At 40.5% G+C, this 144,179-nt stretch overlaps 6 protein-coding genes across 10 annotated transcripts; 3 read left to right on the top strand and 3 right to left on the bottom strand.

Moving 5' to 3' along the window:
• The first annotated feature begins 4,924 nt into the window (after positions 1 to 4,924).
• LOC119654677 (cuticle protein 16.5-like) lies at positions 4,925 to 5,896 on the top strand. The gene is made up of 2 exons (XM_038060180.1): positions 4,925 to 4,986; positions 5,048 to 5,896. Exons 1-2 carry the CDS (start codon positions 4,940 to 4,942, stop codon positions 5,805 to 5,807), a joined length of 807 nt encoding a protein of 268 aa, XP_037916108.1. The 5' UTR covers positions 4,925 to 4,939; the 3' UTR covers positions 5,808 to 5,896.
• A 14,955-nt stretch (positions 5,897 to 20,851) lies between these two features.
• On the bottom strand, positions 20,852 to 22,074 carry LOC119654884 (pupal cuticle protein C1B-like). Its single transcript, XM_038060496.1, has 2 exons — positions 21,924 to 22,074; positions 20,852 to 21,362 (listed from the first exon to the last, which is right to left on the bottom strand). The coding sequence occupies exons 1-2, from the start codon at positions 21,930 to 21,932 to the stop codon at positions 20,946 to 20,948; spliced, it is 426 nt and encodes a 141-aa protein (XP_037916424.1). The 5' UTR covers positions 21,933 to 22,074; the 3' UTR covers positions 20,852 to 20,945.
• Positions 22,075 to 41,301: 19,227 nt separating this feature from the next.
• LOC119654014 lies at positions 41,302 to 41,700 on the bottom strand. Its single transcript, XM_038059177.1, has one exon. It carries the CDS (start codon positions 41,698 to 41,700, stop codon positions 41,302 to 41,304), a length of 399 nt encoding a protein of 132 aa, XP_037915105.1.
• Positions 41,701 to 46,929: 5,229 nt separating this feature from the next.
• LOC119654013 lies at positions 46,930 to 48,129 on the top strand. The gene has a single exon (XM_038059176.1). It carries the CDS (start codon positions 46,930 to 46,932, stop codon positions 48,127 to 48,129), a length of 1,200 nt encoding a protein of 399 aa, XP_037915104.1.
• Positions 48,130 to 54,446: 6,317 nt separating this feature from the next.
• Positions 54,447 to 67,252, bottom strand: LOC119654238. 3 transcript variants are annotated; one of them, XM_038059476.1, is made up of 3 exons: positions 66,628 to 66,766; positions 55,167 to 55,320; positions 54,447 to 55,107 (listed from the first exon to the last, which is right to left on the bottom strand). In XM_038059476.1, the coding sequence occupies exons 2-3, from the start codon at positions 55,187 to 55,189 to the stop codon at positions 54,747 to 54,749; spliced, it is 384 nt and encodes a 127-aa protein (XP_037915404.1). In that variant the 5' UTR covers positions 55,190 to 55,320; positions 66,628 to 66,766; the 3' UTR covers positions 54,447 to 54,746. The 3 variants fall into 3 exon arrangements, with proteins under 3 accessions (XP_037915404.1, XP_037915402.1, XP_037915403.1); XM_038059474.1 differs by lacking the exon at positions 54,447 to 55,107 and adding an exon at positions 63,368 to 63,372 and having other exon boundaries at positions 55,185 to 55,320; positions 66,628 to 67,252; XM_038059475.1 differs by lacking the exon at positions 54,447 to 55,107 and having other exon boundaries at positions 55,185 to 55,320; positions 66,628 to 67,252.
• On the top strand, positions 66,657 to 141,456 carry LOC119654237 (zinc finger protein 577-like). 3 transcript variants are annotated; one of them, XM_038059471.1, is made up of 9 exons: positions 109,274 to 109,842; positions 117,994 to 118,133; positions 125,886 to 126,002; positions 134,356 to 134,888; positions 134,943 to 135,087; positions 135,154 to 135,410; positions 135,471 to 135,642; positions 135,728 to 136,048; positions 141,276 to 141,456. In XM_038059471.1, exons 2-9 carry the CDS (start codon positions 118,107 to 118,109, stop codon positions 141,429 to 141,431), a joined length of 1,728 nt encoding a protein of 575 aa, XP_037915399.1. In that variant the 5' UTR covers positions 109,274 to 109,842; positions 117,994 to 118,106; the 3' UTR covers positions 141,432 to 141,456. The 3 variants fall into 3 exon arrangements, with proteins under 3 accessions (XP_037915401.1, XP_037915400.1, XP_037915399.1); XM_038059472.1 differs by lacking the exons at positions 109,274 to 109,842; positions 117,994 to 118,133 and adding an exon at positions 98,745 to 98,763; XM_038059473.1 differs by lacking the exons at positions 109,274 to 109,842; positions 117,994 to 118,133; positions 125,886 to 126,002 and adding an exon at positions 66,657 to 66,780.
• Positions 141,457 to 144,179: the final 2,723 nt, after the last annotated feature.

Here is a 144,179-nt window from a genome sequence, read left to right as displayed (position 1 = left end):
GCATTAAATGTTCGAATTGAGGGCACTTTTAAAAAATAATGACTATATTCGCTGAGAAAAAAATACACCCTCATTTCATGTGTATGGGGACCGCAGGGGTGGTCAAAGTCAACGTAGAACGAGAAAAGTGGAATGATTGCCTCGCGTAGCGCGGTCTCCTACTGAATCTGCATAAAACTGAGTTTTCGACGATCCTAATGAAATTGGTACTATCATTGTTGCGACAGCAACCTGTCGAAAACCAAACAATTGAAATATCTCGGAACGTCACTGGTAAACTACATCATGAAATTGTTTTAAGCGTCAATGTACGCTGGATGAAGTTGGATTCAACAACTGGGGTTGTTTGCGATTGATACAAATCCTTCTATAGTTCTAAGTGCCAGCCGCCTATCAAAGGCAATGAATGGAGCCTCTTGGTAATGGAGACGAAAGTGGTTGCCTTGGATCAATGGCATAATACGCTATGATCACGTTCGAAATGAAGGCATCCGCTACCGATATGTGGTTGCATCTAACCTATAAACAAGTCGGGAAACCGGAAGCTAAACGCTTCAGGTACGAAAGGTTTTGTGTATTTCTTAGTACGTAGCACGTAATATATCCATATATTATGTGAGAGTATCCACTTTCGAGTAATATTGACATTCATAGTCTTCAATTTTCAAAGAAGCAACAAATTTGAGGTATTATAACTTTGTTAGTAATAGTGCAATTTCCACCAAACTTGGTAAGATCATGCTCTATATTATAGCCTATATCACTGCAAAATTTCATGGTACTAGGATGAACTTAAGGGGGGTTTCCAGCCAATTACAAAAAATTGTAGTAATATACTATTATTAACTTTATTTAAACAGATATCGGCATGGAAGGTATTTCGGAGCCCAGGCACCATATAGTGGTAGGCTCCTGATTTTTTTCAGATTTTTCGGTTTGGTAGTTTCTGAGAATGGCCCCCTTAAAGAAGTGATCAATTTCAACCCCCCGCGCTCCCCACCCTTCCAACGAATGTCAAAACTAAGATCGGCTTTGAAAAGTACTAATCGAGACCTTTAATTTGATACTCCATATACTATACTTGATGAAAAAAAATTTTACACCCCTCTTTTGCATGTATGGGGACCCCCCCTTAAATTCGACGTAAAAGGGTGTAATTCACTGTATGTGTGAGCGTTCACAGTTCCCACCTTTCTACCAAATTTGGTGTCAATCGCTATAACCGTCTCCGAGAAAAATGCGTGTGATGGACAGACAGACAGACAGACAGACAGTAAACCGATTTTAATAAGGTTTACACAAAACCTTAAAAATGGTGATAGAAGCGTCGATTAGAAGCTACCCAAGGGTTGACAGAGAAAGCTATTCCAAAGTGATTTGAAAGATATCAATTCCACAAGCCTATTACCTATTAAAAGGAGAGGAAGTGCTAGTGATCTTGCCTCAAACCAATGTTCGAGCAATATCATGTAGGATTGAGCGTCTACGTCAGAGTCTGAATCATCCATCTGTGAGGGCAGTGTGACTTTAGGTGTCGTCCAGGTATGATCACGCCCTGTATGGACCAGTCGCGTCTCCAGGACTCCAGGACTCCAATTGCATGTCTTGTGATAGAAGGAATGACTTGTGCAATATATTCTGCCGGAAGTGGCAATGACTGTAGGGTCACTCGAGAACAGCTCTGGCTATAATAAGCGAAGAAACCTTAACAATAATGTATAGATGGTTAATCTAATCCATACAGGAATGTATGAGGTAGGTTACAATTGAACTCGTGTCGGTAATAGGGTAATACTTCCCGGGTCCAGTTCGGTTGTGGACATGACTTTCTTTAGTCTTTCACTAGTTCGCAAGAAGTCCCTTAACGTCAGTGAATACTACACTCACAGTGATCACCAGGCAATAGTCTTTTACCTGAAGAGCAAGTCAAGCGGTTGGAGACCTGCACGTCTAAGAATGAGGAGAACGCCAAATTGATCTGCAAAAGTAATTGATGAACAAAAATTTATGGATGTGTGCTGGTTTCTATGCCAGGTACACTTTTGGAGAGAGCTTTGCACATCACGAAGTGCATTAGACGGCATGCGACTCATCGCAGCCTAAATTCTGGTGAAATAGTGAACTGTTTGATGTTTGGCAAGCACGTCATCGAGTCAGACGAGCGATCCAGAGTGCAATGGGTAGAATTGATTAGAAATTGGGGCAGCGCATCTACAGCTCGAAGAAACCTCAAATTGGCTTCATAGCGAAGCAAAAGGGATTGCTTCAATCAATTCTGCGCAGAGGCGGATGTAAACCTATTTGGAAGCGCATACAGGGTTGCAAAAGGGAAATTCCTGTCCAGGAATTCCGCAAATTACATGTTTCCGTCTGCTACTGAAAATTTTTTGGGGTTTATTTCCTTAGAGGGGAACGCAAGGTAACAGTTTCCAGAGACTTTGAGATGTGACTGTAATACCTCCAGTAACGACGAAAGAAGTACTGAATATTTACAGTAGGCTGAGAGAGACAAGAAAGCACCGGACATCGACCTTTTACCAATCTCTGTCCTTAAGCTGACTTTTAAATCGAGGTCGGATATATTTGTAGAGTTAGAAGCATGCTCGGTGGATGGGATCTTTCTTGAGATGTGGAAACGCCGAAGGCTTGTATTGTTGCCTAAAGCTGTTGTATCATCTTGCTAGAGACCTATATTTCTATTGGATACTATGTGGAAATGTTGGGTCGAATCATGTACAACAGATTGCTTTTGTCTGCAGAGAGTCTGGGAGACTTACCAGGACAACAAATCAGTTTTCATACAGCCAGATCAACCACTCACGCCATCAAACTGGTTACAGGCTTAGCTAAAAATGCAATGCATGGAAAAGGTAGTACCAGCAAGTTTTGATTACCCTTGATGTGCAAAATTGATTCATCCCAACCAATTGGAACCTTATAAGGAGATCTTTGGCGACGATTAATGTAACCAGTTACTTAACTGCGCTTGTGGTGAGCTACCTAACAAGAAACAGGCGTTGGTACGACAGAGACACAGGACCCAGGGAACATATTGTCTCCACGGGTGTTAAACAGGGTTCTATGTTGGGTCACTATTATGGAACATCATATATAATATAACGATGCCCCTAACGTTTCAGTTGTTAGCGAAGCCACAATATTGGATTACGCCGATGACATAGGGGTGATTGCCGCTGTAAAACATCTCGCAGATGAGAAGTTGTATTAACCCGAAGAAGTCACTGCTATAAAGAAGTGGTTAAGCGATGCAGGTCTTGCACTGGTGGTGGATAAAGCAAGGAATGGGAAACCACATCATAACTTCAAAACCAGTCATGAAATAACTTGGAGTTATAGTAGATGCGAGGATCAACTTCAAGCAGCATTCACAACATGCTTGCAATAAGGAGTCCAATGCCAGCATGACCTCAGCAAGGACGATGCTAAATGGTGGGGGCCCACGAGGCACTCGTAAGCTGGTTATAGCTTGAGTGGTGAGCTCTATACTGCTTCACGTAGCACCAGTTTGTGGAACTGCACTGCACATCCGATGCAATGATTACAGGTTGAGTATGGTTTATAGGAGGACCGCTTTAAGAGTGTGCTGTGGCCGCAGGACTATATCAGACGAAGCAGTTTATGTAGGAGTCAGAACTATGATCCTATGATTGACACGTGAAAAACGCCGAAAGAGAGGAATCATTAAGCATCAAGAACGATGGGGCCGGGCGGAAAAGGGATGTGCCCAGAGATTAATTCCCAGCATTCAAACGTGGATGTAGTTCTCTGCGTGGTGAGATAAACTATGTGATAAACATGACGGACACCATAAATACCTAGGTTTAAACGTGATACCTCACCTAACTGCATTCGGGAGACTCGGAATATGTCTTCTTCCATTGTCCTAAATTCGCAAATGAAAGGAAGAGTCTTTTTGGAGAAATGCTGAACTGGAATGCAGTTAATAAATTGTTGCAAAGGGAGAGGCTAGCGCCATGCGCACTCCGCGATGATACCACGGGGAAGAGATGGTTGAGTTAGAGGGTGTTTTAATGGGTGGAAAATCCCACACGCTGGAACATATGTACCAGTGTCTTTTGAAGATTTCCACCTCCGAAAGAAGGACGGACAGACGAGGAATCTATTTTAATAAGCTCCTTTATACGCTCTCTAATCGAGTCGTTTGATGAACTCGTGATAATAATGAGTAGAAAATTACGGTTCTCCCAGTTTAGAATACATTATTGTAGCTTTCATGCCTCTTGATGTTTCCTAAGAAGAAAAATCAAAATAGGAAAGGAATAGACGAAGTATGAAAATTGCACTCCAACAAGGTGCCAAAAAATATCATCATGCATGGACTTTTAATAGTAGCCGAGGATAATACCTGAGAAGACACTCGCAAACCGATGCCAGGGAAGCGGTTCTGAAACCGGAAAACGGACTTAAAAAAGAAATTAAACTAAAGTAGACTAAACTAAGGTAAGCCTATGATATGAGTTCTCCCCGGACACCATGGTTTACGCAAATTATCGTTTCATGTTGAATGAAGCGTCCATTGTCAAGATTTTTTTGCGAACTCATAATTCCATTCATCTAACATCCAATGAGATAACATTTCAATTACACATTGGAAACAATACTTTCAAGTGTGGGCCGATTAGACAAATCAAGTTAATGTGACTCAGTACAGCACTCAACAACTCGAGATCAAAATCGACAACTTATCAATATATGCATAACCGCGGCGGCTCCTTACCTTGCACACATCAAAGAAAGGCCACTGCGTAGAGGCCAATAAAGCCCCTCGAGCACTTTAATTGGCTCGGCCATGTGAGTGAGGTACTTGGGCAGCAGCACGAAAGCAGTTTTGCTTCATTTACTTGTGTGGTAGAAATTTACCTTAAATTGTAACAAGTCTGGATTGATATCGAAATGAATGCTGGGTCTTGTCGGCGGACGACATTTCTTCAAACTTTGCAACAGGTAAAGGTCAATGGGATTATTTGAGTTATTTGGGCACAATTTTAGGGTATAAAACCAATAGTTTGGCAACGAATCGGCATCAGTTTCGATCACTTCATCATCAAGTGAGCAACCAAAACACCAACAGAACAACAATGGCATCCAAAATCGTTGTCGTCCTTTGCGCCTTCGTCGCTGCTGCCAACGCAGGATACTTAGCTGCCCCAGTTGCTTCCTATGGCGCCCCAGTTGCTTCCTATGGCGCCCCAGTTGCTTCATACGCCGCCCCAGCTGCCCTTCACTACGCTGCTGCCGCCCCCGTGGTTAAATACTCACCTGCCACTGCCGTCAGCCACTCGTACAGCTCCATTGCAGCCCCTGCTGCTTTGACCTATGCCGCCCCAGTTGCCAAGGCCGTTTCATACGCCCCTGCCGGAGTTGCTGTCAGCGCCCCTGCTATTGGATCTACCCAGCAGAATGTCGTCCGTTCTTTCGGAGGTACTGTTTCGCAATACTCCAAGGCCGTTGATACCGCTTTCTCCAGCGTCCGCAAATACGACACCCGTGTCAGCAACAATGTCTACACCCCAGCCATTGCCAAGACCTTGGCCTATGCCGCTCCAGCTCCAGCATATGTTGCCCATGCCGCTCCTGCCGTAGTCGCTCATGCCGCTCCAGCTGTTGTAGCTCATGCTGCCCCTGTTGCCGTAGCCCATGCAGCTCCAGCTATCCTTGCCGGTGCTCCAGCCACTGCCTATGCTTCCAAGGCTGTATCCTACTCACCTGCCGCCACCGTTGCTCACGTAGCCTTTGATGGATTGGGCGTCCACTACGGCTGGTAAAGGTTGTCTAGTCACACGGTTCAGAAGTTACTTGTTATCTAGATTTTTGTATAAATTGAAATAAGAAATAAATTCATTTCAAGACAAAATCTCTGTGGCTGTTTATTTGGTTCGCATGCAACTTGTCGGATACATGTGGGTATCAATCTCATCTTGTGTGTGACTTTATAAATTGTTGTAGCATTACTTTCTAGAAATTAAATATTGGTTAATATGGGATAAGATGGTTCGGACACAATGTGTATAATAAGACATTCTATCCGGTACAAAATGTCCTTTGGTGCCCATTTCTCAAGCAAATGGTTGCTTGACATTGTGTTGTTTTTGAAACCACAAGATAGTCTGGGTCGCATTCTAATTCGGAATTTGGTGGCGAATTTGGTCTCATACACATATGTATACCATTTCTTTCATATATCACATGGTCATTTGTATTTGATATTATTAGATTAGATTTATTATTAGATGGTACAAAGCAGAGGTGACAGATTCTCATTCCACTCCTGCCCATATCTTTGTGAAACTACTGAAAATAATTATTTTTTTAGGAAAGGGCTCTAAACTATGCTAGCACGTGCAAGCTTTGCATACGTTTAGCTTTACGAGCACCTTCTAACTAAGCCTAACATTCAGTTTGGTTTGGGTCCCAGCATCTCCCCAATTAAACCTCCATGACATCCCGCACTCTTTCCTTTTTTCCTATAAACATCGCACACCAGAGTATTACATGCTCGGTGTTTTTGGGGCCACCGACGGCAAACCTAAGGGCGTGAAAGTATTTGCTGTAACCAGGCCCAGCGGAAATAATTTCCGGGCACGGAATTTTCTCAGGAATTTCGAGTAGAGATTTCAATGAAGACATAGGAGGAAGGCCTGCATCCAGCTCCTCTATCGGTCAACCTCCGTCGCATCAGTAAACGCCGAACGTAATGCACAACACAGTTCTATTTGCCAGCGCTCCTCAGCATCTCTTTGACATTATCTGGAGGAGCTTCTCTGAATCTGCAAGTTGATGACGGATCTCATCCCACCTTCCACAAGAACAAAAGGTGTCACTCATTTAGTGTAGGTTGCAGTTTTTCATAATCAACCATTTCCCTTGAGTTTTTTTTTCCCTTACCGTTGTAGAGCTTCACGCTCCTTGTGAAAGAGGAAAACAGGGAGCACTTCCGCGACGGCCATCACAGCCGCTTCTTAGACAGTGCGATAGGAAGATGCCACCCGCAAAGCTCCTTGTCTCTACACTTGGGCAAGGTGCTTACGATACCATTCTCAGCCAAGGGCATCAGCTTATACCTCCGTGCCTTAGAGTAGAACGAACTGCATTGAATTCATAAGAATACGTCTTCCAGCCACATCCTTACCTATTGCTGCTTTGATTTGCTCATCTTTGAGTCCAGCGTCCATCTCCTTTTGGTCAAGATGACTATTTCGTGTCCGGATAGCTGAGTGGTTAAAGCACAAGGCTGTCGTACGGAAGGTTCAAATCTCACTGGTGGCAGTGGCATTTTTATCGAAATTTGACGTAGGATACCAGTCGACTTAGCTGTGATTGAGTACCTGAGTCAAATTAGGGTATTGATCTAGGGCGAGCGCAATGCTGACGACATTGTCTCCTGTAGGGTATGTACTGTATCGTTACGGTCTTGAATGAAGTGCTCTAACACACTTTAAGGCCATGATCCAATTGGATTGTTGTGCCAACGATTATTATTATTATTACTAGCACCAAGTGCCAAGCATTTAGGCTCGGAGGATCCTACCTACTTAAATTATAAAGGGGCACTGGTGGTGGTGGCCGGTGGTAGCTTAATGGGAGAATCCGTCGAGAACTCCCCGCAACATCGAGCACGTATGCAGAATGGTGTACTTCTGCATGGTTTGAACCAGACTATGCGAAAGTCCCAGGACATCAAGGGAAGCCGTCAGGGATTTAGGTACAATACCTGTGGCTGACAATATTATGGGAACTACAACCACCCGCTCGAGATGCCAAATTTCTTTGATTTCACGAGCCAATGGCTCATAGTTCACCTTCTTCTCCACGTATTTCCGTTCAATTTTGCTATTATGGGGGATAGCAACATCAATAATGTACGCGGAGCGACCCATCTTGTCAACTAACAGTACGTCAAGCTTGTTATGTGCAGTATGGCGATCAATCAGAACTTGCCGGTCCCAATACATGTTGTAAGCAGAACTATCAAGTGCTACTTGCGGCTCATATCGGTAAACCGGACATGTTCCCGTGATCAGCCCATGCTTGGTTGCAAGGTTTTGATAGATAACCTTACATAGCACATAACCTTACATAGCATTATGCCTGGTGATGTATTGCACCGGTGCCATGACAGTACAGCCAGAAATGAGATGGTCCAACGTCTCTAACGCCGAACCACACATTCTGCACTGGTCGTTCTCCACCCGTTCTTTCATGATGAGCTTTTTATAAGCTCGGGTGGCCACCACGTCGTCCTGAATGGCACACATGAGCTCTTCCGTCTCAGCAAAGAGCTCCCCAGCACACAGACATCTGTTCAACAACTGGCTGCCAAGAACAATTCACGTGTTTACCGTCCATTGCTTTGGACTTCCATTCATCGATCCGCTCTTGGTCCGACTTCATCCCACTCAGAGGATTGAAAGATCGATCCTTCAAGTTAAGTGGAGTCAGCCCAGAATCTGCCTTACAAATAGCCGCATGCAAGGGACTCTGCTCTTTGTTGTAAAAATAAGCGCGCAGTAAGTCGGCTTGTCGATGATGTTGTGCCGCCACGCTTACCGCCGGTGTCACGAGGCAGGTTCATCCGCTCCACGGTCCTACATCATGTCCTTCTTAGGGATAAGGTAGGTAATCCCCGCAGTGAGGAAGGGTGGAAATTCCTCCGGCCGACTCATGATCTAATTTATGCTGTGTGCCAACCGACTGTGTACGCTTGTAAATTTCTTATACCAGAAATTCTGCACCCGATCCAGACCTGGGCCCCTCCAGCTCTTTGAGCTGTTTATGGGTCGTCGAACTGCCTCTTCGGTAATATCGGAAAAATTCATGTCAGGCGTATTGGCATGGCGGGTGCCTTCGGCGGTGATCCAGTCAGCATGTTGCTAGACTAATTTTTTATGATGGATCTCTTCGATCACTCAAACCAATAACGCGAAAGCGAATCTTCTGGCTGTGCAATCTGACAGCCCTAACTGCACCATAATGCACAAGTGATTGTAGTTGCAGCAGCGACATATCAGCAGACAGTCGAGATGCAATCTCATCATTGACTTGAGATAAAATTCTCGGAGTTGCTGGAGATGCATAGAGCCTGGGAATACGTAGTCTATGCAAAGGATCCATTTCCGAGAATTCTATACAAGCTCTTTGGAATTCATCCCGAACCTTAGCGGAAACCTCAGCGGTCGGTGGAGAAGAGTGCTTCGGCGAGTACTGAAACTGTTGCCTGCAGTGCGGCTTGATGTTGTTCTTCACATAGATGGATTTACATTTTATACCTAACTGCCAGATGTGGTGATATCTTCTTCAGTGAGTAATCTGCAAGACTGCAAAGTTCCTGCGCTTGAGATGTCGGCGGAGTTATTATTATTATGACTATTTCGATTTGTTCTAATGCAAGGCTGAAACCATCATTAGTCATTCATCTGCCGACGAATCGGGATAGACAGATGGCGAGAATATTTCTCTCCACTTCCACAAGCATTGCCGACATTTGTACCAATTCCACCTGTCAGCGCAACTGAAGTAGAATAAGCAACAAAACGAATGAAATCGGGGAATGCAACAGGACCTGACGACTTCGCATCTGAACTCTTGGAAGCGTAGAGCTGGGAAACCACTCAATTCTTTAATCGGGTTACTGTGGAAGGTAGAACGCCATCTGACTGACAAGAAAGTACCACATTTCCAATATGGAAAGAGAAAGGTAGTCCAGCAGAATGTTCAAATTACCGATCCGGTTGCTGGCCCATACCATGAAGATTTTTGAACGCATTCTTGACAACCGTATTCGCGAAATCTTTGAAATAACCATGAATCAAGCTGGGTTTGCCAATAATTGCGGAACTACTGACGCAATACATAAACATCGTGGGAAACATCGCCCTTGCATTTCTGGATCTAGAGAACGCGTTTGATCGTATGCCACACGAACTCGTCTGGTATGCTCTACGACAAAACTTAGTGCCAGAAGAAATCGTGCGTTGGGATAAATTGTTTTACGACGATTAGAAGAGTAAAGTTCGAAGTGTGTCAGGTGTATAAAACTGCTTCTTCTCTTTGTCGGTATTGACTTGAATAAAACTGATTTTTTGACCACCGATCCTCATGTAGCAGGCACTATCGCTGTCAATAGCATTGCGCCTGCCCATGTTAAAGCATTTCTGGTATCAAGCGTTACGAGTAGCATTACCCATCGAGATCGGTGGTTGTGTGCTTCAGCTCGATAAACCGTATCCATGACCTACATAACTACATCCACGTCGACAGGAGCACGTATTACTTCAGCAAATGTACTCTTGATGAACTTTTCGGGCATTTTCCTGGTCGTGTCAAGCATACACAATGATCGGTACGAAGATGGCAGACTCTCCTTTCTCTTTTGCTGATCGATGGATGGAAGCCCCGCCAAAGACAAGCATTGAATACGTCGTGTCATACAGAGAACTGCCTTATGATGCTCGTTAATGGTGAAAAGCGGGCGATGTGCTTTCCGCGCTGTTGTCATCAACCTGTATGGGATATTTAGGGAATAATGTTCGTACAATGTGGTCCATTTATTCAAAATTAAGTGGGTAGAGTTCCCACAGAACCCCGATTTTCAGAATGACAAGTTTATAGCCAGACGGAGCCTCCTTTTATCTGATCTATACTTTATCATTGTGGAGCATATCTCCTATCGTGCATTTAAACGTTGTGTGAAACGGAGGAGCTTATAAAATTCCTTCCACAGGCCAGCAGTTTCCTTCATTTACCAATATATAGAAGGCTTGTCACGATTCCATCCCATCGCGGCTCTGCCTGTTCCAAGTACTTCGACGAATCTCTCGACGTTTACGTTCGTTAAGTTTCATGCGCAGGGAGAGGGCCGGACCGGTTCAGGCTAAGTTCGTCGACCGAATATACTGCCCACAAGCTTTTCAGAACTCACGCACACGGACAGCATCAATGATTTCAACCCGAATTCTATCCGGTGTTCAAAAATACAAAATCCTTTTTCGCCCCAATTTTTAGAATCCATTTCCCCACTCAGCCAAACCCAGGACCCCTTCCCGCTCCAAACTCCAAAGCATAACCCATTCAAGTACCCTGAATTTGAAGTCACCCCCAATCGTGCTTAAAACGGCATCCTTCAGACAAACGTGCCTGCGTCTACAGTCGGAATCGTCTTATTCGGTGTTCGATGGATGCTGGAAAAGTTATCCCTAAGTATCGAATCCAGACAAAAGCATTACCTCGACCTTGGGCAAGAATCCGAAATCCGGTGTCGCTACAGACCCAGATAGCAACACTAACTAAGTCCTGATGCCATTCCGGTACTGTTAGGTAATTAGCACTAGATCGACTTTTACTTTCTCTTCACTTCACTTCCTTTCCTCTCTGAAGATTGAATACCACTCCGAGTCCATAGCGTCTGCAACACACTCACCTGACACGCTATGATCTCTGCACAAAACATACAACTCTCTTCTTTTCACCTTTCAGCTCAGAACCAGTGGTCCATTATACCCGATTCCCCCGTCTAACGGAATATCGCGGATTCGTTCATGTATCGCAGAATTTCGGTTAGTCGATGTGTTTCAGTCCCTATAGAAAGTTTGTTCCCAGTTATTCATAGTAGCATTAGCGAACGCTACAAATACCCCAATTGCTCCCTAACACGAAGGTGACAGCACCCATGTTCCCATAGTAATTTCATCGCATTGAATCTAGAAATAGAGTTACATCGATTTCTAAATTCCTGAACGAGGTGATCAAGGGACTGCTCGATGCCTTCAATGCAACTTGACTATCGCTGCCAATTACGATGCGCCTGTCCTTCGACCGCTCTTGAATCAGCCAGGTTTCTTTCATTGGGATCACATACACTTTATACTGAAAGACCATTGCATATTGTCTTAAGAACAGGCCCGCTTCTCGTTTTTATTTGAAAAGTAGATTCATACTCCAGGACCTTGTTCCGTTTTTAGCGATTGGTATAGAAGAGACTCCAGTATATTCAGCCACGCATTCTTCTTGTTCCTCCAAGTTTTCTGTGCGTTTGAGGATAACTTCATAGTTTCTACTAAACAGGTATATAAGGATCCAAGAATCAGAAGACATTACAAAAAATTAAATTCAGTTTTCGCAATATCTCTTCCAAGGCTTTATGCTTCTTATACTGCTTCCCCATAGAGCTAAGCGAATAAGCCTATGGGTTGCTCTCGTTACGGTGGCTTGAATTATTATATATCCAAGGGTTTCAAATTGAGTAATGCATCTAGAGTTACTCCGGATGTTGTGCTCATGGCACCGATAATACCCGGACATACCCTACTTCTTGCAGTGATGCTAGCTTACAGTGAAAATTTTTTACCCCACCTTAGCCTACCAAACTAAGGATGCATAAGCGGACATTGGGCTAACGATAGCAACATATCCTTTAGCATCGCTGAATGGATGCCATGCATGCCAGGTGGTTTGAAGTGAATTCCCCTTGCAACATTTTCTTGTTGAATGGTTGCCAATTTTCTTCTCCACACTTCTCCCGGATGATGCATTTCCAAGAGATTTTGCATTGAGTTATTAATTTAGATCGTGAGAGACTCATCCAGTTTTTTAAGAGACTCCATCTTGGCCAACTCATTCCTTTTATGAACTTTTGTAGACCCTTGAAGCCTCTCTCCTTCCAGTTCGTCACAGTATGTTCTAAAGGAGTCTCATTTTGAACTTTTTATGCCCCTCTTATATTCTCGAAGACTAAAAAATCTCAATTCTTATTCGTCTGGTTGATTTGCTGAGTTTTTGCAGTTCTTATTCTACCAGGGAAGCGTTTTAGTACTTTTGCCTCCGGAAGTAAAACAACCCTCTTCAAAGCGTTTTAAAAGCGTGCGATTGAGAGTTTTTAATTGATCTTCCATCGTCAAAGAAGTTCTTAGGCGCGACTAAATTTTAAGTACCGATGATCCGAGAGTGAGACTTCTTCTAGCACCCGCTGGTCTCTAATCAGCTCTTACAACTTTGAAATGCTGATTGTTAGGTCAATTACTTCATTTCTTCTTGGCCCACGAACGATACCCTATCACCAACTATAGTGATAAAATTGAATAGCTTTTCTTAGGACTGCATTTGCTACTATCCCAACAAATATTCTGGATGTTCTCATTATATTAGGAGCTTAAGGCTACTTGATTCTACATATAATCCCACATCCTTTAGTTCTTACGTCAGCGGAGGAGACAAATTTTCATAGGCAACTATAACGCCTCTTCTCTTGCCATTATCCTGGTATTGTAAGACGACCGAAACAGAATTGTCTCCGTATGGCTACCTCTAACAAATTTGTCATCAAGAAGCAGGTTCTCGGTCTGGAAGATATCTCATCGAAGAAGATCCTGCCTCCCCTTTACTGATCCAATGCCAGATCTTATTAAATCCAATCTATATATATAAGGGCAGTTCTGTAACTTGACCAGCCTTGTTGGCATGCTGCAGATTGATTTGTAGACATAAGTGTAATCTGCTGACATCTAGTGTGGGTTTCACCGGAATTACCAGTTTGTCCCCACCTTCGGCAGAAAGTTTCATTTTCCTGCGTCGGATTTCTCTCGATATTGTCACACTTGGTGGTGCCTTTTTTCTCAGTAACTTCTACTGTCGCTCGCTCGAGGTTCCTTCAGATTCACGGTGTTGACAAACTGGCATTTGTTTGTTTCGCTCACATTTCCAGCTTCCTTTTCTTGGCTTTTTCTGGCAGACATCGAAGGGAAGGTTCTGAAAAGCAAGATTTATTTTGTAGTTCCTTCTCCTTTGTGGCTGACGTTGCATTCTGCCGAGTTTTCCTCTCCCGTTTGCTGGAAGAATTAGATTTTGAGTTCCTCCCATGGGAGTTGCTATACACTCCTTTCTGGCTGACCACGTCGTATACACTGAAGTGGAGAGCAAGTCTTCCACAGATTTGTCCGTGGGGGAACATGAATCTGATGAGACCTCCATAATCCGTGTCTCGGCGCGACTTGATTGAGCAAAGCCGCGGTTAGATCGGAAGTCTGTGACTTTTCCACTTGGAGAATTAAAATCCTCTGCTTCCGTTTTCATGTGTTTTGGACGCTTTTAGTGTCATCGTGAACCACTGCAGGCTACCCCACGACGACAAGGTGGTGTCTGAGGGGAGTCCAGAGCCTACTTTACTAAAAGTTCCAATGTATATTGAGTAGGATCACAAGAATGTCGTTGGCGTACTTTGTAAAGGAATCTAAATTAACACCAACTACTAAAACTATTAGTTTCTATTTCCCATCTAACTCTGCAAATCTTTCATTCATTGAACTATAACTTCAGATTGGAAACCACGGGTAACTTCCATCCAATCTCCGCATTGCTGCGACATCAATCAAAAAGATTTAACTCTTTGTTGCCAGCCTGAGCTTGTTCTTAAAACCAGTAACAATTACTTTCGATTTTAATGTGAATGCACCAAAATACGAAAAAGTTAATAACAATCGACTGTATCTTCCGTACCCTGTTCCTGTTTTTATTGGTCTTAATGGTCGACTCTTATGAACATTTCCTTTTTGTCTGGAACTGGTTTTTTGACCTTGAGCATTAGTACCTTAAACATAAGATGAATTGTAGGATGACCCAATTACTGATGTTTCTTGTCCAGCAGGTGATTTTAATCACATGTAAAAGGGCCGCCAATTATTAATAATGAGATGGGGTTTTGTTGTCTTCAATTGAAGGAGAGGCGAACACTCTCACCTCGGTTACTTATTCAAGGTAAATGTTTATTTTGCAGTTCATATGAAAATCGTAGACAATCTAATCGAACAATAATATTAAATGATTCAGTGAAAGTTGATTATGTAATCTTAAAAATATTCTATGATGGAAGAAAGATTGTTTCTAAGGTATTTAGTATTTCGGAGACTAGTTTCCGTCTTCAGTGGCTTAAAAAATCAAATAAATCGAAGAATGTCTTCTCAATTCCACCGGTATCCCAAAGTAAATCATGTTCTCTGTTATTGGTACTCGATCTTCTCTGAAATTATACATAATATCTCACCACCTCGGTCTGATTGCCATTGTACTATCAGCGAATGTTGCACAAATCATAATCCAAAAAAGTTACATGTGACCAAACAAAAGACTTAAGACAGTAACCTCGGTTAATTGAGTTGTGAAATTTATTTCAAGTATTGGATAAGTGAGAAAATTTCAGTTGAGATTTTTTGCTTAAAAGCTACCAAAATTAATGAGAGTTTCCATAATGATGATGATACTGTGCGTATTGTTTATAACTGAGCTTCGCGTCTATCATCAATCCCAAGCATTTGATGGCCGGCTTAGAAGTGATGTTATAATCCCCTATTTGAATCATCATCATCAACGGCGCAACAACCGGTATCCGGTCTAGGCCTGCCTTAATAAGGAACTCCAGACATCCCGGTTTTGCGCCGAGGTCCACCAATTCGATATCCCTAAAAGCTGTCTGGCCTCCTGACCTACGCCATCGCTCCATCTTAGGCAGGGTCTGTCTCGTCTTCTTTTTCTACCATAGATATTGTCCTTATAGACTTTCCGGGTGGGATCATCCTCATCCATACGGATTAAGTGACCCGCCCACCGTAACCTATTGAGCCGGATTTTATCCACAACCGGACGGTCATGGTATCGCTCATAGATTTCGTCATTCTTCTCTCGAACGCGGCCAAGAGTTCGCAATTTTACTTGCTAAGAACCCAAGTTTCCGAGGAATACATGAGGACTGGCAAGATCATTGTCTTGTACAGTAAGAGCTTTGACCCTATGGTGAGACGTTTCGAGCGGAACAGTCTTTGTAAGCTGAAATAGGCTCTGTTGGCTGACAACAACCGTGCGCGGATTTCATCATCGTAGCTGTTATCGGTTGTGATTTTCGACCCTAGATAGGAGAAATTGTCAACGGTCTCAAAGTTGTATTCTCCTATCCTTATTCTTCTTCGTTTTTGACCAGTGCGGTTTGATGTTGTTGGTTGATTCGTCTTCGGTGCTGACGTTGCCACCATATGTTCTGTCTTGTATTCATTGATGTGCAGCCTAAGATCTCGCGCCGCCTGCTCGATCTGGATGAAGGCAGTTTGTACGTCTCGGGTGGTTCTTCCCATGATGTCGATATCATCAGCATGGGCCAGTAGTTGGGTGGACTTGAAGAGGATCGTACCTCTTGCATTTACCTCAGCATCACGGATCACTTTCTCGAGGGCCAGGTTAAAGAGGACGCATGATAGGGCATCCCCTTGTCGTAGACCGTTGTTGATGTCGAATGGTCTTGAAAGTGATTTGAATGCAAGCATAATTTCTCTTACGGCGTTTGGTGGTGAGTACCGCTTTCGTTTTTTCCTCCGCAAGTGTCAGACCAGAAATCTTTAGCCAACCCGTAATAGCACTGATTGCATCACTTGAGCATAACTCAGCATCATATGTTCTTGGCGTAACACACCTCCGTGGCTTCCTGCAAGATCGGAAGATTAATTACAACGTTGTGCATGATGTTCCACAGCAGTAGGCCAAGTACGGAGACTTGTAGGGTATCAACGGGGACGAAGTACTCGTGGGGTCCTTCATTGGTATTATACCAGAGCCTCCGTTTTGTAGAGAGCTATCTACAATAGAGATATGCGGGAATACCGATCTTTGGCAGACATTTTCTTATTATGTTCCAATTGGCTGAATTAAATGTTTCTCTCACTTCCAGAGTCACCATCATGCAATACTTGCTAGTACTGTCATTTTCATGAAATGCATATTCGGCTAAGCCAGTAACCAATTTGATGACATCAATGGTAGTTCTGGCTTTGCGGAGCCCATACTGACGCTCTGAGCGACCTCCTCAGCTCTCGAAAATTGGAAGCAAGCTATTGTATATAACCCGCTCTAGCATTTTTCCCACAGTGCCCAGAAGATATATGGGTGTCTGTAGGAGAGGGTTCACCTGGACGTTTACCAGCCTTAGGCAATAGTACTAACTTCTGCCGCTTCCATGGTGCAGAAAATATCCCCTCGAATACGCACGCTTTGAATAACTCAGCGAACATATCCGGTCTGGATTTCGCAGCAATTTTAAGAGCCTTATTTGTCACTCCGCCCAGGCCCAGGGCTTTACTATCGTCTGTTCCACCCCAGATCTCCAATAGTTCCTCTCTGATGACTGCTGAAATCGCCGTTACATTCAGATGTCACTGGAAGCTTTCGATGCCTCCTCGTTGGGTGAGTAACCCCTGGATGATTTTCATCAAGAGAGTAGGGCACGTGATCTACGGAGATGAACAGCCTCTAAGCTGTCCCATCACAATTCTGTATGCACTATCCCACGGGTTAACGTCCGCTTCTAAGCAGAGCTCTTTAAAGCATTCCCTCTTGCTCTGTTGAATGGCCAACTTGAGGGTGTTGCGGGCTTTTTATATGCGTGCTCTTATTGCCTGTGGTTGACGTTGCCTACCGCCCCGATTCGTTTGGCTCGGTGACAGGCTGATCGAAGGCTGGCTAATTCACCATCCGTTGTTGTTGTGAACGGGAGAAAGGCTGAAAAAAGAACAAAAACGGTATAATAATTTGCAAATTCTATTTTGAAAATTTAAAAACCAAAACGCAGGTTTTTTTCTCTGCTTTTTCCGTCTATTTTTTCCAGCTTTTGTTTTTTGTTTGTGCCGTTTGTCCTTGCGAGTTGTATCGTTTTGTTATAAAAAGTCCACAAAGAGAACCGAGGCAGGTCGCTCAATGACTACCGTGGCAGAAGAGAAGAAACCCAGCAGAATGGTTCCGCCAACTCGAAGTGCAATTGCTCTAGCCGGCGTCACAATAGCCACCACACGGTTAAGCACTCATTGGGTTCGATTAGGAGACAATTTAGCTTGTCTCGGACGTGCTTGAGAACTGCTTCTACGGAAGACTGAAGGAGGAGCATATTAAGCACCTCTCAATGAGGTAAAGGACTAAATCATTTAGTAACAGAGTTAACGCTGGGTGACCATGTATCATCTGCTGCGCGAGATGAAGCAGTTGGATAGTGAGAAAGTGAACACCGATTTGCTACAGTTTCTTGTGGTTGCAAAGATTTTCGGAGGCCATCCTGGCATGTATGGATTCGGGATCTCTGTACATATCGACCTCTATCGCAGACAAAATTCATGAGGCCCACATGCGACCCGTGGTTTTCGGCAAACTAGGTACCTCAGCTGCAGCAGACAGTGGCAGTGCTAACAGCCACCGTTTCTAAATTGGTGGAGACAGTCGGTGCTTTGCGCTCCAGAAATAGGACTACATCACGATCTAGAACTGTCTCTAGAAAAGGGAATCATAAATTAACACCGGAATCACTTAACCTCGCGGCAGAAAATTCCTCGTTGCTCAACACATATGGCTAGAGACAGGTAGACATGAGTCTAGGAATTCGAGTAGGGTTTTTTTGGCACTTCATTGTAGCGGATATCAGCACTCCTATCCTATACGCAGACTTCCTGTGAGATTATGAATTGCTAGTTGATTTGTACAACAGATCCCCATTGACCCCATAAGCTCCCTTAGCTCACCAGAAAGGATCTCAATATATCCGCTCAACGCTTTTTCCATCATTTTTGAAGACGTTGCTGATCCACGTCTTCGCGCACTTAAACATGATGTTCAGAATCACATCACACTACTGGCTCCCCTTCTTTTCCAAGGTGCGTGCTTTATCACCTTAGCTCGCTGTTGTGCAGATAGAGTTCGGAGAAGTTCTTAAGCAGGATATTTGCAGACCTTCAGACAGCTGTTGGCCTTCACAAATTCACATGATAGTACTTTGCACACTCAATCGGAGACTACAGTATTTTCTCAACCTGTGCTACGAATTCCGCTTTTTTGTTTCGTTTATTTCGATTTTCTTCGTCTGAGTCCGCATTTTTAGAGCGCCACGTGTGTATTTTCCAACTTCTTCTTGCGAACGATCTAGTATTGAACGTTGAGAAATGCCAATTCCTGTTCCCGTAGGTGCAATTTCTCGGCCACCTGATTATCCCTAAAGGCATCCAACCGAATCTAGGCAAAGTTCAGTTCTTGCCAAGGGCGATCACTATCAATCGATTTGACATTTACATTGCCCGAAGACCAAGGGCGCCTGCTTTATTACGTGGTTCACAGCTGATGGAAGCTGCACTTCTAACATTCCCGTGGAAAGATGCACTACTAATCGTATTCCTTGATGCTTTAGACTGTGACCATACCTGGCAGGTGTGTACCTCCTGTTCCAAGCAGCTGAATTCTGCTTAACAGAACTGCAGTACCTACGATCGTGAGGTGTCAGCCGCTTATCTGATAATAAAATACTTCCGGTATTCTCTTGAAAGTAGACCGTTCAGATTATTCGTGGGCCATAAATCTCTCACTTTTGCTTTGAAATAGCAGCCCTGTACTCGACAAAGCATCCCTTCACCAACTTCGGCACCTGAGCTTTATCAGCCAGTAAACTGTCTGGAAAGAATAGCATAATTCAGTGGTACAGAATTCAAAATCCCCGCCCCCGTAGATTTTCAGGCAATTGCGGACGCACTTCAGGGCCAACTCCAAATTCACATTTATGAAGTTTCCTATCTTCGGCTCAACATCGAGTATATACTGCGGGACCTCAGAAAAGGGGTCCAAGGTAATATATTCTCGCCGATTTCGGCAAGGAATTATATCACGCCTGACACGATCTAGCGCACCCGGGCACTCGGACAATGATTCGGTTATTCATGACCGTCCAAGAACAAGGACATTAAATCTTCGAGCAAACAGGGCATCGCATGCCTCAAGTCCAAGACTACAAAACATGTGTAGATAGTAAGGGAACATGCCTACGTTCCCTTGGTCCAACAAGTACTTCCACACAATCCATCTGGACATAATGAGCCTTTTGCAAGACTCGCACGGTTTCTGATGTTGCTTCACACATATCAATAGGTTTACTCAGTGATGTCAAACGATAGTTCTGAAAGACATTTCTGCACAATGGAGTGTCAAAGCTCTCTGTCGGGAGTGGAATTCACGGTTCGGTATGCCACCAGTTATAATAACTGACCAGGGAATGCGATTCGAATAGTTCCTTTTCTCGGAGTTAGCCAAACTCCTCGCCACATGACATTACGAAGAATATGCTGCACGTATACGGGGACAACCTGAGATTCCCAGCAACCCTGTACTCGACATTTGGGTCCATCGTCAACGACGCAACAACCGGTATCCGGCCTAGGCCTGCTTTAATAGAAAACTCCAGACACCCTGGTTTTGCGCCGAAGTCCACCAATTCGATCTCAGGCAGGGTCTGGCTCGTCTTCTTTTTTTGGGCCCATCTCGCCAAATTATCGCGCCTGCTAATGGAAGCAGTGTGCAAGCTGCAATACCACCACCAACCATGCGAAAAAGTTGAGTTAGGGATGGAGTGCTGTGGTGGAGGGAGCCAATTTTCGTAACGAACGCACTCAGTTGTGAACATTTTGGAAAGAGTCGACCATGACTTTGAAAAGCAATGTTTGAACAATTAGTCAAAGAAAAGTTTGGAAAAAAGATCACATATGGGGTCTAAGCTCGGCATTTTTTTAACCTCGGTTGGTGTATTACTCCTCTCTCCTGTTATCAGAGGTAAACCGATAACGTTTTTATTTTAGGCTGATTGTTGCTATAATACTTTGGAGTAACGTACATATTTTTGAAAATGAACGAGCTTCAGATTTATCTATGAGCATTAGGATCTAAAAACCAAACAAAGTCAGAAAGGAACTAATTTTTTTTCAACTTATTGCAGCTCCTCCTCCTTGTGCCCTCATATAATAATACATCGTTTTTTTTTGCTTTTTTTATTTCATTATTAAAAATAACTTACATACAACTTTTTAAAGTGTTTGACCGCGTAAAAACTAGAATATTCCCTCCCATTAAGTTTACCAGGCATAGCTAACTCCAAGTCCATTTGTATAAGTCATATGAGCAACAGTTGGGGCAGCCGAGTAGGCAACACCCAAGAGACCAGCGGGAGCGACAGCCTTTGCAACTGGGCCTACAAATGGTGCATGAGGTAGAAGCGGTGCATGGGCTACAGCTGGGGCGAAAGCGGGGTACGCGGCGTGTGCAATTGGAGCAGCATAGGCAGCATGGGCAACGGGGGTGGCAATTGTTAGTCCTGGATTGCTTACACGGACATCTGCTTTACGGACTGACGAGAAAGGAGTATCGATGCTCTTCGAATAGGTTGAGATTTGTCCTAAGTTTCCGTAGGATCGAAGAATGTTCTGATGCTGGCTGGTTACTTCGTATCCTGCTGATGCTGCTGCAATTAGGATGCTTAGGATAATCGCTAACTGAAATTAGAAATGATATTTGAACACATTAATTGGGATCCAGTACAATGGGGGGTAAATTAAGTAAAATATTGTAAAAACGTTGTAGATGTGCCTTGAATCCAAACTCAGAAAGGATTCATTTCGGTTAATGATAAATTAAGCACCAATTTGGTAACTATACTGGTTCAAACAAACTTGATTGTCAGCCGGACCAGGCTAAAACATTTTAGGATTGATTGGAATTCAATAGGAATTTGGGTGAACTAGAAACAGTACCAACTGCACCGCCCTTTTCAGCTACACCAGGTATTTCTTGAATTTGGTAGTGTGGTTCGATAAATCATTAAAATTACCAGTTCACCTCATAGACTACAAGATTTAAATATGAAATTTCAAAGGTGTGATAAATATAATTTGCTAATTATTAATTTTAAATCCACTTTATGCACAGGCACTCTCCAATAAATGCTATTAGCATAATAGGCCAATTTCTGCAGCCACTGTCGCAGTATTAAATTAATATTTAAATAAAGCGTTGCCCTAACATCCGCTACTTAACATTAAAACCAAACTGAATACCTTAAACATGGTTTCAGGCTGCGTGTCAAGCTCCGTTTTGAAAATTACCGAACTTCGAACTAATCTGATTACCAGAACGTGGTGGCCGCATATTTATACCAGACGCACCGAATGGGAACGTTTCTTGTAGGCAGAGAGTTTATCAAATTTGCAGAGTTCTGACATTGTCAATTGTGGGTTCCACTGATACGAGAGGGGTGGTATCTCTCCTCGAACAAATATTTCCAATGGATTTTAATTGCACTTGCAAATACGAGAGCGCGGCTGCTTGTAAGGGCCCCAGGCAGTTACTGTTCCAGAAAATCGAATAACAATGATCACATTAAAATATGAATGAAGTGCGGTTGGATTTGCTACTTGAAAAATTATTAATGAATTTGCAATAAAGGTAGGTGATATCATCTGGTATCTCCCATGTAAGAGTTGAGGACATGGAAATAGTTGGCCATGATCGTAGGACGGGTTGGAAAAACTATAACAAACTATCCAAATAACAATTTAAATTGTATAATAGATGGATCGATACCATAATCATTCAATTATGAAATCATGTTGTGTAGAAAATCGAATGAAACCACGTGTTGTTGCATCAATGCTGCATCATCGGCTTTAGGGTTTCGTGCTAACTTAACTTATTGTAGTTAAATGGTGAAGCATAATTTGTACTCCTTTCAATCTAAGGTTTATAGGTTGATCCGCAGTCCCACCTTCCTGCATCAGGCACTAGTAACCCTTAATCCAGTTTGGATTCTATCACATAGGGTATCTTCATATTTGCCCCTACAGATTAGAATAATGTCGTCCGCGTAGCCCTGGACTTGTATTCCAGTATTAGTTAACACGTCCAGGAGTTCATCCACTACCATACTCCACATCAGCGGCGATAGTACTCCACCCTGTGGACAGCCTTGAGTGGTGTTCATGATAATAGAATTTGTACCTGTTTGTACCTCTATTTGTCTGCTTTCTAGCATTTTGCCCATCCAGAGTGCCAGGGTGTTTTCCACTCCTTTGCGGCTCAGGGCATCCTGTATCTCTGTGTGCGATGTGTTGTCGAATGCTCCTTCGATATCCAAAAACGCGCACAGTGCAATTTCTTTTGTTTCTATGGCGTCCCGTAGTACCTCTGTCAGCAGATACAGAGCAGTTTCAGTTGACCTTCCTGCTCGGTAAGCGTGTTGACAGTGATGTAGGGGATTACGCTTTAGAACGTTAGTTCTAATATAGTTGCCTATGACCTTCTCCACCATTTTCAGTATGAACGATGTTAGGCAGATTGGTCTGAAAGATTTAGGGTGAAAAGGATCCTTTTTACCCGCTTTCGGAATAAAGACCACTTTTGCCCGTCTCCATACCCTTGGTATGTAACCCAGTGCTATGCTCCCCCTCTAAGATAATTCCTAGGCTTCCCTGGATAAGTGCTGGGAAAATGCCATCTACTCCGGGAGATTTCATTGGTTGAAAAGTTCCCACTGCCCATCTTAGCCTAGCTTCTGAGCATACCTCTTTTGCTAGTTTCCAGCTCTCTTTCCTTCCCCTTTTATTCGTTGTTGGGGTGTCAGGCAGATTGTTGTCGCCTGCCGCCGAGGGGTATGACCCCGGGAAATGAGTTCTGAGAAGCAGGTGTACCCTGTCCTCATTCTCGGTGAATGTCCCATCTTCCTTTTTCAAGCAGACAGAGGATATTCCCCCGTCTTTGGCTACAGCCTTGTACGGCCTGGTTGCTTCTGTGATCTGTTCAATCCCTTCACAGAATTCCCTAAGGCTTTTCCGTTTCGCTTCCCTGATCGCGTTGCTATACGCGGTCAGTGCATTTTTATACCTCCGCCAGTCCCCGTTTTGTTTTGCCCGGTTAAAGAGTTTTCGTACCTCCGTTCTCATTCTGGCTAGGTTCCTGTTCCACCATGGTACATCCCTTGATGACTTGACTGTCTTGGCCGGACAGCTGGCATCATATGCGTCAATGACGATTGTGTTGAGGTCTTCCACCACCGTTTCTAATTCCAATTCGCTCCTGATGTCACCGCCCCCTTGAAGGTGGGCAATGTTGTTGCTCAGGTGTGTTGTGTAGGATTCCCAATCCGTTCTCTTGGGATTCCTTATTATTCTTTTTATTTCGGAGTTACCCTCAATGTCGAATCTGATTATCCTGTGATCAGACATTGAGGGTTCATCCGACACCCTGCAATTCCTGACCATCCCGTTCATTAGGGTATTTCCTAGAGTTATATCTAGTACCTCTTGTCTGGTGCTGGTCACAAATGTTGGAGTGTTCCCTACGTTGTATATTTCTAACTTATTACTAAGAATAAATTCGAGAAGGTACTCACCTCTACGATTAGTGTCGCTACTTCCCCACACTTCGTGGTGGGCGTTGGCATCGCAGCCGAGAAGAAGTGGTAACGCCCTCTCCTCGCAATACTTCGTCAGCCTTGCGACTTGTTCCGTGGGAGCCCGGCTCTCGTCTCCTGGGAAGTATCCCGATGCTACAACTGCCTCTCGAGTGCTCCTCTCGGCTTCCAATGAGACTTGGATAGCCACAAGGTCCCCGGTTAAGAACTCTGAAAGACATATGTATATTAAATTACGTTTGAGAATTATGCAAGCTCTTGGTTTTTCACAAGAGGAGTCCTAAATTACCTGCATGTCTCCCCCTTGCAGACCGCGAATCTGCCTACGGTACACCCAGGGCTCCTGAGCCAGCACTATTCCAATGTTCTCCTTGGAATTTGCCCTTGCAATCACTGCAGATGCAGCTCTCGCATGGTGGAGGTTTATCTGGGCTATCCTAGTGCTGGCCATTGGCTCCGTTATTGTTTGGAGCTCTTCTCCACTATCGGAGTGTCACCCTTCTCCTCCGACATGGCGCTTTCCTGCGCGTCGCTGTCCACCCCGAGCCCTAGGAGTCCTAGGTCTAGGTCGTCCAGCTTCTGCTTTTCATTGGGCAGCAGGTCTATTTCCCTGGTTGATCCAGTTCTTTCCGCCTCTATGGCTTCCGCGACTTCTTCAGGGACCTCGGTAAGTTTTCCACCCGATGCCTCCTCCGAGGTCTCTTTCCTTGCTTTTCCTTGTGCACATGCACGGGTATGTTGCCAAATCGGTAGTTGATATGACAACTCCGACGTTTAATTGCCTCCAGGAATCGGTCATCTACCCCGATCGTGAGGAGTTTACCTTTTCCCTCCACCTTGCTTCTGAAGACTCTCCATAGTCGAGTATGGAGATCTTCATTCTGAGCAATTAGGAGTCTCATAAGGTCTTCTGTTTCTATTGCTGCGACCTTTGACAGAAAAACTGTCACGATGTGGGCTCCTGGTATATCATCCCCAGCACATGTTGACAGTTCTACCCCTTCCCAGCCTGGCAATCTAGGAATTATGGTTCTAACCCATTCTGCGGTGCCTTCCGTCGCGCAGTCCACCAGTATAAGGCCTGGTCGAAAGCGTATCCCGGTGAACACCAGTTTCGACATCCAACCCTTGATTATCTGCTTGACGACAAGTTCCTCAATGATTTCCTGTTCCTCCCGAGTGAGTATTTGCTCGGGGAACCTTTTTCTTTTTGGCAGTATGGCCAATCGAATGCCCTTGACCGCACTAGCATAGCTAATGCCGGGCTTCCTGCGTCCTGCCTTCACTCCTGACCTGCCCGGGTTTTCTCCTCCCGTGGGTTCAGGTCTGGATTTTTTGGGAGCATTCCGTTCATGCGGGCTGATCTCTGCTGCTCCCCGCTTTCTCGGCTCCGGTAGAGATGGCTTAGGTCTGTCCTGAGCCTTCTTAAGGGCCTCTTCTGGTTTCAGGCCTTCCTTCAGATAGCGCAGGTACCATTTAACCCCGGCGCCACTGAGACCTGTCTCCTTCCTGACGTCTGCTGAATTTATCTTAGACGTACTTTTGCTGGTCCCTGCTCTTTGGGCAGTGGTGTTCGTTGGATGTAGTCCACGCAGTATACCAATGCTCACCTTGGATCCACTGCTTGACGTCCCAACTTCTCCCTTCTTGGGTGTAGTCACCTGGCTCTCAGTAATTCGGAGATGTGCCTCCGCCTGATTAACCAGTTTTGGTGCGGTACGGGGCACCGCTTTTTTGGTTTTTGTTTTCTTTTCTAGTTTTGTACTCATTTGATTCCCACGAATATGGGGGTTAAGAGGTCCGCCGTGCCATAGCCCCCCGTAGCACGGTAAGGTCTAACTTACTCACTGAGGCGACCAGGTATCAGTGAGGCTCCGTTCGAATACAGTCAGTTACCCCCGACTGCAAACTATCCAATGGGCACGGTTCGCATGACACCCTGGATTGGGGGAGGTGTTTTTCGACTCCCCAGTCTACATCCGTAGCGTTTTGTTGATAGTAAGGTCACCTCGTACAGAGTGTGGCTATCACCACTCACTGACGGTCTTGGAAGCCGAGAGGCTTGGCCCCTGAAAAGCCACGCACCGTCCCAGAGGAGAGACAACTCATCCTTAGAAAGAGATAGGTTCGCCTCAGGGAGCTATGTTCCGCATCAGTCTATCCGGCAGTGCACTGCTTGACCCCATTTGCTGTCATACTTAAGCGCTCTCTTTTTCTACGCGAACGTAAATGCAATACTTTGATTATAAGTATCTTACATCTTTGCAACATGGTATGCCAAATGCGAGGAAAGGAGGAAGTCAAAAAAGCTTCTACAATACGCCTAAATATGAAGGATCGGAAGGGAAAGTGGTTCCAACATAAAATGAAGCAAGAAGCAGAATCAACGCATCAACATCATCATCAACGGCGCAACAACCGGTATCCGGTCTAGGAATGTCTTAATAAGGAACTCCAGACATCCCCGTTTTGCGCCAAGGTCTACCAATTCGATATCCTTAAAAGCTGCCTGGCGTCCGGCCCTACGCCATCGCTCCATCTTAGGCAGGATCTGCCTCGTCTTCTTTTTCTACCATAGATATTGCGCTTATAGACTTTCCGGGCTGAATCATCCTCATCCATTCGGATTAAGTGACCCACCCACCTAACCTATTGAGCCGGATTTTATCCACAACCTGACGGTCATGGTGTCGCTCATAGATTTCGTCGTTATGTAGACTACGGAATCGTCCATTCTCATGTAGGGGGGCAAAAATTCTTCGGAGGATTCTTCTCTCGAACGCGGTCAAGAGTTCGCAATTTTGCTAAGAATCCAAGTCTCCGAGGAATACTGAGGACTGGCAAAATCATTGTCTTGTACAGTAAGAGCTTTGACCCTATGGTGAGACGTTCCGAGCGAAACAGTTTTTGTAAGCTGAAAAAGGCTCTGTTTGCTGACAACAACAGTGCGCGGATTTCATCATCGTAGCTGTTATTGGTTGTGATTTTCGATCCTAGATAGGAGAAATTATCAACGGTCTCAAAGTTGTAGTCTCCTATCTTTATTCTTCCCGTTTGACCAGTGCAGTTTGATGTAGTTGGCTGGTTTTTGGTGCTGATGTTGCCACCATATACTTTGTCTTGCTTTGATTGATGTGCAACCCAAGATCTCGCGCCGCCTGCTCGATCTGGATCAAGGCAGTTTGTACATCTCGGGTTGTTCTTCCCATGATGTCGATATCATCAGCATAGGCCAGAAGTTGGGTGGACTTAAAGAGGGTCGCACCTTTTGCATTTACCTCAGCATCACGGATTACTTTCTCCCGAGCCAGGTTAAAGAGGACGCATGATAGGGCATCTCCTTGTCTTAGGCCATTGTTGATGTGGAATGGTGTTGAGAGTGATCCTGCTGCTTTTATCTGGCCTCGTACATTGGTCAGGATCAGCCTAGTCAGTCTTACTAATTTCGTCGGGATACCAAATTCTCTCATGGCCGTGTACAGTTGCTAAAGGGGCATTATCTGTCTCATACAAAAAATGGAGATTTCACACAGTGCAGCAATTATAGAGGTATCACGTTGCCGAGTACCATATATAAGATATTCTTCGCTATCTTGCTAGGTAGGATAGCCCCATATGCTCAGAACATCATTGGCCCATACCAAAAAGGCTCCACTCTAGGCAAATCAGCAACAGATCGGATTTTCTCTCTGCGGCAAATGATGGAAAAACTGTTTGAATATGGCTAGAGGCCCTGGCTATGCTATCATAGGCGGGTTTAAAGTCGATGAAAAGATGGTGTAACTGATGTCCATATTCCAACAGTTTTTCCATTCAGTTTGTGCAATAAACAGGCGCAAAGCTTGTTGCTGGCAGAACCTGGTCAACGAAGTGAATGAAGATCCATGGGGACTCGGTTACAAACTGTAAACTGTAGACTGCATTGCAAGGGCACTATTCCCTGCGTATCCCGTACGGTATGATGACGTCGACGCTGAGAGCACCGAGGACTGCCCATTTTTCTCTATAAAAGAATTGGAATACGCAATTCTCTCTATGAAAAACAAGAAGGCGCCAGGACCCGATGTTATATTCCAGCAGAGGTGTACAAACTGATGTTTCAACATCGGCCAGACCTACTGCTCGGGGCATTCAACGTTTGCTTAAAAGAGGGAATTTTCCCTGCTCGTTGAAAGGTGGCCTGGTTTGCACTGATCAGCAAAGGGAAAGGCGACCCTGAGTTTCCGTCTTCATACCGCCCACTTTGTATGGTTGGCACTGCTGGGAAAGTGCTCGAAAAGCTTATCAGAAGAAGACTCGCTGAAAGGATACGCATAAATAAGAGTGGGGCGTGGATCAGAGATGTAATCGAAAAGGTGGCAATCAAGCCATCCAAGAAGTGATGGAGTTTCCAGAATTCGTCAGGACAAAAATTACAGTTACTATGCTCCACCAAACCCGACGTTCACATAGTACGAGGAAAAGCTAAGTTGATCACTTTCACATGCAGGGACCACATTTTCTGCGAGTTTTTCGCAGGGCTAGACTTGGTGCTATCAAACACTGGACGTGTATCCATTCATGGTAGAGGAAGTCTTCTCCACTTGGTGGATGAGGCAAAAACTAGCTTTATCCCAATCAGTAATTGGGACATCCATCATCATATCGCCCAATTGGCCTTAGAAAAAATCTAGAAAGGGGCACTTATAATAGACTTCTCTCTATCATAATAATAAAAGAATGGCCTATTGGAAAGACAGTGTGGTTTTCGTCAAGCTCATTCAGCAATCGAGCCATAGACGTGAATTTGAAGCTAGCTCGAGAAGCGATGTCCTCCAATAAATGCTGCCATGGTAAGATTGGACGTCAAAAGCGCTGGGAGTAAATAAAAAGTTCACTGACTAAAAAGGATGTTCCTAGTTACTTGACTAAGCTTCTCGAAAATTACCCCTTGAAAAGGAGACTTTGGTATGATACAGATGAGGGACCTAAGCAGTACTACAGTACGTCACGGCAGGAGTACCCCAGAGCTCAGTGTTGGATTCTTTCCTGCGAAATGTAATGGCCTTAATGGTTTGGTCCACACTATTATATGCAACACCTGTCTGGGAGGAGTATTAGCGTGTGGTAGCAATCGGAGGAAAGTAAACATGACTTTCCGCCTTCAGAAAAAAATTCTGGCGAGGCAGTGTGTGTTGCTGCGGGAATAGTCCCGATGGACATTCTGGTAAGTGAGGCAGTGAGCTGAAAAGAATACAGAATATTGAAGAGTGGCAAAACCGGTGTCCCTGGAAAAGTGTCGATAACGGTGGCATGTCGCGCAGAAGGGTCGCTTGACCCACATTCTGATTCCCTGTATTGAGGAGTGGATCCAGCGACGATTCTTGTCAAGACATGGTGGTTACAGGAAGTATATGCACCGATTCAGATCGGACAATTCTACATTTTGCCCTGAATGTGGTGGCACGCCTGAAGCATATCATGTTTTACTGTCCGAAATTTTGCTCAAAAAAGGAGCCTAGAAGACTCGCTGAAAATCAGCATAAGCCCTAAGAATATCGTTGGGAGAATGCTGAAGTCGTTGACAAACTGATGCGCAGTGAGCTCAAGGCTCAAGCGGAATGCGCGAAGAGCGGAAGGCATGATTACTTAAAGCCCAGACCTTCCCGCGAAGTAATGCTTTGCAGCGGTTCCGCGGGGAAGGAAGAAGAAGGAGGAAGTATCCTGAATGTTTTGCTGCAAGAACGTCTTCCATTACCATTCGAAGCCTGCATACGTTGATTATTGTGAGTGTAGTGTGCACTTACTCGCCACATAATTTCTCTCATCAAGGGGTCTCTGAACTACATCACGTCTAACTTCGCAAGAGTTTCGAGTAGAATTTTTTGATGTTTATTTACCGACATCCCCTTCATCCGCCACGCGTTGAAATTCGCAACAATTATTTTGGAGATCTGATCTCTAACATCCGATACCAAACTGTCAAACATCTTCTCGTATTAGGCTATTATTGAACGCCGTTGATTTTTGTCCTACAGAAACAGCCTGCCACCATATCGCAGCGGTACCCGATGCATCTATCACCTAACTGATACCACCAAAACTCCGGTGCGGTCTGCAAATTCCTGCTAACGCAAATTCGACGGTTCAGATTGATTTATATCAAGCTCATTTACATGTATGGCTTAGTACACTTCATACACCTTTACAACCTATTTCAATTTTTAATGCACGCCGCGGCAGTGAGAAAATTCAAGGCATCTAAAGCATTTCTTTCTGGAATAGAACAGAAAACGCCTGAAAAATTAGACGTGGCCAAAAGTCACCTACGTGTAGCGCTGGCAGATGGTAATTCAGTTAGCGGCAAACTGTCGCCGGAGGGGTGGACCAGTTTTGGGGTCAGGCTACGGGAGATGGTCATTGAGCATCTCTCTGACGGCAAAGTGGAACAGGGAGATTCATCCTCTGCTGTGATGATTCTTCTCAAGGGGTGTGTGGGTTCCACATCGTAGAATGCGAGGACCAGTTCTCCAGGGACTTACTCGGTTCATATGTCGCTAAGATCAGCGATACATGGGAGCGCGTAAAGCTAAAGGTCATTCCATACGACAAGATCCCCAAAAGACCGGTCACTCGCATTTGGTTGCCGAAGATCCGCATGAATTGAACAAGCCTGACCAATCCTTGCGTCATCAGGATTCCTTCGGACGACTCACTGGTTATTAAGAAGTATGAACCCCAAATCACCAGCCAACTTTTCTGCTTCGCATAAAAAGTGCCTGGACTCACCCGAAAGAGGAGAGTCTCTCTTTGATTTTATTAATAATAGTAGTTCTTGCTACACTTCATTCAAAACTGTAACAGTGCACTGTAGGAGGCAATGTGGTCAACGTTGCGCCTGTCCGTGATTATTACCATGATTTAACTGACATACTTACTCACAGCTGAGTCGACTGATATCCGAGATCCAGTCACAATGCAAATCCCCCTTCTCCAGTGAGATTTGTGTGACAGCCGAGCGCTCTAACCACTGTGCCATCCGGACAGGCCCATCTTTTCTTAAAACGTCGGAAGGATCCTGGACGATATCTTCTGGTGAAACTTTGCGGCTGCTAGTTCAGACGTATTTCCCTGCCAGCGATAAGAGCTGTGAATCAGAGCTTTACTTGGAGGATATGCAGCGTGCGCATATTGGGCAAGGGCGGGGTGAATGTGGCATAAACAAGTCGTCGGGTGATATTGGTGTCGGGAATGTTTCCCTCCATTATGAGTCAAATTATGGAAGGAGTGTGGGGAAAGATGTGCCTGTGGACTGCAGGATACGTACTAGGCATAAATCCAGCCACAATGGAATTGATGCTATTTACCACAAAGACTGCCCGAATGTAACCTACCGCGACTAACAAAGAACAAAGATTAGTTTTTTCCCCCAAGTATCTGTTTGTAATCCTGGATCCTAAGTTAAATTGGAGATTCAACGTAGAACTGGGGGTTAAAAAGGCCTACATAGGCTTCTATGCCTGCAAGAGAACTTTTGGAAGAATAGGGGTCTCCAGCCGAGGATAGTTCTCTGGCTATACACAGCCGTGGTTTATCGCATCCTAACGTACTGTTCTATTTTATGGTGACAGGCGCTGAGCAAGAAACACAATAGAACCAACCATATTAGAATTCAAAGGACCACGTGAATACTACGGTCTAGCTCTAAAGATCTCACCCGGCTAAACTTTGCCCCCTTGCTTTTACCACTGTAGTCAAGATCTTAAGAGTTTGTGGCATCAAAACAGCACACCAAAGCACTAATTAGGCTCCTCTATCTCGTATAGGTCCTTGCGTTCCACGGTTATCTCATACCTTTAAACTCTCTGCTGGCTGAGCCAACTTTACTGCAAAAACTCTCTGCAGTCCTTTCGCTCGATTTGTTTGTATGGTGATCTAATAAGGCTCAAATCATCGTCTAAGTCCTTCAATTGGATTGGTCTTCACCTTCCGAAGGATCCCGGCATAGAACATGCCCGCTTTTATAGGTAATTATTATTTCCGATCGCATCTTTTTTGTCCTTTTCTTTTTGCATCTACATAGTTTCTACATAATCAGTATCTTTCATCATTCTAATAGAACATTTTCATTCGATGAACTTTGTGGAGGCTATTTTCTTTTTCTTCAGCCTTTGTCCTGTTCAATCTTGGCAAGTGAATTTTCGTTACGTGACCGTACCATTGAAGACGCCTCTCTCACAGTTTTTCCACGACGATCGGTGCAACCTCATATCGATCGCGGATATCCTCATTTCGGACGTGATCAAAACGTGTCACGCCACTAGTCCAACAAAACATCTTCGCCTCCATTACCGCAAGATGCCGTTCATTGTCTTTTATCGACTACAGGACGGACGGCATTGCGATAAATTTTAGATTTGAGATGTTGATACGATTTGAGGCGTTGATACGATTTGAGACGCTCGTTGATACGTCGATCACAAAGAATACCAGTTGTGGAACTTCAACCAGGTTGTGTTAATGCCTTCTCCATTGGCTGATAGCGTTGATCCGAGATATTTAAATCGCTCAGTCCTGGGCAGGTCACTACCGCTGACAGTGGTTGTGCCTGTTTCATGAGGATCGGTTGTCAAAATTCAGTTTTATTCAGATTCAATCTGAGACGTTTTGGATGAGGCGATCATTCCATTTTTGGACAAGTTGGAGGCTATCAATAATATTTGTAGTTGAGTTTTTCATGGTCTTCATTTTCTAGCCTTTGGTAGGCTCATTATCCTATCCTCTTCAAGCAATCACAAATATCGATGAGCAAAGCCTAGTTCTACTGCTGCATTATTCAACTGCACGAATAAAATCCTAAATCCTTTAATGAAATGAAAACCAATCCAGTGTGTGAATCGAAAATTTTGAAGGTATATGGAAGGAAGTAGACGCAACCTTTCATGTTTGCACTATAAAATGTTCTGATCTTTATCTGATTTATATATAGAAAATCTTATTTTCAATTGCTTATTTTACAGTTCAATGCTTATTATACTTTTCCTAGCGAAATGGATACTTTGTCTATTGCTATGAATGAACACATTGACGCACTTGCAAGCGAAATTCAATCCGCATCGAGTAAAGCTCAATAAACAATAAAAACTGCTAAACCGCTAACTACAAATAGCAACTAGCTGTTCTAATAAAGGCATTTAATTATTATTAAATTTTTGTAAAATAATTCAGCTTTGTAGAAAAAAGTTTCTCGCTTGAATCTTTCGTATCGTGCTGACCGCGTCAAAACACTACTGTCCTTCAGAAAAAAAATCCACAAATCATTGTTAAAGTATTTTTGCTTAATGACAGGGAGTGTCTGTAGGAAGAAAACGTTAGTGGGCAATTGTCAGACTTGCGGTGCAGTTATGTTGCAAAAATGCAATTAAGATACAAAAACATGATACGTGAAAATATTTAAAAGTTGACTGAAAGAAAGATAGCATAGGCCATACGCATAATTCTTCGTGAACATAAATCGTTTTTAATGGTTCTATAAGCCAGTCTTGGAGAACGTTTGGCGACATTTTGTGCGTAATTGCCTGAAAGTAGTTCGTAGACGAGGCTACGGCCAATTCATTATTAGCAATAAAATTTTTGAAAGGCGTGGCGATCAGTGGTGGAATCGCGCGAGAAGCTGTTTACCTTTGCACAAATTAAAACATTAGTTTTAATGGTGCGAGATAAATAAGTTTCGAGAACGCGGTGTTATCTAGGCGACGTGGATCAAATAACGAATGTGGGATCAAGCTGAGGTTTGACCCGTTAATGCGTTATTCGTGCATTAGAAGCGCATATGTACACTGAGGCGAAAATGCGCGGTGAGTACAATCAATACATTGTGAAGCCGATGGAAGTTATCTGCAAAAAACATGTACCTAGCGCTGATTAAATTAAATTCATGGCTTTCAACACTGCACCGCGTTTCTCGAAGCTATCTATATTGGCTCGACATATAACGCCATTTATTGCTCACACGTGACTTTGACCATAGCTGATCATATCGGAACTCGAGCGCAAATCTGTTTTGCCAGATTACTTGCAAGGTCACATTAGTCAAATATTCAAATTTAAACAAGTGCCTGGCTCTATTATTAGCACGGAAAGGAATCAATCACTCCGAGACATTTCCAAATTATCGCCCGGATCGAATTAATCAATTGGCGGTTAGCGACACAATGGGAAACCGGGTCAAATTATATGTTTTCGTTTTTTCATTCCCTTGTAATTGAGCCTTAAAACTTGTCATTACTTAACAATAATGATTGCATGTGACTCCTAAACTATGGAGCCAAACATACGCCGGCTTACCTCAGGCCCCATCGAAAGGCCGTTTACCGGCTGAAATTTACTCGCAAAGAACCAGTTTATCGCAGCCTCCCAAAGAAATTTCACTTAATCTTCGTACGACGTGGTAACATTGAAATGCAAAACTTGAAATTGATGGCTGCACGGAGTGTGTAGTGTCTGGAGTTGTATAACTGCAAATTTAGTGATCTTAAGAACCATTTTTAAAGCCTATTGTATTTGTTTGTAATTTTCCAAAGATGGGTTTACGTGGATTGTTGAGTCTATTAAAATATCAGGTTTACTTCTAAGTTTTAATGATGCCAAGAAAAAACGCTGCTAAATGACAGTTACTTAGACAGAGTAAATTATTACCGGAGTCCACGTAGGTTTGCAAGAACGATCTTAGGGACAAAATCCAACCCCAGACTAAAAGTCATGTGAAACCTCTCCAAAAATGCAAAATAAACCTAAAGATTCTAATTCAAGGGCCCCGAAAAACTCTGGGCTTCGAAGAAATCATCCCCCTGTTTAGAAGCTTTTTTGTATTTAGTATTAAGGCTCTGTGAGTTGAAACTTAAGAATACACTCAAAGTCTTTTCTGCTTGTCATAAAAGGCGACTAAAAGGGATAGAAATTCGGGGGCTAGCAACCTACAAATTTTGAAACTTTAGTGCTGTCGAAACTTCAACAATGCCTTGCATAGCGACTGACCTTACGGCTACCGCCTTTGGCTATCGAAAACGGACTATGATTGATTTCTGGAGCGTGTACACGCTCCTCGGTAACGGTAGCGTGGGTCCTCAGGACAATTGCTTTCTCTAATTCAAACTGGAATTCCAAGAATAAAAGTTTGACATTCTAGATCTAAGCGAAGTAAGTTGGTGGGACTCTGGAGGGTGCTCCTCTCCAAGCCACGTGGTATCAGACGCGAATCAGGCGTTGGGTTGTTTCTGACCGCTACCGCAAGCGGTACTCTCTTGACGTGTGAGTCGGTTTCTGACAGGATTCTCACTGCAAGATTCCAATCTAGGTTAAATAGCATTGTGCAGTGCTTTGCACCAACGGAGACTTCCAATATAGTGGGAAAGGTTGCTTTCTACGAGTAATTAAACGCAGTTCAGGGGAGGCTTCCTAAAGGTGATACTGTAATCGTGATGGGTGATCTGAATGCCAGGATGGGCTCTGACAACATCTTGCTCAAACATAAGATGTGGAAGCATGGTGATGCGAGATTTGTGGATCTCTGCACCGCCTTGTCATTGAGGGCATATTGTTTGTAACTAGAGAGGCATCGACATGACAGAGCTTTCTTCTCGATCGGCCAGCAGATACACTGAGTAACCCGCTTGAGAATATCGCTGAGCATGTTACGATGGTAGTCGACTGCTGCATCGCCTTGGTACCAACACGGTCGCCAAGGCTGTCAATCAGTCAAACTCCCCTGATAATTGTGCTTGACTTAAACACCGACTGCGCAAGAATTGGACGGCACGTGATGAGTGATAGGTGATCTGAATGCCAGGATGGGCTCTGATAACATCTTGCTCAGACATGAGATGGGGGAACACGGTCTTGGCGACCGCAAAGATAATGGTGAGAGATTTGTGGATCTCTGCATTGGGGGCATATTGTTCGAGCACAGAGCATGGCATAAGGGGTTATATCTAGCCAGGAGACCCAAAAAACGATTTTTCAAGATTTTTTTCTGAAAAGACCTTTTCATTTATTAATATAAAAACGTGTGCATATATTTGATATAGTTTTAACAGTATTTGAAAATTGTCATTTGTAAAAAAAAAATATTTGGATCATCAAAAATGAAAAAACCAAACGTATTTAGTTAAAGTACTATAAAATCTTGTAATTGTTCGAAGGAGTAAGCAAAATAAATTTTTTTGACAAAATGGCGGCTCTTCAAACCAAAAAACTGATATTTGGCAAACATTTTTTAAATTGTTTATTAAAAAAAAATTCTCGCAGACAAAACACGTTCGATTAATTACTGTTGTTCTGTTGTTTTCGAGAAATCGTGCGAAGTCGGTGTGACTTCTAATACACAGGTTTGAGAAAAACCCGTTTAAAGTTTTAAAAGCGCTTTACACACAGTAAGGGAGCTATATAGTAAACCTTTCGCACCTTCGCAAACTTCTAATAATTCGGGTTGGTGTTGTCTTTCGACCATTTTTCCATCTCGTGTGCTGGCATGCGCTCTTCATAAACTAACATTTTCTCTTGCATTTTTCATTTTTTCGCTGAGGCACTTTTATTCATTTCAGCTGTTTTTGGATTAAAAACGTTAGGACGCAGAGATATTCTCACGTGCCTTCGCTCAATAGCCAAACACCTACCCGGGGTGAGCTACTTTAGTAGAGTCTCGAGGCGGGTTGATACCACCGAAAATTTCTTTCCCGAGATCTATCTCCCTTGGGGCCTAATGGCCTAACAAGGCAGGAAAAAGGAATCATAAAAAAACTAACGCACAGAGGGATCGACGGGGAAAGATTAGGTCTGAGTTGATTCTGCCACCTACGCGACGAGTGGCACCCGTCTTCCTTTCTTCTTCATGGGGGCCGATGATATGGTGGCCCTGTGGTGGCCCACCCCGACCTAATTGTTTGCCCCTGTCGCTTCAAATATAAAGGGGGAATCCTAAATATAAGAAAGAACTGACGTTTATTGCGGGAGAATTAGAGAGAAAAAGACCTCAGTTCAAAACATTATAATAAATAAATAAATAAATGTTCTGAATCTGAATAACCTATTTTCTAGCCAAATAATATAGTACATAATTAGCTCTGAGTGTGTAATTAATCTACAAAGATGTTGCTTATGTACAACAAATAAAAGGAATAAATTCACAAAAAAAAACAACAGCAATGTAAAAATATAAGTCATGCCACAAAGAAAAAAATGTTTTTGAAATATAGAAATTTCAGTAACTCACCGACAGCTTTAAAAATGGTGTCAACAACTGTGCGCGGATTTCATCGTCATAACTGTTATCGGTTAAAAATTAGGCAAAGACGGCTTTACGATTTCTTACCATCATTAAGTTGATGCAGACTTAGGACCTCAAAATTCTCAAAAAAAAAAGTTATCGGTTGTGATTTTCGACCCTAGATAGGAGAAATTTTCAACGGTCTCAAAGTTGTAGTCTCCTATCTTTATTGCTTTCCTTTGACCAGTGCAATTCGATGTTGTTGGTTCTTTGTTCTTTGGCGCTGGCGTTACCACCATATACTTCGTCTTGTCTTTCTGTCTTGCCCGAGATCTCGCACCGCCTACTCAATGAAGGTAGACTACATCTGGGGCTGTTCTTCTTGACATTTGCATTGCGAATCACTTTCTGCAGAGCCTTTCTATGGCCTCGCACATTGGTCAGGGTCAGGCTAGTTAGCCTTATCAATTTCGTCGGGATACCGAATTCTCTCATGGCCGTGTACAGTTTTACCTTGGCTATGCTGTCATAGGTGGCTTTGAAGTCGATGAACAAATGTTGGCCATATTTCAGCAGTTTTTCCATCGCTTGTCATCATCATCATCATCAACGGCGCAACAACCGGTATCCGGTCTAGGCCTGCCTTAATAAGGAACTCCAGACATCCCGGTTTTGCGCCGAGGTCCACCAATTCGATATCCCTAAAAGCTGTCTGGCGTCCTGATCTACGCCGTCGCTCCATCTTAGGCAGGGTCTGCCTCGTCTTCTTTTTCTACCATAGATATTGCCCTTATAGACTTTCCGGGTGGGATCATCTTCATCCATACGGATTAAGTGACCCGCCCACCGTAACCTATTGAGCCGGATTTTATCCACAACCGGACGGTCATGGTATCGCTCATAGATTTCGTCATTGTGTACGCTACGGAATCGTCCATCCTCATGTAGGGGGCCAAAAATTCTTCGGAGGTCTTGTACAGTAAGAGCTTTGACCCTATGGTTTCGAGCGGAACAGTCTTTGTCTGTTAGTAGTATAAATATGTATGTTGTAATCCACTTTCATATAAAAATCTTGCGGTTTTGAGACGGCATGTATGTTCGAATCCAGTTTCATATGAAAATGTTGTGGTTTGGGGCGGCCGGTTTGGCGCGTGCGGGGGCGACTTTTAGGGATGCGTAGTTCGTTGGGGGTCGTCCGCGGGGGTTCGTTGAAACTCGGTCCGGGCCGGGGCGGGGCGGGGCGGCGTGCGTGTTTGTTGTTGTTGGATGTCAGCGTATTGCTTGGGTGATGGGGAATTGCTTATCAGGTTGACATATTTGGGAGCGTGTGTATATTAGACCACGGGTAAATATGTAGTAAGTTTGAAAATGATGGTTTTGTTTTTTTTGTGGATTTTAAATGTACTTGGCTGATTTTGTTGTTGTTGTTGAGGTTGCTGATAAGAGGCGATCGTTTGGGTGCCATGTGCTAATTGTTTGGGTGACGGAAAATCGCTTATCAAGTTGATATATATTAGGGACTGTGTGAATATTAAACCGCAGGTGAATATATTGTAAGTTTGAAAGTGATGTTTGTCAGTTGTGAAGGAAGATTAGAAGTGTTAAGCGATAAGCCATGTTTTGGATTGAGCGGTTATCGCACAGAGATAAATATTGTATATGTGAACAAGTATGGAAGAGTTTTAAAATTATCAACGTGAAGATTGATTCGCGTTATCTGGAGGTTTATATGACACCTGAGGATGGTTCAAGGGTGCTAGTACTAAGCTTAAGGAATGGAGAGGATTGCAAATTGGAAATTGCAATTGGAAATTTCGATACGACATTTACATTTCAAATCTGGCAACATGTTAAGATTGAAGTATTTGGTGAGTGGGATGGTGATGAAGGGAATAGTGTATTTTTATTGCAACTTTGTTGTTGTTGTTTCAGGTAATGGTGAAATTACTATAATGGGAAAAGTGTTGCCAGGTTTGACTAGATGTAAGACTAAAAGCCGATATCCGAAGGGTTGTCCGTTCAACGACATAGATGGTGGTGATGATGTTGAATGGGTGCAAAAATATGGAATAAATGAATTTGAAAAAGGGGAAGAGGAAAGAATTAAAGAGGTTCTTCGCCGAAATGGAAGTCATCATGATTATTATGGAGATGATATCATACGAATTCAGCGGGAGTTTGATCGATTGATTCGAAGAAAACAAAATAAAAAATTTTTATCGAGTAAAATTATTGCAAAAGAGGAGGGGGAGAATGGAAGATCTAAGAAAACGTTTCGCATAAGGAGTGGTTATCTCGAGGCTGTTGATGAGGGAAATCCTGAAGTTGATTTAGCTGAAAGAGAATTTTAAATAGTCAATGATAAATTTTGAAATGTGTGTATATCCAACCTGACTGGTTTTTTTTTTTTTTTGTATATATTTGTTTATTGTTCATTCTTTTTCTTTATTATATAAGTTTGAAAGGCTTTCACTTGAGGATATTTATAGATGACATGACAATGTGGTTTTGAACAAAACCATCGAGACTCCAAAATGATTTTCACATTTTAATATAGGAATGGATGTAAACTAGAATAAAATGATTCATATGATAATAATCACATCCAGTAGACTAGAAAAAAAAGTTATCTTTCTCTCTCTTTTTTATGGAATAGAAGCAGAAAGGGTAGGTAATTTCAATCGTTCAGAGCCGTATAAATAGATCTCATGACGGTAAATATACAATTAGTTGGTTTTCTCAAATCGATTGGAATAGAATGGAGTTTTTAAATATACTTCTTGTGTTAGGTTTTGGTATGCCTTTTCTTTTAGGTAGCCCATTGCCAGTGGTGAATCTTAATACCAACCAAAGTACAAACAATTTAGCGTTTAATCTCGTGCTACCTGATAACAATACAGCGCAAGTGACATTATCTTTTCGACTTATGACTGTTAGTACAGTTTCAACAGAAACGAACACGTCGTTTCAAAATGATGCCGATGTTGCTATTTCATCATCATCATGGCTGACGTCGACGTCAACAACAACAACAACAGAACCGTCTAGAAGATATGTTACAGTCGATGAAGCAATAGAAGGATTTCGGCAAGCTTTGATTAAGAAGGAAATGGAAATAACTGGAATTATCGAGAGCGAAAATATTTTTTACAGGCACTTTAAATTAGAGTTCGATGACGACAAAATTTTAACAGTTCGATGTACATATGATAGCAACTATTCCATGCGCTCACTGAAAATCGCATGTTATGAATACCATGAGTTCGAAACCGAAAGAATACTCAGTAATGGCGAGGTTGAGTATATAAAACAGGCAGATCCAGACTATAGGAGAAATATAGAATTTCTGGACTTGAAGAAAATGAAGCAAACCTATTCTATGAGTATTGCTTGAACCGCGAACCTGTGCACAACGAATTAAAAAAATGACGACGACGAATAAAAACAACAACGATGTGGCCGACGACCTTCAACGTTCTATTGAGGACTTGAAACAATTTTTTTGTACCAACAGATTGCTAATTCTTACGGAGCACTTTAACCAATTTATAAGCAGCTATACGTTTTTGAAACCATACGCTGAAATGCCGCAGAAAGTCAGCCAATTTGGAAAACATTACGTGAGCTGCCCGTGGGCATATGACGATGCAAAATGCGGACCAGACACTTGTGAATGTTATAGTGTGCGCAGGAGAATAAATGAAATGAAAAACCTTGTTCAGTTTTACAAAAGATTAACTTTTTTTTATTCTTCAATCAAAATTACAGTGTTTCATTGTGAATCTTAATATATCATATCCTTGGTATTTATCCAGGAATTGTGTTTGGTTGAGAACCACTTCACAAACGCGTGGTTACCATTCCTTTTCAATATTTTTTCCACAAGATAAATTGACGGATGCTCAGCTTTCAATAGTTCAGGCTCATAAAAACCACCTTCAATTTTATTTCCTTCGTAATCTTCTAATAGATATGTAACGGGATTGGTAATACGAATTTCGCGAATCTTGAAAATTTTCGTGGTCCAATTGGGTGTGTAGCCCTTTTCAAATACATGCTTGTATTTACTGATTCGAAAATGATCACCCACATTATATTTAAATGGACCCATCGCCTTAATGTTGTTGTATACGGTAGACAGGAGTAATTTTTCATTGGAACTATTCACAGCAGACGGAGCCATTTTAATTGATCGGTGTTTTTTATTATTGTAGGCGTCAACTATATCATCGACTTGTAGTTTCCATTCATACTAAACTCTTTCCACATCATATTCTTTAGGGTACGATTGAATCGTTCAACAATTGATGCCTTAAGTGGACTATACGTGGAATAATGGTTTATTTGATATTTTGTCATAACATTTTTAAAATGTTTGTTGTAGAATTCTTTTCCGTCGTCTGTTTGTAGGTTTTTAGGAATGCGTCCTCGTTGGAGAATGTGTTCAATTGCTATAGCAACTTCTTTGCCCGTTTTTGTTTTGATGGAAGCCGTCCACGCAAACTTGGAAAACGTGTCGATGATCGTAAGAAGGAAACGGAACCCCGTATTGTCGCTAACATATGCTCCCATTTCAACTACATCGGCCTGCCACAAGTCATCCAAACCTTTAATTATGACTCGTCGTCGGTTAAAATTTTTTCGAGCTGACCTATGTAATTCGTTTACTACTTGCCGTTTGCTCATTTTAGAATGAACTGAATTTCGTAATATGATTGATAATTGTATTTGTTGTTTTTTTTTAAGGTATGACTTTGAACTGTCATCATCATCATAGCTTTGTAAGTTCGTCGATTTCAAGTTGAATTTGTCTGTCTATATATTCTTTCAGTTTCTCAATGTTAATATCAACGTAGTTCTTTGTAGAAGCATCAGCATCCTCAACGGGTTCTCCAAGATTCTTGAGTTGTTTGAATTTGATGTTGTAATCACCGCTTTCCGTTTTATTAAATCCTGCGCCATGCAAACCTTGTAGACCATCCTTACCAGGTTTTCCTTCCGGACCTCGGGGACCCGATGGCCCCTGCTAACCTATAGGACCTTGGGGACCCGGGGGTCCTTGAAGTCCTTGCACACCACGTTTTCCTCCTCCAGTATCGTTTGAAAATCGACCAAATTTATCAACACCCATTTAATAAATGAAGTGAGCTGCGCGTTTATTCTATTATTTGTGATTCTTTCAATTCTTCAATGATTGATATAATTTCATTGTTATGATTATTGTGACCGGCTTGCTGTGACGCAATGAGTAACCGCAATCGACTTACTAGTTCATTGGGATCATCCCAATATATATAGTCAATTTGTTTGTTAGACGTTTCCATTAAATTAGGGTTTTTGCATTTAATATTAGGGGTTCGTGTTAACCCTTTTCCTTCTTTTCTATTTAACAATTTAGAAATTATTCTTGTATATTTAAAGCTTCGATTTCTATTGATTTGACTGCTACTGTCATAAGAACGCCTGTGTGCATTAGAGTGTAGAAGAATACTTTTATAATTCTCTAAATCATCGTCGGAATATATTGTTTCATCTGGATACTTCATAAAAAGCAGTTCATATAAACCCCGACTTCCAATGTAAGATTTTTCATATACAATTATATGATTATCATCGATTGCGAAATCTGAATTTCCTATTTTCCACTGATTTCCATTATTGTCATCCCTATATACCCCATAAATACTGTCAATTACAGATGGTTGATTTACATAGATATCTAGATATTGCCTAGCAACATCTGAAAAATGATTTTGCTTCAGGTATTCTCCCAGATATTCTTGCCCTTCCGGAGTGGCAACATATTGGCGAACAGCTTTTGTAGAAGACTTAGGAGTTTCAAAAATGTGTTCATTTTCTTCATAGACACGATCTCTCTTTAATTCCTCATCTTTACATTTAATACGAGCTGATGAAGACTCTTCTTTAAACTCTTGTTTTTTCATGTCTTGTTCCTGCAATACTTTAGCTTTTTTAACAAATTCTTTGAGGGGTTCCGTGATGGGCTTAAATGTTTCTTCCAACTGAATCTCTGTTCCGGCTTTGTTAGCTTTCAGCTGTTGATATTTTTTCCTTATTGAATCGGTTGTCTTTACAATATCACTGAGCAACTGTTTGTCAAGCTTTGTTCTTTTCATTGTTTAGGGAAACAGCAACGGATGCAATTGGTCAAATTTCGAAATATATCTAAAATGTTTTGAAATATTCTTTCAATAGGTTCTAGTTTGATTTTGAACTGATTTTTGCAGCACCTAAATCGATTTGTTTCTTTTTTGAATTGTTTGGAACTGTCCTCACTGTTGCTGCACTCAAACCGTATTGAACTGTTATCGAACTGTATTGAACAGCTATTGAGCTGCATCAAACTGATCCTTTGAACTGAACTGCTTTGAACTGTTCGTGAACTGATTTTAACTGCTTTGAACTGCTCCTGGACTGCTTTGAACTGCTTCTGAACTGCTTTGAACTGCTCCTGAACTGCTAAGTTGGTAATGATGCTTTTAATAGATGTGGGGTTCTTTCCATACTGTGGATTTGCTTTTATAGTATTATGAATATATCGAATCCCTTTCGATATCGACCCTTCTCTAAAGAACTGTCTTTATCAATTACACAGAATCCATATTTATCATTCCAACATTCAGCACAAATGGTTCTAAACTGTTCGAAAGTCATGTCGGTGTTTACGTGATCATTGTAAATGTGTCTTAAATTCATATCATCCTGTTTGAATATAATCAAAAAATTTGCGTTATCTCGAATAAGGTGTTTCGGTATTCTTGTATATGCTTGACACAGATAAAAGCTATCAATATTATGATGTCGTCCCATACAGAAATATGATCGAATATTCTCTTGTTTCTCGCTGGCAATATCATCGAAAATGAAAACAGAGTCAGATTTGGCTTCTCCAGGCGAAATCACTTCACTATTATTTGAGAATGTATAGAAGCCCAATCCGGAAATAGCTTTAACAGCCTGCTTCAAATGTTCATATTTGGGTTGATGTAATGATTTCGAGTAGATGTAAATATTTTCAAATTTTATACCATTTGGGTGCTTCAATAGAGAAAGCATAACGTTAGTTTTGCCGCAGTTAGAAGGACCCGTAATAATACCCCGAATATTATTGGGCAATAAATTGCTGTGTTTAGCTATACAGCTTTCATTTGTAATGTCAGTGTTTTCCACCACCAACCTTTGTTGTTGTTGTATAAACTGCATTATCAGTGCAACTAAACAACCAGACTGAAAGTAATTACGTTGTTGCAAAAAGTGTTATAGTCTGCGAGAGTTGTTGAACCGAGCAGGATTATACGCATACATAGACGCAAAGAGAACCGTCACTATAAAATGATTGATCATAAAAATAAATATACTAGTACAACACGAAAAGCGGTGAAAGGAAGAGGTGTGATTAATACCCTAATCAATAAACTTCCAATTGAACTGCATCTACCTGGTTATCAATACTGTGGTCCTGGTACAAAACTAAGCGAGCGGCTTGCTAGAGGTGATCCAGGAATAAACTTATTGGATCAAGCCTGTAAAGAGCATGATATTGGATATTCAAAATTTAAAGAAACGGCTGATCGTCATATATTAGATAAAATATTAGCTGAAAAGGCATGGCAACGAGTCAGATCAGCAGACGCAGGATTGTCAGAACGAGCTAACGCACTACTTGTAACCAACATGATGAAAGCTAAAGTAAAATTAGGAATGGGAATGAAGAATAAACCGAAATTTGGAACAATTGTTTCCAAAGTCCGAAGGATTGTCAAAAGAAAGAAACCCGACACAATGAAAGCGAGTATTAAAGTAGCCTTAGCTGCTGCAAAGAACATAACAAAGGGACAGAAGAAGACTCTTAAGACTCCAAGGATAATACCCATTCCTAAAGTTGGTGGAGTTCTACCTTTTCTAGTTCCTCTTTTCGCAGGATTATCTGCTATTGGTGCTTTATCAGGTGGAGCTGCGGGAATAGCGAAAGCTGTTAATGATGCTACCAATGCCAAAAAGACCTTAGAAGAAAAACAGCGTCATAATCAGAAAATGGAGGAGATAACATTAGGCCGGGGATTGCATTTAAAACCGTACTGAAAAGGATTAGGGTTGTTTTTAAATCCTGCTTCAAAAAACTTTTAAAAACGCTACCCAAGAGAGCATTAAATGAGAATGATTTAAAGAGATTCGCCAGATTCTTGTCAAACTTCAGAGGAGTTTTCATGCGAAATAATTTACCGAAGGGAGCTGCAAAGCAAAACGAATGTGGTATTGTAAATCTGGATAATATGCAGGGTTCTGGTACTCATTGGGTAGCATACAAAAAACAGAATCGATATGTGGAATACTTTGATAGTTTTGGAAATTTACCTCCACCGAAAGAGCTAATAGATTATCTAGGTTCTAATATAAAATACAACTACAATGCATATCAAAGCTACGACTCATATAACTGTGGACATTTATGTTTGAAATTTTTGTACAATCTTTTGTAAATTTTCAATGCACCTATGTAAATATATATATATATATATATAAATACTTTTAAAACTGAAAATCAATCATTGTTTTATATACTGCCATGGCACTTACATTAACTCTAAGTGGAAATTCATCCATTCTTACAACTGAATATTTTCCACCAATCGATTTACAAGGTGGTTACGTATGCGGACTTGTTGATTTTCAAACATATAATTCTATACCTAACGTGGATGAAAAAAATAATTTATTTCACATTGGGAAGCACATTATAGAAATACCCATTGGATCGTACGAAATTGATGATATTGCCAACTATCTGTATAAAGAACTAGCGAAGATCAATGACAAAATAATTCTTTTAATACAGGCTAATAATAATACACTCAAAAGTGAAATAAAGTCAAATGCTCCAATTTACTTCAATGAAGAAAGATCCATTGGTCAATTGTTGGGATTTGCTAAACGAGAATTGAAAATCTATGAAAAACATACTTCTGATCTACCTGTGAGTATAAGTAAAGTGAACGTAATACGGATTGAGTGTAACATAGTTGGAAATTCTTACATCAATAATATTCCCTCACACACAATCCATGAATTCTCACCTGAAGTAGGACCAGGTTACAAAATAGTGGAGGTTCCTAGTAACGTCATTTATTCACCGGTAAGCCTTAAACGAATAAGCACGCTAACTCTTAAGCTGATTGATCAAAACGGAGATATAATAAACTTCAAGGGGGAAACAATAACGATTAGACTTTATTTAAAGCCTCAGGATGCTGCAATATAACGATGATAAATACCTGCCCGATAATGTAGATAGAATCAGTTCAATCAGAAAAATCGAACGAGCTAGACCGCGATTAACATTGCAAAATAAACAGTATCTAAAATTATTGGGATTCAAATTGAAACAAAAATAATGAGCGATATCCTGAACGTTACACGTAAAATCAGTTTTGATAATAGTATATCAAAAATCGAATACCATAGCTACTCTCCATTCTTATCATCATACAACTCCAGTGATGAAATCCGAATACCCATACAACAACAGGATTTGTGTATTTTGCCGAGTCAGAGTTTCATTTACATTGAAGACGCCTTAACTAAAACAGATGGAACAATATCAGCACTAGCTAAATTGACGAATAATAGCGTAGCTTTCCTATTTGATGAGATAAGATATGAACTGAATGGAGTAGAAATCGATCGAAACAAAAATGTGGGAATAACATCGACGTTAAAAAATTATGTATCACTTAATGAAAACGAAAGTAAAATGCTTTATAATGCCGCTTGGTCACCGAACGAATCTATCACGCCGTCAAGTGGTTACTTCAACTTTTCTATTCCGCTAAGAAAACTTTTGGGATTTGCCGAGGACTACAAGAAAATTATTGTAAACGCTAAACACGAACTAATTTTGGTTCGCACTAGAAGCGATGAAAATGCATTTATTTCATCCACTGATAATGTACACATCAAAATTTTTAAACTACAGTGGAAGGTGCCCCATGTTAGTCCCGATGGCACTGAAAAATTGTCAATGTTGAAATATATTGAATCGGGACATCCGATTCAAATAAGCTTTCGAAATTGGGAACTGTACGAATATCCGGTTCTACCCACAACAACAGATCATGTGTGGAATGTGAAAACCACAGGTCAACTCGAAAAACCTCGATATGTTATTTTAGCTTTACAGACAAATCGAAAAAATCTCAAAGGCAAAGATGCCACCAAATTTGATCACTGTGATTTAACAAATATCAAAATACATTTAAACTCCGAATCGTATCCTTATGACGATATGAATATTAAATTTTCCCGTGATCGATTCGCTCTTCTCTATGATATGTACTGCAATTTTCAACAATCTTATTACGGTGTACAACCTCAGCCACTACTTTCACGAAGCGAATATAAGGAATCTGCACCAATTATAGTAATTGATTGTTCACGTCAAAATGAATCCATGAAATCTGGCTCAGTGGACATAAGGTTAGACATGAAAACATCTGCAGATGTGCCTGCCTTAACAACGGCTTACTGCTTGCTCCTTCATGATCGTGTGATAGAGTACAACCCACTTACTTCTTCAGTTCAAAAACTTGTATAAAAACTATGGAAACCATAAATGTTAATTCAGTATCTCGTTTACATTCTGCGCGCAAGCAAACTATACCATTTCATCACCATGACGACGATTTTCGTTATCGATATGCAAGGATTTAGAGGATGCAACAATACTTTCATCATCAAAGAGTTAGCTGTCGTAAATGTAAACGAAAATTTTCATCGACACTTTATACTGAAACCTCCCTTCAGTTTTTCAACACTATCAAGAGAGCGGCAATGCCAGGCACACTGGGTATACGAAAATCATCATGGATTGAAATGGGAAGGTAGGCTAACAACATTTTGGGAAGTGAAAGAATATTTACTTCTAAACATGAAAAATACAACCATCTACGTCAAAGGAACAGAGAAGAAAAAATGGCTGGATGATTTGCTGGGAAATATTGCACTGGTATTCAATGTGGAGGATCACAGCTGTCCGAATCTAAAATCACTGAAACAAAATTATCCCGACATGTTACGCTGTAATGCCCACAGCGGATGTTGCGCGCTGAAAACGCATTCCTTCTGAAAAAATTTATAACTCAAAATAATAATAATAATCAAATGTAATAAAAATAAGTTTTCATTGTAAATAATAAATTTTGTTTTTCTCTTTATTGTAAGTAATTTTTCACATCTACATCTACATTTTCATGGTTTATTATTATATATGAAGAAGGAATTCCAAGTTTTTGGAATTGGCCGCACCGCTGCAACTTAAGGACAACTTCCCTGTATTGAAGTCGTCCAACACATTATCGCTACATTTACTATAGCGCGATGGTAAAAATAGCCGCATAGTACCCTCCAAATCCACGACGATAGTCTGTCCATATCTATAGAAAAAGCAATAAAAAAAAATGTTAGCAGAAGAAAAGTTTAATTTTAAATTCTAACTTACCGTGTTTCCATTCTCTCGCCTCCGGTGATGTGGTACCGCTTTCCCACTTCCAACTCTGACGTTTTAATATAAATGAGCGGTTTGCAGCCCAATAATTCGTTAATCGAATCCATCCTCTACGGCAACTTTTCACTTATAACAAAATCTCTTCACAAATTCCACTATTTATATTAATTTGTCATCCAAACAATTAGCACATGGCACTCAAACGATCGCCTCTTATCAGCAACCTCAACAACAACAACAAAATCAGCCAAGTACATTTAAAATCTACAAAAAACCATCATTTTCAAACTTACTACATATTCACCTGCGGTCTAATATACACACGCTCCCAAATATGTCAACCTGATAAGCAATTCCCCATCACCCAAGCAATACGCACATGACATCCAACAACAACAAACACGCACGCCGCCCCGCCCCGCCCCGGCCCGGACCGAGTTTCAACGAACCCCCGCGGACGACCCCCAACGAACTACGCTTCCCTAAAAGTCGCCCCCGGCACGCGCCAAACCGGCCGCCCCAAACCACAACATTTTCATATGAAACTGGATTCGAACATACATGCCGTCTCAAAACCGCAAGATTTTTATATGAAAGTGGATTAGAACATACATATTTATACTACTTCTGTTGGCTGACAACAACCGTGCGCGGATTTCATCATCGTAGTTGTTATCGGTTGTGATTTTCGACCCTAGGTAGGAGCAATTGTCAACGGTCTCAAAGTTGTATTCTCCAATCCTTATTCTTCTTCGTGTTTGTGTTTGACCAGTGCGGTTTGATGTTGGTTGATTCGTCTTCGGTGCTGACGTTGCCACCATATATTTTGTCTTGCCTTCATTGATGTGCAGCCCAAGATCGCTTGTCACATTGAGAAAATCTGATCTGTTGCTGGTTTGTCTGGAGTAAAGCCTCTATGGGCTAGTGATGTTCTGGGCGTATGGGGCTATCCGGCCTAGCAAGATAGTGGAGAACATCTTATATATGGTACTTAGCAACGTGATACCTCTATAATTGCTGCACTGCGTGATATCCCCCTTTTTATGTATGGGACAAATAATGTCACTTTGGAATGGATATTTTAGCAATTTCTTTTTCTCGTATTATAAAAATCTTGTCGATTTTTATGTTTCCTTACAGTTTTTTTGTGTTAACATGAACGAACAATTTATAATATCAAATCTTTCGACTCAGTTGAAGCTTAATAATATAAATCACATTCAAGTCGACATCACAATATCTTTTCATGAAACCCGTTCTAAAATATTTCCACAAAAAGAAAACTTCTCACACAGTCTCATAGTTTGATATGAAACAGTTTCTAACTTCACCAAACACTATCATTAGAAAGCAAGCAACTTTATGAATCTTTTACTGGTTTTCAGCTACTCTAGATAATTGGAAAAAATTGAAAACTTTAGGTATGGCTTAAATATGTTGTGCCTAAGCGAATACATGAAGCACACCAACTTTTTTTCGAAATGACTGAGTTCCCGCCAACACCAACTGCCAAAAGCCAAGCCCTTTCACACGGCAAAGCTAGGTAGTATTGCCAAAAAAACAAAAATTCCTCTTCCGTAGCTAAAGTTCTAAGCTCCGAATGCGAGCCAGCAAATTCCTCGATGTAACAAGCATAGACCGGCGTCAGAAATACTCTTTTCTCGTGACCGAATTTACTGTTGCGCTTGACAGGGAAGCGGATGATGCCGAAGAACGCAATGATTTCAGAAGTGTATATCGCATCACAGAAGAATTTGCATGTGGTCGGAAATTTTTCGACGACCCTATGAAGGACGTTGACGGTCGAATCCTCATCGACGACGACGAACAGCTGAAAAGTTGGAAGGACACAACTTCGTTTCTTTAGGCTTTGTCCCGTTCACAAGCGTGGTGCGCTCGTCGTGATAGGTTGCGTTTTTGTTCTATCAAAGACCCGATCTGGATCAATCGCGCGACTTTTAAATCCTCATCCAGCGTATCAAGCCACCGTTGTGCTCTTCTGGTCGCTTACCATCGACTTCGATGTTCAGACCACAGTAGATCTACTATAGGCAGTACCCTTACAAAAATGACCCCACTTGCAAATGTGCTTGCAGAAGCTTATCTGTACACATTAGAGACGCTAAACAAGGAAAAGGCATAATCTTCGTCAAATCGTATTGGTAAGAGAGAGATTGGTGAGCTTTTGCTATTCTGGTACTACGGCGTGCTCACCCATATAGCAAAAAGTTGTTTCACGTATTCACTTATACATAAGCAAAAACTTGCCAATCTCACCAATACATTGGCAAGTCCGGGCGGTATGTCAAACACAGCTGATCGGGTTTTCGGTACATCTCGCTCATACTCAAGGGCAAAACAATTTGCAATCGTGTGTACTCGCACTGATTTCCCCCCTTGAGGGGAAAGGGGGAGTAAGGCAGCTGTCTAGTATCTAACTGTGGTTCAGACTAGAGGGCGATAGGCCGGGCGACATTGCAGTAAATTTTAGATTTGAGACGTTTGTTGATACGTCGACCACAAAGAACGCAGTTGCGGAACGCCACTTCATTCAAGTTGCGGCAATGCGTGAAGCAATTTCATAACGCAGTTCTCCATTGCCTGCTAACATTGACCCGGGAGATTTAAATCGCTCAGTTCTGGGCAGGCCATTGCCATTGATAGTGCCTGTTTCATAGGCATCGGTCATCAAAAATTCAGTTTTATTCAGATTCAATCTGAAACCGTGTTGGATGAGGCAATCATTCCTTTTTTGGAAAAGATGCTCGAGATCACTTTTGCTATTAAACACTAGGAAAACATCATCTGCATAAATCAGTGTATAGGGAGCTGTACTTTGTTTGTCTCGTGTGAGTGTCAGTAACAAGAACAGGGGAGTGGTCGGAGGGTGCTTCCATGAGACACGCTCCTCGGAGACACGAAGCAGTTTTGATACAACCGCCACACTTCGAACTTTACATTTCGTGGTAGAGCAATTGAACCCAGCGCAGGAGTTCTTCTGGCACTAAGTGTTGTCGTAGAGCGTACCGGATGAGTCCGTGTGGCATATGGCCAAACGCTTTCTCCGGATCCAGAAATTAATTTCCCAATTAGTCAGTAGTTCCGCAGTTGTTGACAAACACAGCTGAATTCACAGTTATTTGAACAATTTCGCGAACACGGTTGTCTAGAATGCTTTTAAAAATCTTCATGGTATGGGACCACAACCAGATTGGGCGGTAATTTGAACTGAATTCTGCTGGACTACCTTTCTTTTTCCATATTGAAAATGTGGTACTTTCTTGCAAGTCAGATGGTGTTCTACCATCCTCAATAACCCGATTGCAGAATTCGCTTTCCAGAGCTCAGATGCGATGTTGTCTCTTGCTTTCACTGATTTGATTCGTTTTATTGCTTTCTCGACTTCAATGGCGCTGACAGGTGGAATTGCTTCAAATGTCGGCAACGCTTGTAGAAGCGGAGGATGAACAAATTCTTCCGTTGAAATCTGCTCGATATATTCTCGCCATCTATCCGTCGCTCGGTAAGCAAAGTACCATTTTGTCATTAACGCAACGGTTTTTGACAAGAGAATGGAGATCTCTCGCGATCCCAAGGGTCCAGTTTATCATAAAGATCTTGTAATGGACCACTCGGGCCACAGTGATCGCTTTCTTTTCTTCCCATTCGGGATTCTTGTCAATTTGCCAATCGTCGAGAAACTTGTGATACAGGCGTTTCTTTTCGCGGACGTGCATGTGAACATCGTCATTTCTTAAAGCCAAATATCCCGATTGATGAGCTGCTTAACTGGCTTTGTGACCCCGAGGGTTGCATAGGCCGTTTTATGGATCTTTAACTTCCACGATTCCTTCACATTCGTAATGGTTAGTAATCGCGTGAGATCATTTCTTCGTTCGTTTCAGCGCGGACCAGAGCGATCCCCGCACTTATCAGTGGCTTGATTTGCAAGACGACAATCGATGAGGTGCGATGGTCTCATACGGAATCGCGCTGCAGTCAGTGACGGTGGTAAATGTCGGTGTCTTATGAAAATATTGTCGATTTGCGTTTTACTGTGCCCACTATAAAATGTAGCAAGATCAGACAACTGTTTGATGAACCATGTATTCACAATTACAAGGCCTTAAATGCCCGCGAAATTGACTATACCCTTGCCACCCTCATTGCGCGCTCCAAACCCTTTACTCCCATGGCACCTGTTACCGTCTGCCTTTTCACCCACATGACCAATAATGATGATATAGTCATCCTCAGGCACGTTACAGGGCTTTACATCGAGAAGTTACCAGAAGGCATCTTTGTCGGCGTCAGGGCGGATATGGTGCGTACGCAAAGTAAATACTGCGACTAGCTGATATAATGGTGAGCCATCGAATCGTTCGGAACCCATGCTTACTTCTCGACAGGACCGGGACTGCCGCGTCGACTGAGGTGAACGCCCCCCGATTTACTATAGCGGAATAACTCCAACTGCACTTTATTTATCTCTTTCTCTTATCTCACCAATTTATTTTTGTTTTACTGGAAATAATGTAAAGTACGTTGTCCCACTCCTCCCAGGTAAAGTCCTCCTTTACCTTAGGCCAACATTCTATGTAAATAGTGGAGTGTGATGACAATAAAACTTGAGCGCAGTTTAGTTGAAACCTGAGACTGCGGATGCCCTATACATCGCAAAAGGAATAAGCAGGAGAAATAAATGGGCGTGGAGAAGTAGATTGCGATAAAAATTCGGTGGATTTCATCTCAGCGGGTGATAGCTATATTACTGCGTTCTTTGATTTGGTTTTTGATCATCTTCGTCCATCAACCAATTGATGAAGCATTGGCCAGCTTAAATTTACAAGGGTGCAGCGCTTTGGGAACCCGCTGAAAGTAGAGATGGATCCTCTGAAAAGAAGAGTTGTAGCGAAAAGGAATTGTGAAAACTAAGGCAGAAAATTCAACGGACATCAGACCTTCAGACACATACATTTTATATACATGCGTGAGGAGCTGAAGTACCCAACAAAGCCTTCGCATTGCACATTCCGCAGCCTGGTTGTACGGGACAGGAGACTTCAGTTGAACTACACTCAGAGGTTGGCAGATCTTCACGGTGAATTTTAGCCACACATACCACATTTTTGCAATATTTATGCCCTCGTGAATAACTCTAGACAACTAGGACGTTCATTTCGGTAGTCCCCACATCCTAAGTACATTAAAATAGTAAGTTAATAGTCATAAAAGACAAACTCTGAATAATTCGTCCTCTTTGGCAATAAGTGTGTCTCTACTTCGAAAGAGTTTTCTATTTTGAAGAATTCTTGAAGTACATCGCCACTTTTCACAGACCCCATCCACAGCATAAAAGTAATTACCGCAATTTGCAGGGGGAAATGTTAGAAATAAGAATTCCCCCGTTCGGCAGGTACCGTTTATTAACTAGTATTTCTTTTATATAAAATTCCAAAGCGAGATTACGGTAGAGGACACAATTCACAACTCCTCCACTAAAGGGAAGTTCTCCAAAAATATTTGAATCGACAGTAAAGAGGAATAAATCACGTGTAACGGTAGTTCAACACTGTCTGCTCTCAAAGCCTGCTAGGCGCCTGGCTTGCATCCAATGCTTCTGTTCAAACTCACTTAGAGGATATTTAGTGTATAAATAACAAAACTTAAAACGAAAACTTATAAAATATCACCGCAGCTGGCTCAGTCTAAGGGTGGTGAGTCCTTCGCATTCTTTCGAGATGAAGTTCATACAACAATTTGTTTTTGTTATAGTAATAAGGATTTTCGTGCTGAGTGAGTTCTGGGCTGTAACCAGGGGGCAGAGGCTCCTGAGGGTTGGCTTCAGCGATCTGCGATGCAAAGCAGTTTTCTCCACGCAGTGCGGGGTGTGCCCCGTGACCTGCGCCTCCTCCATTCATGTGTTGCATTGGGTGGTGCGTATTGCTACCATGAGCTAAACTATTCCCATTCGCTGCGAAATCCTGTATGCCATTGTTGATGTGCAAATTGTTGATTCTTTTTGACAAAGGCATCGAATCGCAGCTGTCATCTTCCCGAGAACGTTTTCTACAAACGAATTCAAACTGCTTAATATTACGATAAGGGGGAAATTTCAAATGGAGTACCTTGTTTCCGTTGTGGCAGTCATTTTCAGTTATAATCTACTTCACTTCCTGGGCATCTAAACTAGAGAATGGGCTGCACAACCCAACTGGTGCTGATTTCCCTAATCAGCTGGGGCAAACGATGACAACTGAATGGAAGCCTCGAGCGCGCCATCTATGAGGAAAAGTTAGATAAAGTTTAGTGGGCCGTTGAGCAGAAAAGACGTTATTCTGTTAATTTTCATTTCCGGCAAAATATTAAAAAGCACAAACGAAAACAATCTGCGTCGTTTGGTATTCGACGCCAAACCATTGTACGGCAATTAAAAATTTCGAATTAATTTTACTATAGGCGAGGGAATTTTTCGAATACAATTATTGGCAAGGAAAATTCATTAAACTCATGCATTAAAATTCATTAAGTATGCACGATCACTCGATAATGCAATGCGATAATCTAGCACTGATTCCAATTATAATGGCATAAACTGGAGACGTTTAACGTTTCATCCAACAAGTGCATTGTTGGTTTTTTCATTTATTGCACCAGCCTGGAAATATTATAAATCATACACATTGCATTACATCTCAATAAATCTAAATGTAAACTAATTCACATGTTGTATCTTATTATCTTGTTCTCTCCAGTTATTTCTTCTTCTTCTTCAGCCCTTGTCAAGTTCAGAAGCGGGGTCCGACAGAGGCCCGATCTGGATGGCGTTGGGAGACTTATTTCTTTCGGTAATTTCCCATCCATCTTAGCAAGTGAGTTCTCGTCGGCGCGCGAATTATATGAACATAGCATCGAAGGCCCCATATCGATCGCGGACATACTCATTTCGGCGTTCTATGTCGCAGCTTTTGGCACCACATCATCGAGTTTTTTATAAAGCACAAATATCAATGTGAGACTTCCGAAGGGCTCTTGCGTGTTCCTCCATCTTTCCAGTGAGGGTACCAATATTTAACATGCAGACATATATTTGTTCTGTTCGAACTAATTTACTTACTTCTTGAAGCCGTCTATGCGTCAAGAATCCTTCCTCATTTTTTGACAGGACCGAGCCCATCCTACGGCGTCGACTAAGGTAAACGCCCTATTATTTCTCTGAGGCTGTTAATCACGATTGTTTTTGTTTTCAACGACATTGAATGTATTTTCTGGGCCGGCCTGTGTTTGAGAAGGAAGAATTTGCACCATTTGTTCTTCTATCCTTCCTATGTATTATCCAGTAAGATTTAGTGGAAAATAAGTCCTTGTAAAATCGTGTCATTATTGTCTGCTCGTCTTACGCACTAAAACTACTTTTTCTCCATACACTATTACCTCACGGGGCTGGATCAGATCTTATCTTGTGTTCATGTTTACGTTCGGCTCGGTTCGGTTGGGAATTCTATGGTTTGGGTTCCAAAAGTTATCTTTATAAACAAACACTATCAGTACTGAACTGTACATATTTAGAACGAACCCTTTTGATCCGTCACATGTTGTTCGATGTTATTTCGGTTCTTATCTGAATCGCACGATATTTTCCAGCCTGCCCAATTTGAATAGGGGTAGTATTTTTCCCCAATCCGAACTGATTCCCCGAGAGGCCACTTCCCTTTTCGGTAATCGGAAGTAATCCGTTGTAGATTATCCGTTCAAAATATTTGCCAGAATTATTTAGAAGGCATATCAGTCTGTCGGACGAAGGTTCACCTAAAGGTTTTGGTTTGGAAATGAGTATTAGGTTATGTTTCTTTCTTTGTAGGGAATGCTTCTTCGTTAAGCAGGTAAAAGCAACTGCTAAAGGATTTGGCGCTATTTGACTGCTGTTTTAAAAGCGTTGTTGGGCCTGCTATCTAAGTGAGCCGGTTTATTTTAGGCAATTTTCTTTGTAGTTTCTAGGACCTCTTGTTTATTTACCATTGGAACTTTGACGGGGCGTTTGGAAGATTAACGATACGCAATACTTTGATTTTCAACAACTGTTTTTTAGGCGCAAGGGTTCGGGTCAGTTTCCTTGCACAAACGCTTAAAGTCTTTGCTTTTACTTTTTATGATAATAGACACATGCATTTTTCTCCGCTTCTTTGTATTGCTGATATATCCAGATCAGTTTTAGTTTCACTCACCGTGACTTTGTGGCATTCCTCGATTTTAAAGTTCCACAAAAAATTTCTGGGCGGGGGCGCTTCATATACTCGGTGTAACTTTTTGCGGATCTATAAAGCTTTATAGCCTGTGTTTTCTTTCCGCTTTACATTTTTTTAACAGACCAACTTTGAAAGTCTCCCCGTAGAGCTTGTTGGCTGCCCACCTTACAGTTGTCTTCCGGGACTAATTTATTCTATTACCTTGCCTGATTTCAAAAACTATGCCCTGATGGTCACTGTAACTATATTTACCGACATACCTCTGAATATCCTTAGCTAAAGTGCCACTAACAAATGTGACATCTATCACCGACCCTATTTCCTTCCTCCGGGAAGTGTTGTCGCAACCAGTGTTTGCAAATAGAAGACTTTTTTTTTGCGACTGTCCCATTTTTCAGCCCATGCGGTAAAATTGCAAGCTAACTTCGCCGTCATTGGTTTGAATTCCTTCACGGTAAGGTTTGGTGCCGTACAGCAACTGTAGATAAATATACCTCCTATTTTTGCTCTATTGATACCACTCTTGAGGATCTTCGTTGTTTTTTTTATGGCTCGATTTCTCCATTTTTTATTTCTGGCTTCTTCGAGGAGATTCTGCTAGTCTGATTTCTAAGTCTTTTAAGGAGCTCCGGACTTTTGGTTGTGCCCGATATATTTTGGCGCTGCTGTATCTATAAGAGTGCAGTGGCTTCTAGATAAAAGCGTTCTGGGCGTTGGTTGAACCGCAGCAGTTTTTGGCTTTTATTATGCATTTTTAACCCTCTCGCATTTCAAGGAACGCAACTCTAAAAGCATACACCCAATCCTTTATTGTATGGTGCATATTATGTAGAGTTTTAACATACTTTATAGGATTTTTAATCATTGCGCCAAGTTTCGTAATCGCCTCAAGCTTACTGTTCGTTTCCTTTAATAAAAATATTCGTTTGCGCAACAATCCAATTGGATCAAGGCCTTGAAGTGTGTTAGAGCACTTCATTTAAGACCGTAATGGTTCACTACAGTGCACTGTAGGAGACGATGTGGTCAGCGTTGCGCTCGCCTGAGATTATTACCCCTCAGTTACTCATTAACAGCTCAGTTTTCTGATATCCGACATCCAGTCCCGACAACAAATCACTCTGCCACCAGTGCGATTTGAACTGCGATCTTGCGCTACGACAGCCCAGCGCTCTACCCACTTGAGCCATTCTGACACTCCTCCCGTCTCCTTTATCGACCATTGTCGGTATTTTCTGCGGGGGATGGTACTAGCTTAGTATTCCTTCTAAATGAATCACTTGCCTGCTATATTGAATACACGGAAATCGAATGCTTGTCCTAATTTCGAAATTCCTAATAGCAAAGACTTTAGCGCCATCCACTCCCGCCATCAATGTCATGTATCAGCTTTCTACAACTGGTGCATTCAGTACCCAGATACTCTTCTACCTAACTTCAAAACTCTCAGCTCACAGACTAGAATCCACTTCTACTCGACTAAGCACCAAGTATTGGGGTCATTTCATCGTTCGTCGTCCACATTTAACTAACTGAAACAATCCATTCAATATTGGAACTGAGACCTTCATTCCAAAACCAAGTATTTTGATTGATGAATCGGTTACCAGGCTTGGTAACTCCGAAGGTTACATAGGCCACTTCGTGGACCATATCTTTGGTTTGTTTCCATGTGTGCTTTCCGTGTTCGTAATGGTTCACAGTCGTATGAGTGAGATAATTTCTTCTCTTTTCTCGCAAAATTGCCACTATTTAATTCGAGTGTGTGCCTCGCATTGCTTCAATGGTGATTTCACTCACAAAAGAGCAATTAACGCTCCATGTTGCGGTGATATAACCTACTAGGGAATGGCTTCCCTGTCAGAGACGGTGAGAAAGGGACGGCGTCTTATGAAAATATAATCGATTTGCATTTGCGTTTCCACTACATGCGTCAAGAACCCCTGTTGATTTCTTGCCATGATCCACTGAGGTCTACATCCTAGCATTTCGCCGAGGATTGTTAAATAGCATGATCATTTTCGATAAGATAGGTAATTAGGGACCTGTCACCAACAAAGATCAGATCTAGCATAGTGGGGCAACTCCTTTACTACTACTTCATTTATCTCTTGCGCTGATTTCAATATTCTATTTGTGAATCGTTTGATTCAAGGAAACACGCCACACAAAAACACCAGGATGATATCAAGGCGAGATAGCTCACTACTCTAGAGAGTCACTAAGTTCTACTCTAGCGACTACCTCTGCCCAAATAATCATTACAGAGCCTTCAAAAAATGACGAAGTTCATTCATGACCCTCATCATTAAGTGAGGTGAAAATAGTCATACATAATCAAAGCAGTAACCAAACTCCTTGTGTTAATGGGATATCGATAGAACTATGAAAAGGAGGTGGAGCATACCTGACAACTTTCCCATATAAGTTGATTGTTATCAAATAGACTCATGAAAGAATGTCCGACAACTGGCGCAAAAGTATTAGATAAACGTTATATAAGGAGGGAGATAAACTTAACTGTAACAATTATGGAGGCATTTCATTGTTGTATTCGTCATACAAAATTTGAAAAAAATCACCGCAAAAGACTCAGGCCGTATACGGAAAAGTCGTTGATGGATGCCAAGATGACTTCTAAACTGAACGGTCTACGAGGGGATGGTTTTGTCTGGATTCGATGATTAGGAAGAACGTTTTTCGGCGTGTGTCAAACATAGAATGAGTCGATGTCAGGTTTTCAACGCGAACTTAACCCTCTGGAGAACTCTGTATTCGCCACGGAGGGAAGATCCTGGTTGGGGATCACTTTAACACAAAAGCACTTGGATAGTCATGCCTCATCTAGACTTTGGAGGGAACAGATCCTCGACATGGCAGCAAGAAGGGAGTGATAGTTTGAAACACCGGTTCCATGACAATGTTCCCACGGCCAGGCTGCATTGCAGGGAAACATTCCCGACGTAACATTCGTGACGAAATCGCTGGTGTTGATGGAGAGCAGAACTTCGCTGCAAGCAACATTCAATACATCGCGTTCGAAGTGGTAGACCCTATCCCTCGGCGTGCTTCACCCTGGAGCTCCCGCTGTGTGTGGGACATCACGAAGATAAATAGCTTTTGGAACAGGTAAAGCCGCGCTGGACGACACTTCGGGGAGTGAGGTTGACATCCTTCAGGATTTGATCCAGTCGTGACAAACCCTCTATGTATAGATGAACGGTGGAAATTGTCGAGCTGCAGAAGGAATGCAAGAAGCTCCACATGCACCAGAATGACAGAGTAAGATCAGGTAAGAAGAGATTTTGCAGCACGATAAATAAAAGTAAAGCTGCCAGAAGCTGGTCGATTGTTACTCTGTTATAAATTGGTCATCTGGCTGTGGAAACCCTGTTGACTTAATGCCAAAAGGATGGAAGGGTGTCAGAACCGTAGAACGCACTGAAGATTGCAGTCTTCTCTATGAAAAAGGTGCCAGGATTTGACGAAATCCTGATAGTGGTATATAAACTGGTGTTTCATCATCGGGTGGACCTACTACTCGACGCATTCAAAGCTTATCTGAACATAGCCATTTTCCCTTCCCGCTGGAGTATAGCGAGGCTCCCGCTGATCATCGAAAGCACCTAGTCACCTTGAACTGCCATCTATAAACCGACGACTCTATATACTTTATATAGCCGAGGAAAGTGCTCGAGAATGGTTGAATGACTGTATATGTATTGGATACTTCGGACAAATCGATGCAGCCGCAGACAAGGCTGCAGTAGGAATTTCTGCTTAAGTCGACTAATCTTAAACTTTGAGGCTCCTCGTCTAGCAAGCGATATCTTCTAATGAGCGCAAAGCAGTCTTTTCTACTATACAGTGGGGAGGCATGGGTCTTCTCTCCGGACAACATTATCAGGGAGTAGTTAGCAGTAAGAAGAGGAGCGGGAGAGGCTAGTCCGAAATAATCTGCCAAATGGCTCCAGGTTAGTTTTCTCATGATGGGGAGGTATTTACCTGGTATTTCGAAGGTTTACCGCTGAGGGAGTTAAACTTTCATTACGTAAATGCATTCACCATCAACTCACGAACAATCACAAGGGCATCCTCACTGTTGTTACATCAATATAATTTTCTTACCCACGTTCTAGGTTTGGTTGAGTATCCAACCATCCAAGCCATCAAGCTTCGGCCACGGAAGGGAACTTTATCGTTGTGGCGGGGGAATTTGTTTTTGACAGGAGAAAAAAAGGGAGCATAGGAAGAGAGAGTGCCATCGTGACTTGTTGGGAACGGTTGGTTTTTATGTAAGAAAGTGAGGAGAACGGACATTGCTTTTGGGACCACGACTGGATTCCGTCGAGCGAGTGCAGCAGAAGACTTGATAAGGGAAGCTGATCGTTTCTTCCCATTGCTGGTTGCTAGTAGCAGAGAAGTCATGTAATTGGAAAGTGTTTGAGAGTTCCGGTTAGAAATTCTTTCGTCAAAGGCGTTTTTATCGGTCCCTGACATTCAATAAATAATCTGTAATCGAGAATCAAAACTAGAAGCCGTCTTAGTGGCAGTTTTGAATCCTCTTTAGTTACTCGAAATTCCAAGTAAGTTGTTGGCTCCAAAACCGAGGTTACGGCCGAACGTTTCTGTTTGAAGCTCCTACGAAGGATAACGCCATTTGATGGAACAGGAGCCATTTAACAAACATTCAAAAAGAATCTCTCTTGGACTGTTGGGCGTGAGAGGACAGTGGTTGAGAAAGCACGGCCTAGATGGGAGTCGCTTTCAACCAATAAACCTTTGGAGCTAAATATTCAACTACTCATTAACAGAAAAGAAAAAAACAAAGAACCTACAAAAAGGATAAAGATGAAAAGCATTTGGTGGAAGAAATGTCTCATATATATATATTAAAACAAGTCGGGAAACCGGAAGCTTGACGCTTCAGGTATAAAAGGTTTTGTGTTTCCCTATGTGAGGAGCATAACGTAGTTCTCCATTGGCTTATAGCATTGACCCGAGATATTTAAATCGCTCAGTTCTGGGCAGGTTACCACCATTGCCGGAACTCAGCGATTTAAATATCTGGAGGAGCAGATTACTGCCATTGAAAGAACTGAGCGATTTAAATATCTCGAGTCAATGCTACCAATGGAGAACTGCGTAATGAAATTTCAAGCATTAATGCCACCTGGATGAAGTGACATTCCGCAACTAGTGTTCTTTGTGATCGACGTATCAGCGCACGTCCCAAATCTAAAATTTACTGCAATGTCGTCCGTCTGTCACTCTCTATAGTTTGAGTGTTGACTATAAAGGACAATGAACGGCGTCTTGCGGTAATGGGGACGAAAATGTTGCATTGCACCGGTGGCGTGACACGTTTTGATCACGTCTGAAATGAGAATATCCGCGATCGATATGGGTTTGCACCGATCGTGGGAAAACTGCAAGAGAGGCGTTTTCGATGGTGTGGTCACGTAATTCACGCTAACGAGAATTCAACAACCAGTATTGGTCAGAACATCGAAGTCAATGGTAAGCAACCAAAAAACCGGCCAAAACAATGGTCGCATGATACATTGGATGGGGATTTGAAGGTTTCGTGATTACATCCTGATCAGGCATTTGATAAAATAAAATGACGAAACCGATCACGACGAGCGGACCCCGCTTGTGAACTGAAGGCTGAAGAAAAAGAAGAAGATATGAGGAGCGACGAGTGCACGACAGCTCCGTATAATATAGCTAAAAATTCCATTGCCCTCCATTTTCTAGAAAGCGATTTAAGTAAATCATTTGATGGAAAGCCCTGTGTTGATAATGGTCAACCTCATACGCTTTACACTCTGAGTTTAATATTATTAGAAAATGCCAACAATTTAACCAACATCAAATATAAACAAGTCGGGAAACCGGAAGCTGGACGCTTCAGGTACGAACGGTTTTGTGTATTTCTTAGTACGTAGCACGTAATATATGCATATGTCCACTTTCGGGTGATATTGACATTGATAGCTAGGTTTTTTTAAATTTTCCTAGGGAATTTTGAGAATTGAAGCGATTGCACTTATTAAGATTGTTTATACTGCACAACTTACCATAGCTGAAAAGATTTAGTCTGTATCACTTAAATATTGATTGTATCTGAACATGAATTGATTTACACTAATAAAGCTATCTATCTATCTGACATTGATAGTCTTCAATTTTCAAAGAAGCAACAACTTCGACGTATTATAAATTTGTTAGTAATAGTACGATTTCCATCAAACTTGGTATGATCATGCTCTACATTATAGCCTACATCACTGCAGAATTTCGTGCCGTTAGGATGAATTTAAGGGGGGTTTCCAGCCAATTACAAAAAAATTATAGTAATATACTATTATTAACTTTCTTTGAACAGATATCGGTATGAAAGGTATTTCGGAGCCAAGACACTATATAGTGGCAGCCTTCTGATTTTTTTCAGATTTTTCGGTTTGGTAGTTTCTGAGAATGGCCCCCTTAAAGAAATGATCACTTTCAACCCCCCGCACTCCCCACGTTTCCAACAAATGTCAAAACTAAGACCGGCTTCGAAAAGTACTAATCGAGACGGTAAACCGATTTTAATAAGGTTTTGTGTTTACACAAAACCTTAAAAATGAAAACGGACATGTATCAGTGTATGCTACCGAGTTAAGTTAAAATAAAAACTTTGAAGCAGTTGTACATTTTATAAGCTGTTATGATATTCATTTTCTTTTATTTTGTTAATAATTATTGCATTCAGTGAAAATTAAGGATATTTTATAAGCCTTGAACTACAAAAAAAATATACTTTCCATTATGCACGTAAAAGAAAGGCTGAAATCATGTGATTGTAAATCTTTTCTCTTAGTTTACTGTTATGACTATACAAACAAGTCGAAAAACCGGAAGCTGGACGCTTCAGGTATGAAAGGTTTTGTGTATTTCTTAGTAGCCAGCACGTAATATATCCATAACTTTGAGAGTTTCCACTTTCGGGTGATACTGACATTCATAGTCTTCAGTTTTCAAAAAAGCAAAAACTTTGACGTATTATAACTTTGTTAGTAATAGCGCGATTTCCACCAAATTTGGTAAGATCATCTCTACATTATAGCCTACAAAATTTGGTGGTGCTAAGATGAACTTAAGGGGGTTTCCAGCCAATTATAAAAAAAAATATAGTAATATACTATTATTAACTTTATTTGAACAGATATTTGTATGGAAGGTTTTTCGGAGCCCAGGCACCATATAGTGGCAGCCTCCTGATTTTTTTTTCAGATTTTTCGGTTGAGCAGTTTCTGAGAATGGCCCCCTTAAAGAAGTGATCACTTTCAACCCCCCGCGCTCCCCACCGTTCCAACAAATGTCAAAACTAAGACCAGCTTCGAAAAGCACTAACCGGGAATTTTAATTTGATACCCCACATTACTATATTTGATGAAAATAAAATGTACACCCCCTTTTGCATGTATGGGACCCCCCCCCCCCCCCCCCCCTTAAATTCAACATGAAAGGATGTAACTCACTGTATGTATGACCGTGCACAGTTCCCACCTTTCTACCAAATTCGGTGTCAATCACTATAACCGTCTCCGAGAAAAATGCGTGTGACGGACAGACACTAAACCGATTTTAATAAGGTTTTGTGTTTACACAAAAAAACTAAAAGGAAAACTGAAATTGAAATCCATACCTGATTTACATACGAACACTTAATTCTAAGCTAGTTTTCTTTTACATGCATTACAATAAAGGAATATCACGAATAGAAATTAGTTTTGTTCTAGCTCTCCCCAGGAAGGCGACAATCCACCCGATTATTTAAAGTTCCCCATCATCATATTTGAACTGGCAGGAGGTGAACATTTAGGTTAGGGTAGGCCGCCGCAGGACCACTATATCTTTGGCTCCTCATGAAGAAGGAAGGAATACGGAGGCCGCTGTTGCGTAGGTGCCAGAATCAGCTCAGAGCTAGTCCTTCCCCTTCCTTCCCATGCGCGTGGGTTATAGTGATTTACCCCCTCCCTTATTGGGCCGTTTTGCAGTTTAGCTCCTTTTGTGAAGAAATTTTCGGTGGTATTAACCCGCCTCAAGACTGCACGTCTCTATTAGAGTAGTTTACCCCGAGTGGGTTTATTTTTTTCTATTGAACCAAGACTATAATAAAATCTCAAGGAGATAATATCTAAGAACCAAGAACCCCGGCCCTACGTCGCTGAACTGTTAGCATTCGGATTAGCTTCGGTACGTGTTATCCGGTTCCTCATATTATCGCGCGCAGTCGGAGTTAGAACTTTAGTTGGTTGACCGTATTCGTGTTAGGCTGATGCGACGCAATACTCCACCCAATGTGGGACAACAGTTGTTGCATACATAATAATGTTTATGGCCTGAGGTTGCAAAAGAAGGGAGAGTATCCCAGAGATCGTAGACCTTCTCTCTCGATTGCAATACTCGGGTTTCGAGTTTGCGGTTCCACACGTGTGATCCAGCCGCTATATTTTACATTACGTTAGATTCCCGGGATATTCTCGGTTTGTATTTTAGGTTCCGGTGTCATTTCACACATCAGCGGAAGTCTCCAAAAAGAAAAGTATATTTTACTTGCGGGAATTATATTAATAAATAAAAAATATGCAACCATATTTTTCATTCATTAAGTACATTATGCCATGAACTTGTCAGCCGCCCCTCGTATTTTAGACTTCTGATTGAAACAGGAGAAGCATCCTCCTTTTGTGGTGTTTCCCACTATGAAGGGCAGAAGGTTCATATCTGTAGTACACGATTGTTGCGTAAAACTGTCATCTGTTTCAGGCAAATCAGTCTAAGTATAGATCAGCGTTAACCCTTAGCTAATAAAACTTGTATTAGAGGCGCATTGCATTTCGAAATGTTGACTGAATTTTTGAAACAGACTACTAAAAAGCATAACGTAAATTGATGATAACAAAACAGTTATCAAAATTTTCTGTTGAAAATTGAAAAGTATAGTAGCCATAAACACTTGAAAACTCCTGAGCACCCTGTTTTAATAACTCGCTTCATCCAAGCCAAGACCCAATCTACCAAACAACCACCTGTTTCATCCGCACAACTCGTCATTTCGTTGATGACATGTCTGGCTGACAACGGCGTGCGAGTGTGTGCGTGCGGAATGTCTGAATTCTGTCGGAAATTTCTAAGCATAATTTGACAGGAGGACCCTTCGCTTTACGGTGCTTCTGGTTGCGAGTTTTCTACAGCATTTTCCGCCCGCTCGACTTCTCGGAAATTTCAAAATCGATAAAATTGATTAGCGTGTCGGCTAGGCTTTATACGCTGGTCGCTTAAAACTCACTTGAAGCGCGATTTCAAGAAAACACGGGCCAGAGTGCCGCGCGCGTCAATTGTTCGTACGAAGTGCGTGGAAGTCAGTCCCGTTAGTTCGATAAATGAAGGTGTCAAAGTGGAGCCGTGCCAGCGAGTGCCAGGACTTTTTCTTCTGCCGGAGGTGAGTACCGAGGAAATGAATTTTTGCACCTGAAGCGCGAACGAGGCCTTGGTCGCGAAAACTAGCACTGAGCAGATGCCGCCCCAAATTGGGAACGATCCCCGACTCGAAAACAAAAAGCAAATTGTTGATTCCCGTCCCCGCCGCTGTTCGAATCGTTTGGGTGGGGGCACGATATCAAAGCCGGAAAACGCACAGCCACCACTCCACGGCGTGCCATCAGGGAAGGGTGAAAGTGACGTGAAAAAATGCCGAACTCCGCGAAACGCAAAAACAAGAAGCGCCAGTGCGGCTAGTGCCAGGCTTGCGAACATTTCGAAGGCGAACGCAGTGACGACCGCCCCGCTCCCAAATTTCCTTTGAGTCGAGCGCCGCGAGTGAGAATGTCGGCCGGGTGGGGTTAAAGGTGGGGGATGCCCTTTGCACCAACAGCACGAGTTGGTCGGGGCGCTCGTGCGTCGGTGTGGGAGGGTAGGTAGTTCGGGAATCACGGAGAGGTGGTAGGCGGTAGGTACACACTGGCTGCTAGCGCGTGGGTGCAGTGTCACGACCGACTGGCCCGAAGGGTGGGGACAGCAGAGCGAAGGAAGCACGCATGAATCCGGCCACCGACACAGGACATCTGTATCGAAGGAAGGGAGACGCAGGAGAAATGGAGATGGACATGTGGCACAGAGTTCCAGAGGGAAAATCGTTGCTTGGGAGCGGGGATGAAATGCAAGTACCCGCATCCGCGTACACTACCCCATCTCCCACTCCCACGCGTGGCCTTCGTGCTGTCTCTTGGATAAGGTCATGGTGTCCTTTGTACGGTTGTGCGACTATTTGCTGAAAGTCCATGAACAGTTCCGTCGGGCCTGCCGGCTTGATTCGTTTCGCTTTTCGCTGGGCACGGCGGAGTATAAAATGGCGGATGATGAGTGATGCGGTGGTTGGATTCTAGTAGTGCAAGGGAGAAACTTTCTGTTTGAAATTATGCTTCGGGAAGAATTTAATGAAATTTGAATATTTAAATATTTATTTAAATCAATTTTTTTTTTATATTATTAAAAATTCATTGGTCGAGGGAGTGTATTTCCGACAACGATTGGGCAGTGGATGCTTTAGGTTTGACACACATACAATGAGAAAAATTGAGATCCGGACACGAGACCACAGTATATCTTAAGGGGGCTTTACACGCAACGATAACTCGTAACAATTCATTGAACGATTTATCGCTCCAACAAATCGAAAGAGTAGAGCACTGTTTACACGCTACGCTAAATTGTAACGATTTCTTGTCAAATGTCACCCTACATCGACCCCCCAGTCTTTATAAAAGCTTTAACCATGGAGGAAGTAGTGTTGCTGTCGCTGTACATCGGTTGTTTGATGAGAAAGGTGAAGAATCGTTACGATTCCCAGAAATTGATGCCGGCCGGCATCAACCATCCACTCCAACTCCAATCCCAATAAATCGCTACAATCTACCGTTTACACACAACGATAAATTGTAACAATCTGATCGTTACGATAAATTGCTACAATGTATCGTTGCGTGTAAAGCCCCCTTAATAGGCAGCACCCACACTTAATGCACCGGACTCGCGAATGTATTGGGAAAACTTATCCGTATATATCATATGCCTTCAACATCTAGCAATATCTGCATCTGGTTTAGTGCGGTCGCTACTTATTTGATATACTGTGTAGCGGACATTAAAGATATGCCGAGACCGTGATCCGAAAAATAAAGCGTGAAAACTGTTCGAAGCTACTTAAAATCCTCGGACTGCAATGTTGCTGGAATTAATGTCATTATTACGTTTTTTTTAGCACTGTCTGGATTTCAAATTTGCCTAAGAAAATAGAGGTTTCTTATTGGCCTTCAGGAAGTATTTTATTTTTTTCTTTTTCGTTAATTTAATAATGGTTGCTATAAAACTATATGAAGCATGGCCAACATCGACGCGCCATCGGTCGTAGTTGCTGGCAACGCGTTTTCGAGAAGTTTGCACTGTTCTATTGTTCTATTGATAGCCGTGGGGTTCTAGCGCTTTTCTGAACTGCATTGTTTTTGATTTGGTATTGTAACAGCACACCGTGACACGACTTTCATATAACAGGGCATGGTTTGAGTTAGGAAGTGGTTAATTATATATGGTTGTCATTTAACCCTTGGTGGGGTATACCACGCCAACCGCACATATGCACCATAGTCCGCAGTTACTTCAAATGCGTTTCAGCTCTCCCCAGGACTTCCCGAAATACCCGCTCCTCTGCTGTTCTGCCCCAAGTCCCCCCAACCAACTTGAAATAATACAGGGTGCGGCAGCATAACTTCCTTTTTTCAAAACTCAATAAAAACTATTGTATGCATCGGAAAATATTTATTTATTTTTTATAATGTAGGTACATGTCTAAAGTTTTTATTTACATTGTTTTGAAGATCAAATCTGTTAGGTGACGTCCCCCATTCTCCATACATTGCGTAAACCGATTTCTGGCGTTTGTCATGACTCTTGTTAGCATAGCAGGTGTTATGTTGGCAATTTCTTCTTGGATGTTGGTTTTCAAATCTTGTAGGGTTCTTGGACGGTTCACATAAACACGGGATTTCAAAAAACCCCATAGAAAAAAATCACAAGGGACAGATCGGGAGAGCGTGCCGGCCATTCCAAATCGCCTCTAATTGAGATAAGGCGCTCTGGAAAGCGTTCCCTCAAAACAGCCATCGATGCTCTTGAAGTGTGTGCTGTTGCACCGTCTTGTTGGAACCAAGTGTCCCCCAAATGCAAATTTTCTAGCCGTGGGAAAAAAAAAATTCTGTAGCATGTTTACATACCGGTCCGAATTCACTGTCACTGTAACCTCATTTTCCTCAAAAAACCAGGGACCAATAATTCAAGCTGAGGAAATTCCACACCACACTGTGACTTTGGGTGAATGCAAAGGCTTTTGATGCAATTCTCGAGGGTTGGTGTCAGCCCAGTAGCGCATGTTTTGTTTGTTAACCGACCCACACAAATGAAAATGGGCTTCATCGCTAAAAAAAACAATAGCACCCTCGGGAACGACATCAAGAAGAAGCTCACACGCGTTCATCCGAGAATTGAAGTCACGTTCTGAAAGTTCCTGCACTATCGCCATCTTATAGGGATGAAAATGAAGATCATCACGAAGAATTCTTCTCACAGAACGATCGGATAGTCCAAGGGCAGATGCGTGTTTGCGCGCAGAACGCCGTGGCGATCGCAACATTGACGCTCTCACTGCTTCAATGTTCTCAGGTGATCTAACGGGCCTGATTCGCACAATAGCAAATTCTCTCTTCTTTATCGTGGTGCACACTATGCTGAACTTCCGGGATTTCGCTCGGTATTTGAGAGCGTCATTTCACTATAACTTGCAGCGGTCAATAGAGCTTTCAATCCCTTCCGTTCATCGATCAGCTTCCACAATTTCGTAGTCAGCCAGATCTTATGACGTTCTTTCAGGACGAGGCCGAAGGCCTGCGTAGCACTCGAGAAAAACATTTTTGATGGCAGCGCAGTGCTCATCGAGATTCTCAGGTGGATTACTCAGTGCTCTCTCACTGTCAAGGGACAGGTGGCTCATACAAGCAGTTGATGTTGAACTTGGGGGGATCGCAGCGCTGCAACTCTGCGAGAAGTGGTGGACGCAACATGCAAGCAAAAGTAAGCGTCCATCAGATGGTGATTCTTTTCTAGGCCGATATCAGCGCTTCGCTTGTTACATCCTGGATACAACTCCCAAATCTACTGCCGATCGCAAAGTAGTCAATCAGATTGCTCGTACGGTGTGGGTATGGTGAAAGCCAACTGATCTTACGGCAGGCTTCTCGAGAAAATATACCATCAATGATGGAGCAGTGTAAGCTACAGTAATCCACAAACATCCCACCATTATCGTTACGGTCGTCAAGATCGTGTTTCCCCATCATTTATTAGAACTCACTTTGGCATTCAGATCACCTATCACGATCACATCTCATGTCATGTTCAGGAAAGCTCTCCTAAATTGTGTGTAATTGCTCGTAGAAACCCTCCTTCTTTCCATATCGGAAGCCTCCGTTGGTGCATAGCACTTACAATGGTGATGCTACTTAACCTGGGTCAGAATCTTGCAGTCAGAAATCTCTCAGTAACCGGCTCCTAGGTTAAGTGAACGGTAGCCGTCAAAAGTAATCCGAAACCACATTCACGTCTGCTACCTCTTGGCTTCCCAGAGTACAGAAACACATTGCCGCGAAGGGAGTGCTCTTCAGAGTCCCACTATCTTCGCATTGGTCTAAAATTTCCAGCTTATTTCGTTGGGATTCTTGCTCGAGTTGGAGAAAGCGAACATTCTGAGGACCGTCATTACCATTGTCGAGGAGCGTTCGCACATTCCAGAAACTAATCATTATCGGTTTTCGATTGCCAAAGGTCACGCAGTAAACAAATTTATATTCCTTTTAGTCGCCTCTTACGACAAACAGTTGTATTCTGAAGCCCCAACTCACAGGTCAGGTTGGTTGATTAGCCAAAGTTAAAATAAAATTAAACGAGTTGAGAAGCCCTTAAGTCAAGCCAATAAAGGAAATAATCTTATAAGTATAGTACAAATCCAAATTTCAAATATTATAGATTATGATAATAAATATTTTTTTCTAGCTTCAATACATACCTTATAACAAGAACCACACACAAATTCAAATAGCATTGACTCACTTTTGCATCATAGTGTAATAGGTGGAGGGCACTATTTGACATTGAATAATACTGACATTATTAAAGAAATAAAGGACCCAAAACTAGACCCGTACGAAACCCTCTTTATTTCAAAAATTCACACTGGAAAAAAGGGTTAAACGCAGCCATGGCCATTTCTAGTTGATCTTTTAGGGATTAATTAGATAATTAACATAACATTAAAGGTTAGAAAGGATAGGGCATCCCCTTGTCTTAGACCGTTGTTGTGTAATTCGTCGCCCCCATATTTGCACGGGCTGGTACTTCTAACAACCATTTCGTGAGACATTCCTAATTGTATAATCCGCAGTCCGTTATTATTAATGTTTCTATGTAAGCTATAGAAACAAACGTGTCGCTCGAATGTCGTTACTAGGCTGTTAAAAGTGTGACTTTGATATCATACCTGGGCTAGACTTCAAGGATCCGCTCTATTACCTCCTAGAAAGTATCCTTCTCCGACTCTGCACTCTCGTCTGTAGACACGTGAACGTTTAATGGGGCTTATACATATTTCGAAATTTGTCTCGCAAACGCAGAATGTATCACCCTTCGCTTATGTTTTCAAAATCGTTGGCCTTAGTTTTGATTTTTTCGCAAACTAAAAAAAGTACTCCAAGCAAATGGTTTACTGGGTGGCCATTTTAATATATGGTGTAGTGGCTCTTGTATAGGACACCGGTTCTTGTCCAGCCCATCTCTTGTAATGCTGTTACTTCAGCCTTATATTGAGGCAGGGTACTGGCTGGCTGCTGGTCAGTATTCGATTTGTACAGGGAACGCACGTTCTATCAGAGAATGCGGAAATTGTTAGTCCGTTTTCGATGCCGGTTTCATCGATGTAATATTCATCCAGTCCGTAGTTTCTTTTCTGATTTCGTGAGAAGTTATTTCCCGTGTAGGGTTGTCAGTCCTAATCAACTCCCAAGCTGTTGGTACAATTTCTTCCTCGGCTGACACGCCTTCATCCTTCTCCGAAGAAGAAGAGGAAAGAGATTCTCGGCGATCACCACGTGAAGATGGAGATACGCTTTGGTAGTAGAGCTGTTGGTGTTGGTTTAGCAAGTGTTTTCCAGGTTTTATGCTCCATCGTGGGTACCAATCTACGTTTTCGCCTTGGGACCTATACTATCCTTTGACCGCCTCATGTGGATCAGCCTCTTCTTAATGCCAATCTTTGCGTGTGCGATGATCAGTCAAACTGATCTTGGTGTTTGTTGGTATTTATCTGTAGTCCGATTCTCTTTCTCCAAATTCATAGCCATTTGACCGAGGCCCATGATTCGGTGAAAAAGCATGTCATCCACTTAATTGAAATGTTTGAAGAAAGATTACATGGTCCATTAGACCCCTTTACATCCTCTAATTAAGGCAGAATGAAGGAAGGCATCCATAACGAGAAAAAATACAGTCTTGGTGTTCTCCGCTTTGGACTGCAAATTCCTCCCAGTTTCGAAATAAAGTGTACATAATACTTTAAATATTTATTTGCTTTATTCAATACTTCGCAGTGTTTTTTGAAATGTTTTAGTTTTTATGAGAGATTATTGAAACGTTTAATTTATTCCGCGACAACATAAATTCAATATTTTGCTTATTTCTAGGGTCAAAATAAAGTCTGCTGTCACAAATAAATAAATATAAAACTAAAAGAATGGAGTCATAAATATTTTGTTTGTTTTCCTTTTGTTGATTCGTTCGTTGATACATCGATCACAAAGCACCCCAGTTGTGAAATGCCACTTCATCCAGGTTGCGTTAATGCGTGAAGCAATTTCATTACGCAGTTCACCGTTGGCTGATAGCGTTGATAGGAGGTACCTAAATCGCTCAGTTCTGGGCAGGTTACTGCCACTGACAGTGATAATGCCTGTTTGATTGGAATCGGTCGTCAAAAGCTCTGTTTTATTCAGATTCAGTCTGAGACGGTGTTGCATGAGGCGATCATCCCATTTTTGAACAAGTTGTTTGAGATCAGCTTAGTTATGAAACGCTAGGAAAACATCATCCTCATAAACTGTAGGGCACTGGATGTTGGACAGGGTCCATAACAAAAATAAAGAAGAGTAGCGAAAGGTCACTTCCTTGATGAACATCAACAAAGACACAAAGCGGTTTATAAATACCCGCGACAGTTCAAACTTAACTTTTTGGATCGTGGCAGAACAATTCAATCCAGCGCACGAGTTATTGTCGCAACGCATAAGGTGTTGTTGCAGAGCATACCAGATAAGTTCGTGTGGCTCTAGATCCAGAAATGCAATGTAAAAAGGGCTATGTTTCTTGTGGCGTTTCTCCATGAGTAACCGCACAACATGTATTGCGTCAGTAGTTTCGCAGTTCTTGATAATTCCGGCTTGATTCACGGTTATCTGAACGATGTCAAGAATGCGTTCAAAAATCTTCATGGTATGGGACAGCAACTGGTTCGGACATTGCACATTCTACTGGACTACCTTTCTTTTTTCTATATTGGAACTGATGCTTTCTTGCCAATCAGACCATACCATTAGCTGTCGGATAGTATCCTATAGTTGTGATATGGGTTGCGCCGGTCAGGTTGCTGAGTTCTTAATACAACAAACTCTGGCCAGCGTGAGAAACGCTCTACCATGGTCAGACAGTAGCGTTGCGCCTCGGAATAAGGAATAACAATCAGATCCAGATGAACGTGTTCAAATCTAGATGATCATGGCGCAAAAGTCCCGACTTTTGATCGCTGACAATTATTGCAATCACGCGCCCATTACCTCAATCAATTTTGACGCACCGCCAAACATGCCCTCTGTTATCAGTTTATCGGTGGTCATTGTTCCTGGGTGGGATAGGTGATGTAAACTTTTGAAAACAGTTTTTCGAATGAGTGAGTGATGTAAGGTCGGATGGTACCAGTAGATACATAACATTGCTTTAGTCGAAAGGAAGGCTAGCTTTCCACCTTAACCCTTTAGCCAAGAGGTTACTTGAACTAGGAAGTAGCTAAAAGACTTTGGCAAGCTTGTAAACAATACATTCTGTCGCTTCACCGGAGAATACATCTTAAGATTAATTAAAACTAATTGGCAGCTTCTATCCCAGAAAGATACAATAAAATATAAAAAAAATGCGATTTTTTCCAATACTCAGATTTACTGTGTTGGGATAGCTGAGTGATTAGAGCACAAGGCTGTCATACGGAAGGTCGCGATTCAAATCTCACTGGTGGCAGTAGGATTTGTATCGTCGGATACCAGTAGACTCAGCTGTGAATGAGTACCTGAGTCAAATCAGGGTAATAATCTCGGGCGAGCGTAATGCTAACCACATTGCCTCCTACAGTGTATTGTAGTGTACCGTTACGGTCTTGAATGAAGTGCTCTAAAACACTTCAAGACCCTGATCCAATATGGGTTGTTGCGCCAACGATTATTATTATTATTACTCAGATTGACTCAATAAAATTGACTGGGTCAACCACAAACGGATGCGAATCTTGAACTGTGTAGTTTCATTATTGATCTTTAGTCGAACAGAAAGTGATTCGATTTTTGATTATGTGAGTTGGCAGGCCATGTAGAGCAGTAACAACGGAATTCACACTTTGCTCTGCCTCACAGGTTGGAGGATACGGTCGCCTTACCGACAAGAATTGAGCCTAGGACTTCGAGAGGTCAGGCAACCTTCGGATTGTATCCGAAAGAAAAAGTAAAAGATTGGTAATCCGTAGAAATTTTAACACAAAATGGAGAGAAATAACAGAATAGAAATCAGGAACTAGTGGTTCATAGGTTTCTTGCTTTTGATTGGCATACTTTCTGCATTGCCTTTAATCATATAGCACAAAGTTGATTTAATTTATGCCAACCGAATTTCCTGATCGAGCCGTGAAAATGAAACGATGTAACTGCGATCATTATTGTTTCCAGCGCTTTAGATTCGCCTTTCTCGATTGTTCATTGAGTTTTGCGTCCTTCCTTCTGTACTTTGCTCAACAATCAGATCTAGACTGTCAAAATCTTAATATCAGACAAGGATACCATGTAATATTTGAAATTTTGAAAACAATTTAAATACAATAAGAGTTAGATCCACTCGCAAATACTGCTAAGATACTCTGAAAGTAGGTTACACTCGAACAAGAGAATTTGCCACAACGATTGTAATGATGAGGTCACACATACATTTCCATAATTTTATAAAACTTGCTTAACGCCATCGTGCGTGTCAGTACGACTACGTAATAAATACAACCATTCAATGCATCGCTCTATTCATTCAAACTGCGTTTGTACGATGTCTTTGTTGAGCTTGGAGCTGCGTGCACTCGACTCAAAGCTTATCTAAATCTAGCATGAGCGGCACACAAATGGTACTCGAAAGGTCAAGCAACACTTATTACTTGCTTTTGAAGCCCAGCTAAGCAATAGATACTCGTGGAGCAATTATTCGGTGATATTTCTACGGATCCGCTTGTAAAGCTGGTCTAGTTTACTAGCAAACATTTTATAGGCACAGCAAATTCATGGGCATATATAAAAGTTTTAAAAGTGTTTTATTTTCGGAACGAAGGATTAATCTAAATCTAGTTTTTGACAGTAATTACCTAGAGTTACGGGAAATATTTCTCGCAAATTTTTCGAAATTCTTAGAAAGTCAGGTAAAACTGTTGAATTGTATTTATAATCTTGCTAATTTCCCGTCTGCTTCGAAGAGTCGGTTATAAAAATCTCTTTTAGGTCTTAAATTGATAATATAGTAGATAGTAGGATCTGCAATCCATAATGTCATCAAAATTCTACTCATTTTTGGGTTAAACACTCGAACTATTCAAAAAGGCAACTGATGACTTCGTCGAGGGCAAAGGCAACTCATCAGGTACTGTATTAATTTTGTCCTGAGGCCAGTATGACCGAAAGTGGCTATCGGTGGTAATTGCATTTATACATATATAATTGCGAACTATATATATAAATGGGGCGATTGCCACCGGTAGCCACTTGTTTCTCTCAGACGAAATCGTCAGTCATTTTGAAAAATTTGGCGTTGAACCCAAAAAGAGGGGTCCGTAAACCACAAGAGTGTGGAAGTAAGTTGCTTCTCAATCGGTCCAGTCTGTCATCAAATATTAGGTGCGTAATTAAGTTCTCGCTGTTTTTTTTTAAGGTTTTGTATAAAACAAAACCTTGTTAAAATCGATTTACTGTCTGTCTGTCTGTCCGTCACACGCATTTTTCTCGGAGACTGTAGCAGCGATTGGCACCAAATTTAGTGGAAAAGTGGGAACTGTGAGAACTCACGCATACAGTGAGTTACATCCTTTTACGTCGAATTTAAGGGGGGGGGAGGGGTCCCCGTATATGCAAAAGGGGGTGGTAAATATTTGTCAGTCATGTGGGGTATCAAATGAAAGGTATCGGTTAGTATTTTCCAAAGCTGGTCTTAGTTTCGACATTTGTTGGAAAGGCGGGGAGTTCGGGGGGTCGAAAGTGGGGGCCATTCTCAGAAACTACCCAACCAAAAAATCTGAAAAAAATCAAGAGGCTGCCAATATATGGTGGCTAGGCTCCGAAATACCTTCCATACCGATATCCCTTCAAATAAAGTTAATAGTATATTACAATAATTCTCAGTAATTGGCTGCAGAGGCAAGAATTAAGCCATTTTTTAAGGTCTTGTGTGAAACAAAACCTTATTAGAATCGAATCGATGTCTGTCACTCCCGATTTATTCAGAAACGACTAGACTGATTACGATTACGATTACGAAAGTTGGTGGGGATTGTGTTCTGTGGATTTGTGGTAAATTTTATGGGGGGCAAAATTTTTTTTTCACAGAATGTGACCATATGGGGTATCAAATGAAAGGGCTCAATTAGTACTTTCAGGAACTGATCCCATATTTGATCTCGGGTGAAACGTAGGGGAGTGTGGGTCCAAAATATGACCCATAAAGCGTGACAGGTTTCGTTCTGAGAACCTATCCAACTGAAAAATCTGAAAAAATGATAGTGGTTTATCTAAGCGAAATCTAGGCCTCTATATCCCGTTCCGATATCTGCACAAATAAAGTCAACAATAATATATTAGCATGTTTTAGAAATTTAGCCGGAAACCCGCTTAAGTTCATGCTAGAAGTACAAAATTTGGCATAAAGGATAACATAAGGCATAACTGGGAAGTTTGAAGGAAATCCAACTATTATTAAAAAAGTTATAGAAGGAGAAACTTCTACATTATATGTGAATTGCATGCTTTCTAAAACGCGTATGAGGTCATCATAACATATGAACACAACAATACCACAACAAAGTGAGCTCACATGAATGGGAGGTCTCATGGAAACATTTCGTTTTAGTTTTTTAATCATTTATATATCAATATCACTTAGTCCAAATCCACATATGTTTGTATTAATATGTATATGTTAATGAAAGTTTTTGGTATTGCCTAATTGAGATAGATATATTTCTACATTGAACCAGTGGTATTCAATAAACGTACCTTATATTTACACATGTATACTTATATGTACGAAGTAAATCGAAAATAGGTTTACGATTAATTTATATATATACGTAGAAGCCTGACCAGCCAGTCTCCATGATTTTGTATTGTTTGAGTTGCTATAATGAATCCATTTTCCATCATTCGTCACGATGCAATGAAGAAAAGAAGACGCTCAACGTTCCTTGACTTCAAATCATAAGAACCCAAGTCCCTTGCTTTTGAATCATCCCAATGCTCACAATCGCTTGGCGGGTATCTCTTAATACCGAAGCAAGCTCTTCCTGCATTTGACACGGATTCACATCGAACAATTCTTCCTACCCTTCCGCGTCTTCGAAGGTTTGTTGTTTGGCACAAATCAGACTATTCACACAACTAAAAGTATATGACGCACAAAAAAATCAATAATATATCAAAGCGGTTTGATTACCATGTCTTAGCTTGGTTTATGACGCTTTCAATGTCAAAATTGACCAGCACTTACCGCTGATACCATTTATTGACAAACACCGAGAACTTAGTTGCACTGACTTTCTCTTGCGAAGGCAACTATCGTAGTTCACATTAGAAAATGAACCGAACGCCCTGACTTCTCTTAGTATTTCGATCTCGGCCATTACATGCCTTTCTTCAATTATATGTTTCGCCACGGATGATTTTGGTCTTTTGGTTAATTCTGCCTCGTTTAGGTGCAGGGTAGTCTCAATTTTTTTTTCTTTATCATTTGGTCTATCATCCGGGGATTGAATCCGTTTCTTGTTGTCGTATCTCTGATGATTTTGACATTTTTTCTTTGTTGAATCTTCCCCCGGGTACTGTTAGGAGGCGATGTATCATTGAGTTATATGCGGCCGCCTTGTGTAGGTATGAGTGGTTCGATGTGCTTATGATAGTCCTTTGTGTCGAGCTATTTTTCTCAAGATATTAAATTCTATTTTATTGTTGTTATAAATTATCTTGAGGTCGAGAAATGGGATTTCTACCGTCATCGGGAAGTTAACCCCTATAGCGCCAAACCAAAAAATAAATCTATCCTTTAAAGTCAGTCTTTTTTGAGTAGGTCACACTCCCAGGCCAGGAGTGTTTTTTATGGTTTTGTGTAAAACAAAAAATTACTAAAATTGGATTACTGTTTCTCTGCCTGTCTGTCACACGCATTTTTTCTCGGAGACTTATAGCGATTGACACCATACTTGGGAGAAAGATGGGAACTGGGAACGCTCACGCATACAGTGAGTTACATCCTTTTACCTCGAATTCAAGGGGAGATACATGCAAAAGGGGGTGTACATTTTTTTTCACCGAATTTAATCATGTGGGGTATCAAATGAAAGGTCTATATGGTGCCTAGACTCCGAAATATCTTCCATATCGATATCTGTTCAAATAAAATTAATATAGTATATTAGTAATTGGCTTCAAAATCCCCTTTAAGTTCATCTTAGCACCATGATGTAGGCTATTATATAGAATATGCGGCCACCCATGTAAACCAAATATGTGTCAAATCTATATATGCGGCCTCAACATGTAAACTCCATTTGTATCAGATTGATACATAAGGCGCTGTACGTGTTAAGCTTGGGGTGTAACTGGTTTATATTTTGCAGGAAGATCTCCTTTTCGTTTTCTTTAACGATGGCAAGTATCTCGTTCACATACCGTATCCTTACCCTAGGCATTGGGTTGTTGGTTGTCATTTTCTTCTCAAGGTTGGCCATAAATATCTCATTTATCAGAGGTGAAAGTGGGTTTAGCTTTCTTACCCTGCGTTGTGTCCGGGAAGAACCAATCTTCTACGTTTGCAATAGCTTGCTTTATCGGGATACTAGGAAACAGTGCCATTATGTCGTACGAAACTATTACTTCGTCGTTCTGTAATTCTACATTCTTAAGTTTATTGATCACTTCGTTGGAATTCTTCACTGATGTTTCCTGAATTTTCGGTTGCCATCGAATTCGCAGAAGTGACGGGTTAGGCATTCTAAGTTTCGAAATTTTTGCGATAATAGGTTTACATTCTTTCAGCACCTTTTCTACACACCTAATGGATTTCGGAAGTGGGTCATTCCTTAATTCGAAGAAGTTTCCCGATCTTGAGCTTTTCGAATACTTGTTCATCGTAATCTCTTTTATTCATGATTACTATCGCCTTGCCCTTGACAGCTTTTAGGTAATATGAATAACTTTTCTTGAGCTGTTTGATCGTACTTAGCTCTCGGAGTGGGGTAGTGCCAATCGTTTGGCTAGTCTCTATAATTGACATTTGGCAAAAGACAGAATATGCAGCATATAAAGTCATTCATGGCGAAATACATAATTGAATAAGGGCATGTAATGGACGAGGTCGAAATACTAAGAGAGGTCAAGAAAGCTAAGCTTGAAGCGGATGAAAGTTTCTTCATAGATAGAGCAAGGCAGAAAATTTTTTTTATTTTTTTTTTCACGCACTGTGAAAGTCACAATCACTGCAGCAATGGGTATTTTTTTTTTTTTTGAGACCCCGAAGATCGTGGGTAGTTTGCTGGGGGTCGACTATTTTCTTTCCAAAATTCGTCCATGTATGCATTATTTATCCAAAAATATACCCTTAAGATTTTATAACATTGGATCCACTAGTTTTTTTGTTTTTGTTTTTTTTTTTAATTTTCAAAAACTACCTTTTTAGGCGAAAACATTAGTTGAGCCCCTTAACATTAAACCAATGAATGAATAAGAACCGATCTCATGATTGAGCTCAGTTTCCAGAGTCTCCTCCCCTACCTAAGTTTTCATAAAGTGAATGGAGTTTTGCAAGAGCAATTGAAGTCATTTCATTAAAAAGTGTTTGCAGATTATACTCAGGACATTGTTAACTTCATAAAACTAAGTAAACATAGAGATATGTTACATGAACTCATTCCAAAAATGGCTGGAAAGAGAATCGAAATCTGTCAAAAATTGATTCAAAATTCAGTGAATCAACACTTTTTCAAACGAATTGTGACTTACAACTTTAAAAAAGAAAATTAGTGAATTGATCGTCGTCAATTGCTTCACCTGTCGTGTGAAAGGACCGCTTTAAAAAAAGTTTTGGCTGCGTATGGTGAAAATGTAGTTCGTTTTAAGTTGATCATAGTGGGCTATGTAGCAGAGCCACATTTGGTCCAATAAGAACATATGTATGCTTCAAGCCGCTAGAAGTAACTCGTTTTGCAAGCGGGCCATTTTTAGCAATACATATAATGTAACTTCGGAACCTGCCATAAGACAAGTTGGGTTTCAATCGATCGGCAATGGACATTTCATCAATTCGACCACATCAGTTCCTTTCTGGGTATCTATAACAAGAAAGGCACTGACATCAGGAATCACCTCTTAATGGTCGCTTGCTCTCATTTGTTTGTTCCGTCTGAAATTACTCGCAGGGTTAGAAAGTTTCGACCTCTCAAGTTCAATATCGGCTGCTTATATAAACTATATTGTTCAAACGGCAGTGGTCCTGAAAATTGCGCCATAAAAATGGTTTTTTTTTTCGGGCGCTCCTCCAAGAATGTTTACTTAGCTCAAGCGAAAGACTCTAAGGAGTAAATGTACTTTCTTTACATGACCTGCGGACCAAATTTGTGCACCCGGAAATGTTCAATAGTCAAACTTTTTCGCCGGATTTACGGCCGTTTTTCACTTTATTCTCCAATCATTTTTTCTTACAAGGAAAGAGCAAGTGCACTTTCTTTACATGACCTGTAGACCAAATTTGTGAGCCCGGAAATGTTCAGTAGTCAAACTTTTTTGCCATTGGCACAGTTTGGGGATCAAAGCACCACCATCTACTCGGACTTCGCCTTTCTTCCAATTACTAGAAGGTCCAAAGGTATCATTCTCGCGATTACAGACACTGCTTTTGAAGCTACTCACATCTGAGTCGATTGATATCCGACATTAAATCACGATATAAATCTCTCTGCCACCAGTGAGATTTGAACAGTCTTTCATTGCGGACAGCCTAGTGCTCTAACCGCTAAGTGATCCGGACACAAGAATTCCATAATAAGACCATATCAGTACTAACTTAGATGTGAAATAATAAAAAACTTGTTGTTTCTTTTTCGTTGGTATGGATATTTATTCTTGCAAATACGACTTGTTAGCACTCATGAAAGGAACAAGTGGTTCCCGAAATATCGGTATTTGCAAGAATAAATATTCACACCAACGAAAAAGAAGCAACTAGTTTTATTATTTCAGATAATTAATCGTTGGAAACACCGCATAATTTCACTCAGGTATCAGAGTTTCCTTTCCTCCTTTGTCACGTGAAGTCCAAATATTTCTGGCCCGTTGTCGCAACGCATTCTCTCGCCTCGTCGTCAATCTCGTACTAGAGATGCCTCTCGATTAATTGTGCTAAGTAATCAGGAACACCCAGTTCAGGCAAGATACCCTTAAACCAACCCCTTTTACAGAATTAATGCCATTCCTCACATCTAGCGTTATCACCACGACAATTGTAATCGCGTTCACCGTAGAACGAACTCGCCGAAACCTATACTATCGCTTCGATAAACAAATCACTAACTCATTGAACGGAAACAGCCTGTTGTATATCCAGCTTTCCAACATCTTCCCCAGAGTGGCCTAAAGGCAGATATGGCGAAATGAAAAGGGCGCGCGAAGTGATTTTTAGGTACTTTCGGTAGCAAAATCGCTTCTGGCTAGGCGAGAAAAATTCCTTTCACCGAATACGATTCAATTGTACTCATGAGAACTTGAGTTCAGTTTCAGCCGTCAGCTTGAAGGATTTGTACGAAATTGCGTCCAAACTCCCCAATGTGTTTTTTTGTAGTTCTGGGGATTAAAAAGATGTGCTGATGAACCGTGCACTTAAGTCCATTTTTCTCCTCCGCGAATTTATCACACGTACCCTGTTTCCTACAAAATTGTAGCCACGAGGAATGTCTAATCACTTTTTTTAACGTTTTAAATGTCAAGAAAAATGGCCTGGCAATCATTCCCCAGCCAGGTCATCCCTCTCATCAACAAGGTACCGAAGTATGCCAAGTCGATGCTCGATCCTAGTCCTCCCATGTGGCACTGCATATGACTCTCGAATTGCTCTTGAACTACATCGCAGTGGTTAAGATTGATTTTTATCAATCTCATTTAGCCGTACAGTTCAGCTCCTCTTATATTCCGGACACATCTTGAGTTAATGAACATCCTGTTGATGAATTTGTGCGTTGTGTTATTGCAAATGATGTTATCCTTTTGAATAACTTTTACTCTGAATCATTAATATATTTTTTTTTTTTCAAAATTCAGCTCTTTTTTAAACGTAAACAAATTTTTGCTGTGGATATGACAGATTATTAGCTACCATCTAGTGCAAAATCTGAATACGAATCATAAATTCTCCCATCAAGGTTAAACGAAGAATTCACCTGAGAGGGCTGTTCACCCCCCTTTCACACGAGCCAAAACATTATTAGTTTAAATGCATATGATTTCGTTTTTAAACACTCCCATCAAAATTTATTCAGGTTCAACCGTTTCCCAATAAATAACATGTGACAGTCGAATATTAAACTGTTCTACACAATAACGCTGAAAACAATGAGTCAGTCCAAGATTTTTGCTTGCCCTTTTTGTTCCACAGCGTGCTTGGCTGACAAATCTCGGCGCAAAAGCTCCTAAAATAACAATTCAAGACAAATCTTATCAATGAACCTTAGCCGTTTTTGGTTCCAACAGTCGCAATTCTCTGCTATCTAGCATTCTAAGATACGTTCAATGGCGATGATTGTCTAAAGAGTGAAAATCTTTTGAAAGTAAGCCTTGTTAAGTATTGTCCAATAATCGCCCTTATGTCCTTTGGTTTTAGATGTGCACATTAGTCTGTGAATTTTGACGGCTCCATCCAACTAAACTCAGAATTGATGACCTAAAATTTATCAAATTCGACCTAAACAAATTGTCTAGTTCCTGCATGGGGCTCAAAAATGTCTCTGCCTGTGCATGAGCATATTTCGGATGATTACATCTGTATCTGCATTCGTACATGCAATACAACTTGTATTCTAGAGATTAGGGCGATCCTGACGATTAAGATATTTATTCGAATTCTATATTTGCACGGACCGATTCGTATTTATAACAGAATGATTAATGTTGCCTTTCAAAACAAAATTAGTCTTGGTCATAATTTTTTGGCAGCACACAATTCATCTCATCGCGGTTTAATTTGTAATTAACAAGATTGTTCGCGGATCTGTGTGCACGTATCCCTCTCGAGTGGATACAGCTGAATTTTAGCAGTCTCCCGATGGTGATTCTGGTGTTGCATATGTGTCGCCAATAGTGCTTGTGTCCCTGCTGTAGGTCTCGATGTTCATAGTTCATATGTAACGATCACTGAGTAATCATATTCGGCATTTGGACATGTTTATGAGACACTTCTGTTAATCTAATAATAATTCGATTTCGATCTATTTTGATGCATTCCAAGAAATGAAATTTGATGTAGCTAGTCAGTTTTTGAGATATTCTTAATCAGTATTGTAAGAAATGTTTTGCAAAATTAGATGTACATTAGTCTAATTCTAAGGGATTAAAATTTGACTTTAGCGTTTGCAATGAATTCGAATTGCAACCATTTTTCAATAACATCAGGCCTGAAATGATTGATAAGCGACATCACTCTGAAAGAATCAAGGACATAATTTGTCCGATGGTGCCACCGTGCCAAATGTCTGACTTTCATCATGCGGGAAATTGTAATTAACATTAATAACAGAATATCAAAATTGTCCTAGTTCTCTTCACTTTTTAATATTGCGTGATACTATGTAGACGGCGACTACTTCACCAGTAATTAAATCGGGAATATCCGTTTTGGAGTATGGATTTCAGGAAGGAATACCTTCTTCTATTCGCTCACCATGAAGGACTATTGAGACCTGCGATGTTTGTCTTTCACACATACTTTGCTCGAAAATCGTTATAATAGTTAATAACACGAAAATAGGTGGACATGTCTTAATTGTGAATCCCCGCATATTCGGTGGAAGGCATCATTTTATGTTGGGCTAATGTGATTCGATTTCTCTTTTTCATAGTATTATTGCTGGTTTTGAGCCCTGGTATCCTGACTGCATTGCTTCCAGATTTCTCTTTGTCCATCCCCCATCTAATAATGAAGCGCTATCGTTATCGACGAGTTCATTCTATCGCTATCTTGACGTTCCGACCGGTCTGGAGCTATTGATTTTCGCTTTGAATACTCTATTCTTGAGTTTCCTATTCGTTGGACGTACTCAGGCGCTTCAGAATTTTTCATCCCTAACATAATATCTGATAATTGTTTTATAAACTTAATCCTCCTGTGTATGTATTGTGACTTTATGATGGGGGACCGAATAATATATGTAATTTATTCGCAGGTTGCATTTCATATTTCATGTTGTTCGTATGCATCCTTCGATAACTCACTCCCCAACTATGTAAAGTTATGAAAGTTCTATGTAAAGTTATCAAGGTTCTCCAAGTACCCACCAATTGTAATATCTTGTTTAGCTGGCACCTACTTTTCACTTGGGCCATTATCTTTGTTTTTTTATTCATTGATCTCTTTCTCTCCTTCGAAACTCCTTCAATACTCCATCGAGCTTTTCTTTGACTCCGTGGAGGGAGCATGAAAAGATATTGATGTTACTGGCGTACTCTATCCCTTGCGTTGATTTACACTGCCAAGATGTATTGGCATCAACAAGGAATTATATAATTACGTACTCAATGGCCAAATTGAAGGGCATTGGGATCCGCCCATTTTCCTGTTTGGAACCGCTCCGTGCTAAAAGTGGACCAATTAGACTTTTATATTCGCAGCAGCGAAATTGAATCTGTCATGATTGCTTTTGTGATACGAACTAGTTTTGCTGGAACGTCAAACTCGATGAACAGTACACTGCAATTGATATTAACGTATGCTCGTCTAAAATCGATGAATATTTTTTCGATATCGACGTTGAGCTCCCAGTCCTTTTCGAGCACTTGTTTCAAGGCGAAGAACTAGTTTATTGTTATGCGCCCATGCTTGGAGCCGCCCTCGTTGACTTTTTATGTTTAGGGTTTATTTTTACACGCTTTTCCAATTTTTATATATATAAGGTCTTTTTGTCGCAATAGTTGCGCTCTTTCAATAGTTCCGCAGTTATTGCATTGTCGCTGCATCAATCTCCTATAGGGACGGTGGGTCTACTCCAATATCAGTGTCCTTCGTTTGGGAGATTGCCAACTTATTTTTTACTGCCTTGTAAGCTTGTCTTGTTTTATCGGCTGCAAAATTGTGGTTAATACTCCGTCTTTTCTTTTTCTTAGTCAGCTATTCTCCAAAGCTGTCATATTGTTCTTTTTTAGTTAAGGTAAAAATGTAAAACTTCCTTTTCCTTTGCTTGACTATTAATCAAAGAGCAAAAGGTTTTTAGTAAGTAAAAAGGAAAAGTTTCTGATTTCTATTTTAACTAAAATCGTTTTACTCAAAGGCATGAAGAAGTGGAATGTAAAAATTTCTTCTCCCAACGTACCCGTGTGGGGTATCAAATGAAAGCTCCTCATTAGTACTTCCACGAGCAGATTTCAATTTCGACGTAAATTACAAAATAGGGGAGTAAGGAATCAAAATGTTCAAACTTAAAGTGAAACAGAATTCACTTTCGGAAATCATCTAACCAAAAAATCTGAAAAAAAAATAAAAATTAGGTCACAAAATACATCCCATTCTGATTTCACAGCATTCCCCTTTTCCAAGTATGTAGCATTTTTTGTCATATCATAATTAGCACTCCATTTTCAATTCATTTAAGCGCCATAATTTTAAGTAGTAACGTCCTTCATCATCATCAAGCGGTATCCGGTGTAGGCCTGCTTTAATAAGGAACTGCGGACATCCCGGTTTTGGGCCGAGGTCCACAATTCGATATCCCTAAAAGCTGTCTGGCCTCCTGACCGACACCATCGTTCCATCTCAGGCAGGTTCAGCCTCGTCTTCTTTTTCTACCATAGATGTTGCCCTTATAGACTTTTCGGGCTGAATCATCCTCATTCATACGAATTAAGTGACTCGCCCACCGCAGCCTATTGAGTCGGATTTTATCGACAACCTGGCGATCATGATATCGCTCATAGATTTCGTCGTTATGTAGGCTACGCAATCGTCCATCCTCAGGTAGGGGACCCAAAATTCTTCGGAGGATTCTTCTCTCGAACGCGGCCAAGAATTCGCAATTTTTCTTGCTAAGAACCCAAGTCTCCGAGGAATACATGAGGACTGGCAAGATCATAGTCTTGTACAGTAAGAGCTTTGATCTGAAGTCCCCGGGCGGAACAGTTTTTGTAAGCTGAAATAGGCTCTGTTGGCTACCAACAACCGTGCGCGGATTTCATCGTCGTAGCTGTTATCGGTTGTGATTTTCGACCCTAGATAGGAGAAATTATCAACGGTCTCAAAGTTGTAGTCTCCTATCTTTATTTTTCCCGTTTGATTAGTGCGGTTTAATGTTGTTGGTTCGTTGGTTTTCGGTGCTGACGTTGCCACCATATATTTTGTCTTGCCTTCATTGTTATGCAGCCCACGATCTCGCGCCACCTACTCGATTTGGATGATGGCAGTTTATACGTCTCGGGTCGTTCTTCCCATGATGTCGATATCGTCAGCATAGGTCAGTAGTTGGGTGTACTTAAAGAGGATCGTACCTCTGGCATTTATCTTAGCATCGCGGATCACTTTCTCGAGGCCCAGGTTGAAGAGGACGCATGATAGGGCATCCCCTTGTCTAAGACCGTTGTTGATATTGAATGGTCTCGAGAGTGTTCCTGCTGCTTTTATCTGACGTCGCACATTGGTCAGGGTCGGTCTTATTAATTTCGCCGGGAGACCGAATTCTCGCATGGCCGTGTACAGTTTTACTCTGGCTATGCTATCATTGGGGGCATTAAAGTCGATGAAAAAATAAAGTAACTGATGTCCATATTCCAACGCTTTCCGCAGAGAGAAAATCTGATCTGTTGCTGATTTACTTAGAGTGAAGCCTCTTTTGTATGGGCCAATGATGTTCTGGGCGTATGGGGCTATCCGCCCTAGCAAGATAGCGGAGAATATTGTGACGGTGCATCGGAGGCGCGAACCTGGGCGACATTATGGATCCGCCTCCACCCCTGTATCCAACGGCCGTGGAAGACAGCTGCCGGCCTTGACATAGACTGGAGGACAAAAGTCAGGACTGATCGCCGCCGGCGCGACCTGCTCATATATTGTAAAGTAATAAAAAACTGTGCCCAGATAGCTGCGTAGTTAGAGCACAAGGCTGTCATATGGAAGGTCGCGATTCGAATCTCACTGATGGCATTGAGATTTCTATCCTGAGACTTAGCTGTGAATGAGTACCTGAGTCAAATCAGGGTAATAATCTCGGGCGAGCGCAATGCCGACCACATTGCGTCCTACAGTGTATTGTAGTATACCGTCACGGTCTTGAATGAAGTGCTCTAACACAGTTCAAGACCCTGATCCAATATGGCTTGTTGCGCCAACGATTAATATTATTATTATTAATAAAAACTGTGTTTTGGATTTATGGTGTTACATTTAGTGACAGTAGTGTATTTATGTTAAATAAAATACAATTGATTATAATGAAAATACTTAATGGGAAATAATTTCCGTTCAATATATTTTCTGGCTTCACATAAAAAAAAAATTACAAGATATCTTATAGATACTCAGTAACGTGATACCTCTATAATTGCTGCACTGCGTGATATCCTCCTGTTTATATATTGGACAGATAATGCCTCGTTTCCAGTCGTCAAGCATTGATTTTCTGTCCCACACCTTGAGCATCAGTTGATGTAGAAATAGCGTTCAAAATTTCAAAAGGATCGATGTAGTAATTTTGGACTTATTGGGGGCTTTGAAAACATGGGTTGCGAACAAATGCTTTGAAATTTTGAACACTAAAAAATTTGGAATAAAACCTTCATAAGCGAGTTTTATAGGATTAGTTCACACTGAATTATCGATGCTAGGTCCCTAAAAGAAGTTGCTATCATCCATGATTTCTTAGAGCACCTTTTTGCTACTTTCTACGACGAATCTTGCCTTCTTTAGTCTGTTTTTCAACTCGCGGTATTGGTTGTCATAGCTTGCATGAAGGCTGCCAGGATGCCAAATAACCTGAAATTTCAACAATGGTAGAAGCTCCACTCAAGTGCTTTGGTGACATTTAAGTTGGTTCGAACTCTTATTCTTGTTCTGCGTAAACTTTCGACACGTCGCTCCAGGAAGGCATCTTTGCTCAGATCTTCATACATAGGCTTAATAGCATTCAAAACATCCTCAGTAAGAGTGTTATACGTGTGTTTGAACGAATCCAATGCATTCGCAATAAGAGACCGTGCAGAGTCGTGTATGAGACATGGTTACTTAAATCGCTGTATCTTCCTTAGTTTTACTCGGATTCATCTCAAATTAATTTTCTAAGGGTTCTTCATTCAAAAAAATTAAATCAAATAAAAGAAAACTGCAAAAGAAGTTTAAAAACGTTTACTTAGTTTCTGTAGAAACTAGCTACCTAGAAAGACAAAAGAAGTGCCTGAGGATTTCTTCTTCTTTGCCCAACTTTGAAAATGCGTAAGGCTAAAAGTTATAGTATGTCGAGTCTGGCAGCATGGTTCTGGTGCTGGATGTGTACTTGTACGGTCGTCTTTTTGCGAGGAGGCAGGGGCCTTTTTAACATAAAACAGCCTTGCCGACCATTCGCTATCTTAAGATGAAGTTAATAAATAAAATATTAGTGAGAAACCGCCCTTCTTTCAATTCACATATCATATCTTTTGCAACTCCAAAAGCTGCGCAAATTCTGTTGGTAGAATCACATAAATATATAAAAAGATTCTCTTCAGCTTACTAACTTTGGGCTAATGTTTTTTCTCCTAATTGCGATCTTTAAATCCAGAAAGTTGTGCTGATGGTACAACTCAGCTAACTTTATGGATAAATTCATTATTAAATGTTCGAAAATAAAAGTTTTCTCTGAAACTGTTTCCTCTTTTCATCAATCAAAATCAATTAAGTAATACGTTTTTCCTCCAAAAGCATATTCAGACCTCCAAGCTCGTATTACATGAAATTTCTTAATTTATCCAAATTTGCACAACTCAAGCCGTCAAGCAAAGAATTATGAATTTCACATATTATAAAGCCATCCCGTATAAATTCTCTTAACTATTTCTATAAAACTGTCGAGATATGGTTTCAAAAAAATTACCGTTTGTGTTTTCAACTTCTGAAACGCTCACTTCAAACTTGGAATGATTTTGCTGTGACCAATCGTTAATTAAGCACAACAAATGTTGAGCCGAGTGCACTTTGAGCCCATAAGTAGTAAAAGTCACCAATACAAAACAACCGCATAGAGCAAAAAACAAACAAAACCAAACAAAAGTGAATGTTCCAACACTTGTAACATTAAACTCAGACTTCGCCAAAATCCGCCAAGAGGAAAAAATATTCAGTAACTTTCTCCACTTTCTAAAATTTTCTTATAACGTCGTCTTTCGTGGCATGGTGCGGTGCAGTTGCTTATTCTTTCTTTGGGCTCGAACACGTCCAGGTAAGCCGGTGCTATACAAATGAGTGCCGATGCTTTATTTCACGCCTAATGACTGCGTCCATGACTCTACGTAGTTCCCATTGCATTCCTTCCAAGTAAAACCTACTACTCTCGACTTCAACATGTTGTCGAAGAAAAGAAGGGAGAAAGCTACTAAAGTGCGCTGGCGAAGGTTGCCATGACATTGCTTATCTATGGATACACCGCACGGCTCAGATACCGCACCAAAAGAAAATGCGGAGATGATATCTGGTTATGGAGCTTAAAAACTGTTGAAGGTGTGAGAAGAGTTTCGCGCTATATAAATATCTCAATTGTGCGAGCCACTTCATTATCTTGGATATGTTTTCCAATGGATAGTCATGAAAGTAGTGGTCCTGGACTTTCATTAAGATTAAGGTACGAACTGATTCTTATCAAAGTTCATTCCTGATCTTAAATACATATATATCTGATCTCTTATAATTCTGAAGACATTGACGTGTGAGGTCCTATTTAAACTAATTAAAAGCTAACTATAACTAACTAATTAAAAAGTAAATCGTTACTCATTGGCGTTCAATATAGTAAGATAATCCAGGTCGCACTTATTAAACTTAATAAATTGAAAAAACATTTGTCTATTCCAATGAAAAATTATGCAAATTAGAAGGTTTTTGAGACTTTCAAAAAATATAAATTCTTTTCCAGGAAGTTAGTTCAAAGTAAAGAGAGTTTGCTCCAAATCTTCCGGAATAGTGTTGCAATTAGAGCCACCTTCTCCCTAATAGTAGGAATAAGCCTCCCAGGTCCCCTAGTCCTTTTTAGGGACCATTAATTGCTACCACCTACTGAACAATTCCAACCTTCCGACTTTTTGATGCCCTTCACATGAAAAACGTTGATTCGAATCATTTTCAAGATGACATATTCCGCTGCTGGTTTCAAGATAGTGTTGAAGGTATAAGACGAAACAGGGTTTCTGGTGAACTCCTATTCAAAGGACCTAGTTCTACTATTCATGAAGGATCAGAAAAATAGAAAATGGATGACAATCAAAAGTACTCTCCCACGTTAAGGTAGAAGGACCAGTCTATGCCAAGTGCATGCATATTCTAATGAGTTCTACATTAGCCAGGAGTGTCGTTTGGCATGCTAGTGAGGATTATACTTGCAATAACCACCGGACAATCTGCATAGAGGTCAAAGGCGAGTCGAGTTTCAAAGACGATGCTCGCATACTGCCAGGTGAAGTGTCCTGGTGGTTGAAGAGAGTCTATGCAGACTACATATTTATATATAAACTACTTTTAGAACGCTGAAATCGAATAGTTGTGGGTCGTATGCCTTCAGCCAAAGCGACTTTTCCGAGAAATTCCGTAGCAACGATCGAGAAGGAATATACAAGGAATTGTGAGGCAAAGAGATCGTCTAAATAAATAACTACCGCAAACAACTGTGTGAGAATGCGGATAGAAACGTTTGATGTGGAGCTTACAGGCTAATAATGAAAAAGATTTGCTTCCTGTCACTCCGCTTCCCCATCACAGGAAGTACTTATCGAGAGGGAGCTGCGAGAAATATGAGGGAGGACCGTCGATTATAAGGCTAGGTCTAAACTATTCGCCAACACTAGCCGTGCCTAAAATAGGGAATATTCTGCCCAATGGAAAAAACCAAAGTTCTGGTCGCTTTTCAAATCTAATGCACCATGTACAGAGTTAATATTATCTTTCCCGATTTGCTTATTAGATAAAATGGGGAAGATGATACAACAGACCTGTTACCTATGGTGGACAATTTCATGTCGGAGCGCCAGTTTCAAGTTGGGCCCGTTCGTGCCATTGTATTCAATAAGCACCTAGGAAGAGATGCAGTGAATTCTAGCAAGTTCTATGATGTTTTGGCGTTAGATTTCAAAAACATATATAAGCGGTTGTTTTTTAAGGTTTTGTTGAAAACAAAAGGACTATCATCATCATCGACGCAACAACCGCCCACTGTAACCTGTTGAGCCGGATTTTATCCACAACCGATCCAATTCGGTCGTGGTTTCGCTCATAGATTTCGTCGTTATGTAGGCTACGGCATCTTCCATCCTCATGTAGGGAGCCAAAAATTCTTCGGAGGCTTCTCTCGAACGCAGCCAAGAGTTGCCGGTTTTTTTTGCTCAGAACCCAAGTGTTCGAGAAATATATAAGGACTGACAAAACCATTATCTTGTATAGTAAGAGCGATGACACTACGATTAGCTGCTAACGGTTGTCATTTTCGATTCGATATTCTTCGTTCTTTCGGTTTTGGCGCTAACATTGTCACCATGTACTTCGTCTTGCCTTCATTTATGTGCAGCCCGAGACCTCGCGCTGCCTACTCGATCTGGATGAGGGTAGACTGTACATCTCGGGTTATTCTTCCCATGATACCACTATCGTCAGCGTAGGCCAGTAGTTGGGTGAGCTTAAAGAGAATAATGCCCCTCGCATTTACATCGGCATCGCGAATCACTTTCTCCACGGCGCAGCTAATGAGGACACATGATAGGGCATCCCCTTCTCTTAGACCGTTGTTGATATTGAATGGTCTCGAAAGTGATCCTGCTACTTTTGTCTGCCCTCGCACATTATTCAGAGTCAGCCTAGTCAGTCTTATCAATTTCTTTGGGATATCGAATTCTCTCATGGCGTGTAAAGTCTTACCCTGGCTATGCTGTCATAGGCAGCTTTCAAGTCGATGAAAAGATGGTACAACTGATGGCCATATCACAGCAGTTTTTCCATCGCTTGCCGCAGAGAGGAAATTTGATCTATCGCTGATTTGCCTGGAGTGAAACCTCTTTGGTATGGGCCAATGATGTGTATGGGGCTAACCGCCCTAGCAAGATAGCGGAGAATATCTGATAGATGGTACTCAGCAACGTGATACCTCTATAATTGTTGCACTGCGTGATATCCCTCTTTTTATGTATGGGACAGATAGTGCCTCGTTGCCAGTCGTCAGACATTGATTCGCTGTCATAAATTTTGAGCATCAGTTGATGAACCGCTTGGCGTAATTGGTCGGCTTCTGGCGACTTATGATTTTTAAGTCGATGAATTGCGCGGACTGTTTCTTCTATGCTTGGTGGTGGCAGTATTTGTCTTCAGTTGGCGGGACCTCCAACTCGCCAATATTTTGGTTGTTGAGCACTTCATCAAAATACTCAACCCATCGCTCCAATATGCCCATTCTGTCGGAAAGTAGATTTCTCTTTTCGTCTCGGCAGGATGAGCGTCGAGGTGTATAGGGCTTCATCCTACTGACTTGTTGGTAAAATTTCCACGCCTGGTGCGCTTGCTCCCTGTACTTTTCTAGTTTACAGATTTGTTGGTTCTCCCAGGCATCCTTTTTTCGTTTGTGAAGTCGCTTCTCCGCTCGGCAGAGTTCGTGATAAGTCTCTCCGCGTGCCCGCGTTTTTGAGAATGCAACATTACTCGGTATGCTGCATTCTTCCATTCCGTCCGTCTGTCTGTCTGTCCGTCACACGCATATTTCTCGGAGACGCTTATAGCGATTGGCACCAAATTTGGTAGAAGGATGGGAACTGTGAACGCTCACGCATATAGTGAGTTACATCATTTTACGACGAATTTAAGGGGGGTCCCCATACACGCAAAAGGGGGGTCCCCATACACGCAAAAGGGGGGTGTAAATTTTTTTTCATCAAATATAGTCATGTGGGGTATCAAATTAAACGTCTCGATTAGTACTTTTCGAAGCCAGTCTAAGTTTTGACTTTTGTTGAAAAGGTGGGGAGTGCGGGGGGTTGAAGTGGTAATTTTTTTAACGAACCCGTTCTCAGAAACTACCAAATCGAAAAAATTGAAAAAAATCAGGGGGCTGCCACTATATGGTCCCTAGGCTCCGAAATACCCTCCATACCGATAGCTGTTCAAATAAAGTTAATAATAGTACATTACTATAATTTTCAGTAATTGACAGGAAAACCCCCCTTAAGTTCACTCTAGAACCACAGAATTTTGCAGCAATGTAGGCTACAGTATAGAGCATGATTCTGCTATTTGGTGAAAATCGCACTATTAGTAACAAAGTTATACTAGGTCAAAACTGTCGCTCCTCTGCAAATTCAAGACTATGAATATCAATATCACTTGAAAGTGGCTATTTTCACATAATATATGCATATTTTACGTGCTATATGCTAATGGGGCAAATGCACACTCAAATCTCTTTATAAAAGAAATACACAAAACCTTTCATACCTGAAGCATCTAGCTTCCGGTTTCCTGACTTGTTTGATACTACATCTCCAGGACATCTGTTAGTTGGGGTTATTGCGGCATCCATTGGCCCCATATAGGTGTTACGGAGGGCTGTGTTTTGAATGGCTTCAGTATTCACTCTCACCTGATTGTCAGAGGAAATTGTAGGTGGTGTCGTAATTCGAGCTCGGACCACTATGCCAATGATATAGTGATCGGAGTATATATTGGCCACCTATATGTTCTTACATTCATCAAGACTGAGAGATGGCGGCGTTCGATCAGCACTTGGTCAATTTGGCTGAAAGTGGTCTTGTTTGGAGAGTCCAACGTTTTTAATTTTGAAGAAACTACAATTTGACAATTCCACAGCTGATTTTCAGTGATGGTTTTGGAAAAAAAAACTAAAATTTATTTTTTTACCAATTATTGCCAAAAATCTTACGAGGCTCACTAAATTTTTAACCATCTTTTCTTAATTTTTTTTTTAATTGCGACCTGTAGCGATTCGCCCAATTAAGTCGACAAAACCAAACTACTATGCCCCACTTTGTTATTCAAAAATCTAAAAAATTGTCATTTAATTTACTTCAAGTTTTTTTTTTCAAACATTTAAATAGAAACTTATTTTACTGAAGGTAATATTACTATTTAACTTTATCAGCTGGGATCGAATTAAAAATGCATTAGTTTAAACATGTATTCCTGGATACAAGTTTCACAATTATCAACGATGTAAGAGCCGGTATTCAGTCCTGGCGTGCCTTAGTAGGCAAACATATTCCTATCTGACGCCCTGGCCTACACCATCGCTGCATCTGAGGCAGAGTCTACCATGTTTTCCACATGTTTACTATCATATGCCTGAATATCACCATTATAGACATTCCAGACTGGCTTATCCTCAATCATATAATGTAGATAATTACCCCATCACAGCCTATTGAATCGGATTTTAACCATGAGGAAACAGTGATAGTATCGCTCATAAATTTCATTGTTATAGGTGGATCGAGAACCAACTCTCAAGGAGGAGTTTTGGTACGGTAGAATAAACCCCCACAATGTGGGTACCACAAGACTCATTTCTGCGGTTTTTGCTGTGGAATATATTGTGTGTATAATGGAGTGCTTGTGCTTCCCACCTCAGAAGGCGCCACAACTGTCAAGGGTTTTTAGAGTGAAGCATCAAGAGTATATCCAACCAATAAAATCTTTGCCTAGGAAGGGCCGTGTTGATCCCAATTTATGAAAAATCAATGCGGTCTTGACCACAAACCGGTAACTATTGTACTAACCAGTTCCTCACAGGATACGGTAGTTATTAAAGGCAGCATCTGCACTCCTTTGGATTGGATAATTCCCGGAATTGTTATGGATTCGGTAATAAACAGGAAAGTCTGACAAATATGGACATGGACCCGGAGAGTATAATTGGGGATACTTTCCATGGGAAGAATTGGCTGCCGTTAGGTCGGCAATTGTGAAGATACAAAACGAACTGTTGCAGAACAGAACAAGGAGCATGTTGTTTTCGCGGAATCAGGGCTGGAAAGATCGAAGTTGGTTTTTAGTGAACGCAAAATTCACATGCGTCCGCTATAACGTCGGCGGGGCAGTCTAGAGAATACGGTGAATACGGAAGCGATTTCATCCTTCAAACGCTCCAATGACGCTATGTAATAATCGTTGTTGATGATTTTTCCCTTTTCAAGATAATGAATATTGTACCATGCGCAACCCAAAATAATGATGTCATAGCCTTGCCAGCCGACTGTTGCGTCTTTGCACGCTTTGGAGTCGGTTCAGCACGTGTAGTCCACTCAGATGACGGTCGTTTTGATTGTAGCGTAAAATAATGGAGCCATGTTTCGTCGATTGTTACATATCGACGCATACATTTTTTACGGAGGAAGAGTTTGAAACGCTGTTCAGACACCCACTTCGAACAAAGCTTTCGGATACCAAAACATAAAATTATTTTGTGGGCTTCTTTGAAGTTTTCGTCGGTAACAGCCTCTTTGGAGCGTCCACTGCCTGCATCGTTCTCGGTATTCATTTCGGTTCGTTTAAACTTAGCAAACCACTTCGCAACGGTTGATTTTCCTGGTGCAAAGTCCGAACGAATAATGTTTATCAAGCCAAGCATTGGCTTCAACAGTATTTTTTTGCCAAAAAGCAATGCTTTATTAACACACGAAATTCCGTTTTCTTCAAACTATTATAAAAAAGTGGCTTCACTCAAAATGCTCTATCCCACAAACTAATAGTCGGACAGTTGTCAAATTTGTATCCGAGTCTTTTGAAGGTTAATATTAATAATCGTTGGCGCAACAATCCATGTTGGATCAGGGCCTTGAAGTGTGTTAGAGCACTTCATTCAAGACCGTAACGGTACACTACAGTACACTGTAGGAGGTAATGTGGTCAGCATTGCGCTCGCTTTTTTGAAGATTAGGGTTAACTAAAAATCATATGGATTTAATACAGGGTGCGGCAGCACTAAACTATTGTATGCATCGGAAAATATTTATTTATTTTTTATAATGTAGGTACATGTCTAAAGTTTTTATTTACATTGTTTTGAAGATCAAATCTGTTAGGTGACGTCCCCCATTCTCCATACATTGCGTAAACCGATTTCTGGCGTTTGTCATGACTCTTGTTAGCATAGCAGGTGTTATGTTGGCAATTTCTTCTTGGATGTTGGTCTTCAAATCTTGTAGGGTCCTTGGACGGCTCACATAAACACGGGATTTCAAAAAACCCCATAGAAAAAAATCGGGAGAGCGTGCCGGCCATTCCAAATCGCCTCTAATTGAAATAAGGCGCTCTGGAAAGTGTTCCCTCAAAACAGCCATCGATGCTCTTGAAATGTGTGCTGTTGCACCGAACCAATTGTCCCCCAAATCCAAATTTTCTAACCGTAGGAAAAAAAAATTCTGTAGCGTGTTTACATACCGGTCCGAATTCACTGTCACTGTAACCTCATTTTCCTCAAAAAACCAGGGACCAATAATTCCAGCTGAGGAAATTGCACACCACACTGTGACTTTGGGTGAATGCAAAGGCTTTTGATGGCGCGCAAAACGCCGTGGCGATTGCAACATTGACGCTCTCACTGCTTCAATGCCGAGGGACTCCAGTTCTTCCTTTTCTCGCACTTGCAGTTTGTCTGAATGCAGTGACCCATGTAACAATTGATTTGCGGTCTGGGACGGGAGCCAACGGGGCTAAATTAAAGCGATTCCGAAATGCACGCTGTGTTGCAATAACCGAACATCCGCTTGAAAAGTAAACCTCAACGGCAAAGGCACGCTCCTCACTATTCCAACGCATGATGGCGACTGAACCGTGTCGGGACAAAACTTTACAGTATCCCTTCTTGAACGAGACCACTAGCGCTCCGCTATGACATCAACTAACTGAGTGGCGCGCATTTTAAAAAAGGAAGTTATGCTGCCGCACCCTGTACTAGTAGCGTTAGCGTTATGTCACATTTTTCACAGCGCATGCCATCTACGGATATAAATTTTAAATCACATCAAACTGGTCTTCGCCGCTGAATATTGGATAAATTGTAACCATTATCTAAAGATTCAGACAATAGTAGTAATTTTAAAGTAATTGAACCCAATTTTCTAGAGCTAGTTTACATGGTTCCCGATGTTCGGTTAATCAGCTTATTTTGCGAGATATTTGCAGCTGCTAGGTTACCGAGTTCATTGCAATTAAACTTTCTAAAGTTTTAATTTCTTTTTTTTTTTCAGGTAAGGACATTATTTAATTTTTATGCATGGGAAGATGATGTGGAAAGGGATTGGTAAAATTAGAAGTGAAAATTTTTTTGACTCGGTTCTATTGGAAATAAGAGGTAAGTCTACGAAAAATGCAAATATTTCTAGACATTTGTTAAAAGTGGGATGGGAGTTTTGAATCTAAAACGCTCTGTAAGTCACACGGAGGAAGCCTTTTCAAATTATCACGTATTAGCTAAAAAGTTTTTTCTATTTTCATTTAAATGAGAAAAACTCCTACTTGATTTGGTACTTGCATCCAGTAGAACGGGTAAAATTCATCAGGTATTGCTAATACTACAAATAACACGGCCATAAAATGCGCTTTGAATCTATTTTTTTATCCTTTACGGTATTTCTCGCAGATTCACGACTCCAATCTCACCATGAATTTGCTTTTTGAGAAGGAGAACAAGAATAAATCATTAAATGCTAATGTGGAAAGATACTCTTAAGTCAATAATTCGATGTTCTTCTCCTTTAATTAAGTGCTTAGCATCCTGTTGTGTGGTGGTGAAGGATAGTGTGATTATTTTTTTTTTCTGACTGCTGTGAATATTGAAGGTGGACACGTTCCTAACTGTCAGTCACCACTATTTTTCCTTCGATTCCTCAAAGGTAATAACTGGCTCCACTTGATGGTCTTTTATTGTCAAAACAGGATGAAACCAATCATCGAAATTGATTTCTGAACACACTTCCTGACGAAGGTATCGAGGACCTCGGCATATTCGCTTTCCCAATTTGTGCGAGAATTTCGACGATCGTCGATATAAACTGGATATGCTGAACCCACGCGAAGTGAGATGGTGAGACTCTGTACCTCTACCTCTTCCGCCACTACACTTTTGTACTCTGAATCGCTAAGTTGTAGCAGACGAATTTGGTATCGGATCGCTGCTGTCAAATACCACAAGACGTACTTTTTGGTCTGGGAACCAATTTCTGGCAGCATTTTTACTCCAAGATTCAGATTTCAAGTTAAATATAATCACAATGCCAATAAAGATTTAGAGAAAAAGGAGATTTTCATGAGAAACTATACGCAGTTCAGGAGAGGCTTCCCAAACGAGACGTTGTAATCGTAATAGGTGATCTGAATGCCACGTTGGACTTTGACTACACCTTGTTCAGGTATGTGATTTGAGAGGAAGATAAAGCCTCGATGACCGAAACAACGGTATAAGGTTTGTAGACTTCAGAAACTTTTACCACCTCGTGATCGGCGACAGACTATTCAAGCGCAGGGCTTGCTTAAGGCCACAATGTCAGTTGGATTTCGACTGACCGACGACGAACATCAGGTCAAATCGACCATATCGCGATCAGAAAAAGATTTATTAGTTGTCCTTTGAATGTACGTAACAAAAGGGATGTTGGCAGGTTGATGGTACCTTCGCTTGCATGTCGCTACTGCATCTGTTTGCAGGGGAACAGAGCACCGACCTTCGAAATTTAGTACAGGCTTTTTCCATGATTCGGCTTTTGTCCAGTAATGAGATAACGTTCTTACTGTGCAAACGATGCAAACTCTAAATAACCCTCCCGAGAATTTTGATGAGCACTGGCCTTAAAAGCCCTTTTATCCCTGGCGCCAATGAAGCTATCGGCCACTTCTCCAAGGGTGATCGTGAAATACTAAAGTTCCGTTATCGTGAAAAAGTACGAGATATACACCGTAGCATATTCCGTGACTTCGTCATCGTTGACTTTATCTATCTTCGGTGTATCACCTACAGTCTTCTCAGGGTTGCTGTTTCCATTCATCCGTAAATGCTGGGAATCTAATATCTTTCCCAATGAGTGGAAGAAGGAAGTAATATTTAAGATTACAGAGAAGGGTATCCATGTTAAGTGCGACAACTGATGGGGTAGTTGTGTGGTTTCTGACGTTGCCAAGATACTAGCTAAAATCATCCTGGACCTCGTCATTTTGGACCAGTGCCCGGAGTTTAGATCCTTGCTTCACTTGCTCTTGATGCTTTTCGGGGAGACTCTCGGCAGCGTAAACAGCTGGTGTATCTGAAATGCCCTATATCAAACGTAGCATCTACATGAAATCAACAAATCAAAAGTCTAAAGCAGATTTCGCTAGAATTGATTGAATTTCATCAATACTTTTCTTCTCGTTGCCGGTGACGTCCTTCATGGTGCTTAGTCCAGAGGTTGTGGAAAGGCTCAATGGTTATGATCCATCGGGTTTTAATTTTTATTGCAAAAGTCGCTTTTCATAGACCACATTAAAACTGGTAGACCAAAGAAATAAGTACTTTGCGAATCGTGTCAGGAATTGTTTTTGGAAAGTTTGTCAGCATATAGCAGTTCAGTAGCGCTTGAGAAAAAAGAAATATTTCCAGAGTCTTCTGGTTCTCTGCAAATTCTTAACGAGGTCTAGGCATTAATCTTTTTGGTAAGGTGAATATGAGGTCTATATTAGTCCACACCGATTGGTAAAACATGCGGATTTTTTCTATCCGACTGGGTCTTTATATTTTTGCAAATATTTTGCGAGCGTTTCCTTGTTCAACTGTGGTTACATTCAACACTTCAACCTCTAATTGCAAAATTATCTGCGCAAATGATTCATACACTAAGTGCATTCTAGAGGCAAAGATTTTCCTAACATCTGTTTTCAGAATGAACCGTCAGTGCCTTGATATTCTGGGTTTCCAATAAAAGATTTCTTCTCAACTACTCTCTAACCCAAATAGTAGCAAATTTGTACACGTTCTCAGATTACCATTTTCTTGTCTCACCAACACAACCATACACATAGTAACTATTGAAAGCACCGCAACTGTAAGGCTGATGTATTATGGTCGTGAGGTCTGAGACCTACTTCTTGGCCTGGACTGACTCTGTGGTTTTTTCGTTTTCAATCATACTCAATAACTTCTTAAGCGCTCCGCATGAAAGCGAAGAAATCAAGACGTGGGGAACGAGAATACGCCAAGTTACTCGTAACTGGACTGACAGCAGCGTACAGTGTGTGGTAGCACCGCACAAATGAGAAATAACAGGTAATGGCATTGCTAAAGCTTGTCCTCTGATTCACAAGTATCTTTCGTAGGTTTTCATTCTATCTCGTGTGAGTATTTGTTTCGTCACAATTTCGTCATTGTCTGACTGTTTGCCAGGCCATAATAATAGTAATATCTACATTCATGCCTCTTAACGACTTTTCAACTCTCCAGTACGACTCGTATCTACGCCGCAACGGTCCTGTAACAGTTATGTGAACTGAGTTTTTGGTTTTCTTTAGCATATTGGGATCTAAGACCTTGTGTTTGTTAACCCATTAGTTCTCAGAAGAGATGGAAGAGGTAGATTGCGAACGGACCTATTGGATACTCTCTGCCAAATACATTTGATTGTTCTCATTGGTTGGCTATTAATAAATATACTTTGCTATTTGTATGCATATTTATCTCTGTTTATTTTCGGATTATCTTTTTTTTTGTTTTCTACTATAAAGCTTGCTACTCTACTAGTGAAGACAATAATTTTTTAAAATAGTGAAGAACAGCGCAAATTATTGTGGTATATTTTTAGAACACTCACTTTATTCAATAGTATTTATAGGAATAACTTAAATTAAATACACTTTGTAAGTTCCCATCACTTAACCTAACTAACAAACTTTGTTTAGACACCTGCGAAAACGCCTTTATATTATTTAGTAGATACCTTTTCAGCAACCACCTAAGTTACTTAATCCTAGTACTATATGGTCTTATAATGGAATTCTAGTGTCCAGATCACTTAGCGGTTAGAGCACTAGGCTGTCCGCAATGAAAGACGGTTCAAATGTCACTGGTGGCAGAGAGATTTGTATCGTGACTGAATGTCGGATATCAGTCGATTCAGATCTGGTTAGTTGAGTGAAATCAGGATGATAATCGCGGAAGTATCTTTACGGCCTTGAATGGAGTGCTCTAAAACGTTCCAAGACCGAAATCCACCTGGACTGTTGCGCTAACGAGGCGTTCCCTTCGATGGTAGTTTTAATCCTTTTGTGCAACTTCTACACATGGTCCTTTTTTCTGATCGAAGGAGAGAATTTTTTCTTGAAATTCTCCATGAAAATCTTAACTACTACCGGAAAAATGAGTGAATCCTTTGCTGCACTGTCATTATTGACACGCAGCAAGTATAGTTGGATGGTTACGGTTCTCCAAGTAATCATAACGAAAGTATCTGTACCGTTTGACTCGGTCTCTGGTTATCTTCGTACCCTTTCTTATTTTCCTTTCCAATGTCCCTTGCTCTAAGAATGTGTGTTACCTTTTCAGAAAGAGCCGTCTCCTTGTTTTCCTCATCCGGTTGAATATACATATGTATGATGTATTTCTCCTCTTTCGAAAATATTGAAATTGAGATAACATTTGAAATCATCAGTCATCATCATCTTCAAGATGGTGTGGTGGGGACACTCTCCAAAAAAATGCTTGCCATTAATATGTACTAAATGTTTGTGGCCAATTTTCTTTTGTTTCTATTAACTAGTGCACGAAATAAGGGAATACCCTGCTAGGAAGAACTAAGCCTATGTACGGATTCCGAGAGTAAATTCCTAAGAAGAAGAGGGAGGTTACGCATCACAATAAGATGTGCAAGGTGTGCCTTCTAGTCTTCCTGCCGCATTTATTGTTGACTATCTTCTATAAATCCAAAATATCTCGGTAGCAAGGCTCCAGTAGTGTGTCTGGTCAGGTTGGTTTGATATTTTCAGTATACTAGCTGATTGTCGGTAGATTGCATGAGTCTAACGACTTTCCTGCGGGGGCGAAAACATCTCTGTACTTGGTACATTGAGTGGTAGATCTGACCAGGGCATACACAGGATTTCTGTATTTTTTGCCCTTATTATTATTTATTTTGATGAGAATATTATTTTGTCCTTTATTTAACACATATATCTCTCGTTTGATGCCCGACAAATGTTTCGTCCAATGAAACAGTTTGTATAAACCCTTGTCGAGTTCGGAGCGAACACCTTAATCTCCGGAGCTTAAGAAATTCACATGGGTCTAGATCTACAAATGGAGTGTGATCGATGGCAGGTGTTGCATTTTTGAAATTCAGTAATAACTCTCTCTTCATGCGATGAAAAATTATCGTGGAACAATTTCCAATTGGAAAACTTCCACCACTCAATTTGATTGAATATTGTCCTCACTTTTGGATAACTTCTATGTGTTTTTTGGGTGATGGTTTGTCGAGAATCTCTCAACACGGTAACTATCAAGTGTAGATTAAATGCCCTTTGTGGAAACCTTTATATTTTAAAGTCAGAAGTTGCTTATTAAGTAACAAAATCTAGGATTATGGGATTAAAGGAGGAAAGAACAGAAGAGTAGGAAGAACCAGAAAAATACGAGAGGAGGAGCGAAAGATAGGAGAAGATAAAAAGAAAAAGAGACGAAGAGGAGAAAAGCTTTTTTTTAAATTTTCAGATCTGTTGGGCCATATTGAAAGTAAACGCACTCATGCATGGCCGACTCTGCGCATCATTCCTACTCGTCACATCTGTAAGCGTTCTCTTAGAACACATTGTGTCACTGGTAATCCTTAGATTCACCATAAACCTTTTCCAACTTTTAAGGGGATGATGCTTGCTATTTTCAACTTTTCTTTTCAATCTTTTTATACGCTATTATTGCAGTCTTGTATGGTACAAGATTTTCAATGGAAGAATTTGATAATCGTTTATATTTTTACGATCAAAGTTGGCTCTTCTAAAAAAAATGCGCAATACTTCTGGCAGATAAAGATAGTTCCGCTCCAAAAATATCCGTAGCTTGCTTTTGAAAACGAGTTTATCTTTCTGAAAAAGCATGTTTAAAACTCTTACAGTTCTGGTACTAAGTTCTGTAGTTTGGCAAACGTGAAAACAACAGCAGTTTGAATCTGAGGGAAATCAGTATGTCTGTAGGATTGGTATTTATTAATCACGTTATGATAAAAGAAGTATACGTTAATATACTGCGCCTTAATTTAGGACAAAGTACTTTCATTTTGGCCATAGACCAGGGTAACGACTTAGAACACTTACTATTTAGACTAAGAATGGTTCTTGGTTACGTCCCATAACGTAAATCTTAAAGTCATTGAACATATGGAGTATTTGCTCCGATTTCAGCTCCGTAGCGCCGAACCGTCCCCAAAAATTATTTCCAGAGAACATTGCTTGGAACGAAATTTTCCCCAATGTGATCCAAAACATTACCAATTCAATGTATTTTTGTTTTACAGCGGTAAATGCTGCCAAGGGTACCCTTGCAAAAAAGCTCGTACTGTACCAAACAATGAGCTTGCCAGTCTTTATGTATTCCTCGGAAACGTGGTTACTTAGCAAGAAAAATTGGAAACTCTTGCCCGCGTTCGAGAGAAGAATCCTCTGAAGAATTTTTGGCTCTCTGTATGAGGATGGACAATTATGCAGCCTCTATAACGACGAAAATTATGACCGTTACCACGACTGTCTGGTTGTGAATAAAATCCGGTTCAACAGGTTGCGGTGGACGGGGCACCTAATCCATGTGGTTGAGGATAATCCAGCGAACGTCTCAAAGGGCAATATCTATTGTAGAAAAAGAAAGACGAGGCAGACACTGCCTGAGAAGGAGCAATGGCGTAGGCCAGAATGCCAGACAGCTTTTACGGATATCAAATTGATGGAGCAAAACCGGGATGTCTGTAGTGCCTTATAAAGGCAGGTCTTAACCGGATACCGGCTGTTCCGCCTTTTTTTTGCGGTGTGACAACGCTTTCCTTGTGCATTAGGTATGGCATGTTAGAAGTTAGGTTCATTATACGCCATGCATAGCACGAGGTAAAAGCTTTTGCTTTCTAACCTCACATTTTTGATTTCATAATGTTTTGCTTCCGATAACATTGGACGCTACTAATCGACTTATCCTCAGAAACTACTCAACCACAACACAAACACATTTTGCAAATTGGCTATAGAATCTCCCACATTAAGTGTTGTCACCTCTGTCAAATGTTCTTACTGCTGTCTTGAACATTTTTGCTCCATGCCTTCCTGCCTTTTCGCGGTTTCTGCCTGTCAGGCTACCAACCCTCTAAAAGTCACTTCTTACAGTTTTCCAATGCCCTGTCTGGTGTGGTATGCTCATGTTGTTTAGAATTTTTTCCTGTCTTCTGGACTGGTCTCCTCTACCATTGGATACTCTCCCTCATGGTTTCCTCTTCATGATTTGATGCTTCTCGCATGTTTTCTTCCTGCTCTCTCGTCATTTCATGCTTGATGGTTGCACTGGCTTCTCATTCTGCTATCTTCACAGATTGCCCTTACAATTCCATCATCTTGTATTGTATAGGTTTTGTATCTGAGGACTCAAAATTAATGATGATAAAACAATTAACTATATTTGAGGCGTATCTACAACCGATGCTTGTTACTTCATTGCTCAAACTGTACTCTCTCTGAGGGCGGAGATCAGCCATTTTTATACCGCGCTGATTATTCCATTCATCTCTTATCAAGTATTCTAACTAAATACTCGTTTCACTTTTAGACAATTTTTTGACCTTGCCGATTGTCATTAGCACGAATTTCAATTGGCATCACACCTCTTTTTTCATAGTGATTTTCGTTACAATATGGTGGACGATATTAAAAAGTTTGGAGGATGTGCTACTATTATTTGCAAAGTTAGTAGTAGGTCAAGCGTACATCTTTCGTGTAATTTTATCTCATTCTAGGGCCCCGTAAAATGTTCCTCCTAACTGGAAACTATCTACTATCTATTACAATGGTTGTCTACCTAGACCTATGTAAATTTACTTTACAATCTTGACATTGTTTTAGTCACCAAACATTAACTTTATTTAAAAGTGCCAGAAAGTTCTTATTTTACTACTATTTACATGCATAATTCTAACTTAGGATACTTAAAACTACTATACACAATCGCATATTACAGTAACTTGTGCATATCCTTATGTACCCTTAAATGACCAGGTGTGGGAGGGGTGGAGGGTTTTAGGTTATTACTCAGAATTTGGCACGGGGTATGAAATATGGCTAAAGATAGAGTTGCCGGATTAGTGGATTTGGGGTGGACTTCCGTTTTCTCGAAAAACCTTTCGATCAAATTGGAAAACATATTCTCGAAGTGGTTTCACTTTTGCTCGCCGATATACTTCGGCATTTTTTCTTAACTTTTTCATTTTCCAGTTATAAGATAGGCCGAAGAAGTACCAGGTATTTTTCTATTGCTTTGACGGCCTTGTTGGGCGGAGGTTTGATGCGAACGTAAGGGTGTCGTCGTCATATTGGCTAATGTTAGTGCCGGTCTCAGGAATGGGAACGTCAGCCGTGAAAACGCTATATAATGTACGCCCTGAAATGCATTCTTGTAGCACTCCTGATGTTGCTGGCAAGAGATCGAAAAATTCGTTTCCCACATGGACGTGGAATAGAATAGAACTTGAACTGATGATTAGGAATGATATTTTTATTTCATTTATTTCTATATTTGTGAAAAGTTCGCCTGCGGTTTCTGTGCCATATCTGTCTGACTTTCATGTGCAAATGTGGGATAGAGAGTTACATTCAAATTCATCGACTTTTACCAGCTTGGTATTTTTGCGTGTAACAGCGTTGATGGCGTCGGTGGCCACAATTATTGCTTCGTCGATTTCTTTATCTGACAAGCTTGATTTGAGTTTGTCCCAATCTGTGTGAGCGAAGGATCTGATAGTCGTTAGACTCGTTTTTGCAGTTGAGAAGACGAAGAAAGTTGGAGTTTAACTGCAAAATCGTCGGACATACCAGGTTACGTTTTACAGGCATTCACCTAAAAACTTTGTTTTGTTTCATCAGACACCAGAAAGTAGTCGAGGATAGATTAACTGCTTGGTCTCGTGTGTGTATCTGGCAAAGCTATCTTAATACTGGTGAGCGAAAAAAGGATCATTTTTAGCAGGATTTCCCCATTCATATTGACTGCCTTATCGCCCTAGGAGGAGTTCCTCGAGTTGAAGACGCATTCCGATTTTAACGAGATATTTCCCAAGACTTCCATGTCATGACCCAGTTACTCAGTTTTACACTCTCCCAACGGCTGTTTTAACTATTGCCGCGGCAACGGGAGAAATTCGCAGGTTATCAATGGTTTGAATTGTTATCGTTCCAAATAATGTTATATTCGGTAAAGTTTACGTTATGCTTGCCTCTGAGGTGAGTCTCCGAAAAGCAGTAGAAGTCTGCTTTCAAAGTGTTGATCAACAATTGGGCGATGATACGTTGGGTGTGTAAGACCAAAAACGCGGTATTTAATGTGACAATACTTAACATAACTCAATGATAAGTTTAATTGCAGTGAATTGATGCTGGACGTCGAGCGAGAGCTTAAACCAATTCTCGGAAACCCATGTTTTGTATGTGTGTGTATGAGCTGGGACAGAGGTAAAGCCCCTGAACACTCAGCCCATGATACCCCCATCTAACGGAATATCCCGACTTCATTTTGCACCGCAGGATTTCCTCTAGAGAGTGTCATGCTACTCGCTGCAGTGGCATTCACATAGAAATTCCGTCCGTCCATTCCGTCGATTTTGCTCCCTCATTACAGAATAGACACGTATTACCTTTTATGTAGAAGCGCTATTCTGAACATAGGGTCAGTCGGCCTTTAATACCTCTTGCAAGTCTTTATGCTTTTCGACAGAATAAACTTTGTAGTATGTTCATTTGGTTTTAACAGGAAACGCTTGGTATATCAAGCTACATTAAGACTCTGCCACCTGTCATTATGGAGATCTTGTTCCCAATTTTAGAAAGGAGCATTAGTCAATTCCACTGAGGCTTCAACACAACACGATAAATAAAATGAACGAAAAGATGATTTTTTTCTCGTAATGTTTTTCAAAACGCAAAACGTTTCATATCTGAAGCCAAAACTTCTGGTTTTCAGTACTTGCGCTTCAGTAAAACAGTTTACTGAGAACTCTCAGAATCTTTCTGGACCAAGCGCAGTATCGAATACGGATTGTGTGCACCTTCACTAGTTCAACACCTCCTTGAAGTTTTTCCTAGGATGTTTTTGTGTCAGAGCGCTTCGAGCCATCACATGCTTCAAAATTTACTTTGTTTTTTGGTGGACCTAAAATCGATAAAATGCTTACGCTCCCACATTACTAGCCTACCTACCTGGTGCATAGTATGTCTGGTGAAGTAAATATTGGTTCGTGCGCTCTACCAATACCTTGCTGAGCAACTGCGGGTTAATGCCAAGCCATAACACCGAGCCGCAACAGTGAATTACTTCTTGTCTCACCTGAAGAGAGTAACCGTGTGTTACGAGTGTTGGTTCACCTAGTCAACGGGCCAGCAGCAGCAGCAGCAACGAAGAAATTGCAGACTGGCTATGTAGCGAGCTCAAGACTCGGGTCGAATCTGAAATGTGTACGTGCTGCGTGTGTACAAACGCCGCTACCTGAAAGATCGCGATCTGTGATCCGCAATCCGTTTTTCGTGGCTGGTTCCAATTCGATATGTTTCTGTGAATGCTAGCGTTCGCAGCTACGATCAGTTTATATATTGTTCCACCTCGAAGCAGTTGTGCTTGACGAAGAGAGGTGCAGCAGCGTCTTTTTTCTCGTTTCTAGTTTGTAGGTGCAACTGAAAGATTTCGGTGCTGGCTGCAAGCTTTTAGCGGATCGTGTGTTTCGCGGATCGCGCACACCCGACTCAAGTGCTCGCACTATCTGCTGCACTCTGGCTTTCCTACTACTTTTCGAAATCGCTGTCGGGATCGTTGTTCTGTCTTATTGTTTTTGCTCTTTAGTCTCTATAATCAGCGATCGGACATTCCACATTAAAGGTGAAACCTAGTGGTCGGTGGTGGCGGTGTGTCAAAAGTGGTGGTGTGTGTCATAAAAATCGTGGAAAATTAAAACTTCTTAAAAGAGGTGACAACATCTTAGCGTGGAACGCTCACCCGAACGGGCAGCATAACGGTTCAAATATGCTTAGAATGCTAATTAGTGATATCGACCCGCTTATGCGATGAAATATGCGCGGAATTTGTTGTGATCCTAATAAGAACGGAATTATTACGATTGTGATGCATGCAAAATTTCAGAATGTACAGTGACTTCCTTAAAAAAGACCCTTCGAAACGGTAGATATCATAGAAACTGTGCAGTGCAAAGTATTTGGCTTTGATCACTTCATTTTCGCTCTACATGAAAATAAATTTCTCGAGCAATCCACGACCAACTTTCACTTATTTGATGCTGACGTATATCTACTTAGTTTTACTCGTTACATGAAGACTTGAATGAATGAACAATTGAGGTCGCACTAAAACATGTTGATTACGATGTTGGAATTTTTCAGATGTTGTTGCAAAACTTGACGATTTTTTGCGCTGAAGTGAACTCCCTTGGAGTTAGCAGTGGATGTTGCTCATTCACCTAACTTACTGAGAGACTTTTTGAAGCATTTCGATCTCAGAACTTCATCAATTGTGGCACCGTCTGAATTTTCCAAACTTAATTGAAACTTTCTATTTAAGAGTAATCAGACTAAAATCAACATCGATCTATCAAAATAAATTGATATGTACATTCACACTTTAACAAGAATTAGTGAAAGATTGTGGAAACTGGTTTTACCACATGTTTTGAATTAAATTAAGAGGACTTAGATACAATTTATAGTACAGATCCGTTTAATGTTTCATAACAATCTACCTGAAGGCCTAGCTGGCTATAATTTCAATAAACAGCCTAGATTACTCGAGCTTTTAATCGTAGGTGAATGAGGTGACTCCATAAAATGAAACCCAATACTGTTTGCTATAGAATCTCCTCGCTTTTCATCCCCTCTATTCGCGATCTGCTTTGAATGAAAACATGAGTGAAAGTATTCGACCCGTGCCCTTTGCAGATGTTGAGAACATTTCTTCATTCATAGACAGATGCACGATGTGAATAAAATTCCCAGGTATTTTGCTATCTGCCTTTGCATTGTATGCGGAAAGGACCTGTAATTTGCTTTGTTTTCTCATGAAAACAGTGCAAATTCAATTTGTGATTTTGTGACTTGATTCTTCAAAAAATTTTACGCAGAATCTGCCGGTAATCTCAGAAGCCCTAAAAAGGCCTCAGTTTCAAGAATAATTTGACGTTAATACTTGAAAGGTCATAAAATACTTCATTTCCTGGCCTCAAGAATGCACTAGGAAACAACGAGTTCAGCATTGCGCTCTCCTGGGATTATTTCCTTGATAACTTATTCATGGCTGAGTCAATTGTTGTTCGACATTCAGACTATGATACAAATCCATCAAAGAGATTTGAATCACGAGCTAACTGTTCTAACCACTAAACAATACGTACACCATTCTTATTCTTCTTCAGCTTGCTTAGTCTATTTTAACTTAAGGGGGTCATCCCGTGTGAAGGCCGTTTTTTTGCCTTTTTTTGAAAAATTATTTTGAAGGACTGGATAAAGATAGAAACGTGATTTTTTCACCATATGTTTGTTGATGTCTCTAATATATGTAATAAATTTTTCAGCTTGATTTCGTAGCTAATTTTCGGAATAGGTGTTAATTTATGCACCCATCTCCAAAAAAGGTGTTTTTCTGCTGCCACGCTGGAGGGCGCTGTGTTCATCTGAGGGAAAAAAACTAAGCGGCATTTTAATGTGGACAATATTCCACGGTCCGCAAACTAGGATAATTAGAAAATATTAAAAGGTAAATTTTTGGTGGGCTTTTAAACTTAATTTTTTGGATTTTGGTGTTTTTTACGGCTTTTTTTATGAATAAAAAAAAACGACCAGTCCGATTGCAATTATTATAGTTTGCGGACCGTAGAAATATGTACTAAAGAAGCTGTGAAAATTTCAAAGAATTTGGTTGGATAGATTTTGAGCTATGGTGGCAGCCGATTTTCAAGATGCAGTTTCGAGATAAACGCATTTGAAAATTTAAATGTGATTACCAACAGTAAAATTTTAGCTCACCATTAATCTGCTATACCTGTTCCATTGAGAGCACCCTCCGTTTCTTCAAAAAAGTCTTGTAAGGCCGATTGTTGCTCTCTGGTGTCAGTTGTGGCTCTTTTAGCGAGGTCAGTCGATCGTCGTTCGGACCGCCAAATTCGCGATTCATTACGGCGGTCGGCATAAACCTGACATATGTGACCAACTTGACATCCCATTGTCACTAGGATTTTGAGAATGCCATTGAATCCTCCATTGAAAATAATTACAGCCAGAAAAGTGGCTATTCCTACGACCTTGACCCCAGAATGAAGGTGTCTAGGACCGAAAGTTCAGATCAATGCATTTAACGACCCATTGTTATGCTGGGTCTCTGCTCCTAAACATCTATTCAAGAAATCATGTTGTGACAAATCGTCGTAGATTGGTTTGTTGATTGTTTGAACTTCTTCAGTCAAAGGTGCCTTCTGCTGGTGGAAACTATCCAGTTCTCCTTTAGCTTCCGCTTTGCGCCATTTGCACCAACTGTCCTCGCCTGCTGGACAATTTTGATGCTGAGGATTTTCGTCTGTAGAACATTTATGGAAGAAAGTTTCCCAAATTTCTTGCGTCATTCCTCCTATCGAATTTGCGTGTCGACGAATAGCCAGCCCAGGAAATGTAGTGAGGTCCTTATCAGTAAGTTTTCCAGCCCCTTTTCCACCAATGCCTTTGTGATTCTTCTTTGCATTTCTGAGCCGCGTTCCCATTCTTTTCTCGACATGTCCTACGTATTCCTTTTTTACTACTACGTATATTTTATTATTTTCAGAAATTTCCAGAAATACCGGAGAAAACTCCAGCAAAATCCAATATACAATATACAAAACTTGTCGCAATTGGAACATCCATGTTCATGCTTGCTAAAAGTTTCTTTGCTGATGCGTGTTGATGCGAAGTCCTTTTTCTTCTCTGATAACTATCGATTCCCATGAAATATTCGTTTTTTAGTGCGAGCATGACGTTGAACGTTAAAGCGATCTCCCTTCGTACGATCCATTTAAAAAAATCACTGAACACACAAACAGCACAATACTTACAACAAAATATAACTGAGTATAACTTGAACGTCTTTCAGTGCTCACTCTAGACTAGATTATCCTTTTTATTCCAAACAGCAAATAAGTTTAGACAATTGATTGGTTTTCCATCTTTTTATATTTATACCTGTATTCAAATTTATAAGGCTCAGGTAAAAAACTAACAGGTAAAAAAAGATTCGATGCTCTTTCTCATCGAGTATTCTAGCCGCGGCTGCAAACTCCTTACTTGTTTAACCCAGTAATTTCTCAAGGACTCGGAATATCGGAAAATCCCTTTGCCCACATATTCTCCACTATATATAGATACAATTCATGCAAAAAAAAAAAAATCGATTTCTCCAACCCGACACACGGGATGACCCCCTTAAGCAGTGATCTCCCTGCCTCACTTCGAATTATAAGTCTTATCGGACATCACGCGGGAAGCTCAGAAAAGAATTTTAATACCTAGTAGAAAAGTTTAAAGTCATCCTGACTGTAGAAGTTCAAATCACTGCCCATTCCGTAAATATCCTTCAAACCGGGTTTTCATTAAAATCAAGCGCCCTGGATGGGTAAAGTCATGTAATTAGCATTGACGAAAACTTATTAGCTAAAATTGGCCTGCATATCAATGTCGGTGGGAAACAACCCAAAGTCCGACGGAAACAGCGGTGCATTGATGATTTAAAAACCTACACCCGGTTCAAACCTATGACCGACGAAGTGCTGAATCCAATCTAGACAAGCCGAATCAGCTTCCGAGCTAGCTAGAGGAGAAAGGGAAGAATCTCTACCACCAATCTTTTCCATTCGTACATAGCTAAAAATTCAAAATATTCCTTGATATATCCAACGACGCGCTCATATGAGTTCACTTTATATGATGATGACATCATACACGGCTTAGATTGCGATAAATTTATATGAAATACAAAATTTTCACCTTTTCATTTGCTTCATATATTATTGTTTATAATGGTACCAAAATCTAGCATGAAATTAAGGATGTCTTTCGGGTAAATTTCTAAAATATGCTATTATTGACTTTATTTTAGCAGATATCGGAATGGGATGTATTTTGAAGCCAAGATTTTGTATACGTGAACTATTGTGTTTTTTTTTTCAACCGGATAGGTTTTGAAAATGATACCCACTACACTTTCCAGGACATACATGTTGAGCCTTTTATCATTATTCTGTTAAGGGGAAGTCGCACCGCGTCCTTAATTATTGTGCCCCTTTTGCTGATTATAGTGTATCTATTAATCATAGTATCTCAAGCAAGCCTATAACCATTAGGAATGTTAGTATATTCTTCCAGATCTTTGAACTTTGCATCTGGTATTAAGTGTTGTGATGCCTCGACCTACTTTGCACAAGTCCGGACACTGTGCCAGACCGTATATGGGAGGTTTCATCACACCCCGCACAAAATCTGCAGGCAGTATCCGTAGATATCCCTTGCTTCCCTAAGAGATAGTTTACCCGAGAGTGACCAGTGAGAATTCGCACTATGATTCGGAGGTTCTTTTTGGTGAGGTTTAAGCAATCCTTTATGCGCTTGTGTTCGTATCCCCCAATAAACACCATGGAGTGCTCCATTCCTGGTAGGCACACCCAGTATAGTTTCCTCAACCGTTCCTCTCAATTTTTTAATGTCATAGCCATGAACCCGATTCCACAGAAGGCTTCTGGCCTGTGTAAAGGGGTCTCTGCTCCCTTATTGGCTAGTTAGTCCGCTGCCTCATTGCCTTTCAACTCAACATAGTCTGAAACCCAGGGTATCCAGTCCTTGTTAGACGTGCCGAGCGTATTGAGTCTCTCAAGGCATTCCATGTTTGACCAGTTTCCAGAGGAATAGCAGTTACAATTTTGGCCCTGCCGAAATAAATTGACATTTTGTAGTTAACTTTTTTTTACCTTACCGGCCAAAATCGTACTATTGCTGATAAAGTTACAATGGCTCAACGTTGTCCCTTCCGTGTTAATTTTCTGCAACTCAAAACACTAAATATCAATATCTATTTTTTTGTGTAGCTATTAAGGGAGTCATCCCGTGTGAAGGCCGTTTTTGGCTTTTTTAGAAATTTGTTGTGAAGAACTGGATAAAGGTACAAATGCGAATTTTTCACCATAGATTTACTAATATCTTGAGCGTGCACAGCACAGCCCGATCGCATAGTTCGTTACTGAAATACAGAGCAATTTATACACCGATCTCCAAAAAAGGTGTTTTTTCTGCTGCTACGCCAGAGGGCACTGCGATCATCCTAAAGAAAAAAAGTAAACGGCATTTTAACGTACTGACTTGACTACAGTCCGCAAACTTGGATTATTAAAAAATATTAAAAGCAAAATTTTTGGTGCCTTGTTAATTTTTTTTTTTTTTGTGAATTTTGGTGTTTTTTCGAGGCTTTTTTAATGAATAAAAAAAACTACTGAATGAATCGCAATTATTCTAGTTTCTGGACCGTAGAAATATGTTCTGAATAAGTCATGAAAATTTCAAAGAATTTCGTTATATAGATTTCGGGCTATGGTGCCAGCCGATTTGCAACATGCAGTTTTGAGAAAAACGCATTTAAAAAGTAGAATGCGATTTCTAGCCATAAAACATTAACTGGCCATTAATCTGCTATACCTAATCCATAAACCTTAGGTTTCTTCAAGAAACACATGTACAGCCTTGGCTTCGATTCTTGTCCTTTTAGCGAACTCATTCCAACATCATTCCGAACGATAAATACGAGCTTTACTATGGCGATCGTGTTTAACACTATAATTTCAATTGATGCCAAAAAAAATTCGATTCCTCGGATTCGATACACGGGATGACCCCCTTAATTTTCAGGACTGGTCTTCAAAAACGGAAAAGATTGTACCAAAAATGTTTTACTGAAATTAAAACACTGAACAGTTGAAATTGTTTTAAGTACTGCTTTAATCGATGCACTGTTGAACTCGTTCCGAGCAGCATATTTGTATTCTGCCTCCGTGATTATCTTCAATTTGGCGGTTATAATTTTTTGAAACATCGAAATGGCCCTTTAACCATGGTTTCAGCTTTCGGAATAAATTATAGTTGGCCGAAGCAAGATGAGGTGGTGTAGAACGGTAATAATCTTTTTTGGTGTTTAGAAGTGACTTGATATCGCGTTTTCATGCATAATATACATTTGGAGAGTCAAAATCCAGCGAGCGCGGGTACCCTTTTAAAGAACCAATCCATGACCCCTTTATAAAATATCGCGTTAATTATTCTACCAGGATGGTCGAATTCCTTGTGAATTGAGCACCTAGACCAATGCCAAGAACATTGTTTTGACGCGCGACTTCTGGAAATCAAGTTTTCCTGCCTTTGGTAAATTGCTCTAATCCAGGGGATTTTTTTTTTGATTGCAAAGATTTACCACCAGTTTCAAGTTCGAATTATTTCTCTACAGGCCATGACAATCATTACAAGAGGTTATCTGAGCTTCACGTTATTCAGCCTTAAAGCGTTTGCCGCGAAGCATGCACGCAACTTCTTTTTTTTTGCAAATTGGTTGTGAATAATTGATCGCTTCTTCACCTTTTCGATTTTAGAGGGAAACCAAACTGACTAGGCGGTCGAACTCTTCATTCAAATATATAATATAATATTATATATAATAACATTGAATAAAATCCAAGAGCTGGTGAAGTTTCACGCCAAAATTATGGGCGATCTGGCTCCATCCTGCATCTAAATTGATCTCCGCCTATCCCTAAATTGATGGAAATTACTGGGGCATTGTGCAAACACTAGGGAATATTTTTCTGGTACTACTCTCCACTAGCGAATGCTTTTTCTCTAAAACCTGTAATCAACTTCTTTCGCGACTACTCACTCCACCAGTTATCATGACTTCTATGGGCACTGTATTGTGGGTATACGTGCGTCAACGGGATCATCATTATCATTAGCCAAGCAAAGGTTTTGGCATTGTGAACAGAAATTCGGGCGTTCCCAGGTTAAGTTTGGGGAAAGTAAAATCTAACCGAATCGAATGTAACGTTCTATAGTTCGTCTCGGCGCTTGTTTGCCGAAACTCTCTCAATCTTCCTTTCTGCTTTTGCGGAAAATGCCGATGGACCACTTCTCTTCTTGTCGTCCACATTGTACCTCCTAAGGAAATTCATTTCTTCATAGTAATCTTGGGGATCCCCAGAATTTTGGAGATGTGGCTGTTGTTGCAGCCAAACGGTTGCACCCTTTGAATTGCTACTCGTCTTTGGATGCAGATATTCACCCTTGTTGTCGTTCACAAATTACGCTGTGCTACATTCAAGAATTAAAGCTATAATTTATTGAGTCGTTCTTCTATTCGCTTGGAAACAGTACCTGAGGTTTATAGAAAATTAAGTGGTCAGGTAACGGAGCCCAACAGGCATAATAAAAATAACAAAGAGTGACAAGATTCTACTGTATTTTTTCCTGGTACATTTATTTAGATAATTATTGACCGGTCTAGAAATGTTTGCGCCATCTTGTAGGCTGAACATATCCGTAACCTTTCCGAGAGCATGAAATCCAATAAAAGAGCTGATGACAACTTCCATAAGCTGCTTAGCTATGTTCTGCATATTATTTTCTTTGCAACTGTTTGATGCTATTACTCAGTACTTTTTTTGATGCAGAGCTTATGTTTTTTCTATGGCCAGAAAAATTCTTTCCTGGAGAGGCTTTCTAGATGTGGTAATTTGTGTTCATGGGAAATTTGATTGGATATAACCACCTGAAAGTGTTTTGAGTACATATGAGAAGGATAGTATCCTTTCTACCATTGGGTCCCATTGTCCGTGTGCAATTTCCAATTGGGTATTTGATCGAAGGTTGCAGTAAGGCCCTACTGCGAGATATATTTTAATTCTATTCAGCAATGGGGAGCTTACAAAGTTCTAAGCAATTGTAATCCATGTTTGAATGCATGCATCGTCTTCTTGGCTTGAATTTCGGCTTCAAATTATTCTCAAACTGAAATCTTTCCCTGTGTCCTCCTCTCCTAGGATTGATTTTTTTCTGTCATTTCATTTATTATGGCCTAATTCAGGTCTCCTATCGACCCTTATTTCACTTACATACGCATACACACATCTTTTTAAAGTAATTTTCAGCAAGCAAAAGTGAAAAGTGGTTTTAAAATTATATTTGTGAATAGCTATTTGTAAGAAAATTTTTAACTTGCAACAACAGTCGGCAATCGCTAATTTGCTCCAATTTATTTTCATCGTAGCTTTGAGAAATTAGGAATTGAACTATATATCGTAGTTATCTGTGGAAAACAAGAACATTTTAAAGAAATCTGTGAAATATTTTACAAGTGATTAAGAATAACAAAACGTGAAAATGGATGATAACGAAAATATATTAGACGTAAGTAGTAACTTATAAAATATTAAACATGTTTGTAAGATGCAATTAGATCCTCTATTTTTTGAATATTTTTCCACTCTAGTTAGAAAAAGCGAACAATTTTTACTAACTTAAGGGGGGAGCCTGCCTTGGAAGGTCTCAAAAAGGTGTTTATTTTCAATTATTTGGAAGGGAATTAAATTGAGCTCAACCATTTTTTGTGTGTTTTAACATATATTTATTTGTAAGGTTAAAAATATGTCATAATATTTGGATGACATGCAAATTTGAAGAACGCCGCGCCGCAGGAGTTTTCCAATGGCATAAAAGATGCGAGTCGCAATTCTACTGTGAAACGAGAAAATCAAGTAATTTTCATTATTCCGTTTTTTTCTTCTGGATGAACTAAAAAACCACAAAAAAATTAACTTTTTGGAGGTTTGAAAGAAGAAATGTTTTTCGCCCTCGTAAAGCAGCGTCCCCCTTAATGAAGATGCTTAAATCGAAAATAATCCCATAAATAATGAGATGCTGTAAATAACTATTTTATTTGGAACTGCGCAATGGACTCATCTCGAAAGATAAACCGCAACTGGTTAAAAATTGAAAAATATTTGATGTATACTCAGTTGAAAAAGGCAATGTAAATACTATAGAGAAGATTCCATCTGTATCAAGGTAGGATTATGAAGAATAGTGAGGTTAATGAAACGGTCCACCACCGCGATCGAAACTAAAGGTGGTAAAGATGGTGGAATCCTGTTATTCCCATGCTTGATACACAATATCCTGTAGTATTTCTGCTTCGGAGATAGAATAGCAAATGTAATGCAGGTTTCAAACAATCTTATTGAATTCCGAACATTTTGCCAATTGAATAAGAAAATACTGAAATTAAAGTTTTAGTGCAAAATTTATTAACATTTAATCAGTATTTAACGTTGCAATCAATTTCTGTTCGAAGAGTTTTCAAAAAAGCTTTCGAAAGGTTTCTGTTGAAGTAAGAGAAAGCAAGAGTGGCTGCTCTTATCCTTATTGTGAAAATGACCTTATTCCTGGACAATATGACTTCCCGTTTCAAACTAGAAATATTTCTGATTTTTGAGCTGAAAAACTTATCTAACGTTAATCTAAGTCAATTAATATAGTGATCATTCTTTGAAATGAAAACTGAAATATGTATGCCCTCCTTCAAAACGATTGAAAAGAGAAGAATTGAGCCTTGTGTTATTGTTATCCATACCAATTATATCAATGTGGCCAAGTTATTTATTTTCGGTCCGTTCTTTTAAAGGCAATTTGTAAAAATGTACTTAGAGAATGATCCATTAAATTATTTTTAAGTAACTGAAAAGCCATGAATTATGTAGATTTATTTGCACCGCAAGCTTCATATATCTTCATCCCAAACATTTCTCCACTCCAGTGGCCATCTGTTGAAAAAGGCTTTCCCATATAAACTTTGCCTTTTCTTTCCTTCTCTCTCCTATTTCCTTGGGAAAAGTTATTGATTATATTAAAAGCAAGGATGGCTCATATCCCCTGCCTTTGATTCCACGCGTCGACCAACCTATATTTTGACCGAAAAGCGTATTCATTTAGTCTCCCAAAAGAAATAAATTATTACCACACTTACTTTGCTGATCTCCATGCTCATTATAAGAGTATTCTACCAACATGCGAATCAAGATTCCAAACTTCAATATATCCCCCCTCGCTTTCCAGCATCGTCTCATATGTTGGAACCTGCGAAAAGGCATTTAATCCTAATCACTGACCTCGTTAAAGAATATTGTTTTTACTGCGATGGAGTATCTGCAACGTCTTTGAACTCTGTAACGGGCTGATGAACTGTTCTGTCTTTTACTAACATAACCTATCGCCCTGCAATTTAAAATACGTGTAACACAGATCCTTCGCCAAGTTCGACAGCTACTTTGACTTCCTTATCCCGAGACCCCTTCTACTATTCTTAGTTAGAGGGGGTCGCCGACCTTCAAGATTTCAAGAAACGTTTTTTTATTTTTTTCTGCATATTTCAAGTTAAGGATTTTTCTGAAATATAGTTTCCTTCGTAGGAAACTAAAACATAATCAACTCGGGTTGTTCAAAGTACCTCAGCCACGTACGGACGCTCCATCACACTTCTGGCATAAATCCTTTCGTAGAAGGACTTCATCCTCGATTGTTAACAAAACCAAGAACAACTCCCTGACAAGGAAGGCTAACTCTGCGGTCCTAATATTGCAGATTAAATCTCAAACCATCGTCATTTGTCTTTAAATGCAGTTTCCCAAAAGTTTTTTGACTTCTAGAAATATCTGTAGAATTCTTTTATTCAGTAGACATTTGCTGCATGTCGGGAAAGCATAGTCAACGTAACATATTAAAAGTATTTTTCACTTTTTTTATTAAATAAGATTCATGTGCTAAAAAAAATTATAGTAGCTCCATAATTTGTTTTCAAAAATAGGCTTCAATTTTTGATTCGAAGGTAAACAACTTTAAGTGTAAGGCATGTTCCTTATTTTATCCTCTCATTGAGAACATTATGCAATTTTAACGTTTTTATTTTGCCGTCTTTCTAAAGCAAGTCAATTATCTTATCTAGTTACCGAATAACCTTGCGCTTCGCTCACAGTAAATATAGGTAATTATCACCGGACCCTCTATTACACAAATTGTCATATTAGATAATGTATGATCCTGGAATTCATGGAATAGTGGACATCCGCTGTATGCGAATTAACAGTAGAACACTGCTCCAGAGTAACTTTGATTTTATGCAGCTACTCAGCTTGTTTCAATTGCTTAATTAATCGGGGCTTCAGCTGGAAGTTTTCTCATCCTTTTTTCTTACGAAAACGGTTACATTTCTCCTCAAATTCTGGATATATATGTACTGCGCTTTTGGATTTACGAAAGATGCTATTATATTTAGTAAAAATTCATTTCGTATTTTTCTATTGAAATACATATTTTTTTGCTTCGTCCGATGAAATTTTGCCATCTTTCGGTAATAATTGCCGATGGTGCGGATTTATTGCCTCATCTGAAAGTGACGTTATTCCACACAACAAATTTCTAAAAAAAAACAAAACAAATATACATTCTATCCAAGCTCTAATAATTTCTGATGGGTCGCTAAAGATGTGTGTGATCTCGCGTGATGGAGCAGAACTCTTTACAATCGATAAGCTCAGGATGTTTCTGGATACCAAATACCGTCATCCCGTTCATCTGACAACAGTACTTCGAATCCCATCACATTGAGAGCATAACCTGACCTAAGGTTCTTGTAGTATATAGTCGCAATTTTTCACAAGTGATCCGTGTTCTTCCTTTGTGAAAGTAAATAAACAAAATGTTTTTAAGGGGTAGCTTCCTCCAAACTACAATTTTCGGTTTTAAACGTAAATATATATTTCGGCAGCGACTTACACCCTTTATCAGTACAAAGCTACTAAAAGCAATTGCGATTATAAGATTCTTTTATACTTATTCACTAATTACTTTTAAAATGTTTAAACTATCAACCTAATTAACTGCTAATTACCGCGGCGAGACTTATTGATTTCAAGGGGTAGTTATCTGAATCAGTATTTAATAATAAGCAGAGGTAATTAGCAGACGAAAATCTAATCTCTCAAAATATTTTCTAACCGCAGTTTGGTCTGTCATTCTCAACTTCATTTAAAGAAACCAAAGACGAGATTTTGAGCAATATGAAATTTTCCATGAAAGAACCTAGAATCAAAAATTTGCCTAAAAAAACAAAACGGCTTAATTTTTTTTTAATTTGACAGTTTTTGGCCCCAAAAATGTAAATCAAAATATTTAGCGTCAAACGACTTCCCTATTCATGTAAAATATATGCATATAAAGCATAAGAAAATATTTTGAATAGAAAGGTTCGATATTACAACGAAAAAACACTCGGAATTCGGCCTAGACGCACTACGTCATATACATTGGCTACTTGTTTTTAAACCCGAATTCGTCTTTCATATTATTTATAGATATTCATAACCAAAAAATCATAAAAAAGGCTGAATTTTTCCAAAAATTGGACTCGTTACATACATTGTCACTTGTTAGGCGGCATCATAATAATATGTGTGGGCGATCCGAGTACTATTCCAAATGTACTAACACCATCTGTTGCAAAAATACGCAGTGACTTTTTTTCAACCTAATCCTGTTTTAGTGGAATTGAAGGCTAATTCGACCAGTACTCTATCCAAGTCAATCTTTTTGTCTAGGCATCACTCAACTTATACATATTTCTAGAGAGATTCTAGTAGTAGTAGTAACCTCTTCAAAATATCACATATCATCATTTGGATGAAAACTCTCCACATAGTAATATTCTTGAGCTAGGGAACTGTTAGAAGTACGAAGAGCCTGAATCCTAGAAAATGCGGCCATTTTTTTCCGACTGATTGTTGTGTTTTTGGTCGTTTTGGTACATTCTCGTCATAGACAATTAACTGCTTTGCCTTTTGTAAGGTTTCTGATAAATAAATAAGGATCCATATTTCACAGATCATGATGAAATAGTGAACGTCGATTCCATTTATTTAACGCCAGATTGTATTCGGAACGATCACTGTTTATGCGTGCGCATTTTGCCTTCGTTTTTTCAAGGTTTTGTTGAAAACAAGACGTCACGCAATTTGATAAAAAGGTTGGAACTGTGAATCCCATGAATGCAAAACAGTGGAGCAATATTAAAAATAAATTAATTTTCTTCGAATATATAAATACTTTTGGAACCAAATGTTAGTTTCGACATTAGTCACAAAGGCGGGGGTCCGAAAAGGGTGAATTACTTTAGGGACGCGTTTTCGGAGAATACCCAAGCGGAAAATCTGAAAAAAATTATGTAGATTTATACACACGGTGTCTGCAGTATTGTCGGCTTTAATGTAACGCATCATACTAGAAAATTTCGTAGAAATCCTACCTTGATTAACAAAATTATAGGTCTTTCACGTCAAATTAATATTCTCTAAGAGATGAAATACCAGTACCAAATCGGGTACCCAAGTGTTTTTACACACAATGAAAGTTCAAAAAAACCTTTCATATCTAAGCTCCAAGCTTCCGTTTTTCTACTTAATAATCAAATAAATCATGTCCTTTAACATGATTCATTACTAGATTCGATATAAGTTTATGAATTACTGGAACCGTCGAAATAATTGGAGGAAATCCTTCTCCAATTTATTGAGATAAGGACTCGACATATTCAAAAGGACTACTGACAATTTCGTCCAGGATAGATACAACTGACCTCTGCCCTGGATGCAATGTAATCGAAAGTGGTTCTCAGATATTAATCACTTCTTTTAATGTTGGTTGAATTTTGTTTATATGCCTGCTAGAATGACAATTAGCACCTCATAATCTACAGGCATCCAAATGCTGGTCGGCGACCCTTTTTTAATGAGAACATGGTCAATTTGAGTGTATTTGCGAACACCTTGCGCGATCATCTGATTGTGGATAAAATCCGGTTCAATAGGTTACAATGGTCGGGACACTTAATCGGTATGGGTGAGAAAAATTCCAGCCTGGAAAGACTATTAGGACAATCTATGGTAGAGAAAAAGACTGAGAATGCCTAAAATGTAGCGATGTCGTAGGTCAGGATGCCAGAAAGCTTTAAGGGATATTAGTAGACCTCGACGCAAAAACGAAATTTCCAGAGTTTCTTACTAAGGCAGGCCGGAAACCGGTTATTGGGCTGTTGACGATGATGACGTGGACATCTAGTTTCTACTATGTCCTTTTGTGCATATCAAAATGTGTTCAACTTACAATTTTACTTTGTTCGTATACAATCAGTCAGCCGTTCACAACTTTCGCCGGGACACATGGAAGCTATACTTTCTTTTACTCCACAAAGAAGTATCCTACGTCCGATTTTTGCGCTACATAGCCACGAATTAGTTTGATATTGTTTAAAGACAAGGCTCCAAATTACGTCCCTGAATGATGTAATTTACTCCTTGATTGCGCCCTCTGTTCTTCAATGAGAGCACACCAGGTAATCATGCTAAATCTTGAAACTTCAGAACTTTTTGATGTGCAGATGTTCTACTTCACGTCCATAGGAAATGAAAATCTCATCTCGAATAAGTAGGAAGTTTTTTTGCAGCTCATGTAGAAAAGGGATTGATCATTCGAAGATACAGTCGCGTTTGTTTTGACTCCAGAATAATCAAGTCCCTACTCATCATCAATGTCACAACCACCAGTGTGCGCTTGGCTTGCCTTAGCAACGGCAAGGTCCACCAATCCGATATCCCTATCAGCGTTTGTTGCATCGTTTCATCTAAGGCAGGGTCTGCCAAGTCTTCTTTTTCTAACGCAGATAACGCTCTTATTGACTTTCCGAGCTGGATTGTCTTTACTCATACAGATTAGGTGAACCACCCACCGTAGCCTATTCAGCCAGATTTTATTCATAACCAAACGCTCAGCTTCTTCAGCTTCTTATTTGAAGTTGTTGTTTCTTGGCTGGGCGTTGCTACCATGTATTTTGCCTTGCCCAAGATCTCGTGCCAATCGCGGTCTACTCGATCTGGAAAAAGACAATTTATACATCTCAAGTTATTCTTCCCATTATTCAATACTCCACCAAGAGACCAGCAGTTTTATATTTTGTTTCGTTGCTAAGTTGCAACCATCATCGAATGAGTTGTTCCGACTTTTTTTGCGCTTGCGGCCAAATATATTTGTGGCTGTCCCAATAATAACGTTCTTCAGGTGGCGGTCAATGCCTCATTTCCATGAAAGTAGCAGCGGCCTACGAAATTGTATGTACTTGATTTGTAATTTCGCAAAAATATGTTGCGGCAAATTGATTATTTTTTAGCTGTGAATTTATCATCAACTTGACTATGATTAACATATAATGTCATGCAGAAAGAATGGTAGTTGCATTTGTCGATAAAACCCACACTAATTTTACAAACATTCATTTTTCGTTAGTTTGCATTGATGAAATATTTGATGCTAGAACGAAATGCATGCACGAAGTGCCACTGCGCAATAATTTTCTTCCACCATACAAATTCAAGCTGGGAGACAAATAATTTCCCAAAGGACTTTGTATCACAGATGTTGATGGGTGCAAACGTGAATTCGGCACATCAAGATCGCTGCACTTTATAATCCTGGGGGATCAGTATTTTAAACATTTGAATTAATTAATTTAGTGGCTTCTAAATTATTTAACAAAATATGGGTGATTAGCTTTCTAACTTGTTCTGATAGAAAACCGACGTAACCGAGGTCTGGATTGCATGCATGATCATATTTATATTTTCGGGTTGAATAATCTATATGTGGGAATGCGGCTTGTACATTTATACATCTCAATTTTGTTTTTCTCCTCCAGTATGAGAAGTAAAATTTCAGGAGGTATTAACTCATGTCATTTCATTCGTTATTCCACATAACTATATTCACAAATTCACCAAGATATCCATCCCCACCTCATGTATGAAAGGTCCATTAATGTCACTACAGAGTGATTTCATTTATTATATAAGTATGGTTTCAAACCGTTTCGTCTGTTCCTTCATACAAAAGTGTGACAGATAAATCGATTCTAAGTTTTATTTTCCATAAGACCTTCAAGAAAAATTCCAATATTATTACTCCACAGTTTCTGTTACACAAATCCAAACCTTTCTCTACAATATGCTAAAATGTATAAACAATACGCCAAACTTCAGTTTTATTTTTTTGTTGTCGTTTCAGTATCAGAAAATGAATTTTTCACCATTCACAACACAATTCGCTGGTATACCGGCTAATGCTGTCAATCAATTCGCTACATCGAAATTTGCCCAAAATATTACCACAGCAAATGGACAGGTAAACAAATTTTTAGGTTTAGACCAAAATGTCGATTCATAAAACAAATAACACTACAAACATAAGAATGTCAGGTTTGATTTCAGACCTTATAGTTGCAAAGGAAAACAAATCAGATTTTTGTGCAAAATTGTCACACCTTTTCACATATAATATGGAACCTCCCAATTTTTCAGTAAACCAGTTCCCTCAATTAAAGGGCTTTGAAAATTCGCATTGTTCCAGAGATTTAGTTTCAGCTAGATGGGATGTACCATCCTTTTCGTTAGGCATATCACGAATCACTAATTCTTTGATTTTCACTCATTCCTGCCTATTATGTTTTGCTAAAAGTTATGGGAGTTCGCAATCCATCTGGTTTTCAAATATTTTTAAAGTTTTTATTGAAAATCAAATTTTTCAGATCTGTTTCGTATATGCGCATTTGTCTGTTTCAGTTTAATTGTCGCATATCGTACTTTTCATTTTACACACAATATTTCAAGTAATGGTGTTAACTATAACCTATCTCAAATAAAATACATCTCCAATTTGAACAAAAAAGTCCTTGGTCTAGTTAAAAAAGAGAAAATTGATTAAAACTCTGAAGGAGAAGCTGTGATAAACCAGGGGCTAGCTGAATATGAAACAAATCAAAATGATTTACCTTACCTCCAACAACATAACGAAAAACCTCTACAGGAAACGGGATTCTGGATCTAAGTTAAACAAGATCATGTGCTCCCTCATGTCGTACTACACTGCTATGTTCCAATAAGTCCCCAGACTTAAGACTTCACAAGACGCTCCTATAACCCTGGGGACCAAATTCGGACAGTGTTCTGGCTACGAGATTCTGGTTCAGGCAGCAGTGACCGCACCGATGGACTATATTTTGAAAGTACTTAATCGAACATGCCAAAATAGGTTTTGAAAAAGACCATTATTCATTGGTTCCACTTTTGGCATGAGGGGTGCGGAGGTCGCCGGTTCAATACTGAACGTACATATGAACGGAACACTGATTCCAATCTAAAATGTAATCAACATTCAGTTACATTCCTGTGAATAGATTACTCTTCGCCAATCAGACCGGAATTGCCGTAATTTATTGAAAGGATTTTACGGGCAAATCACAGTCCAGTAAATAACTCATATGTAATCTCCAAGTGCGATTCTTCAACTTAATATCTACAAATAAAATATTCAACTGTAATCGAAAAAAGATCTCATTGGACACTCTTCTGTTTTGCTTATTAAGATTTCTATTTTATACTGGTTGTTCTGAATTACAATCCTAGCTTTTTGTCCGGCAACAACAATTGTTAAAGTCAATAAACTATCTTGACTGATTATGAGTCAGAATTCGCTCTGCTAATTCTGGTTAAACCACGTTGGTCCTCGCGTAGAACAAAATTTACTGGAGGTGAGCTAGCGTCTGTGTTGTTACCTCTGACCTGGACGAAATCGCAAGTTATCTAGTTTTTGGCCAAATCAGTTCTAAACTAGAACGGAGGAGTCCGTGGGCCAAAACTAGTAGGAGAAAGTTTCAACATTTACGGTTTTCTTTGCTGAAAGAACTCTGCTAAATGATTTAACAAATGTGTGTGTATTATTGGTTCTGTCGTTTTTAGCCCCCAAAACCTGTGCTGGCTGAATCCCAATTGTTATACATCACTAAGAAAAATTGATAGATTAACAAGGTGCAACATTGAATTACTTTCTAACAATTGCCAAATGTGAAAAAATTTTTTTAATGGGAACAGGCTTCATTTTGAACCCTGTGAACTAACTGCGTACTGTAATGAAATGTATTTATTACAGCACATGGCGTTCCCCTTTCATAAACAGGTTGACATCCTAGTTGATAAATTTATCCCAATATTCATACCTTTCACCATTCGATCGGTTTGGCGTCTTGCTTCAAGATTTAAAGATGTTAATTTTGACACTCATGTCAAATCGTTATTTTTAGCTCTTCTACTATCGCTAGTCTAGTTTCATTCATACGTAAAAGGAGAAGCAAACTCGTTATCCTGACTAAATTAATAAGACTGTCTAGACTTACTCGAGACCTTTCACCATCAACAACGATCTAAGAAGGTCAACATGCATGCTTTTTAATCTGACCTTGGAAAAGGTAATCCACATCACTGATGTAAATGCCGAGGGCACTATCCTTTACAAGTTCACTCAACCACTAGTCTATATTGATGATATTGACATAACGGATGGAACAACCCGAGATTTACAAACTGCCTTTCATACAGATCGAGCAGATGGCATGAGATCTTGGGCGGCACATTAATGAAAGCGAGGTGAAATGTCTGATGGCAACGTCAATGTCGAAAACGGACACAACGACATCCAACAGCGCAGGTCAATTGAAAACAATAAAGATAAGGGAGTACATATTTAAAAAAGTTGAAAACTTCTCCTATATACAGTCGAAAATTACAACCAATAACGGCTGTTATGATGAAATACGTGAACAATTGTTGCCAGCCAACAGATCTCCTTGAAGACTTAGGTTCTTAGCAAGAAAAATTGCGAACTCTCAGCCGTGTTTGAGGGGAGAATCTTTCAAAAAAATGTACATTTGAATGGACGATTTCGTATCGTAGATAATGACAAAATTTACGCGCGACATCACAATCGTCTGTTTATGGATAAAATCTGGCTCAATAGGCTTCGGTGGGCGGTGTACGCAATTCGTATGAATAAGGATGATTCAACCTGTAAAATCTGTGCACTATCTATGGTAGAAAAATAAGACGAGGCGGATGCTGCCTCAGCTGAGTAATGGCGTAGACTAGGGGACCAGACAGCAGTTAGGGATATCGAATTGGTGGACTTCATTGCAAAATCGGTATATTTGAAGTTCCTTATTAAAGCAAGTCTAGACCAGATTCCGGTTGTTGCGCCGTTTCATAAATACAGAGAAGCACCGTCGAGGGAGTGATGATCTTTGTCAATCAAAACAAGAGGCGCGTGTTTCAGGAATCTTCTAAACCAGTGACGGTTCGCAATTCGGGCCTCTCGAAATATGACAGAAATTAAAGTCATATGAGCTGAATGAATTGCGCTGGTCCTGATCCTGATATAAATTGACATATCATTTCATAAGAATTAAATCAGAAGAACGAGCAACTTTTCCTCAAGTATAATTTTACAACAATATATGGCAACTTTGATTCGGCATTACAATATGCTCCAAGTTTCAAGCTACTATTAACGGTCTTGCTTTTTGACTTCCTGACTGATATCATTCCATTAAAGTAGCATTCTTAATTATTCTTAGTCTTATTATGAATGTGGAAGGTTTGTATATCTTTGAGATGCTAAGAATGACATCCGTTTCCACTGTTCCACAAATGAAAACTGCTCCCCCAGACCTGAAAATAAAAGTGTGCGGGTTTAAAATCAAATATTCTTCACTGACTCCTTATTTATGGATGACATTGATTGCTTTGATTTTGACATATGATTACTATCTCCCAAATGGAGGTAAGCGCAGCACTTCCTGTAACGCAGGAGTCAATTTTCAACATATGAATTTTCATATAACGTATCAACTACACCTACATGCCATTTTTACTAGTTTGCAAGAATGTATTTGGGCTCGTTTCAAGACTTGCACTCCTGTTCTGAGCCATGTATTTCTAGACAACCACTCGACGCCATCCTGGGATATCCAATACATGGCATAACTAGCAGTAGAGTCGTCACCTTTTCTTAATGTGTGGCCTATATACTGCAACAGGTATCTGGTGTATACGTCCCCAAAGTTTTGTTCGATAGAAGGCGGCAAATAGCGGAAAGGCATATTGCAGACAAGTGTTGATGACTACTACTCTTTCAAGTAACAGCGTTGGTCACTTTCTATTTGCTATTCCAACATAGCAGTATAGAGAGAATATTGGCACGAAATAGTCCCAACTTTATGTTGGTGTTGAGGTATTGCAGATTTCGATATAGAAATTGATTGCCACATTCAATAATCTACCCATTACGGCCGATATTCATTATTATTTATCTTCAATCCCACTCTACTAACATCCTACTCCAAGTTGACAGAGATCCATGATGCAAAGAATCAATGGCAAAATGCAATCCCAGTGAATTCTGCTTTCAATTTCAAATTCCTCGGAAATTTTATTTTGACACTGCACTGACATTTTGCGCCATCACCCGGCGCTCTAATAATAGGTATTATTGTCTCTGGAATGTCCTTGCAGCATAAAACATTCCAAATACGGTGTCGAAAGTGTTAAAAACAGGTGAAACGCTGGTCTAAAATCCGTACACTACTGCTTTCTGTCGATCAAGCTTTCGCGTGTTCTTAAATGCGTTGCAGCATGATTTTAGCTAGTATCTTCGCGACGGTAAGAAGCGCACACAAACTCCCTCCGATTAACGCACTTAAAGCGAATGTCCTTTTGTGAAATCTAAGCGATCATCCCTTTTTTCCACTTACTGGCAAGAATCTGAGATTTCCTGGGTACGAATACGAATGGCAGGAAATAAGAAGCCTGCAGAAACTAGGGTAACTGTACGGAAAAATTCCGCAACAAGCTGTCAAGACCAACTTTATTCAACTTGGGCGCATTGATGACAAAGATTAAATCATCTTTTTTGATGAGCAGGTCATATCCACATGTGGCTGCGACATCATCAACAACAGGTAGAAATTCACCAGATGTTATAGAATTTAGAGCGTTGGGGCAGTGCTCCTTCCTCTGCTTTTAGTTGTGGTTGAAAGCGTGCCGTTCATGTCCCTCAGAGAATCATAGAAAACTTTACGACTACCTGAATTTTTTTTGTGATGCAGTATACGGTAGCGAAGTTGACGTTATTTGCGACAACTTTTGCTTCACTCATCAACAAATTTGTGGAATTCTTTCAGTCACTACGTACACTATGCTGCACTTCTCGACTGTGCCATAGTAACGAACAACGCTAACGCTTTGTAGTTCGCAACGATCAACTGAACTCTAAGCTCCGTTAGGTTCATGGATTCACTTCAACGTTTCCAGAGTCAGCTGACTCTGTGATGTCCTTTCGGAACGTGGCCGGTAACTTCATCTGCGCTAAAAATAAAAACACATTTTGGCAGTCTAGTGCTGATCAATATTCCATGGCCGGTCAAAAGTTGAATCATTTGCATAGAAAGGAAATTTTCCCATTGCTAAACGGCAACCGGACTTTGGAAATGACCGATATCGAATTTCGGGGATCGACGCTCTTTTCCTCTGTGAGCAGACGCGAAGGTGACATGCAAACGAAGCTAAGCGACCATTAGATGACGATCCCTTTTGAGGCCAATTTAAGAATCTTTTCTTCACCCAATTTCAAACGACAAGATGTAGATTCAGATCTGATCTGCTGATCTCAATTTGATCGATCTGATTAGATGTTCGCCCCCGCAGGTCCTGCCTCGAGCACTGTGCCGCCGACGACGAGGCTGTAAAAATTTCTACAAATCTACAAATCTTACACAGTTGTTGTTATGGCTACCCTATGCATTCCCTATTACATGCTCAAGCAAGAAAATCTCAGAGCTCATGTTGGCAAATCAAATCATATTGCGTGATTATAATGCCAACTTTGGGAAGCCTTCCCCGAACTGTCTGCAGTGGTTGCTCTATATAGAAAATGTCGGTTGGTGCGTAGCCATGTACGACTATGCTCCTTTTTAATCTGCACGGGATCCTAGCCCCCAAGTTCAATCAGAAACCAGGCTCCCAAGTGATGTGAGTGCACCTTGCGGTAGCTGCCAACTGCAGTCCAACATTACATTCGCATCTGTTACCAGTAGAATTTCCAGAGTATAAAAACACAGTGTTGCAAGAGGGAGAGGAAGACTCTCCAGAGTCAGAGGGTCCAGTGAAGCTCATGGTGTTTTACGTAGGCACCTGTCGTGAGACTTAATCCTACGGTCCTTTTCAGACACGGATTGATTTTGTGACCACAATCAGAGCCCCGCTGAGACAAGCAACAACGGTACCAGTCTATACCAAGTGCATGGCTTAGCTTTCATACTGGTGGATGCAAGAATTACCTAAATCTCTACCGAACTATGGAGTACGGCACCCGTGTTGATACGCAACACCACGTCGAGGCCCGAAGGTCTCTTCTCGCTTGAGCATAACCACAACCACCATGAAACTCCCACTAGGGGGGCCAACCGCAAATAACCGAGGTGTCCTCACATACAACAGGAGTTCACCCGAAGTATGTGAGTCCAGGGGCTTCCCCGGTTCCCATGGTACCAGTATACCCCTGGTAAGGTTTCGTGACCAATTTGCCACTTCAGATGAGTCCCCGTGCAGACTCGGGTCTGATCGCCCTAATTAGGCCTTTGGAGCATTCGCCTACTGAATCACGGCCGGCAAACCAAAGTGATTACAGCGTCTCCCGGTGCCACCACTATGGAGGTTCTCCTCGGCCACTTGGTTTTGGTTTGGCCGATAGGGTTCCTCGCCGCAACCTCTGAGCACCAGTCAGAGGGTCCAGATAACATTGCGCGAAATCTCGCTCAATTAAAAAGTCGTTGCCATGAGACGCTGTAGACGCAAATGTCTATTCCTTTAAATCGTCTTTTACGACAATCAAGAATTCGACCATAGAGCGAAGAAAAGGTTAAAAAGTATTTTGTTACGGAGTGTGTTTAAAAATATATCAAAAAATTGTTTGTTCCACTACATATATGAGGTGTGATGGAAAGGTAGTGAGACGGAATTTTCCGTTTTATTTTTCAAACAATTATTTATAATTCCCTTGATCATTGATAGAATTTTGATTCCCAGTCTTGCTACTAATGTTGAAAGACTTCACCTCGGGTAGCCTTTAATATTCCTATCACATTCTTTTGGATGTTTTGCACAGCCCGAAAATAACTTTTAGGATATTTTTTAGTTTAAGTAGCAGAAAATAGGGACTGTCGATGGTGGCTATAAGATCACAAGGGTGATCTAAGGTTACGGACTGCGTGATAGGGAGGCCCCTGTGACATAGCTCGCGCAATCTCTGGTCTTTTTCTGAGCTTTTCTTGGACTTTACTACTCTTTGTCTGAGGTTCGTATTCGAAAATCCATAGTTAATAACCGATTGGAAAAATCATCTTTGGTAATACTCGCAAGAAGACACCATACATGTTTTTTCTATTAATCTGGTTTGTGCAATTGTTCGATTTTTGGGCACCGTTTTGTCACAGATCTTTCTCACGCGCAAATCTTTAGTAAAACTTTGATGCACAGTAGAAGTGTTCAATTTTAGGTAGCCACTGTTAAGCTCTATCATCAAAAGACGACCTGAATTCACATGAGCCCTCACATGTTTAACATTTTGGTTTTTGAAATTGAAGTGCTTCCTAAGCGAAGACCACTTTCCAACGAAAAACGTTGCTCAAAGTTCCGCTGTTCCATTTAACGTGATACAAAAAATGCAACCTCATTGATAGCGGTGTCAGAAATATTGTACTGAGCATCACCATCTGGGATTAGGCAACAGATCTAGTGAAAAAATGACAATATAGCGTTTCCAGATCGTTCGCAGAAGTGGTCCACTCAGTTCTAGTTTTCTATGATAGTAAGTTTCAGTTTTATTATCATCACACTAAATGTTGTCCTGGTGATAGGTCCGCAGGAACAGGATAGCTAAAATGCGAACAAAAACCTCCATGACGTATCGGGATTCGAACTCCGGGCAATGAGATAGGCTGACGCTTAACCAACAACCATCGTATTCGCCGTAGTGCTAACCTCACCATTTTTCTATTATATTGTACCTTGTAATCAACATGCAATTGAACTGATGGAAATATGGTTAAAGTCAGAAAAAGATACAATTTTTAAGGATTTTTTTTTGAAAAAGGAAGTAGAAGAGACAATTGGTTATGTAGCAATGATAAGAATGTACATATGTACGCCCATAGCGTTAATTTGGATTCCTGCACCTTGACAATGAACATATAAATAACAATTTTCTTCCATAATTTCTGTAAAGTTTGTTTATTGGAGTCTATTATTATTGCTGGAGGTCATATTTAAATCCATTCCACTCATTTAATTCTCGATAATGTGTATATTCTGAACCAAGAAATTTAAAATTATAGAAAAAGCTTTCTAGCATTTTTAGAGGACATTAATGAATGCAAAATATTCATTTCAAGGTATATTCGAAAGTATCAATACGATGAGAATATTAGCTGTACCTTCGTTTGGCACAAAAATAGGTCTCCATTTACAATATGCAGATCATTTTCGTTCAAAGAAATTTTTTGTATGTCATGGACATCTTGATTAGGGGAACCTATATTTAAACACCATTTTAAATCTTTTCTAATGCAAATTTTACTGTCCACATATTCCAGGTTGTCGGCGTAGTTTCCGGAGGTGAAGGTGGTGTTCATTACATACGTCCAGTAGACGGCAGCGGAGCTTTTGCTGGTCAAGTTCAAACGCATAATCCAGCAAACCTTAACGAACCCCAAACTTTAATAACACTGCCAATCACAATGCCGGGTGCGAAACCTGGTGATGCCCAACAAACGGTACACATTCAAGTGATAAATCCGAATCCATTACCGCAACAAGCGCAAAAATTCCAAGTGGGTCAAATGCAAATTCCCATTCAGAGTTTTCAACCAGGCGGTACGACAGTACTGACAGTTGCTTATAACCCGCAAGATGGCAAGCTGATACCGAATCATGGCTTTCCGGAAGGGATGACAGTGGTGGCCGCACTACAGCCGCAAGATTTGCAGCTTTTGGCGCAAGCGCAGGCGCAAGCCCAGGCTCAAGCGCAGGCACAAAGTGTAGCCAATTCAGCACATTTATCAGCACAGCAGCAAAATAGCGAACCGGAGCAGAATTGTGAGGAGGAGCCAAAACAACAGGCTATCATGTAAGAATCAATTTAAATTATCAATGTATACATAACATTACTGTCTTCTCATAGACAAACAACCATAAAGCAAGAGCCAGAATGGGATAATATGATGCAACAAAATAGTCAACCTGACCTCTCAGAATACATAACACAGACCACACAGGGACTGAATTTGCAGCAATTTTTAAGGTTTAACACAAGTGCCCCTGTAAAGGTATGCAATCGTTTCACTAACATTCAATCCAATGCTTCAGATTTATCTTTAATTTTTCGTTGCTAGTATGAACCTGAATTTCAAATAACCGCAGAAACAAATACTGAAGCTGTGAAAGCCGATGATGCTGAAGACGTTAAACCAAAACGAAAGAGAAGAGCGAAAAAGAAACCTCCAAAACCGAAGCCGCCAAAGCCTGGTCAAGTGTTGATTGCTACGGCTATCGATGGCACTGTTCTCTTTTGCTGCCCCGAATGTCAGATGGCATATCCCGAAAAAGAAAATCTAGAGCAGCATTTAAGTGTACATAAAATAGAAAGAAGGTAAAATATATTTGCCTTGACTTCGAATATCATCCCTGTAATATGATTTATAATGGTTAGGTATATTTGTGAATTATGCGGAGCTGGCCTTAAGCGGAAAGAGCACTTGGAGAGACATAAATCCGGGCACAGTCCTGAACGACCATATATCTGTAGTGTTTGCATGAAAGGCTTCAAACGAAAGGAACATTTAAATCTTCATTTTGTGATACATAGTGGAGAAAAGAATGAAGTGAGTATTCAAGTTTTTTTCAAAATTTTAATAAATTATTTATCAAGCGACATGTTTTAATTGTTGTTCTTGTCTAAATACACAGATTTGTTGTGAATGCGGCAAGGGATTTTATCGAAAGGACCACTTGAGAAAGCATGCAAAATCTCATGCTGCAAAACGACTGAAAGAGGAAATGAATGCCAGAGCGGGACTTGCTATGATTGGGACTTCCATAAAGCAAGAGAAAATTGAACCAAATGACGAGATGCAAATGACTCCAATTTCAGTCTCTACTTCGACGCAAATGAGCGATGGGCAAAGTCAGGATGGAATCACCCCCAATGTAGAATGCATTCTTAGTACAAGTGAATCTCAACCGTTACCAGCAAATACACAAGCCGCTATCTCACTATCAACTGTTTATGTAAGTACAGGCATGATTTTTATCATTTAAATTTCGGAAAAAAATGAAGCAATCAATTTCATGGTTTGTGCTTTTCGTATCGCGAATGATTTGTCAAATATCCACCCTATCGCATTTGATTTTGACGATAGATAGCGATAGATCCTTAAAACGAATTACACAGCTGACTCTTAACGAAAAGAGGACTGATATAAGTTGTGGCTAAGTTCTATATAATTAGCGGGCAGCACGCAGTAGTGTAAATAACCAGTTTCAAAGCAGGCAAAATTTGTACAGTTCATGAAACTCTTATAAAATTTCACCTGGATAATTCCTATCATATTGTACTACCAAAATGCTCAACGCAAAAATTAGTTTTTCTAATGGTTCCTATATCTGAGATAGGAACCAAATTCAATCATTCGAAAGAGAAAGTCCTAAAACTTTCTTGGGGAATCAAAAAAAAGAGAGAGGTTTACCCGGCTACCTGAATAATGACAGCAAAAAAAGTCGAAGTGCAACGAAACAGTGTGCAAGGTGTAGTGAATACCTGCTCGCGAAAGAATCAATGAATAATTAAGAAGTCTGTCACGTCTGAAAAGCTTTTGTGAAAGCTTGGGAAGAAACTTGAACTACTCAGTGGTGATTGTGGTGTGTAGAATTTGATCTTGGTTTGATTGGAAAAAAGAATTGAATTGGTACAAGCCAGACGGACACCACTTTTTACCCCCATGACTTAAGCAAAGACAAACTGCAACTTTTATCACGAAAATTATTAGTTGCCCTCACTGAAGTTATAGTTATAGAAATTCCATACAGGATTAGGATGGTTATTTTTGACAGGAATAAAGGTTGCAGTTTATAAAAAAGATTTATATTCAAGGATTGGTGGAGGGGGGAAATTCCGCCGGGCCCACTTGATTGTCGACCGGACCCATTGGAGAAAAATTATCTATCGCTTTTTGTCGCCCATCATCTGCTGAATTTGAATAAAGCACCAAATTGTTAAAGGAAACATCTGCCGGTTCAACAACTCATCAGAGGCCCTTTTACCTCTACCCTGTGAACAGCCTGTTTGAAAATGGTATTGGATACTTCTACTACTAAAACTGTTCCGCTCGAAACGCTCGAGAGAAGAATCCCACGAAAAATTTTTGACCCCCTATATGAGGATGGACGATTCCGTAACCTACATAACGATGAAATCTATGAGCGATACCATGACCGTCAGGTTGTAGATAAAATCCGGCACAATAGGTTGCGGTGGGCGGGTCACTGAATCCGTATGGATGAAGATGATCTAGCCCGGAAAGTCTATAAGGGCAATATCTATGGTAGAAAAAGAAGACGAGGCAGACCCTGCCTGAGATGGAGCGATGGCGTAGGGATGTCTGGAGTTCCTTATTAAGGCATGCCTAGACCGGTTGTTGCGCCGTTGATGATGATGATGATTGGATACTTCCTTGTATACATTTGTAAATACGTCATGAGTTCCGACGACATTCAATCAGAAATCAAACTGCAAATACATTGAAGAAGGGACGACAACATAGAATGATATGTACTGTATAATAAATTGAAATCGATTGGCTGAAAGACATTGAGTCAATCTAGGGCCCAAGTGAAGATGCAAAGTCAACGAACAGACAAAATGTTTGGACAGAATTCCCCACTAAAAAAAAGCAAGGAAGCAGTATTACTCAATATCACTCAACATCCGAAAGATGATAGTACATTTTAGTGAAACATTACTGAATAAATATGAGAGCCCTGGCAAAAATTTAACGAATGGGCGAAAGAAATATAACGATTACAATTTCGAGTGTAGTTTCGTCTACTTGAATGTGACAATTAAAAAAACACAATAATGACAAAAACCGGTTCAAGAAGCGGAAGAGATGTCACAGCTTTATGCGTATTACCATAATCCATGTCGAAATTTGGGAAGCAATTTTGGAAGTAGGTTGGTGGAGAACAGTAGAATTACTTGACGCCTACTCAAAGGTAAGGTAGAAGGCAAACGACCGAAGAAGATGGAAGAACTCTATTATTGCACAGATTATACCTCCATCGATTTTAAAAATATGAGGACGCGCTCAACGAGGGAGTTTTGCGTATGAAGGAACGTTGGGAATAAAAAGAAATTCTCTGCTCCAAATGTGTTCAGTATGCATACTCAAAGTTAGACAGTATTGCGGATGAGTGGTAGTTGATTTCGATTATTTTTCTGGTGACTTTTGTAAGCGGCGCTAAACATATGGGCTTGCCATACCCAGCAGTTCCCACTCGCTGAATTGTCGTAGTGGAGCTTCCACGAAATGGCAAACGATTCTCTTCTTGTTCCTCACTTAAAAATTGTTGCGCTGATGGTTCGAAAAGTTCCATGCGAAAGGCTTAACTCCTCACTAATTAGACAAATCAACAACCCACGATTAGAATCTAGAAATTGTTTCACATTTTTGATATCCCGTGATGATGACGGGCGGCCGGCAAGCTCTTCGTCCTCAACGAGCTCCCTTTCATCATGCTTAATGATATCGAAGGTTTCCTTGGCGTTTTCCAAGATTCCCTAGGATTCTGTCCATGAAGACTCCTTCCATAGCTCAAAGCATTTACGAAAGAACGCACTAGCGAGATTGTCATTACTAGGCCTGCATTACGAACCCACAGTTGTTTACCACAAACTACAATGACGTCTTTCTTTTCTAATCGAAATTCGCAATGAAGAGAACTTTCGTCGGGTTTCCGAATCGATGTAACACTCAATTGCATCCAAGACTAGACTATTTGGTCACGGCATTACAGAAGAAATGAACGAATCAAATAGAGGAAGATAAAGCTTTTTTCTAATCATTTTTCTATAATTTCAGAAATAGAAACCTACAGTTACATACTGGTGGTTTTACGTGAATACCCGTCGTATGGGCCTGTCGTCTGTGTCTTAAGACACGGATTGATTTTGTGACCACAATCAGAGCCTCGCTGTGACAAGCGACAACGGTTCCAATCTATACTGATCGCATGGCGCAGCATTCATACTGCAAGACCTACCCAAATCGCTATTGAACTAAGAAGTACGGCACACGAGTTGTAGACGCAACTCCACGTTTGAGACTCCAAGATCTCTGACCGCTTGGACGTAACCACAACTTCATAAAACTCCCTCCAGTTGCCCAGCCACTAATAGCCGGGCTAAGAATACTTGCCCCAGATATTGTTTTGGGACATATGAATTCAGATGGCTATCCTGGTTCCTATGATACCAGATAACCTCTGGAAGGTTTCCTGGCCAAAACCATTTCAAATGAGTCTCCTTACAAACTTGGGTCTGATCGCCTAAGGCTTTAGAACAGCAAGTCAAAGTAAATACAGTCATTACTTTGGAGGTTCTCCTCGACTACTTAGTGTTGATTCAGTCTACCTTCTCGCGAGCACCAAATCCTACAGAATACATATATCCAAAAGAAATACGGAAATGTATCGCAGTCACGGTACAAAAAAAAAAACAAAAAGTCGAAATTAGTGTCACAGCAATATTCGTTCAATGAAATACAAAGACTCACATTTCTTCAAAGGAGCAAAAAAGGAACACATAAGTACTTCGTATGCCAACCTTCGGTCGAAATACACTTCGCAAACGACGCAGCATCGAAAAAACCAAACAGCGACATTAATCCTCCTGAATTTTGCTCCATTGCTCCTGTAAAGACTCTTTCAACTCTCTGCGGTTGGTAATGGGTCTCTGTCGCAATTTGTTCAAGTACGGCAACTGTAACGTAGCTGGCCATTTATAAACCAGCCGAGTATAGAGCGTGGCATATTAAGGATCGTTGTCCCGATACAGCCAGAACGTTCCATGTAATCCCACTTCCTCTGCATTCTTGTGTAAATTTTGTTTTAAGAGCTGCAGCCGTCATGTATTACTGTGTAAATTCCCGTCGCCACTTACTGCGAAACTCCCCCAAACGAACGCATTCCACAGAAAGGAAGGGTAGGTTTTACGCCGAGCGGTCCTTGGAACAGTACTCTTATCTTTTTGAGCGCTTTGTGCAGTGTTTCAGCCGAAACTGGTTTGTTCCTCTAAGGCTATCTTTAACTTAGGGGCACTTAATTTTGGATTTTTGCTTTATTGCCGTCTAACAAATCGTAGATCAGATTCCCTTTTACAGAATGCTGTGAATCCGATGCCCTTGTTGGTACTCTCGATAAGTATCATTTGCAGTGTTTATGGATAAATTCAATAATCGGCATATTCCCCCACCCCCATACATTCTTCTATCAGCTAAAAATCGCTAGTTTACGGGTTCTTCATTAACCGTTTTTCCTTTCAGTGCACTCGCACTTTCATATTACTGATAAACAATTGTAAACTTCCGTTGATGCATTATTCCCAGAGAGTTAAGCCTACTAGTCTGACTGAATACTACTGTGCCAATTTCGAATTCTTGTGTTTCGTGTATCGGGGCTGTAATAACTTCCTGTTTTACACTTTGTTTTGCATGGATAGGTGTTCTGAAGGTTTCTATTTGCGATATTTTGGAAAAATAAAATTACGGATCGAGCTTTAATGCCGTCACCGAATGTTATTGTGACCGACTATACACATACTAAACATCAGAAATGAATGATGACAGGTAGCAAGTAGTCAGCGATAATAGGAAAGCGATTAGCAGATGTTATAGAGGAAGGAAAAGGTTTCCATCCAATAATGGAGGAACAGAAAACATGAAAACTACTCCAGACGCCAAAAATTTAGAAAAATTCCCGCCATAACACCCCTTATCGATTAAGAACTTCCAACAATCTATACATACAGTAAAAAATTCTTAGAAACTAGTCAAATATTTTCAACAGGAATTTAACGCAATGTTTCTCGCTGTCATCAACGCTTTAAGGTGTATTGGGATCAACATTTTTAATGTTCAGTGGCAGCAACGTCTTCCTGGCTTGTTGTCAGTTATTGGACATTTTTAATATCCACCATGAATTGCTTAAAGTGTAAACAATTTACGTTTCACCTCCTGCTTGCCTGCTGTAATTATCGAACTTTGCCTGCCATAGCCAATTATAAATATTACTATGTCTCCGTATTTTTGCGACTATTTGCGGAAGGTAGATAGGGCATTAATAGGATCGATTAAAAGAAGTACAACACAACATCATAATATTTAACACACTACAAACAAAATACTTTTATATCCAACAAAAAAGTACATTATTGATGAAACTTTTGCACTTTGATTCGCAGGTTCCAACTAGCGATAATACAACGCTACCAGTCCAAATACAAATCCCACAAATAGTTACGAGTTCTGTAGACGTGACCACCAGCAGTGCTCTATCCATGCCGTCGACCTCGACAACCGAATCTCAGCCCCAACAGACAATGATGGTTTCCCAATGACCAACAGTTGACACTAAGAAAGTCAGAAAGAAAACAATAATATCAAAGTGATGATGATAGCGGCTTGGACGTCGTTATGTATTTTATAATAGTACATTGTGAAATTTAGCTGAAAAGCGCAATTGATTTCAGTAAGTTAAAGTTTGTTAGACGAGAGACTTGCAGAAATGTATTTTTATTGTTCAACAATAGATATATTTTTAATAAAGGAAATGTTAAATCGAAGAAAAACAAAATTATTGTAATGAAGCTCTTATTAATAATCATAAAACTACTGTATACTGACAAAATATCATTATATTTTACCCTAAGTGAATATACTTAAAGACATATTTATTACCAGCGTAGTTAAGGACAATATTCAATTGAACGTAAACATGAATATATTCGAGAGGAGATTAATAATAAGTAGAGCTTTCTAAATGCAATTTAATTTTACCACAAGTTGTATTTAAGAATTTTTACTATTTTTTAATAAATATATTTTCTTTTTCATATAATTCTAGGGACTTTTGATTGGATTGTTTCTCGCTTCAGGTTCAAAATAAGATACGTGAAAGTTAATGAGTCAATCCATCACTAAATGAATGATGAAGAATGAAACAAATGGCATTTGACATCTGTGTTGGTTAATTGTGCAATTTCAAAACGAATGAATAACGAACCGCTGCAAATATAATATCGGAATACGAATGGGATTGAAACTCGAAGGCAACATTGGTATTAATCATTTCTTTAACTTTTAAAAATGTATTCGTATCTTGGTTGGGTGTTTGAAATAAATTAAGGCAATAATCCCAGGCGATCGAAATACTGACCACGTTGCCTCATAGTGTACCCTTACGGTCTTGAAATGAAGGGTTCTAATTCTTTGCAAAGTTGAGATCTAAATTAGATTGTTGCGCCATGGATTATTACTATTATTATAAAAAACACATTAAATTTTTGGTCTCATCTGTTCCATTGCTGATGATAAACTGACACTTACGCAACATCCAGTTAAATTTCTCAGCTACTCAAATACCAATTCTTATATCGCTTACAATTGACCAATCGCCGTTTTTAATTTTTCTGAGATTTACTAAAATTACTGTTTGTAACTGTTTGAAATTATCGGTAATGAGTAGGTAAGGGATGGGCCGTATTTCATTATTAGCGAGAGATAAGAAAACAAGGAAAAGGTTCGAGAAAATTTGCTTTTCAAATATTAACGCTGATGCCGGATTTAGAACGTTTAATTGGCATGACACTCGATCTCCGTTAGTTTGCGATTATCTGTACGTTGGTCCTTTCTGCTGCATTTCAAAAACTTCAAAGGTTCATGTTATTCACGGATGACGGCGCGATGGTTGAGGGGGTAGAGCGTCAGCCTCCCAATCTTGCTGCTCTGGTTTCGAATCCCAGACATCATGGGGTCTGTGTTCAAATTCTGTTTGTCTCGCTGCTCTGAGCTTATCACTTGCACAGTCTTAAATGTGATGATAGTGAAACTGAAGCACAATCTGACTGTGGATACCCTATACTCTACCAAGGAGTGTACAGGAAATACTACATGCTATTCACGAGGTTATAACTTATAGTGATCATCCCTCTCACCGATCTAGGGGCGATTGATAACACAGGTCTGCCAAAAAATATTTTTTTAAAAAGCTGTTTTGATAATTTTAACTGATTTATGTAGTTTTTGATGCGGTGAATTCAAAAATAAATTCCGTTCTGTTTTTCCCAATAGTAGTATATGAAAGTATATCTCTTTCGTATAATATTATATACGCAGCGCGTATCAAAATATGTGAATCATGTTTATTATTTCAAAGATCTCATCATCATCAACGGCGCAACAACCGGTATCCGGTCTAGGCTTGCTTTAATAAGGAACTCAAGACATTCCGGTTTTGCGCCGAGGTCCACCAATTCGATACCCCCAAAAGCTGTCTCGCGTCCTGCCCTACGCCGTCGCTCTATCTCAGGCAGGGTCTTCCTCGTCTTCTTTTTCTACCATAGATATTGCCCTTATAGGCTTTCCGGGCTGGATCATCCTCATCCATACGGATTAAGTGACCCGCCCACCGTAACCTATTGAGCCAGATTTTATCCACAATCTGACGATCATGGTATCGGTCATAGATTTCGTCGTTATGTGGACTACGTAATCATCCATCCTCATGTAGGGGGCTAAAAGTTTTCGGAGGATTCTTCTCTCGAACTCGGCCAAAATTTCGCAATTTTTCTTGCTAAGGACCCAAGTCTCCGAGGAATACATGAGGACTGGCAAGATCATTGTCTTGTACAGTAAGAGCTTTAACCCTGTGGTGAGACGTTTCGAGCGAAACAGTTTTTGTAAACTGAAATAGGCCCTGTTGGCTGCCAACAACCGGAATTTTCGACCCTAGATAGGAGAAATTATCAACGGTTTCAAAGTTGTAGTCTCCTATCAGTCTTATCAATTTCGTCGGGATACCGAATTCTCTCATGGCCGTGTACAGTTCAAGATTTCAAAGATTTATTTTTGAATAAAATGAGCTTGTGAACTTACTTAAAATCGTTGCGTTGTTTCTTCACTCTGAGGATCCTCTTGGAGTCTTCCTCTGTAGCATACAGCAGCAGTCTGCCATCATTATTATGCTTCAATTTCTTCGACACCTTCTTGATATCTTGATGGAAATGTTTTTCTCTTTCTTCACTCACGAATCCTGAATTCTCAGGGAAATAGTCCAGAAAGGTCGGAGAAAATGAAAAAAAACAGAC

The sequence above is a fragment of the Hermetia illucens genome, chromosome 4, assembly GCF_905115235.1.
Source record: "Hermetia illucens chromosome 4, iHerIll2.2.curated.20191125, whole genome shotgun sequence".
NCBI classification, from domain to species: domain Eukaryota; kingdom Metazoa; phylum Arthropoda; class Insecta; order Diptera; family Stratiomyidae; genus Hermetia; species Hermetia illucens.
This window is presented reverse-complemented; position numbering and strand designations above follow the sequence as displayed.

What these genes read in the sequence shown, in the direction of transcription:
- LOC119654014 (XM_038059177.1), bottom strand. Translation starts at nt 41,700, where the DNA reads ATGGCTCCGTCTGCTGTGAATAGTTCCAATGAAAAATTACTCCTGTCT.
- LOC119654237 (XM_038059471.1), top strand. Translation starts at nt 118,107, where the DNA reads ATGGATGATAACGAAAATATATTAGAC. An exon ending in ACACAAGTGCCCCTGTAAAG is followed by an intron (nt 135,088 to 135,153) that starts GTATGCAATCGT and finishes TTTCGTTGCTAG; the next exon opens with TATGAACCTGAATTTCAAAT. An exon ending in TCTCACTATCAACTGTTTAT is followed by an intron (nt 136,049 to 141,275) that starts GTAAGTACAGGC and finishes TTTGATTCGCAG; the next exon opens with GTTCCAACTAGCGATAATAC.
- LOC119654238 (XM_038059474.1), bottom strand. Translation starts at nt 67,094, where the DNA reads ATGTTCGCAAGCCTGGCACTAGCCGCACTGGCGCTTCTTGTTTTTGCG.
- LOC119654677 (XM_038060180.1), top strand. Translation starts at nt 4,940, where the DNA reads ATGCTGGGTCTTGTCGGCGGACGACATTTCTTCAAACTTTGCAACAG. An exon ending in TTCTTCAAACTTTGCAACAG is followed by an intron (nt 4,987 to 5,047) that starts GTAAAGGTCAAT and finishes TAAAACCAATAG; the next exon opens with TTTGGCAACGAATCGGCATC.
- LOC119654013 (XM_038059176.1), top strand. Translation starts at nt 46,930, where the DNA reads ATGAGCGATATCCTGAACGTTACACGTAAAATCAGTTTTGATAATAGT.